Raw genomic sequence first — 144179 nt, 5'->3', positions numbered from 1 at the left:
AATGTATTAAAAAATATAACTGATCTATTAATAATTCCTTTCATATAGTTGTCTGGCTTATTGTGTAACGAACAAAACCAGATGACAACATTTTCCTTAGGCAAAATGACGACCATTTGCCAATGTGCACTGCAGTGGAGAACAATATAAGTTATTATACTATTATGAATTATTTAAATTCATTTGTTCAGTTTAACTTACCCATTCAAGTAGGCTTCTAGGCACACATCCCTTTTTGAATTCTGCATCCAATTCTTAATATAACTTTCTGATTCAAATTGCGATTGCCCAGATCTCTGTATGGACTATGGCTCGAGGAATCCATACACATCGAAATTCCCCGCTCGCATACTTGTCTCAATCATATGTCTATTGTTGTTAAAATAAATTAAATTATGTATGAATTTAAATCAATAAGTTAGGTAATAAAGAATAATGTAAAGTGACTTACAAAATCCATAATTGTATAACAAAGATGCTGAGACATTGACCATAGTGTGCTATTTCAGACAGATCTTCCTGCTTTATGTACAAGGGGAAGTTGTCATTCAACACCCTAAACACGGTAGCATTCCACATAACCTACAACGACTTTAGAAAAAGCTATGGGATGGTCAATGTCATCAGATATAAGGGATCATCGACATCATGATCCGACCTATCTGTAGGTTTTGCCGGTCCCACAGCTCTCTATTTATCGAACACAGTTAATTAACATAATTTAATAAAAGTGAACACTTTAATTGAAAAAAAACATTTAATGACAGTGAAATACCTGTTCTGAGAAACGTTTGACAAGATGTGTCGGCCAAGCAACGAAGGTGTTAAGTGCCAGCTCTACTAAATGAACTTCTTGAGTGGGTACAAGAATGTGAGCATCTGCATCTCTAACTTCCTCAACACCAACCTTGACTTGATCATTACCCAAAGGGATGTTGTGAATGGTTGTCAACCCCTCATAAAGCCTTCCTAGGGCAACCGGGCAGGGATGATTTTCTTCGACATACAACCTGCATTTCTTTGAGTCACCTGTGTCTGGGTCATTCCATGAGGGATCAACACAACTCTCCTTTGTGCTGACATGAGCAGCTGAAGGACCAACCATAGGCTCAGGAGGCAGTGCGAGTCCTTATGATTGCATCTACGATTGAAAATGGGACTACATCTGGCGAAAGGACAACATTAGTTGTTGAGTCATTTTTTCTATGATCGACTCCTCCAGTCGGTCCCTGATTTTTTGCATCAGCTAGTTCAGGTCTTTGGAAGCCATGGACAAAGATGCGGGGGGTCCTTGGAGTCGGTCCCATGTATTGTTTGATCATGACACTGGCTATAGCAGCAAGCACATGAACAAGGTGTTCTGGTTGCCCAATGGCAACAGTCAGTACATCTTGACATTCATGGGCGACAAGGTCTTCTCCTCCAAGGAATCTTGTAATGAACACATTTATTGGTTTACTAAATCAAACAATAATTATAAATAATTACAATTGACAATTGAAAGTGACATACAATCTTGTTAGCAATTTCCTTTGCTGACTCAAATGTCATGTGGCTAGTTTTCTTGATGCAGGCCATCTTCTACTTCACGTGTCATTTGATGGGAGATGGAGGATCAATGATGGTGTCAGTGCTTCCGGATTTAACGGCTTCCTCCAATTGTTTCTTTTTCTTCTCCTCCATCAACTTGTTTTCTAGAAATTCATAACCCCCACGAGACAACAAGTGAGGGGAAATGTTTTGCTTCTAAATGGTCTATGCCTTCTTTCGCACATCCTTTAAAAATTAAACATTATCCAAAGTTATTATTACTAACAATAATAAGTAAATTTAAAGTTTAAAACAATAAAAATCACAAAGTTACCTCCCATGAAGGGTCTCTGTGGCTCTGACAAAATTGGGTCCACTTCTCCTTGCTAATGTCGTACTTTTTGCATACAGTGTCATCGACACCGTCCTTATCGGCTATAAGTGCCCATTTCGATGTCAAATCAGACTTAAACTATCTTCACCGCTCCCCCACGGTCTGAAGTATTTTCTTTTTCGTCCTCAAATCAGATGCTTCAAGGTATCAAATTCAGCTTGACAAACGAAAATTACATTTTATTGTTAGTAAATTACAATTTTATTGTTAATCAACAACATGCAACATTTAAGTAAAATACCTAAATGTCCTCCCATATCAAATCCTTCTAGGTAGCAGGGACTTGTTTTCGATTCTCGTATGTGACATCCACCTTATTGCGAGCGACGATCCCCAAATATGTTCTTAACTTTTTTCTGTAGGGACCGTCGGTTTTCCCAGTTGCAGGATCCACATGGACCCGGGGTCTCTTTGTCCTAACTGGTCTAGTAGCCATTGATCTCAGCCGGGTCACTTTTCTTGTCCTCTTTATGGTAGAAGGGGAATGTGATGTTGAATCAGTCGGAGAAGGAGGAGGAGGGGAGCTGGGTGGTGTAGCCATTTTCCTGTTAAGAAGAAAACATTAATTTTAAAGATGATCACAAAACTATTTTATGTTATGTAACCGAATAAACTGAAATGAAGTACATATAAAAAATTATATTAGACGATGTTAATTAATTCTCCTTCATCGTGATCATTACGATTTGCATGAATGCTGTTAGCTTCTTCTTCTCAGGCGATGTTAGGCGAGATTTGTGTGGACAAAGGACTAACATAAGTATCAATGAGTGAATCATCATCTTCAACATTAACACCAATTGTTTTCCCATGTAGAACCACTGACCACCTTTCTTCACAAGGGTCTTGAACATAAAATACTTGTTTCTTAAGATCTACCAACATAAATCCTACATCATTGATCTGCACACCAATATTGTTGTCAATCCATTTACATTTGAAAACACAGACAATGAATTTGACATAATTAAGCTCCCAGATTTCTTCAACAAAACCAAAGTAAGGGATGAAAGCTACATGAGGATTCTCATCATGTACACTAGCTAAGTGTAGAGATTCAGCCCTTAGGGTAACCCCACTGTTTTGCATTGTACTTTTCTCGTCTTATGCTTTTGTATAGAAGGAATACTTTTTTATATCGTATCCTTGCCAAGTTATAACATTTCTTTTAGGCCCATCTGCTAGCTTTCTTAATGTTTCAAAAGCATTATCGTCACCAAAGATTGTATCTTTAAACTAATTTAGGAAAGTCTTGTTATGCTCTTTCAACACCTTGTTCTTCAACATTTTTGGATTACTTTCCTTCACTAAACCTTCATGGCGAAGTATGTATGGCAAAACTTCATTACTGTTATTCAATACATACAAATGAGCTTGTTGTAAATCTTCTACACTTGGTTGGAGTGATAACATGTAGTCCTCTTGAACCTTTACCTCTCACTCTTTCGTCATGCTGAGACTCGGGAAGCTCAACAGGTTTTTCCTTTTCAGTGTACTCTGAACAAAACTCAATAGCTGCTTCTGCAATGTATCTTTCCATAATAGATGCTTCCGGATAGTGTAGATTCTTTGTATACCCTTTTAAGATCTTCATGTATCGCTCGACCGGGTGCATCCACCGCAAATAAATGGGACCACAACATTTGATTTCTCTGATCATATGAAAAATTAAGTGAACCATGATGTTGAAGAAAATAGGCGGAAAATACATCTCCAACTGACACAATATAATAGTAGCCTTGTTTTCTAGCTCATCTAAGTTGAAAGGATCAAGGACTTTGCTACATATGGCATTGAAGATTAAGCATAGCCGAGTTATGGCATGCCTGACTTTGTTAGGAAAAATGTCTCATATGGCCACGACTAACGATTGTTGCATCAAGACGTGACAATCGTGAGACTTTAAGCCTACCAACTTTAGATCTTTCAACTGCACAAGGCTCTTAATATTTGAAGAGTATCCTTGGGAGATTTTGACACGGCGCAAACACTGACAAAAACTCATCTCTTTTCTAGACAAAGTATGACAAGTTGAAGGCAAGTATATTTTTTTTACCATCAGACCTTCGATGTAATTGGGCTCGTATACCCATCTCAGCTAGATCTTGATGAGTATTCAAACCATCTTTCATCTTGCCTTGAATGTTAAGGAGTGTCCCAATGACACTATCACAAACATTTTTCTCTACATGCATAACATCAATACAATGTCTAACATCTAGATCAAACCAGTACGAAAGATCAAACAAAATTGACCTTTTCTTCCATATGCAAGTCTTACTTTTTTCCTTCTTTTGGGTCTTTCCAAATATAGTATTCAAGTCTTGAACCCATTGAAAGACCTAGTGACCAGTTAATGGTATCAGTGCACTTTCATGCTCTTGACTTCCATTAAATACTTTTTTCAATCGCCATATGGTGGAAAGTCATTAATGGTACAAAAAAGCATTGCACGCAAATCAAAAGTCTCATTTCAAAACCCATTAAACACTGAAACCCCCTAGTCCCACAACTTTGTCAAGTCTTCAATCAAGGGACTGAGATAAGCATCGATATCATTTCCTAGATGTCTTGGGCCCGATATCTTCATAGACAACATCATGTATTTCGCTTCATGCACAACCAAGAACGCAAGTTGTAAATTACTAGCAAAATTGGCCACGAACTATGTTGAGTGCTTAAACTGCCATATGGATTCATTCCATTAGTGGCAAGTCCAAGCCTAAGATTTCTTGCCTCTTTACCGAAATCCGGATACAAATGATCAATCTTCTTCTACTGGGAGGAATCAACCGGATGACGGAGCATTCCATCACAGTTTCTCCCATTTGTATGCCATGTAAGGTCTTTTGTGTCGTCTCCATTAGCAAACAGACGCATAAACCTTGGAATGATCGGAAGATACCACAACACCTTCGTTGGGGGGCCCTTCTTTAAGTTTTCATCACTACTACACTCGTCATCATCCTTCACTTTGTACCGTGATAACCTACACCTAGGGCATTTGTGCATTTCTTCAAACTCATGTATGTACAGTATGTAATCATTAGGGCAAGCATGAATCTTCTAATATTCCATACCCACCGGACACAATATCTTCTTGGCCTGATAGTAACTTTTTGGCAACATGTTTTCCTCTGGAAGCATATCGTGCACTACTTGAAGCAGTGAACTAAAGCTTTTGTCACTCCACCCATATTTGGCCTTGACATTAACCAAACTTAACACCGCTGACAACAGCGTCAAGGAATTGTTGCACCCCGAATACAAAGGCTTCTTTGAATTAGTTTGCAATGTATCATACATAGGGGCATGTGCTTGCTGAAAAGACTCTTGTCCGAGATCACGAATCATATCCTCTAAGCGATCTCCCATTTCTACATCAAACGGTTCAGATTGGGACCCCCTCTGCATTTCTATCAATTCACCATGTCATATCCACGTTGTATAATTCTTCTTAATCGCATCACACAATAGATGCTCTTGTATGTCATCGAGTATTTGTCATCTCCCATTCAAATAATTTATACAAGGACAAAAAAAATTTCCATCCCCATCCGGTCAACTTCTTTCTGAAGCAAATTGCAAGAACTATTCCACGCCTTCCTCATACGCAGGGCTCATGCGACTTTCATTCATCCAACTTCAATCCATCTAAATAATAACTTTGTGATACTCACAAAGTTATTCAGTGCATGAAAATCTCACTTTTTCATTAAAGGTGTGACCTTATCCCATTCAAGAAGACATTTTTTATGGTAGATTCATATGTCAAGGTTAAGTCTCTTTTGTTAAATTTGACAAAATTTTGGCAGCATTTCACATTGATCTCCAAGTACACGACATGAAAGCGGTAAGATTAATTCCCTGACAATCAAGTATGCACTCAGAGAACAAGTAGAAATGCATTGTACCAAAATTACATCAAATTCAACAAAATAATCTTAACCTTAACGCATGAATCTACCATAAAAATATGAGTCTTCCCAAACTGTCCAAACGGACAATTCAAGATTCAATACAACGATTAATACAAACTATCCACAAGAATAATTGTATTCAATCTGAAACGGTAATCTAAGATTCACTTATGATGAACATAACTTGTATAGCATATATCAGTTCTCATTAATCGCAGTGAACAAGTAATAAAAACATGGGTAACAGACAACAACATCAAAAGTTTACAAAATACATTTGTACCTGTTCGGCTTCCGGCAAGTGCACCGACTCGCACAAGTAGTATAAAATGGTAAGAACCGAGTATCGAACACTCGGGGAACTTGTGTTATTTGGTAAGCTATTTAAGCAAATAGGCGCCTATTGTGTAAAAATAAGTGTGAATATGAACAAGTGTATAAAATATCTGTGCAAAAAGAAAGAAAATCACGCGAGAGAAATGATGTGTAAAAACAAGTAGAGAACACGTTGGTCTTCCTAATAGGTGTCTGATGCTAAAAAGATATTCTCTATCTAACAATGCTCATGTGCTCTTATGGTGTCTCTTGAGATACTAAACCCCGATTCCTCATGATAGTTTAACCTAATCCTGATCAAGCCTCGTCCGCAGATTCTTCTTATAAGACTAAACTCAACCAGGACCGCATTAAGACACACATACTTAACAGACTTATTGCACCCCGATTGCTCGTGAAAGCACGACAACTCAGCCCTACACTATCAAGGACTTTAGAGTCAGACCAGTTTCCACTGTTGAATGACCCTAAAAAAGCATGCATCTACGTGATCAAGGTAAAGGCATACTGGAATGAAAAGTAGATAGCATAGAGAACACACAAAACATCATTAAATAGATAGAAATATATTTACATCAGGTACCTACAGGGAAGATCCAACAGAGGATTTAGCTTTCCATACCAGGAAGCCTTCTTGATAACAAAGAGAAGAACAAGATGAAAGATTGAAAAAAATACAAGTGGTGAGGATGTCTCCTCCACCTCTAGGATCTCATAATCACTCACAAATTCATCTTAAGCTCTCAAATTGGCTCCTGCTTCGAGCTCTGGTCTCTGCAGATCTTCACACAACAAAATCTCTCAAAACTCTCTAGAACTTGGACCTTTCTCTCTCTAGAAACCCTAGACATTCAAAGCTCTGAATCCCAGTCCAAACTCCCTTCACAAAATCTGATTTCAGGCTTAAATAGGTGGCCTTGTTCGTGCTCATGCGCTTAGCGCACGTATGGACCGCTTAGCGCACATTAGTGATTTTTGGCTTAGCGCGCCTTTCTCGCTTAGCGGATGAACTGAAGCGGTGCGCTTATAGAGATGAAGTGGTGCGCTTAGCGAATCTGTACAGCTCATCTTCTTCTAGATTCTTCCTCGTGCTTAGCCCAGGAGTGTTGCACTTAGCGGATGCTCGCTAAGCCAGCATATTGGCTTAGCGAGAAGGTGAAAAACAACATTTTCCAAAGCTTGCCTAATTAACCTGAAATTGAAAGAAAATGATTATTAAACACACAAAATGAAAATACTAAGTATTTATTACCTATACTTAATAGAAAATACTTATAACATTACAAAATAACCATAAATTGGGAGAGTTTGATACAATTTATACAAGTTTTATACACAAAAGTTAGTCATTTTCACTGACTAACAACTCCCCCAAATTTACAGTTTTGCTTGTCCTCAAGCAAAAAGAGAACAACTCACTTGTCCTCAAGTAACAATGACATGCAGTGGCTATGTACAAAGGTGTATGCTACAAAGTGACTGATTTCATGATAAGAGGATGGAGTAAAATGCCCTCATCACACTTCTTTCACAAGGTATGTAGTTATCCAAAGAGAAGAATAAAATGTAACCTGAACAGATAGATGAAGTTAGGCATAAGACAAATATTAAGGAAAGTAGCTTAAAACACAGTCTCACGGCTACTGTTTCACTCAAGCACAAGTGTTTAAGCTATTCATTGATAACAACTAGCAAGAGGTCCAATCTTTGAATTTCATCTCATGCCATAAAGTCAGAAATGTATAAAAAGAATCAGAAGGACTTTCTCAGGTTTGTAGTGAGGCTTGGCTACAAAAATTCATTGGTTTTTCTAGGATTCAAAGGCTTAGATTCTAAGAGAGCACAAATCCTTGACTTATCCCAATGGTCTTGTATTATACAAGTAGCTTTCTCATTATCTTTTCCTCTCAAGTTGCTTTTGACCTTATTGTAATAGCACAATTTATTCTTATCTTTTTCTTTTTTTTAACATACACTTATTTGTTGTGTGTGTTGATGCTTAACCTTTTTCTTTTCATTCTAATTGACTTTCCTCCCCCAAATTTAGAGTAAATTTGCCTTGAACCATATGCTCTCCTAAAATCTAAACAAGGTATCAGGAGATAATTGTTTAAGTTCAGGGTTTAAATTTTTGACAATATCATTAAACTCAAAAGGGGAGCAAAGGATGCAATTATCATTCAAGGTAAGCTTTTTGGTCAGAAGAGCTTGTGTATGTATAATCATGGCCTACATCATGTCCTCATTTATGCATTTCATTCTAAAATTCAGAGATTCATGCAAAGATTATTACTCACAGCTAGTCGTTCACTCACAGTTTAAGGTCACACTCTCATCGGTTTTGGTTCAAGCTTTTCTTTCACAATTAATCTGTCTACTGACGAACAATTCTAAATGCAAGTTCATATTCTTGTTCTTTCTTTGTCTAACATACACATTTGCTCAAACTCATGATAAGAAACACAAACTCCATCACAATCATGCACTCAATTCAAAATGAAAACATACATCCATTTTCACAAAATAAGTAAACTACTTCACTGTCACACCATTCAAAATTAAGTTAAACTGTTTAGGATCCTTCAGGATAAGCAAACTAATTACCCATAAATAAAACTAGCAGTATATGTAGACATAAAGAAAATACTGTATGAAAGCCAAAATTATAATAATAATAATAATAAATAAATAAAAAAGTATCATCAGGGCGGCGTCCTCGAGCTCCGCCACGCGCCCCCGCAGGCACGCGATCTCCTCCGCCGCGGCGTCGATCTGCTGCAGGAGGCGCTGAAGTGTCCATACTAGGACTGGTGTCGTTGGGTCCTCTGGCATCTGTAGAAGAGGAGTGGAGGGATCTGCTGCAAGCTGAGGTGAGGGTAGGTTTACCACTGGTGCAGAAGGCTCTGAAGTAGCCTCAAGGGATTGTTCAGGAGTGGTCGCAGCTACCTGTCTCAACTATGTCTCCTCTGCCTCTTCTCCTATATCAAATGGCTCTGGGATGGTGGCCTTAGATGACTCATCCTCCATATGCTGAGGTACCTGAGCTGTGGGACCTTCGTCTTCCTTATGAAGAGAAGGTTGGGTCTCAGGCCAAGCTACCATCTCATTAAACTTCTCTACTATAGGAATAGAGTCTGGAGGTGCCATCATTTGTAAACTCTATAGTAAAATGATTTGTCCCTGATGAATGCTTTGTAGCATGGCTTCAAAGCGCTGATAATTTGTTTGAGCTGGGACAGAAGGGGCTGCTGAAGTGGATGCTAGAGTAGGAGCTGCAGAAGTAGAAGGAAGCTCAGCTTGCCTTTCCCTCGCCCTCCTAGCCCCTCGGATAGAGACTGTTAGATCCTCAGGGTTCCAACAGTTCTTCCTGATGTAGGCCAGGTTAATGACCGGGCTCAGGCGCTCAAAGGTGAGGCTGTCAGAGACAACCTCTCTGGCTCTACATAATGCGGTGATTAGAGCAGGGAAGCCAAGTCTAGAGGTGTTAGACTGGGCTATAGAGGTCATTTGGTCAGAGATCAGCGCTCCTATGTTCATATCCAAGTGAGAAACTAGGCCAAAAATGAGCCTAGCTCCATCCACTTTCAAGTTAGAAGTATGTGATATGGGGGCCAAGTTGGAGTATGAGAGGACACTCCACACCTGAGCTAGTGTAGTCAGATCCTTCCTGAGAATCTTCCCAGGATGGCTTTCAGTAATCTATAGGCAACCTGTAGTATTTGGAGTAAGTGGGTAATGTCTCCCCCTCAGATAATACCACAGGTGTCTCTAAAAATGTGTTGAGACTGTCAGCATCAATTTTCACCAAATGGTCTCTGACTCTGGACTGCTTTGGTGGATGGTCCTCAAAACTGTATAAATTTGCATAGAACTCTTTCACCAAAGCCAGATCTATGCTCCCATCGGCTAAATTGGTGAGGTGTTTATGGAAATTATGCCTCTCCAGCTCGGCCTTAAAGTCATCTAGCTCAGTGTGATATAGCTCTACTTTCCTCTCAGGTAAAATGTTTCTTCCCAGAACATTATCAGTGTATCTGGTCCAAGCATCTAATGAAGAGAATCTCCTTGTGTCATACTGAGATGTGGGCCTTGTACCAATGCTCTTTCTCTTTCTAGAAGCCATCTGTAGACAAAGGAATCAAATATTTGATCAGGACACAGTTATTCAAAATTTTAAAAACTGAAAAAGACAATGGCCACTTAGCGAGACATGGTTCGCTTAGCTAGCCTTTGTAAAAAAACACTATCTCTTAGCGACATATGGAGCCGCTTAGCAGAAGTTGCAGAATTTTTAGATTCTACATAATTGGCTTAGCGAGAAAGTCCCCGCTAAGATGAACATGTGCTGCAAGGATTTGCGCTAAGCTCCTTAAAGGCTGCGCTTAGCGGCACCAACTCTTCAAAAATTTCACTAAGTGTTGGGAGCTTAGCGAGTGAAGCTCGCTTAGCTCAGCGGATGCCGCAACCAATTGCGCTTGGCTCAGGAAAGCTCGGCTTAGCGCATGACTATCAACAAAAAATTTGATTCAGCCTCGCTTAGCCACAGGTAGTTTAGGAAGAGGATGAGTGTTCATCCTCAAAAGATGAACTTGCTTAGCGCGGTACACGCGCTTAGCGAGTTCTTCAGATAACGCTTACATACAATGAGTATGGATAAACTCGCTTAACGCAGCATGCTCGCTTAGCGAGTTCATCATGTTTTCCAAAAAACATAGAAAACGTAGTTTGTTTTCTCGCACTTTTCAAGCCTCTAAAAGGCATATCAGACATGCAATGTGTGCGCCATACTCAATTCAGTATACAAGTGTACATAGCCCTACTCTTAAACTAAATCTAACAAAACATAAAAACCCTTAAAATCTAAAGCTACAATTGAAGTCTTCTACCCTAAAGTTAAGACAAGAAAAAGAGAAAAAGAATCAAGGAACTTACTTGGATGGTGTATGATTGATGCTTCAAAGTTGAAAATGCACAAGGAAAGAACAGATGCAAAATGTGCAATTTTTTGGAGAGAGAGAATGCAGGGATGAGGTTTCCGTAATCTGGCTAATGTGAGTGTAACTGTTGTTACACTCACTTAATTAGTTTTTCAATTCTTTTGCTTAGCGGACCGCTGTGCTAAGCGAGCAAGAGAGACGTTTGGTTTCTCAACAAGGCTCGCTTAGCGGACCCATGCGCTTAGCTGACGTTTCAAATTCAAAATCAATTTTTTTTTTTTACACAAAAACTCGTCTTAGCGCGAAGGTGAGTCCGCTTAGTGAGGTCTGCACATTAGAAAAGCTGCAACTCTCGCTAAGCCAGGCTCTGGCCAACTTAGCTAAAATGATGCATCTTAAGTACAGAGGAGCATGCGCTTAGCTAAGAGGGACTCGCTTAGCGCTCACATTACCTCAATGAATCTCGCTTAGCTGCCATGACTGGCGCTTAGTGTCATGGACCTCAATTAAGGCCATAAGGAATTGCGCTTGGCGACAATAGGTCCCGCTTAGCCATGGATAAGTTGTTGCGTAGCGATCAGGCTGAAGCTTAGCTGAATTCAGATCGAATTTAAGTTCGCTTAGCTCAACCTTGGCCAGCTTAGCGGACCAAATTAGCCTTAGATGCAAGGGTTGGGCGCTAAGCGCTTGAGACTCGCGGCTTAGCACATGAACAGAGATGCGCTTAGCGAAAGGACTATTTTTCAGAAAAAGTTTTCTAAGTTATTTTTCAGTCATTTTTCCTTGAAATTGAAACCCTTATGTTAAGCATTCAATGATTGGCTAATATACTCCTATGTATAGATTATATAACAAGTTCCAAATGATTTAAATGCATAAAAAGCAAATATAACAGAAATTAAAACTGGGTTGCCTTCCAGGAAGCACTTCTTTAACGTCATTAGCTTGACGCTTTTACCTCACTGGGTGATCTTATGTTTTGGTTCCTACTTTCAGAACCTCTTGACCTCCTTCCATTACCTGTAGGCAAACATTGTGTTCTGGAGCAGGCCTGTCTTCAACAAACAAATCAAAATCAATTTTCTGATCTTCAAAACCTAGCTCCAACTTCCGGCAAGTGCACTGGATCGCACAAGTAGTATAAAACGATAAGAATCGAGTATCGAACACTCGGGGAACTTGTGTTATTTGGTAAGCTATTTCAGCAAATAGGCGTCTATTGTGTAAAAATAAGTGTGAATATGAACAATCGTATAAACTATCTGTGCAAAAAGAAAGAAAATCACGCAAGAGAAATGATGTGTAAACACAAGTAGAGAACACGTTGGTCTTCCTAATAGGTGCCTGATGCTAAAAAGATATTCTCTATCTAACAATGCACTTATGGTGTCTCTTGAGATACTAAACCCCGATTCCTCATGATAGTTTAGCCTAATCCTGATCAAGCCTCGTCCGCAGATTCTTCTTATAAGACTAAACTCAACCAGGACCGCATTAAGACACACATACTTAACAGACTTATTGCACCCAGATTCCTCGTGAAAGCACGACAACTCAGCCCTACACTATCAAGGACTTTAGATTCAGACCAGTTTCCACTTTTGAATGACCTTAACAAAGCATGCATATACGTGATCAAGGTAAAGGCATACTGGAATGAAAAGCAGATAGCACAGAGAACACACAAAACATCATTAAATAGATAGAAATATATTTACATCAGGTACCTACAGGGAAGATCCAACAGAGGATTTAGCTTTCTATACCAGGAAGCCTTCTAAATAACAAAGAGAAGAACAAGATGAAAGATTGAAAAAATACAAGTGATGAGGATGTCTCCTCCACCTCTAGGATCTCACAATCACTCACAAATTCACCTCAAGCTCTCAAACTGGCTCCTGCTTCGAGCTCTGGTCTCTGCAGATCTTCACACAACAAAATCTCTCAAAACTCTCTGGAACTTGGACCTTTCTCTCTCTAGAAACCCTAGACCTACAAAGCTCTGAATCCCAGTCCAAACTCCCTTCACAAAATCGGATTTCATGCTTAAATAGGTGGCCTTGTTCGTGCTCGTGCACTTAGCGCACATATGGACCGCTTAGCGCACATTGGTGACTTTTGGCTTAGTGCGCCTTTCTCGCTTAGCGGATGAACTGAAGCGGTGCACTTAGAGAGATGAAGCGGTGCGCTTAGCGAATTTATACAACTCATCTTCTTCTGGATTCTTCCTCGCGCTTAGCCTAGGAGTGTTGCGCTTAGCGGATGCTCACTAAGCCAACATATTGGCTTAGCGAGAAGGTGAAAAATAGCACTTTCCAAAGCTTGCCTAATTAACCTGAAATTGAGAAAAATGATTATTAAACACACAAAATGAAAATACTAAGTATTTATTACCTATACTTAACAAAAAATACTTATAACATTACAAAATAACCATAAATTGGGAGAGTTTGATATAATTTATACTAGTTTTATACACAAAAGTTAGTCGTTTTCACCGACTAATAGTACCTATGATGATGAGCAACATGGTCCAAAAGCAGAGCAACAATCCAATAAAGAACTCAATCACCACCTACATCAATCATCATTCCCAAAAACATTAGATATAAAGCATCCCCGATGCAGCCAGCACAATCCAAAACCACCATGATCCAAAATCCCTAACTCTATATAAGTAAATAACATAACACCAAAGTCAAAAACAAAAGGCAAATACCAGAAGTGAAGAGTGAAGACCCACAAAAGGCAAATACAAATTATACTAAACACCTACTAAGGTTTCATTAAATTTGCTCCAATACCCTTATCTTTTTTATCCTTACATTAACCCCATTAATTGTTTGAAAAACATTACACCGCTGCTCCTTATATACTTATAGTTATATATTACAGCGACAACCCCTACTATCCAAGAAACACATTACACCATGTATTCCTTCTGAAAGGTTACTATCAATATAAAAAACCTCACAATGATTAGTCTTAGTCGTCTTATACGACTAACTTTTGTATAGAAAACATTTTCCAAAACTTGTATAATTTCCCCAATTTATAGTTATTTTGTAGGGATTTATAAATAAATCTTGTTTTTATTGTTATAGTTGCCTCTAGAGTATCTCCCATGTGATTTAATGATAAAATTTGCACAATTTCAGGTCTAAAGAGGCTAAAATCTTGAAGTGCTAAAGGGAGCAGTTGCGCTCAACTCACCATTTGGGCTTAGTGCGCATCCAAAGCTAAGCGCAGCTTCAGCGCGACAGAAGAATCTGGTAGAGCACAATGATCAAGGCCGCGCGCTAAGCGCAAGATCAACTTACTAAGCGAGACGTTTGTCTCTTGCCTGGCTCAGCGCATGACTGGCACCAAGCCCAAATCCACTTACTCGTGCTAAGCGCAAGGGTGGTGCTAAGCGCGACGTCGCAATTTCAAAGCCTATTTAAGCTTGAATTGTCAGAATTAGGGTACAATTTTTGAGAGACTAGAGTTGCATATTTTGGCACAGACTTCGTGAATAGTGCTCTGGAAGCAGCAAGAGGAGCAACTTTGCAGAGAAGCCTAGGGTTCTTCAATTAGAGAGAGATTAATGAGTTGCAGAGTGATTGTGAGGTGCTGAGAAGAGGAGGAGGGATCCCCCTTCTTGTGTAAGGAACAATTATTTTTTACTCTCAATCTCATTTGTGTTAGGGTTTTTCTATAATGGCTGGCTAAACACCCTTGTTGGGGATTTCTAAGGAACAACTGATGTAATTACTTTAATATCTAATTAATTGTGTTTTATGTGTTCAATGCTTAATTTCTACATGCTCTTGGTCTGATCTCCCATTTGTGCATACAGTTAGGTGACTTTAGCATTGGGAAATGTATTGCTGCCTTAGAACTTGATAGAAGCAGGACTGAATAACCACATTACCAGGGATGGATTGTTGGGGTTTTGGTTTTCTGAATATGCTATTACAATAATGCTGTTTAAGTTAAGCCTAGTCTTACAAGAGAGATCTGCAGATGAAGCTTAGGTTAAATTAGTCTAAACTTACGAGGGATCGAGGTTTAGTGTAGAAGCAAGCTTCATGATGATGAATCAAGTTGATTCAAGTAGTTTTGATGATGACAAAAAGCCCAAGAGAATGATTTCAAGATTGAGTCAACAAGTTCAAGATCAAGATTAAATCAAGATTAATTTCAAGATTCAAGAAATGACATCAAGAAGAATCAAGATTCAAGAGAAGATGATTTCACAAGGGAAGTATTGAAAAGAATTTTTCAAAAACCAAACATAACACAATTTTGTTTTACAAGAAAAGTTTTTCTCAAAATTTTCTAACTTACCAGAGTTTTTACTCTCTTGTAATCGATTACCAGTTGCAAAGTTTGATTTCAAAAGCTTTTAACTGAATTTGCAACGTTCCAATTGATTTTTAAATGGTGTAATCGATTACAATATATTGGTAATCGATTACTAGTGTATCTGAACGTTGAAATTCAAATTAAATTGTGAAGAGTCATATCTTTTCATAAAATGCTTTGTGTAATCGATTACATGATTTTGGTAATCGATTACCAGTGACAAGTTTTGAATAAAAAAAGTCAAGAGATGTAACTCTTCCAATGGTTTTCAGGTTTTTCTCAAGGTTATAACTCTTCCAATGGTTTTCTTGACCAGACATGAATAGTCTATAAAAGCAAGACCTTGACTTGCATTTCAATAACTTTTTAGAACAACTTCTTAAAATTTCTTGAACAACTTTTGAGAAATCTTGAAACTTTGCTAGTTATCTTTCTTTCTTCTTCTTCCTTTGCCAAAAGCTTTCTAAGTTTTCTGGTTTCCAAACCTTATTCTTTCACAGAAAACAAAAGTGTGCTATATCTTTTTATTCTTTTCTCCCTTTGCCAAAAAGAATTCAATAAGGACTAATCGCCTGAATTCTTTTTATGTCTCTCTTCTCCCTTTTCCAAAAGAACGAAGGACTAATGCCTGAATTCTTTTGTGTCTCCCTTCTCCCTTTTCAAAGAATTCAAAAAGACACAGTTTGAGAATTCTTTTGATTCTTCCCTTTCCCTTAAACAAAAGATTTCAAAGGACTAACCGCCTGAGATATCTTTTGTTTCCCCTTCACAAAGATTCAAAGGACTAACCGCCTGAGAACTTTGTCTTAACACATTAGAGGCTACATCCTTTGTGGTACAAGTAGAGGCTACATCTACTTGGGTTGTTGTAACTGAGAACAAGAGAGGGTACATCTCTTGTGGATCAGTTCAAGTGGAGGGTACATCCACTTGGTTGTTCAAAGAGAACAAGGGAGGGTACATCCCTTGCGGATCTTTGCTTGTAAAGGTTTTTACAAGGTTGAAAAGAAATCTCAAGGACCATAGGTTGCTTGGGAACTGGATGTAGGCATTGGTTGTTGTCGAACCAGTATAAAACTCTTGTGTTTGTCTTCTTCTTCCCTACACTCTTTAATTTCCGCTGTGCACTTTTAATTATCGCTTTTACTTTTGGTTAAGTTTCAATTATTGTTCTTTACTTTCTTAACTTTGTAGAAAAAGCCTAATTAAATCTAGTAACATTAAGAAGGATAAGTTTTAATTAGTCAAGGTACATTAATAATTAATTCAACCCCCCTTCTTAATTATTCTGAGGCCACTTGATCCAACAAGTGGTATCAGAGCAGGTATCTTGTAGAAAGTTTAACCACTTCAAGATTCATGCCCTCTTCAAATTATTTGTTTCCTGAAGGAAATTCCATCCATAGGCCACCTATCTTTAATGGTGAGGGTTACCACTATTGGAAAACCCGTATGCAGATTTTCATTGAAGCCATAGATTTAAACATTTGGGAAGCAATAGAAATAGGACCTTACATGCCCACCGTAGTAGATGTAAGTACTAGCACCACAACACAAAAACCTAGAGACAAGTAGACTGAAGAAGATAGAAGAAGAATCTAGTATGATCTTAAAGCCAAAAACATTATTACTTCAGCCCTAGGAATAGATGAGTATTTTAGAGTGTCAAATTGCACAAATGCCAAGGAGATGTGGGATACTCTCCAACTTACACATGAAGGCACCACTGATGTGAAAAGATCTAGAGTCAATAACCTTACACATGAATATGAATTGTTTAGGATGAACCCTAATGAAAACATCCAAAGTATGTAGAAAAGATTCACACACATAGTCAACCATCTTGCCTCTTTAGGAAAAATCTTCCCTAATGAAGATTTACTTAATAAAGTTTTAAGATGCTTAAGTAGGGAGTGGCAACCCAAGGTAACTGCCATTTCTGAAAGTAAAGATCTTTCTTCTATGTCTCTTGCCACTTTGTTTGGAAAATTGTAGGAACATGAAATGGAACTTCAATGACTTAATCAAAATGAAGAAACCGACAAAAAGAAAAGAAGCATAGCACTTAAAACCTCCTCATCAATGCAAGAAGAAAATGAAGAAGAAGAATCAGAAGATGAAGAAGACTTCTCACTCTTTGTGAAGAAGTTTCAAAAATTTGTTAAGAAGAGAAGAATCGAGAGGCATCAAAACTTCAACAATGGAAGAAGATCTCAAGAAGACTCTCAAATTCTTAGATGCTACAAATGCAACCAACTTGGTCACATCAAAGCAAATTGTCCCTCAAATGAGGAATGGCCTGATAAGAGTGATAAGAAAAGGTATGAAGAAAGAAGGACCAAAAAGGCTTACATTGCATGTGATGACAATGACTCATTCGATGGTTCAGAGAAGGAGATCAACCTTCTAACCAAGGACTTTGAGAGTGATGAGAACATCTCTCAAGAAGATTAAGCAAAAAGTAAAAGTATGACTTCCATCTTTGAAGATCTAGACACTTTAATCATAAAAAAGGTAACATCAAAACCATTCTCTTTCAAAATTTATTTTGGTTGAAATTTTCCTTTCAATTAATTTGATTATGATGACTAACAAAATTTTATTTGTTTCTCTTAATTGATTGAAATTATGAGTATGTGTTTATATGTTTTGATTGAGTTAATTTTCTTTCTCAAAGCATGAAATTTCTTTTTAAAATATTTGATAATATCCTTGACCTTTATTCTTCAATACTTGTGTTGATTATTTTGATATAATTGAATATATACAATGTTTTTTGAAATGATTATGCATGATTTTGAATGTGATATGTGAATTACTTGCTTAAGGTTCTTTCATAAAGTGTTTTCAAAAGTTTAATGTTATATATATATTTATTTTTTAAAAAATATTTTGACTTTAATTCAAATCCTTTTACCTTAAAAGGGGAAAGTTTGAAGTAGGCCTCTAGCTTCGCGGATCTAGTATTTGCGAGCGAGAGGATTGAAGTAGGCCTGAAAAGGGGAAAGTTTGACTATGTCACCCCTACCGGTACAAGCAACAAAAGATTCAGAGCGATTGGGGCAAAGAAGAAAGAAGGAGATGCCCACGCCGTGACCTCGGCTCCTACTTGGCCGAAACCCCAGCACACCCCTCACGATACTTACCAGTATACCCAGCATCATCCAAGCTTTTCGGCCCGTGCCGGAAACCCCTCCAACTTGGCGCCCATCCAACAAAGGACATCCGTTCAGCCACAAAGGGCTCTAGCTCAAAGCTCGGCTCCCACGCAACCTCGCCCCGCCGGCGATTCCAATCCTAGCATGAGCGCCAATCCGGGGAGGAACCCTCCAATGAAGAAGCTTCCGGAGTTCGCCCCAATTCTGATGTCGTACGGGGACTTGTTGCCATCTTTGATCGCCAACCAAATGGCGGTAGTGACCCCCGGAAGGATTTACCGGTCTCCTTTCCCTCGGTGGTACAACCCCAACGCAACCTGTGCGTATCATGGGCGTATCTCGTGGCATTCAATTGAATAGTTTGTGGCTCTCAAGCATAAAGTCCAAAGCTTGATCGATGCGGGGTGGCTAACATTCCAAGAAGACGGTCCAAATGTAAAGACAAATTTGCTTGCCAATCATGGAGGATCGATAGTAAACGCAATAGAAGAGTGTGGACTGTAGAGGTTGAAGCAAATGAAGGACGTGGTAACCTCTAGGAGGATTTGAGGCGCTGCAAGAGGCGGGCATGGTTTCCTTTGATGGGCACAAGGAGGATTCTTGTTTGATGCATCCGGGTGCATCGCATGACATGGAAACATGTTCAACGGCCGAGGAGCTGTTACAGCGAATGATGGACCAAGGTCGGTTTGAAATTGGTGTTGCGAGCAAGGAAGAGCAACATGTGTGCATGCAATCGGCAGACAAAAGCCCAAGCAAACCCAAACCTTTGGTGATCCACTTCACCAGAGATACTACCTCCCAAAAAACCCAAGGCTCTCAACCTATCCCGAGAAGCAAGCCTATCACATTCCCTTACAAAAGCAACAAGGAAGTCCCATGGAGGTACGCCCCTCAAAAGCCAGATGAAAAGAAGGACGAGGCCGTCGGGGGTGAGATATCCTCTGCCAAAGTTACCAACATCATCAGCATAAATGGTGTGACCCGTAGTGGGCGTGTCTTTACGACACCTGACCTGTTGGCGTGATCCAAGGACTCCAAGAGAAAAGCGAAGGTGGGCACAGAAGAGAGCGACAAAGTAAATCCCGCTCTGGATGAGGATGTCCCGGTCGAGAGATTCACTGAGAAGGAAGGAGACTTCGGCGAAAAAAAGGTATCCATTGAAGAAGCGAACGAGTTCCTTCGGATCATTCAACAAAGCGAATTCAAAGTAATTGAACAGCTCAACAAGACCCCAAATAGGTTCTCCCTGTTAGAGCTACTCATGAGTTCCAAGCCTCACCGGGCGCTGCTATTTAAGGTATTAAATGAAGCCCATGTGGCCCAAGATATCTCTGTGGAGGGCTTCGAGGGCATCGTCAACAACATTACTGCCAATAATTACCTCACCTTCGCTAATGAGGAGATACCTTTCGAGGGGTGGGGACATAATAGGGCCTTGCATGTGTCCGTCAAGTGTATGGACCACATCATGGCTAAGGTACTCATCGACAACGGCTCATCGCTTAATGTCATGCCCAAGAGTACATTGGACAAGCTGCCTTTCAACGTGTCACATCTAAGGTCGAGCTCCATGATAGTACGGGCTTTTGACGGTAGCCGCTGAAATGTAATAGGGGAGATTGACCTCCCAATTCAGGTTGGACCTCACCTTTGTCATATCACTTTCCAAATGATGGATATCAACCTGGCCTATAGCTTCCTTTTAGGCCAGGCTTGGATTCACGCAATCGGGGTGGTCCCTTCAATGTTCCCCAAAGGTTGAAGTTTGTGGTGGAAGGGTAGTTAATCATCGTCTAAGGGGAAGAAAACATTCTGGTAAGTTTTCCTTCCTCTACACCATACGTGGAAGCCGCGAAGGAGTCCTTGGAGACGGCCTTTCAATAATTTGAGGTAGTGAGCAATGCCTTTATCGAGTCTCTCCCGATGTAACCATCTTCATCCAGCGTCGCGCTGATGGTGGTCCAAGTCATGTTAGGGCACGGGTATGAGCCTGGAATGGGCTTAGGTCGGAACGGTTATGGCGTGGCCAGCTTGGTGGAATTCAAGGAGAACCGCAGAAGGTTTGAGCTAGGGTATAAGCCCACACGCGCCGATGTGAGAAGAAGTGCCCTAGAAAGGAAGGGCAGGAGCATGGGCCAGCAGCAAGGGCCACAAGTAAAAGAGACCCCTCCATGTCACATCAGCGAAAGCTTTGTAAGCATGGGCTAGAGGTGTGAAGGGCGAGTCGCCATGATCCATGATGAAGCCCCCCAAGAGCATTTGAATTGGATACAGTCGTGCCTTCCTGAGTTCAAGTTAGGAAACTGTCAAGTTGTCGAGCGACCCGGAGTTTCCGTGGCAAACATAATGTAATTTGTTAGTCTTAACCGTATGGCTAGGCCTAGGCTTTAGGGTTTTCTCCTTGTTAGGGCGTTTGTCTTTTGATATCAAATATATATAAAATAAGATCTTTTCTTCATTTGTTCTTGCACCTTCATCCGTTCTCATTTGTTTGCATGTTTATTTCTGTTGCGATTAAAACGGTACAGATAAATTGGTGGTTTTGCTATGAAATTACCAAGACATCTTCACTTGGTCGTACCAAGATATGCCCGGTTTGAACCCTGACATTGTACAACATCGCTTACCGCTGAATCCCGGTTGTTCCCCGGTAAAAAAAAAACTATGAAGGATGAAGCCCGAGATGTCCTTAAAGATTAAAGAAGAGGTGAAGAAGCAGTTCGACGTTGGATTTTTGGTCGTAAGAAAGATGGGAGGTACGAATGTGCATGGACTATCGGAACCTAAACCGAGCCAGTCTAAAGGATAACTTTCCTTTACCGCACATCGATGTCCTTGTGGATAACACAACCAATTTTGCTTTGTTTTCTTTCATGGACGGGTTCTCGGGTTACAATCAGATAAAGATGGCGCCGGAGGACATGGAGAAGACTACGTTTGTCACCCCGTGGGGAACATTTTTCTACAAGGTGATGTCCTTTGGGCTAAAAAATGTTGGGGCAACCTATCAACAAGCTATGGTAGCATTATTCCATGATATGATGCACAAAGAGATTAAAGTCTACATGGATGACATGATTGCCAAGTCTAGAACCGAGGAGGAACAACTCGTCAACTTTCGGAAGTTGTTCGAGAAACTGTGGAAGTTGTTCAAGTCGGGAAAATTGCTCGGCTTCATCGTGAGCCAGAAAGGGATAGAGGTTGATCTCGACAAGGTGAAGGCCATCCTTGAAATGCCCAAACTGCGCACCGAAAAGCAAGTCCAAGGTTTCTTAGGGCACCTAAATTATATAGCGAGGTTCATATCGCAGTTCACCGCTACCTGTGAGCCTCTCTTTAAGCTTTTGCGTAAGAATCAGTCCATCCAGTGGAATGATGAATGTTAAGTGGCATTCGGAAGGATTAAGCAATGCCTTATGAATCCTCTTGTGCTCATGCCACCGGTGCTCGAGAGGCCTCTTATCCTATACATGACAGTGTTGGATGAGTTGATGGGGTGTATTCTAGGGCAGCATGATGATTCCAGAAAGAGGGAAAGGGTTGTCTACTACTTGAGCAAAAAGTTCACCGCCTGTGAGATGAATTACTCTCTGCTTGAAATGACGTGTTGTGCCTTGTGTAGAAGCCAAGCTTCATGGTGAATCAAAGGTGATTCAAAGGTGTTTTGATGATAACAATGATGATAACAAAAGATAATGACAAAGGTGATGACAAAAAGCTCAAAGATCAATCAAGAACAATTCAAGAGTTCAAGATAAGAATCAAGAAGAATTCAAGACTCAAGAAGAAAGTCTAGAGACAAGAATCAAGATTCAAGGTTCAAGATCTCAAGAATCAAGATCAAGATTCAAGGCTCAAGATTCAAGAATGAAGAGAAGACTCAATCAAGATAAGTATTAAAAAGTTTTTTTTCAAAACTTTGAATAGCACATGAGTTTTTGACAAAACCTTTTACCAAAAAGTTTTTACTCTATGGTAATCGATTACCATATTGTTGTAATCGATTACCAATAGCAAACTGAGTTTGAAAAAGTTTTCAAACAGAATTTACAACGTTTCAATTATTTTCAAAAAGCTGTAATCGATTACAATGTTTTGGTAATCGATTACCAGTGCCCTTGAACGTTGAAATTCAAATTCAAAGGTGAAGAGTCACATCCTTTCACTTAAAAGCTTTGTGTAATCGATTACACTAATTTGGTAATCGATTACCAGTGACTGTTTCTGAAAAAATCAAAATATGTAACTCTTCAAAAGGTTTTTGACTTTTTCAAATTGGTTTTAAGTTTTTCTAAAAGTTATAACTCTTCTAAATGGTCTTCTTGACCAGACATGAAGAGTCTATAAAAGCAAGGCTTTGTTTTGCATTTTAGGAAATTCAATCTTGAATACTTTTCCAATCAATCTCTTACAATCCTTTACAATCCTTGAATCTCTTTGAACTTCTTCTTCTTCTTCTTTGTACCAAAAGCTTTCTAAAGTTTTCTGGTTTTCCAAACCTTGAAAACTTGTGCTATTCATCTTTTCATTCTCTTCTCCCTTTGCCAAAAAGAATTCGCCAAGGACTAACCGCCTGAATTCTTTTTGTGTCTCTCTTCTCCCTTTTCCAAAAGAACAAAGGACTAACTGCCTGAATTCTTTTGTGTCTCCCTTCTCCCTTGTCAAAGAATTCAAAACGACACAGTCTGAGAATTCTTTTGATTCTTCCCTTTCCCTAATACAAAAGTGTTCAAACGACTAACCGCCTGAGAATTCTTTTGTATCCCCATTCACAAATTATCAAAGGTTTAACAGCCTCAGATCTTTGTCTCAACACATTGGAGGGTACATCCTTTGTGGTACAAGTAGAGGGTACATCTACTTGGGTTTGACTGAGAACAAGAGAGGGTACATCTCTTGTGGATTAGTTCTAGTGGAGGGTACATCCACTAGGTTCAAAGAGAACAAGGGAGGGTACATCCCTTGTGGATCTTTGCTTGTAAAAGGATTTTTACAAGGTTGAAAGAAATCTCAAGGACCAGTATAAAAACTCTTGTGTGTTTGTTTCCTTCTTCCCTACTCTTTTACTTTCCGCTGTGCATTTCTTTTCCGCTTTTACTTTCTGTTAAGTTTTCTCTTCTACTCCCCATTCTCTTAACAATTTAGTAAAAGCCTTAAAAGAGTAACTTTTTAATTAGTAAAGGTTTTGGAATAATTAATTCAACTCCCCCTTCTTAATTATTCTGAGGCCACTCGATCCAACACCTTACCCATCGTCTAAGATAGTACATGCTAAGCCACACCACTTGGTTGGTATCCAAGATGGACCCAGTCAAGTACATTTTTGAGAAACCCACTCTCACCGGACGGATTGCTCGGTGGCAGGTTCTGTTGTCTAAGTTTGACATTATTTATGTCACTTAAAAGGAAATAAAGGGAAGCTCCTTGGCAGACTATCTAGCTCAGCAGCCCCTCAATGACTACCAACCCATGCATCTGAAATTCCCGGATGAGGACATCATGACCTTGTTCGAGGAAGAGATGGAGGATAAAGATAGGGATAAGTGGATCGTGTGGTTCGATGGCGTGTCCAACACCCTAGGCCATGGAGTTGGGGCAGTTTTGGTCACTCCCGACAATCAATGGATACCCTTCACGACAAGGTTGGGCTTCAATTGCATAAATAAAATGGCTTGGGATCCAAGCAGCAATTGACTTCAACGTCAAATTGATCAAAGTATATGGAGACTCAGTCTTGGTGATCCATCAATTGAAAGGAGAATGGGAGACTAGGGATCACAAATTGATACCTTATCAAGCCTACATCAAGAAACTGACAGAGTTCTTCGATGATATCTCCTTCCACCATATTCCCAGAGAGGAGAATTAAATGGCCGATGCGCTTGCTATTCTAGCATCCATGTTTCAGCTAACCCTGCATGGAGACTTGCCGTACATCAAGTTTAGATGTCACGGCAAGCCCGCACGTTGCTGCTTGATAGAAGAGGAGCAAGACGGTAAACTGTGGTACTTTGACATTAAGTGATACATCGAGGACAAGGAGTACCCATGGGAGGCTTCCAACAATGACAAGAGGACATTGCGAAGATTAGCAGCTGGCTTCTTTTTAAGCGGAGGTATACTGTACAAGTGAAATCATGATATGGTCTTGCTCCGATGTGAGGACACCAAGGAGGTTGAACAGATGCTCGTGGAGGTGCATGAGGGGTCCTTTGGGACGCATGCCAATGGACATGCCATGGCCCAGAAGATTATGAGGGCAAGGTATTACTGGCTCACCATGGAAAACGACTATTGTATCCATGTGAGAAAATGCCACAAGTGCCAGGCCTTTGCAGATAATGTCAATGCTCCACCCATGCCTTTGAACGTATTGGCAGTGCCATGGCCCTTCTCTAAGTGGGGAATAAATGTGATTGGAGCTATTGAGCCTAAGGCTTCAAACGGATATCGCTTCATCTTGGTCGCCATTAAGTACTTCACCAAATGGGTTGAAGCAGCTTCATACGCCAGTGTAACAAGGAGCGTGGTGGTTAGGTTCATCAAAAAGGAGATAATCTGTCGGTACGAGTTGCCTAGGAAGATTATCACTGACAATGCTGTGAATGTATGAATACATGATTTTGATGATGCCAAAGAAGAATCAAACAAGGTTGTTTCAAAGGACAAGCATTGCTTCAAGATTAATACAAGGTTGTTTCAACAAACAAAGCCTTGCTTCAAGATTAACTAAAGATCAAGCCTTGCCTCAAAACAAAATGTTTCCAAGACATCCAAGGCTCTGGTAATCAATTACCAGGCAGTGTAATCGATTACTAGAAGATAATTTTGAAAAATAGTTGTTAGAAAGGGTTTTGAATTTGAATTTTGAACCTGTAATTGATTACCAGATGTTTGTAATCGATTACAAACAATAGAACTCTTGAAATTAAAATTCAAAAGTCATGACCCTTCAAAATATAAATGTGTAATCAATTACCAGAAACCTGTAATCGATTACCAGTGAAAAAATTCAGAAAAAAGATTTTTGAAAAGACACATCTCTTCAAACCATTTTGAAAAGGCATGAAGGGCCTATATATATGTGTGTGATTTCAAAAAGCAAGAGAGAGATATTCTAAGAGAACTTCATTGTCAAATTCTCTCTCAACAACTCTTGGGCAAACACTTGCAAATCTATTAAGAGTTCATCCAGGAACTTCAAATTGTATTATCCATTCTAAAGGAGAGAAATCTTTCTATTCTGCTCATAAAGTCAATTGTAATCAAGAGACTGGTTGTCTCTTGAATTGTGAGTTTCCTAAACACAAGGGAAAGGGATTCCTTGGGTGCTCAGAAGTTGTAAAAAGGATTTTTACAAAGATAGTGGAAAATCTCAAGTGGGTTGCTTGAGGACTGGGCGTAGGCACGGGAAGTGGCCGAACCAATATAAATCGAGTTTGCATTTCTCTCTTCCCTTATCTCTCATTTATGTTATTGCAGTCAATTTTGTCTTGCATGTTTTAAAGAACATTATTAAATTGATTGCTTCTTCTTCTTCTGCATTCTGAGCCTATCATTTAGAAGGGGGTTAAAAGTTTGTTAGTGGGAAATTTTGAAACTTAATTCACCCCCCTCTTAAGTTATTGAGGCCACATGTCCAACAAATGCTACTAACCTGAACAACAAAATGATGAAAGAGATGTCTGAGGATTTCAAGATCCAACATCACAATTCCATGCCTTATAGGCCCAAGATGAATGGGGTAGTTGAGGCGGCAAATAAAAACATCAAGAAGATCATTCAGAAGATGATCGTGTCATACAAAGATTGGCATGAGATGCTCCCTTTCACATTGCATGGTTATCGAACCTCAGTACGCACATCAACTGAGGAAACTCCATTTTCTTTAGTGTATGGGATGGAGGCTGTGTTGCCATTTGAAGTAGAGGTCCCCTCTTTAAGAATTCTAGCAGAATCCGGATTGAAAGAGTCGGAATGGGCCCAAGCACGCTTCGATCAGCTAAACCTTATAGAAGGTAAGATATTGGCACCAATGAGCCATGGGCGTTTATATCAAAGATGGGTGAAGAACGCTTTCGACAAGAAGGTACACCCACACAAGTTCAACAAAGGGGATCTTGTCTTAAAAAAGGTATCCCACGCCCAGAAGGACCATAGGGGAAAATGGGCTCCAAACTACGAAGGGCCTTTCATCATAAAGAAGGCATTTTCAGGCGGAGCATTGGTGCTTGCCAACATGGATGATGAAGAATTTCCTTCGCCTGTGAATTCTGATGTCTTCAAACGATATTTTGCTTAGCACTTGGGGCAGCTAGAGGAGTCAATACATGTTTGTGCTCCAAAGACTCATTGGGATCCCCGAAGTCTCCCAATCCTTTGTAAACCATGATCGCAACATTTAATAAACATTTGGATTGATGATTTGCATTCCAACTCCTTGTGTTGTGTCTTTTATTGCTCTAGAGTACACACTCTCATTTTGAATCTCGAGCCATTTGGCTCAATTTATGGGGTGCCACAAAGCATTTAAGTAAAATTGAACATAATAACACTTGTTTAATAGTTGCACTTAAACTGCCTAATCATGAGCATGCATGCATGCATGTGCATTTTGTCATCCTGCGAGTCGGGGGATAAATGAAGATTCTTTTTGAGTGATGGTCGGTACCACACCAAAATCAAGACAAAGGTAAGCAAAAGGTGGTTTGTGGTGTTTCAAATTTTACTGCGTGATGCCATTTCCTTTATTAGCTTAGGAGCAGGTACGAGCAGGTGCTAGGCCCATAATCAATCAACCATCATCCAGCGTCCGGCTCAAGAAGTTAAAGAAGCACTACTAGGAGGCAGCCTAGTACCTTTAAAATTTTTGTTTCGTCTATTTTCTTAAGTTATACTTGAATATGCCTAGTTTATTTGCAATCCTAGGAATTAAGGAAATATACGAGCATAGCAAGGGGATATTTAAATTTTTAAAAAAATGGTCAGGTTAGCTCACCTGGGTGAGCATGTCTGGACCAGAGACGTTAAAAGGGGGAGGGGTGAAGCTTCTTCACCCCATTTTCTCCCCCCCCCCCCCTGGGATTCATGGTTTTGAAGCCCTAAGTCACCATTCTTTTCATTTTTTTTTTCATTTTAGCACTCTTACTCACTCCCTACAAGTAAGTGCACTTCCCCTTGATTCTTTGGCTCTCCATTGATGTATTTTGGTGCCTTAGTTGTTTAGTTTTTGCCAATTACGTGAGACAATGTATGCTAGGATTTATGCTTGTTTTGTTTGAATTGGAAAGTTGTGTGGGATGGCCTTAGGCCTAATGTGAATTCTGAAATAATTGGGCATGCCACATTGCTCCCATTCCCCTTTTGTTCATGTCTAAATATACATCCACCAAGTGCTCAATAAAATGCCTCAATGGCATTTGCGCATGAGTTTGTGAATTTTAGTTTGTGAATTTGACTTGTGCTTATATGGCTGTCATTCTTGAGTGTATGGGCAGCTTGTAGGAGCTAGAATAAGTGCCCAAATGTGACTTAGGCCTAGGAACCCGAGCTTTTGATTTTGGATGCTAGAAGGCACGAAAATGAGAGCATGTTGGTGAGGATTCCCCTTTAGACCAGCACTTGGTTTGGGCTACGTCATGATGATTTCTTGGCACTTAGATGGTGTGAATATGTTCTTCACCATGTACATGTGTATATAGAATAGGTAGCAAGAGGAAAATGCCTTTCAAATGAAGCGTACATATGTTGAATAGGTAGTCAAGTGCTTTGCAAATGTGCATATATGTTACATATGGCACGAAAATGCTTCTCAAAATAGGAACATATGACATGAAATTGCCTTTCAAAAATGTGAATAGGTAGTACAAAAATTACCTTTCCAATGAATGTGTAACATAAAAATTGCCTTTCCAATGAATGTATATATGCGTGAATATGTGACATGGAATTGCTTTTCAAATGAATGTCAATATGTGTGAATGTATAGCATGAAGTTGCCTCTCAAGTGTATGTACATAAATGCTTCTCAAAATAGGAACATATAGCAAAAAAAATGCCATTCAAAATGAAGTAGATAGGTAGCAAAATGCCTTGCCAATATGCATGTATGTTTAGATAGGTATCAAAATACCTTGCAAATATGTATGTATGTTGAGATAGGTAGCAAAAATGCCTTGCAAATATGCATGTATGTTTAGATAGGTAGCAAAATACCTTGCAAATGTGTATGTATGTTGAGATAGGTAGCAAAAATGCCTTGCCAATATGCATGTATGTTTAGATAGGTAGCAAATTACCTTGCAAATATGTATGTGATGTGCCATCATTTTCTTCTATTTTCTAAACCCTTTTTGCACCATTTTAATTATTGATTGGTCTTAATTGTCAATTAATTAGGCAGTTTTATTATTTGGGCTCATTTAGCTAATTTGATGTTTTTAATCTAATTTCAGGAATTAATGAAACATTGGGCTTAATCCGGATTTTGGTTGTGGACTTGAAGAGGGCAAATAAAGCAGCGCTTACCTTAGTTAATTTCTAATTAGGAAATTTCGCAATTTTATTTTATGTTGTTCAGTGTTTATTTCGTTTTGGGCCAGAGTATTGTAATAGGGCCCAGTGACTTTGAGTGACTCTTTTTAAATAGCTTCCTTGGGATTCGTGCAGGGCATTCTGTTATGCTATTTTCATTATTCAGAGCTTTGGTTTTAGGTTTTCACGTTTTTCTATTCCCTTGTTATGGTTTTCGTTCTTAATGCAAATTTCCGTTTTCTGCTTCTAATTACGAGTTCATTCTTGCTTCTTCTTCTACTTTCATTTACGTTTCTGTTCATTTACGTTCTGCTTCATGTTTCATTTGCGTTTTCTGTTTGAATCCATGGAAGGCTAGATTTTCTGGTGTTGTTTCCTTTTGAGGACGAAGCCCAACTCTCTTTGAGGTTTCGCTTGTAATGTGGTTTCCTAGCAGTTTTCCCTTCACCAGTTATCCCAAATTCGTGAATATTAATCAGTGCACGCTTCGTGTTCGATTAATTGCCTCTGAGCCTAACTTGCGTTCATGCTTAATGGACGAAGGGCTAACTGGTGTATGTGGTGCCTAATCACGTATTGGCAACCCTAATTTGATTTTCGCTTAGTAAATTGAAATAGGGTTGGATTAAGTGGTTGACTGTTAGGGACGAATTCTCCATAACCCAGGATAAGAGAATGGCTTCTGAATCAAAGGAAACAACCCATTTTTAATATTAGTAATTTCGTATTCCAGTTTACTTGTTCTGCTCTTTAATCACAAAACAAACAACCCCCCCCCCCCATCGTTACTGTTACTGCAAGTATATTATGAACAATTGGTGTGTCACTGCTCGTTGGGAAACGACCTAGGATCACTTCCTAGTTACTGCATTTTCATGTAAATTTGATTCGGGTACGGCCTCGATCAGTATGTATGTTGAGATAGGTAGCAAAAATGCCTTACCAATATGCATGTATGTTTAGATAGGTAGCAAAAATGCCTTGCAAATATGTATGTATGTTTAGATAGGTAGGCAAAGTGCCTTGCAAATGTGCATGTATGTGGATAGCTTAGTAGGTAACATAAGAAAATTCTTTGCAAATGGAAGAAGGTGTATCTCATAAAGTGTTTTTTCCACCAAGGGAAAATATGTGTGCATAAATATATGTATGTCCTAGAGAAACCCACGCATCGATGTGTAAGTTTTTTTCTCTAAATTCACCTTGACATTTGCGTTTTGTTGGAAAGAAGTGTACGCCATTTTTGTTTGATTTGGCTTTTGTTGTGATAGGTTGTTATTTCTTGTAAACTAACTTTACAAATGTGTCCTCACAGGAGATGGCTCCGAGAAAGCTCTCTGCCAAGAGGTCCTGGAAAGACACAACTGGAGAGGGTTATAGTGCGGCCCCATAGGCCAATGTGGACTTCGATACACACAGGTTCCGGAGCGCGGAACACCAGCAGCGATTTGAAACCATTAAAGGTTGGTCATTCCTCAGAGAGAGATGAGTCCAACTGAGGAACAGAGAGTTTGCTGAGTTCCAAGAGGAGATAGCCCGGAGGCATTGGGCTCCGCTTGTATCACCCATGGGTAAGTTTGATCCTGAAATAGTCATGGAGTTTTATGCTAATGCCTGGCCTACGAAAGAGGGGGTCCGAGGCATGCACTCTTGGGTGAGGGGCCAGTGGATTCCCTTAGACGGAGATGCCATCAGCTAGTTTCTGGGGCATTCACTAATCTTGGAGGAAGGCCAACAGTGCGAGTATAGCCAAAGGAGGAGTCAGGCCTCAAGCTTTGATGAGGAGGCTATTAGCCAGTTGTTGTGCGTGCCAGGGCAGGACTTTTCCCGGACCGCAGTGGGGAAAAGGGTGCGGATCATGCACACAAGCATGACCACTCTCATGCAAATCTGGATGACGTTGCTGCTTAGCAACATTCTCCTCAGTGACCATAACTCAGACCTCCCCATACCGAAGTGCCAGCTGGTCTACGCCATACTGACACAGGTGAGTGTACATGTGGCTCAGCTGATCTCTGATGCTATTTACCAGTTTGTAGGGATTGCACCTACGAGACACCCGGTGGACCCGGAGAAGTCCAACAAGGCCTTGGGATTTCCTGCTTTGATTACAGGCCTCTGTCAGTTCTTTGGAGTGTCGATCACCCCCAGCAAGCTTATCTGACCTCCTATTAACAGGCTTTCATTGAGAAGTACTGCATGCCCAGGCAAGCATAGGGCCAGGCACCACACCAGCCAGAGGAGGGCCAACAACAGGCAGCTACAGACGCACCACCGCCACCTCCAGAGTCCACCTCTACTCACCTATAGAGGTTGGAACTCTGTATACAGCATGTGGCTGACCAGCAAGCGGCCAACCATAGGGGTCAGGTATGGTTGAATGAGAGCTTTTATCAGTACACCCTACATCAGCAGAGCCAGGATCCCAGCCCTTACGCGTGGCCTACTCCTAAGCAGTCTGAAGCCGTAGTGGCATGGCCTAGAGATTGGCCCAATTTTCAGACAGGGGCAGGGCTCGCAGGGACCTCCGGAGATGGAGACGGAGCTCAGGAAGATGATGACATGGCCGATTGATGGACTTTTTCCTTGGAGGAGGCAGAGTCGTACGGCCAAGGTCGCCAAACTTGTGATTTGTCTTTATTTGGCATTATTGCTTTCAATTTATTTTGTTATTGCCATTGTGATTTGTCTTTATTTGGCATTATTTCTTTCATATTATTTTGTTATTTCCATTGTAATAAAACTGAACTTGACATTATTGCTTTTAGTTATTTTTGTTATTTCTATTGTGATAAAACTGAGCTTGACATTATTGCTTTCAGTTATCTGTTATCTCATTGTGAGTAATTTTACCGCTTCTAGCATATTGTCGTATGTACTCTACGATGGTTTTTCTGAAACACCAAAAATAGAGGTCTTGTGTTTTTTTATAGCAAACCTTTTATTCCTTTCGATAAAGCGTAATCTCGGATACTAACTGTGCCCGGGTAGCAAACCATTTCTAATCATTTTTTGCTTAAAAGAAATTGATTGAAAGAAAAAGCCAAAAGAAAAAAAAACTAACTAAAAGGCCAGCACGCTTTTTAAAAGAAAATGACTGCCAGTTTTCTTTGGAAAATTCACGGGTCAGAACATAAAGGATTTTTGGAAAAAAAAATGTGTGTGCGCCTAAAGGGTGAATGCAATGAAAGTTTTTCCCGAAGCCCTAAATGGACTTGGATGTGTGCATAACTGGATAAAAGAGCATTGTTTAGAAACACTAGGTTGATGTGGATGGGGAAAACATACCCTAAGCCTTAGTGTTTACATGGCCACAAAAGAGCATTGTTTAGAAACACTGGGTGTGTGCATGATCAGTTTTGCATGAATTTCTAATCATCATTATTATATGTGTGTCATGGAAATAATTTGGGGCATTCCCTTATTCCTAAACCACCTACTAAATAAATATCCCGACATACATCATGTCCTGCCTTCCGCAAGCCTTTTTGAGCCAAACCTCAACTCTTCGGCCATAAACCTTGACCCAGGATAGGAATTTCTACCCTTACCCTTGGAAGAAAGAATAGAAGGATCTCCCCAAAAGAAGCTTCTTTTATCCTCAGGTTATAAATGTGCTTCAAAAGAAAAGAAAAGAAAAGAGAAAAAGAAAATCAACCAATCAAAGATTGGACGAAAGCAAAAGAAAATAGAAAAGAAAGAATACAGAAAAGTTCTTAGGACCAGACAATGTCTGAACAATGTGCAGAATTGTCAAAGAGAAAAAGAAAAAAAGCAGCAAAGTTTGTTTGAAACCTGAGGGATGCCTGAAGCAGTCACCTCCTTAGTTACCAACCAAACCTTTGTGTTTGTGCTTGTTCTGCATCAAACCAAAGGGAAAAGAGGAAAAACAGACAAGGGAAAGGCCAGAACACCCAAAACCCAAATTCCCCACCAAAATCCAACTTCCTAAAAAAGTCCTATAGATCCATGATTACGCATGTTATCTTTGATTTGATAGGAAATGATTTGCAAAGTCAAGTCATGACATATCTGTGGTTAGGAATTAGGATGAAACACTTGCCACTGTGAGACTTATACACTTTGAGCGGTTTTCCTCTATTTCAATTGGACCCAGTGTTTCTTCTAAATGCTCTTTTAGAAACGAAATGCTAATATCCCAAATCTCATTTGTGGCTATGAGAAATTCTATCAGTATGCTTTCCTTCCCCAATAGACACATTGTTTTTCTTCAAAAATATATGTTGCTCTGATCAGTTTGGGAGGTTTGTTTCTTTGCTAAGTGTGTTAGCATTTTAGTTGAAAGATTCACCGAGACTATTCTTAGTCCCCCCCTTCATCATCCAGAGACAATCAAGTCCGATGGCACGCAGAGACAAATATGGTCATCTGCTCCCTTTATCGAAGACTCAATATCTTTCGACCTAGACTATTAAAGTCTCCCCTTCGTCATCCAGAGACAATCAAGTTCGATGGCACACAGAGACAAATATGGTCATCCGCTCCTTTGTCGGAGACTCAATGTCTTTCGACCAAGACTATTAAAGTCTCCCCTTCGTCATCCAGAGACAGTCAACTCCAATGGCATGCGGAGACCGTCATGGTCATCCACTTTCATTGTTTTGAGACTATTTTAGTCTCCTTTACCATCCAAAGATGAGCGAGTCCGATGGTATGCGGAGACGATGATGCTCATCCATTTTCAATTGTTTATGAGATCTTTGTAGGTCCCTCTGCCATCTAGAGACAAGCGAGTCCAATGGCATGTGGGGACAAATCACGGTCTTCCGCTTTTCGTTGTTTTCAAAATTATTAAAGTCTCCTTTGCTATCCAGAGACAATCAAGTCTGATGGCATGCGGAGACCGTCATAGTCATCTGTTTTTATCGCTTTCAAGGCTCCAAGGCCTTTTGTTGATGCACCTAATGTCTCTTATGCTCTTTCTTTTGACAGGTTTCGCTGATTGGGCTAGTGGTCAGTCGGGTAGAGAGATCACTCGAACGAAATTAGTGTCTTATCTTTACTTCCCGTTTATCTCCAATAAAAGATAAGTAAAGAGGGGCAACTTTCATACCCTAATTTCATCCAGGGACGATTGTTTGTCAACATGTGGATTTGTGCCAGCTGAGTTGAGCTGCTTAACACCAATTGCTGCACAATCTGTAGGGTTTTGTGACATTTCGAAAGGAAATGAGCAAAACACTCAAAATGGGGGCAAAATGGCCAATTTGGGGGCATTCCTCAGCCCCTGGGCCCACCTAGGCCCATTAGAAAGCTTCAAGGTGAAGCAACCAGCTCACCGAGACGAGCCTTGTTGCAACCTCCTCCCCCCATTTTGCTATAAATAGGTGTGAGGGGCTGAGGGGAAGGGGTTCAGCATCCTTAGTAAGCATATTTCACTAAAATTAGTGAAAAGAAGGAGAAAAAAAAAAAGGAAAATCAAGGCCAAGGCGCTTCCATAACGCTTCCGTGACGTTTCCGTGATCAATTCCGTGACTGTTCTTTGTCGTTCTTCGTCCATTTTTCATCGTTCATCGTTCTTCGACCGGCTAGTTTTTGATTTCGAAGCTCTGAATTCATTCTATGCACCCTTAGGGGTCCATTCTTGCTTTGCATGTCTTCATCTTCATTCTTCTACCATCAATATTCTTTTTCTTTGTTTTAAGTGAGTTTCAACCGATCGTTTAAGCCATAATCTCACTTAATCAATGTTAAAATGAATTTCAACCGATCGTTTGTGTTGTAATCTCGTTTAATCACCTTTAAAATAAAATTCAACCAATCGTTTATGTTGTAATCTTGGTTAATCATCAAAAAATAAGTTTCAATCGGTCATTTACTTTGAAAGTTCTCTTTTAATGAGTTGAGAAATAACTAAGTGAAACCAAAGCAAAAATTAACTCACAAATCAAGCTTTGTCCGCAAGAAAATCGCTTGAATCCGTTCCAAGGTCCAACGCCTTAATGGTTCTCTTTTTTACTTTTATCGGTTAAAACAAACCATTTAAAAGTCTAAAATCAACACCCCGCATAACTCTCTTGTTTTTTTTAAAGGACTACATAGGTCTGAGTTCCTCATCACAATTGAGGATACGTAGGAGCAAAAGTCCCCGCTTTTGTCAACCCCAAAAAGATAAAAAAACATAAAAAGGGAAATAAAAATAAATTAGAAGTCATGATTTTGCACATTTGATTAAAGGTTGTTGTCCCTTTGTGACAGACATGTAGGGTGCTAATACCTTCCCCGTGTGTAAACAACTCCTGAACCTTTATTTCTTAAGATTCGTAGACCCGTTTTTTTGTTTTTTCTAACGTTTTCCTCAAATAAACATTGGTGGCGACTCCGCACATTTTCCTCCCTTGGAAGATGCACCCATGAGCCTCGCGTCGCCCTCCCGCTGAAGGGTAGGTTGCGACAGAAATAAAGTAAAATACCATAATATACTCAAAGATAACTAAGAAACAACTTAATGATGAATTAAGAAGAAGACATAAAGTTTTAGTTGAACTTACCTTGCACCTCAATGTCGAAGAGCTGAGGTTAGCTTTGATAGGTTCTGACAATAAAAGACCAAACAAGGTGGAGTCCTTGAGAGACCCACCACTCTTTCCCTGTAAACACAAAAGTCATTGTTTAGTTATCTCTTTGGAAAAAGTATATAAAACAATGAATAAGAAGAAGCAATAGTGTGGGAGATTGAAGCAAATATTTTTAAGAACCAAAAAACAAGCAAGAACAAGAGAAGCAGTTTGGAGAGCCATTTCAAGAAGAAGAAAAAAGTATGAATCTAGATTTTGAGTTACAATGTTGTTCTCAGGTAAAGTTGTTGAGTTTTACAATGTTTGTTATCAACTATTAATCACAATGAAGAAACAGTACAGAAGTAGCCATTCAAATCATTCCACCAATTTTGAGTTCTTCTTGATTTCACTGTCATTGACAAAATAGAAATAAAATAAGCTACTGAACAAAGAAACCATGAAGATAGAGGAAACACAAAAATAGCAAAACAACCTAACAACAAAAAAATAGCTAATAACTGGTTTTGTTTGACACACGGAACAGACACGCAAAGTCCATGAAGAAAACCATTCCATTTAAAACAAAAACAACACAGAATTATGATGTGTAAGAGAAGCTTACCTCAACACCAACAGCAACAGTGGCGGTGAGACTGGCCGCGAGTGGTAGTGAGAACGACACCGGAGCTCAACGTGGAGAGTTTGCGACGGAGAGGAAGATGCGGAGGCATGAGAGTTAGATGTTGTGAACCGTGAATGGAGGAGTTGTAATGAAGAGGATGTCGTGGGTGACACCAGAGCTGGAGTAGAGACAAAGATATGCAATAGACGTGAGTGACTTAGGGTGTCGAGGCAATAATATTTTTAAAAATCGAGTTCGTTAACATCCATTTTCACAACAAAACTGATGTTAACGTTAACATCGGTTTTTTTTAAAAAAATCGATGTTAACATATCATCTATCGACATCGATTTGTTCAAAAAACAGATGTTAAGGAAGTGATGTGAAAAAAAAAACCGATGTTAACTTATCATTTGCCAACATCGTATTTTTAAAAAACTGATGTTATCAAAGTGATATTAACATCGTTTATTTAAAAATCGATGTTAACCTAATGTGTTAGCATCGATTATTTAAAAAACTGATGTTAAGAAATTCACGTTATTTACCATTATGTCACCACGTTTTTGTTGACATCGTTTTTATCAAAACTAATGTTAACTTAGAGATGTTAAATCTACATTTTGTAGTAGTAGTTTAAGCGGAAAAGATTGGGCAAAACAAGAACCAAAGGGATTGCAATAGAGTGGCTGCCACAAATAGAGTTAGCTTCCAACCAAGCAATTGTGGAAACCTACAAAAAATTTAAAAAATGCATCCCCAAAGAAGACAGTAATGCATTACTAGAAACTAAAATTTAGATCAACAGGTTATGTCAATTCTAAACTCTCAAATTGTGTTAGTGTTGGACCTGAGTATCCATGATAACAGGCATTAGTAAATGCAGGCAAAAGTATATAGCTTCAGATCTCCAAATAAACATATATATGGGATCAAAACTTAGTAAATAGTAATTAATATTTAATAATAAAGATTAACATGGAAAAGGAGGAAACATACTTTTCTAACAGAAAGGTAATATAGAAAAGGAAGCATACCTTAGCCATGAAAGTTAAGATATCAACCAAGAAAAAATTTTGGAATGATATTGCCTTTTTTAATGAAAATAGAAAAATATTAGATCATATTCAAGCATAGTTCCAAGTTCCTACTGGATACTAAAAGCATCAATTCATAAGGAACAGAGTAAAGCAAGTCCCAGTAACATGAGCAATAGTCATTTCCCACCCCTTCAAATCATCCCTATATATATATATATATATATATATATATATATATATATATATATATATAATCCCTTCTTTTTAACTCAACTTTTTCCTTTTCTTAAAAGAAACTCAAAAAACCCTAAGCCAAACACTATGTACATGTTACAAATCAACTTTAGTAATTTGATGCAATCCTAAGTCTCTGGCGCAATTTCCTAAGCCCTACCCAATTGATGTAGTCATTGGCTGTTAGACCCTAAACCAATTTATAAAGCCCAAAGGATCATTTGGTTAACTATTCCAACAATTGTTACATGGACCCAAGGTTGGAAGGTTTACACTAGGAGATGAAAAAGGAAGCTAATTGGCTACGTGAACTTTCATTTACAATCCTATGCCAGAAGCAAATTGGTTAACTTTCATTTACCTTTTGTCTACCATGCATATTTGGATTGATTTATTTTAAGGACATAATCATTTTTTATTTGTAGCTTTATGAAAGTGGGTAAAAAACTCTTTTCCCTAACAATCAAAGGCAGAAATCTTATTTGCATGTTCACACACTGAACCCAGAAGTAGCTCAGCTCTTAAGAAAGGGTTTTTATGAAACAAATTTGTTTGTGGAGCTTTCATTATGGACTCAAATTAGGCTGTTACCCTAGCTTTAATCATTCATTGATGGAGCCCTGTTTAGGTTGGTACCTTGCATAATATTATTATTCAAAGTTCTAGTGTCATGTGATATGGTAAAAATTTTATTTGAATTATAAATAGAATTACTGTTAATGAAATCTTAAGTTTTTTTTATAGAATAAACAATATAAATCCACTAAGATTATGCACTTCAAATTTTACTTAAATATTGCTTATAACAACCTACAGAGGATCATTTTAGCTTATGATCTTATAGCATAAATCCGTAGTACAATTAAGAAACAAAGAAATCATCTCTCAAGATATATAAATAATGGAAACTAAGACATACCACACTGTCATCAACCTTGAACCACCTTCTTTGTAAATTCTTCACATAGCACACACAATGACTCGAAAAAGCAGCATTCATGATATCCATGTGAACAACAACCCCATATAGCCTGTATATAGGCAAATCACTAGTCCCACTCATGAAAGGTGCCAAGTCGAGTATTTCAGGAAACCGTATAGATTTATTGAGCTTCCCAAATTTTCCAAACTAGAATAACACAACAAATATTAAAATCTTCATACGAGATGGGTGATAAAATCTTATCCTTAAAAGTAACAAATACCTTGACGAAGGAAAATAAAAGAGGCGCCTTCTAAAAAGAAAATGAGTGGGAGTGACCACCAATGTTTATTTAAGAAAAACGTTAGAAAAACCAAAAAGAGGTCTACGAATTTTGAAAATAAGGGTTCGGGAGTTGTTTACGTATAGGGAAGGTATTATCACCCCACGCGCCCGTCACAAGGGACGACGGCCTTTAGTCGAGTGTGCACAACGTGACTTCAAAATTATTTATTTTCCCAAGAACGGTGAATTGCTTTTATTATTTTTTATTTTTTATTTTTATTTTATATATATATATATATATATATATATATATATATATATATTAATTTTTTTTAGTCGACAAGGGTGTTGCCCTTGCTCCTGCGTATCCCCAGGTGCGATGAGGAAATCTAACCTACGTAGTTCTTTTAGTCTGAATGTTTGTGTGTTAAATTGATTTTATGTTTTTTGAAAGATTTATTTTATTTGTGAACAAAGAGTCGTTAAGGTGTGGGACCTTGAAACAACGTTTTAAATTTTGAAAAGCGGATGGAGTCGTTAAGGCGTTGGACCTTGAAACGATCTCAAGAGATATTTGATAAAGAGAAGTTTGGTTGTGAATTGATTTCCTTTATTTGTTTTTTTTTTTTTGTTTACTAGTTTCTAGTCTCACAAAAGAAAAGAAAACGATTTCACGACATTGGTGGTCAGCTAGAATTAAACCTTACAAATGAAACGAAATTACCAACGATAAAGGGGAGAAGATGAATACATACATAATATCAGAGAGGACCCATAAGGGTACATGGATTACATTCAACTCTTAAGAAAAGAAAAGAAAAGGAAGAAGAACTAACCGGTTGATGCACAGGGTACAAGGCTAGCAAGAGAAGTAATGTAGGGAATGATCCTCGGTTGCGATTCGTGTTGGACAAGTGGCCTCAATAACTTAAGAGGGGGGGTGAATTAAGTTTAAAAAAATTCTTGTTTAATTCACTTCTAAATCCCCTTTTAAATTTATATGTTAAGAATATTGAAGATGAAGATGAAAGTTATATCAACAGAATACTTCAACTGTACAAGATAAATAAAATATGCAAGATAAAGTAATCAAGATAGGGAAGAGAGGAATGCAAACTCAATTTATCTTGGTTCGGCCACTTCCTATGCCTACGTCCAATCCTCAAGCAACCCACTTGAGATTTCCACTAACTTTGTAAAAATCCTTTTTACAACTTCTGAACACCCGAGGGATCCCTTTCCCTTGTGTTCAGGAAACTCACACTTCAAGAGACAAACAACCTCTTGATCTCAATAAGCCTTTAAAGAAAGTACAAATGTTTTTCTCTCTTTTAGAGAAGAAGATACAAGATGAAGTTCTTAGAAGAATCCTTAATTGATTTGCAAGTGTTTGGCCAATGATTTGTTTTTTAGAGGATAAGACAATAAGGTTCTGAAAAACTCCCTAAAAACTTTCGTAGATAAGTCACATATTTATACGCCCTTGGTGGCTTTTCAAAAACTTATGAAGGGATGTGACATTTCAAAGTTACTTTTAAAATTTCCTTACTAGTAATCGATTACAACTCTTTGGTAATCGGTTACACAGTTATGTAATGAGGAGTCATGACTTTTCAATTTGAATTTTTGTAGTTCCGTTATTGGTAATCGATTACAGACAAGTGGAAATTGATTATAGCTCTCAAATTTCAAATTTCAAATTTCAAACTTTCTGAAATAGCTTTCGAAAATAATTTTGCTTCTGGTAATCGACTACCAGTGGAAAAATGCCTTTTTCAGAAAATGTTAAAAATATTTTAAAACCTTTTTATAATCAATTTAGAAACTATGTTGTGAGGTCAAACCTTTGCAATCAGTAAGAGACTCTTTTAACAAAGATAGACTAAGACTTAGTTTTCTTCTTGATCTTTGTTTTCTTGGTCTTGATTTGAACTTGAAATAAAACTTGTGTTGCTTTTGTCTTGGCATCATTAAAACCTTCATACACATATCTTCACAATTCGGCAATGCCTCAGCTTCGCTTTTCTTCTTTTTCCTTCATCTCCCTTCGTTTTTCTTCCTCTATAAACTCTCTGAACCCTTTGCCCCTTCCCCTTCATGGCTATTTATAGGAAAAAGCCATTTGGGGCAGGGGAAGCTCGCCCAAGCGAGCTAGTTACTTAGCCCAAAAGGTAACAGCTCGCCCAGGCGAGCTGGTTACTTAAGGTTGAAGATATTTCATGGCTCAAGCGAGCCAGATGCTAGCCAGGGCGAGCTTGGGCCCAGAAAATTCCATAAAATGACTATTTTACCCATTTCCTTGTGGTTTTCATTCCTGGATCCAACAATCGATTTAAGTGATCCCTCAATCTTGCATTGCAATCGGTGTCGAACAATAAAAGCATTCCCCGGACGAAATTAGGGTATAACAGTTGCCCCTCTTTGCTTATCTTTTATTGAAAATAAAAAGGTAAGTAAAGATAAGGACCCTAATTTCATAAGAGCGATCTTGCTATTCAAAACCAGACGGCAGAGAAAACAAAAGAAGCAAAATTGAAAAAACAAAAGGACATTGAAGTCCTATAACACCAAACAAGGACCTTGAAGTCCTATAAAATGTAAAATGGAGGACATTGAAGTCCTGTAGAGCATAAAAGTAAAAGACATTGAATTCTTGAAAGCATCAAACAGAAGACATTGTAGTTTTTGTAAAACATAAAGCAGAAGATATTGAAGTCTCTGAAAGCATAAAAGAGCGAAGACATTGAAGTCTTTGAAAGCATAAAAGACTGAAGACATTGTAGTCTTTGAAAGCATAAAAGACTGAAGACATTGTAGTCTTTGGAAGCATAAAGCAAAAGACATTGTAGTCTTGAAATCATAAAATAGAAGACATTGTAGTCTTTGAAAGCGTAAAAGACAAAAGACATTGAAGTCCTTGAAAGCGTAAAAGACTGAAGACATTGTAGTCTTTGAAAATGTAAAAGATTGAAGACATTGTAGTCTTTGAAAATGTAAAAGACAGAAGACATTGAAGTCTTTGAAATCATAAAGCAAAAGACATTGTAGTCTAGGAATCATAAAATAGAAGACATTGTAGTATTTGAAAGTGTAAAAGACAAAAGACATTGAAGTCTTTGAAAATGTAAAAAACTGAAGACATTGAAGTCTTTGAAAGCGTAAAAGACTAAAGACATTGTAGTCTTTGAAAATGTAAAAGACTGAAGACATTGAAGTCTTTGAAATCATAAAGCAAAAGACATTGTAGTCTTGGAATCATAAAACAGAAGACATTGTAGTCTTTGAAAGCGCAAAAAACAAAAGACATTGAAGTCTTTAAAAATGTAAAAGACTGAAGACATTGAAGTCTTTGAAAGCGTAAAAGATTGAAGACATTGTAGTCTTTGAAAGCGTAAAAGATTGAAGACATTGTAGTCTTTGAAAGTGTTAAAGACTGAAACATTGTAGTCTTTGAAATCATAAAGCAAAAGACATTGTAGTCTTGGAATCATAAAATAGAAGACATTGAAGTCTTTGAAAATGTAAAGCAAAGGACGTTGAGTCCTATGAAAAAAAAACAAAGGACGTTGAGTCCTATGAATCATGCAATTGGATTTTGGAAATTGGTATATAATGAGAAAGCTATGGACTCATAGCCTGATGTAAAACATGAGTTTTGGAATGCATGGACATGTAAACTTCGCCCTAAAATGAAGTAAATGCAGGTTTTGTATGCAACAATGCAATGCAATGAAAAATTATGCAATGTTCATGACATTCTTTCCTCTTTTGGTGATCTTAATTTTGTTTTCTTTTTTCTTCTTTTCTTTTTTTTGTGTGAAAAAAACACATATTGACTGTCTCTTTCTAAAAGACGTGATAACTCATGTGACCTCATCCTATCTTTTGTAAATCCGTTCTGGGACTCCCTCAAAGTGCATGTTTTGTTTGATTTAATCACTTGACAATTTTGGATGACGACAGTGGAGTCATTTGACATTTAATCAATCAACTGAAACATTGGTCCTAGGGTTTGCCCCTTTCTTTTTGTTTAAAACCTTCTATTATTTTGCACAGCAAGGAAACATAAGGCTTTGGGATTGATCGTGCGCCCCATGGAAGGATGGCAATGGATTGTCACACTTTGGTATGTGACCAAGTGAGACTTTCCTGATTTAAATATCATAGAGTAATGTCATGGGTCAATTGATCCCGCTGAAACTTGATGACATTGCAGATCCCGAAAGAATTTATATAACGAAGGCTACCCTTGGATCCGAAAGGAATCCTAAGGAGTTTGCATGAGAGACTCACATCTGATGTACCCTACTATCACAATTGTCTTTGGGCATCTTCCACGAACCCCTGGTCGAATGAGCTTCCTCCTCAACTGTGCAAGTGTAAACCTTGAGGCTTTTTTTTTTTTACAATTACAAGCATATGGGTTTTGTTCCAGAATCCAAACTCAAAAGAAAAATCAGTCATTACTTGATCCACATGGACTTTATTAGGCTTGTGACGTGGTCAGGGGGTAAGAGGGCTATGAAAAAAAAAAGGATTAGAGAGGCTCAAAGAGTGTTTAAAGGTTACATTGAGTAAGAATCTTGAGAGCCTTGCTTGCATTTTTATTCATTTCAACCTTTTGGGTTGGGTTCTACCCCATTCGCTTCATACATTAATCTTTTATTGCACTTTTGTGCCTTTCTTGTAAAATTTTGAGATCTTTTGTCTCTCTTTTTTTCTTCACTTGCCTTTGGCGGATTTTATATTTTTTTTTATTGTTGCCCAACTTCATGCATATGTTGTTTGAATTGCTCTTCCCATCAGTTTAGCGGTGGTTCCTACTCGAGGTTTCTATTTTTTTTATTTTTTTTTAGAAAACAAATATGCTTTGGCTCGGAGGGGGTAACAAGGGATAAATTAGTGTTTGGGATGTTGAAACATGGTCATGTGTCATTTCAAATCTTGACTAGATACTTTTATAGTTTGGATTTTGGGACCAAATCTCTGATAAACACGCTCCTTATTCTTTCTTCTTTTTATTATTTTTTTACTACCCTAATTTTTGTCTAGGCCGCCCTTTCGGGTTTTCAACCTACCGGGTGAGAACTTATGATCTGCCCCTAGGTTCGCTTGAGGCTCATGCATGGTGTCTGTCATTGCCCCAATGTAGGGTTCGAAGGTACTTATTATTGTCTTTTGTCATGACCTTGTAGCAAGGAAGAAACTATGCAGGTTCTCGAAAATGAATTTTCGAGGACGAGAAATATTTAAAGGATTTTCAATTAACAGATTAAGTCAAATGACTCTTGTTCTTGACAACTCACTTTTCTCTCAAAAAGACAACTTTTAAGAATGATAAGATGAGGTCACATGAATATCTATACTTCTTATTTTTTATTTGAAACACTGTCAATCAAATGTTTTTTTTAACTTTACTCATTGTTTATGGCACCCCCACCAAACATGTAGAATGAGCAATTTCTGATTGAACAGACTTAGAAATCAACTCAGGAGCGCAAGTCACTTGAGCAAACATGCCAATGATGTACATTCACATTCCAGTGAATGTTCAATAAATATGCAAAGATGTAATTGTGAGAGAATGAGACAAGGACATCAAATTTATCCATATTACTAGCATTGTGACTGTTGTTTACAATAATGGCATAAACTTGAAAATCCTAATGAGTCATTGGAGACTTCTAACAACAACCTTCAAATTGCCCCAAGTATCATGCATAGTATCGCTCGACAACGTCAGAATTCACAAGCAATTGTCCTCCTCGAATTTTAGCCAGCCTGCATCAATTAGACTTTGCACCTTATGTTTCAAGGTCATTCAATGCTCAATGGAATGCCCTGGAACTCCTCCATGATAAGCACATGTTGCATTCGAGTTGTATCCACGGGAAAATAGAGGTTGAGGAATCTTTGCTGGGATTATGGCTACCATTGCATTATTGAATAGATATGGGAGTAAGTTAGCATACGACACCGAAATTGGGGTGAATTCTACAGGCTTCTTTTCTGGAAAATTCCTTCCCTGGTTGGTGTTTTGATTCGTATTAAGGGTGGTGTTTGGCCTCAGATGTGCAGCAGGCGGGTTTTGTGGCTGATTTAGGGGAGGCCTTTGTGGACGATTAGGTGTTCTTGGCTGGTAGGGTGGTGGGTAATGAGAAGGACTGATATTGGTTGAGCATTGATATTGTTGAGCTAGTGGGAAATTTGGCCATGTAGGAACGATAGTCACAACATTGGTTTCTACCTCCTTCTTATTCTCTCCATTTGCCCCAGGCTTCCTATTCATCAAAGCAGTATAATCAAATTTGTCTCTTCTCAGACCCACTTTGATCCTCTCGCCAGCAAACACTAAATCTGCAAAGCTTGAAGACATGTAACCCACCATCTTCTCACTGGTAACGTGTCCACTATCATTGTTATCATCTCCCTCTCCATTATTAGGGGCGCTACTTGAGCTGCCAGATCCTTCCATCTCTAGGCGTATTCTTTGAAAGATTCATTATCTTTCTTGCACATGTTCTGCAGCCGCATTCTATTTGGGGCCATATCAGAATTGTATTGATACTACCTGAGGAAGGAAGCCATTAGGTCTTTCCAGGAATGGACCCAGGAAGATTCCAGATTGGTGTACCAAGTGATAGCTGCCCCAGCCAGACTCTCTTGAAAAAATGCATCAAGAGTTTTTCATCCTTCGCGTATGCCCCCATTTTCCTTCAGTACATCTTCAAGTGATTCTTGGGGTAAGTAGTCCCATTGTAGTTGTCGAAATTCGGCACCTTGAACTTTGGAGGTATGATGACATCGGGCATTAGGCACAGGTCTGCCATGTCAGCAAAGGCATAATCTTCACCTCCTTCATTGCAAAATGTAAGGGTTGGGGTTGTGGGCGATATTGAGGCCCCCCCAAAGCATTTGGCGGGGGTATACTAAAAAATGTCCCCCCCCCCCTCAATAGCATATCCGAGGTAAGGCTCGAAGTCGGCTAGAGTGTAGCCTCGGGGTACTTCATGCGTCTCCCCCATGGGTAGAGAGACATGTGCATGATCAGATTGGGGTTGTTGGCTCTCAATGGGTATGGGTGCGGAGTTGTCGACATTCTCATCGGCAGCGTGTACAACATTGGGTGGTGTATAGTTAAGAGGCAATCCACATGGTGGGAATGAATGCTTGTTCTGAATCTGCACAAAATGGGGGCCTCCCGCCCTTCCCAACGCTTCGCCTCCCTGACCTACCATATCCAAGGCTAGATGATTTACTTGATTGAAACTAGATGGGTGAGTCGGGTCCACATCTGTGGTGGTAGTTGCGGCAACAACTATAGCCATATTGACCTCCATCATCCTTCTCATACTCATCATGCCCTCCATCATTGTGGTCATCTGTTCTTTCATGGCCTCTGTGTCGGCCTTCATCTGCTCTTGCACCTCCTCTATTTCACTCATCACTCTAGCTTTGGCACGCGTTCGGTAAGGGTACCGTAAAGCACATTCTTTCCTTTTGATTACAATTATTGTAGTTCTAATTTCAAGGAAATAATGCAATGAGCAATGCAACCAATATGAAAAGAAAAATAAGCATGGATGTATATGAATGATACATTGTTGAAGCATTGCAAATTTTACACAAGACATTCAATAGAACATCGAGTCGAACCTATTCAGATTTTCATTAAAACAACATTGTTTATTACATCTTGTCAGAGTCAAAGTGCATCTAGAAATAAAACATGGACATCAACAGTCCCTAATTTTGTAAATTATTTAACTCAATCATGTGTTGGCAATAGCCAAAGAAGTTATGTAAACTCGATCCATCTTCTGCCCCCAACTTTTGCAAGCTGGTTACTTCCATACTTGACCTTGACTTGATGAAAACCTTTCCTTAAAAGCATATGCATGGTTCGACCCCATAATCCAAGGAATAGAAATTTTGATTGTCAATACTTCGACAACCTATCATAGAGATGAATGATTAGGGCATACTTATGTTATGCATGACAAATGTAATTATAAGATTGACATGAGACGCCCGAAGAACCATCATTTCCTAGTTAATAATGCATTAGGTACCATGTTCACGTGATTTTCAATCATTTTTCAAGAGAAATGAGTGTATAATCCCAACATGGTTTGTTTATAGCTATCATCATGGTACCTAACACATGTAACTAAGAATGTGGTGTAGACTTTCACGCTTCATTGTGACTTTGAGGAAGAAGAAAAGAACGCAAGGCATGAACAACTATATGGCAGGAATATGCATGAGTGAACATAAAATGCGACTAATGACAACAGAAGGTATGTCATTGGCGGAACAAAAACATGCTAAACGAATATGTATGACAATGTAATGGCTTATGCAAAATGCAATGCGTGAATATGACAAATGGTAGATACAAGAATGATATGTCCATTATGACGCTATGAAGAGATGCATGATGCGATCAAGGAAACAAGACATGGTGAGTTTGCTCTGTGTCCCTAATTCAGGAACTTAATGGAAAGGATCCAAAAGTTCACTATCTAGTGACAACTCCCAAGGGTAGTTTCATGTAACTCTATCGGCCTCTTGAGATATCATCATCTTAGGTAACAACACCATGGCGGTAGAGGCTACTAGCAACAATGCATCACCAAAAAAGGAAAAGTCTAGACGAGGCTTCATTGTTATCAAGCGAGTTGGAGACCCAGCATGACCACAGATCGACCTCTACTCCCTATGGCTCACACAAACCCGGGTATAGGGCCTAATATCTCAAAGTGTGTGCAAAAAGTGTAGGTGCCACGTGTGAACAGAGCAACCTAAGAATTAACCAACCTTACCTACCAAGAAAACAGAAAATTCCAAAGTAGATACAACAAGCACATCACATGTCGTCTACCCAAGGATTCAATGGCACAAATTATTTCTAACTACGAAATTAATAGATACACAGATACACACCAAGAGGCAATAACATGGCAAAGATTATATACAAATATGAACAAAACAAAGGATAAAAGAGAAAATGGAACATAAATAAAGAAAAAGTCACAATAAAATTGCACACTGATCAAATGGCTTAACTCTCTAACGAGTCCCTAATGGAGTTGCCATATGTCGCAACTTACCTCACGACGGGACGGCGAAAGAAAATAAAAGAGGCACCTTCTAAAAAGAAAACAAGTGGGAGTTTCCACCAACGTTTATTTGAGGAAAACATTAGAAAAACCAAAAAATGGTTTGTGAATTTTGAAAATAAGGGTTCGGGAGTTGTTTACGCATAGTTAAGGTATTATCACCCCACGCGCCCATCACAAGGGACGACAGCCTTTAGTCGAGTGTGCACGTGACTTCAAAATTATTTATTTTCCCAAGAACGGTGAATTGCTTTTATTATTTTTTATTTTTTATTTTTTATTTTTATTATATATATATATATATATATATATATATAATATATATATTAATTTTTGTTGAGTCGACAAGGGTGTTGCCCTTGCTCCTACGTATCCCCAGGTGCGATGAGGAAATCAAACCTACGTAGTTCTTTTAGTCTGAATGTTTGTGTGTTAAATTGATTATGTTTTTCGAAAGATTTATTTTATTTGTGAACAAAGATTCGTTAAGGTGTGGGACCTTGAAACAACATTTTAAATTTTGAAAAGCGGATGGAGTCGTTAAGGCGTTAGACCTTGAAACGATCTCAAGAGATATTTGATAAAGAGAAGTTTGGTTGTGAATTGATTTCCTTTATTTGTTTTTTTTACTAGTTTCTAGTCTCACAAAAGAAAAGAAAACGATTTCACGACATTGGTGATCAGCTAGAATTAAACCTTACAAATGAAACAAAATTACCAACGATAAAGGGGAGAAGATGAATACATACATAATATCAGAGAGGACCCATAAGGGTACATGGATTACATTCAACTCTTAAGAAAAGAAAAGGAAGAAGAACTAATCAGTTGTTGAACAGGGTACCAGGCTAGCAAGAGAAGCGATGTAGGGAATGATCATCAGTTGCGATTTGGCAGTGCCTCGATTTCGCTTTTCTTCTTTTTCCTTCCTCTCCCTTCTTTTTTCTTCCTCTCTAAACTCTCTAAACCCTTTTCCCCTTCCCCTTCATGGCTATTTATAGGAAAGAGCCATTTGGGGTAGGGGAAGCTCGCCCAAGCGAGTTGGAGCTCACCCAGTCGAGCTAGTTACTTAGCCTTGAAGGTAACATCTCGCCTAGGCGAGCTGGTTACTTAAGGTTGAAGATATTTCATGGCCCAAGCGAGCTAGATGCTAGCCTGGGCGAGCTTGGGCCCAAAAAATTCCATAAAATGACTATTTTGTCCATTTCCTTGTGGTTTTCATTCCTGGATCCGACAATTAATTTAAGTGATCCCTCAACCTTGCATTGCAACAGGTGTCGAAAGATAAAAGCTTTCCTCAGACGAAATTAGGGTCTGACATACCTAAAATATCTTTATTGCAATAGTAAGAACATTAGGTGCCTCCGAAACTGTCATTTTCTTCTTGGCCTTCTCGTAAGATTTACACCTGCTCAACACAAAAATGTAAGGAAACTAGTAGTCCAAACTATGTGTCAAAGATGACCACACTAAAAAAATGGTAAGATAATATTGAAAGTTTTCATGAGGCTTCTCCAAGATCAACCAACATGACGCAATGGTACTTGTGAACCACATATTGCATGATGGAAGCAAGGTTGTTACAAGGCAAATATTTGAAAAGGGAACAAGAAAACTGATGGAGTATTTTATCTTCTATGACAAGTTTGGAAGAGTTGTAATTCATATAATGTTGTTATCCATTTAAGTGACATTTGGTCAAGGGAAAACAAAAATATTCTCACAAGATTGTTTTCGGTGAATGATTCATTGATCCAGAAACTCATGTTCTTGTAACAAGGAGGATACTGCAAAGGCAAACACAAAAATTAGAATTTTCTCACAAGATTGTGTCCACTGAAATAAAAATATAAATTCCTTAAGATTCAAGACTCAAAATGAATAGCAAGACAGTTAGACATGCATAGAACATAACCGACAAGATGCTTGAAGGATTGCTTAGTAAAATTCCTTCTTAATTAACTGTATACAAATTAGATCAAGAAAGGCCTTTAACATAGTGAAGCATCAAAGCCATGGACATATGCAGGTCTAAAGCTAACTGTATCTTGCAATTTAGATGAGACCGTCAAAACTCACTAAATTTTTTGATTGCACAAAATAGAGTTTTACATAACAATTTACAAGGGCGATCTTAACTTTCAATTCATGAATCCTTCTTATCCAACTTTCACGTTTAAATTGCAGCCATATATTGTAAGGAATAAGAGATATTCCTAGACGTGAACATACTCAGAAAACTGATGTATACACCCAAGGGTAGGCACACATTATGGAATATCTAGTAAAATAGTGTGAACTTTGACAATAAAAAGTAGAAAATAGTGAAAATACTAATATACCAATAATCAAGGTCTATAAGACTATAACAAATAAGTTCATGCCTATTATTGAAAACCCAACACTAGAATTACATGCCCAATATCTTACAGTGCTTCTGTTTATAACTTTCTGCATTGAAATAACTAGAATTACATTCGATTAGGAACAAGTATTTTTCATTTTTTTTTCACCTAAAAAAATTATAGTGTAACTATAATATTTTAAAGTATAAGGCAACCTTGTTCATCATGTTCCATTGACCAACTTGTGGCAAGTATTCTTTCTCCCTTCCAATCTTGTGATATTTCAACTATAAAGAGAGAAGAGCCAAAATGTACTATCAAGACTAGGAGAATGCTACAAAGCTATCAATGATTGACCAATTTAAATAAAGACAATTACTCATGGAGCAAGAAGAACATGAGCCTCAACTGATGCAAGCTTGTTGTCATTGTTGCACAATTGCAGGAGCAACGAGTAACCTTCCTAGCTTTTCCTTCCGAATCAATCTTGCACAACTGCAGGGAGAAAGTCCACCAAAATTAAAACACAAAAGCAATGGCATAAATTAATCCATTGGAAGGCATAAATATAGAATAGTCATACAACAACAACAACGCCTTATCCCACTAGGTGGGGTCGGCTACATGGATCAACTTCCGCCATAATGTTCTATCAAGTACCATACTTCTATCCAAATCATTAAGTTTGAGATCCTTTTTTATAACCTCTCTTATAGTCTTTTTGGGTCTTCCTCTGCCTCGAATTGTTTGCCTTCTCTCCATCTGGTCTACTCTCCTTACTACAGAGTCTACCGGTCTTCTCTCTACATGCCCAAACCACCTAAGTCTATTTTCCACCATCTTCTCTACAATAGGCGCTACTCCAACCCTCTCTCTAATAGCTTCGTTTCTAATTTTATCCTGTCGAGTCTTACCACACATCCACCGCAACATCCTCATCTCCGCTACACCTACTTTATTCTCATGTTGGCTCTTGACCGCCCAACATTCTGTTCCGTACAAAATCGCCGGTCTTACCGCAGTCCAATAAAACTTTCCCTTTAGCTTGATCGGTACCTTTGCATCACATAACACCCCCGATGCTTTTCTCCATTTCATCCATCCTGCTTGAATGCGATGATTCACATCCCCTTCAATTTCTCCATCATCCTGTATTACAGACCCAAGATATTTAAACCGTGTGACTTGAGGGATAATATGGTCTCCTATTTTCACCTCTGAGTTAGAAACCCTCCTTCTTTTGTTGAACTTACATTCCATATACTCCGATTTGCTTCTGCTTAGGCGAAAGCCATGTGTTTCTAGAGCTCGTCTCCAAGTTTCCAACCTCTCATTCAAATCCTCCCTCGACTCTCCAAGGAGGACTATGTCATCTGCAAAAAGCATGCATCTCGGCGCTATCTCTTGGATTTGTTCCGTGAGGACATCCAGAATTAAGGTAAAAAGGTAGGGGCTAAGGGTTGACCCTTGATGCAAACCAATTGTGATGGGAAAATCGTCTGACTCTCCACCCTGTGTCCTAACACTAGTCGATACCCTATCATACATATCTTGGATAGCTCGAATATATGCAACCCTAACCCCTTTCTTCTCTAGAGCTTTCCACAAAATCTCTCTAGGCACTCTATCATACGCTTTCTCCAAGTCAATAAAAATCAAGTGCAAGTCTTGTTGGTCCATGCGATATTGCTCCATCACCCGCCGTAATAAATAAATCGCTTCCATGGTCGACCTTCCCGGCATGAAACCAAATTGATTCTCAGTAACTTGAGTCTCCTTTCTTAATCTCCGTTCGATCACTCTTTCCCATAATTTCATGGTATGACTCATGAGTTTGATTCCCCTATAATTTGCACAGTTTTGTATATCCCCCTTGTTCTTATAGATTGGCACTAACATGCTTCTCCTCCATTCCTCCGGCATGCGTTTTGACCTCATAATTTCATTAAAGAGTTTGGTGAGCCACTCAAGACCTCTATCTCCAAGAGTTTTCCACACTTCAATAGGTATGTTGTCTGGCCCCACCGCCTTACCGTTACTTATTCTTTTCAACGCTTCCTTTACTTCCTGTTTCTGAATCCGACGATAGTACTTATAGTTCCGGTCCTCTTCTCTTGTGTCTAGACTGCTAGAGTCATATCCATATCCATCATTAAATAAGTTGTGGAAATACGCCTTCCACCTTTCCTTGATATCTTTTTCATGCACTAAGACTTTGCCTTCTTCATCCTTAACACACTTTACTTGATCCAAATCTCTAGTCTTCCTCTCTCTACCCTTAGCAAGCCTATATATAGATCTTTCTCCGTCCCTGGTTCCTAGAGCTTGGTATAGTCCGTCAAAAGCTTGGGCTCTTACCTCACTCACCGCCTTTTTGGTTTCATTTCTAGTTATCTTATACTTATCCCAAGTTTCAGAATTTCTACACCTAGACCACTCCTTGAAACACTCCTTTTTTACTCTAACTTTGCTCTGAATATAGAATAGTCATAATCAATATTAAATATTGACCAACAAAAAGTAAATGAAATTCCCCAAAGGAATGAAATCAACATGGCTTACTGTCAATGACACTTACACCAGCCCATTCTCCAAGGGTCTTTGCACATGGAACTGTCAACAAGCTAACATTGTGCTTTACACAAAGGGCCTTAGCCAATTTAACATAGTCAGGCTGGTCACAGTCTTTTGCTAGAACACAGTTGCGCAGCATGCTTCTCGATCCCTTTTGCACCTTCATGAAGGCCACGTGCAAGACCACCATAAGCCAGCGATTTTCTGAGCACGAGTTGTAAGGCAGTCATGATATCCACAATTTCAAAACCTCTAATTAGACAAAGAATCTCTAGCTTTAAATGCCTTATTATACCCACAATTAATACCTCTATAAATAAGTTACAGTGAAAAGGTAATATAAAATTAGCATCACAAGTCCACATCCTTCAAACAAAAAATGAGTGACAAGGATAAAATTAATATTTATTAAAACCAAATCCAATATACTCGCAGATGAAAAAGAATATAAAGATGCAGATCTCCAAAGAAATGAGAGATGAAAAACAATCATATACCTTCCTTGTTATTGGTCTCCACGACTGAAATCCAATCCAAGCATTTTTGTGTAAACGGTCAATCCTGTTTGCAATTGCAAAAAAGGCTCCATATTCACCAAGTAAATCTCGATAGTAAACATTATTAAGTAGTGGAAGACGAGAAGGAGCATCAACATCATCTCTCCCAAGTCTTCGACCTTTACCGAATTGCAAACATCCAGTACATCCATTGCATCTTATTGAAATCGGAAGCCACTCATTATAAGTTCTGAATAGAAAACACAACTATTGCAAAAAAAATACAAGCACACACAACTTACCAGGCCAATTCCTCGATAAAGAGATTTTTGATGTAGAAAAGACCATGATCCTTCCCCAAAATAAGGTTCATAAATGCATTGCGGTTGTCCTGTCCACTCAAGCTCTCCTTCATCTCTTTCGTGTAAATCATTCTTTGAATTTGAAACAGGTGTTGCAAGCGGACGCAGTTCTCAATTTCGATGTCCACAAAATCTCTATCAACAGGAACAGAACAACGATACTCCTTTTCGGTTCCGAGACACTCTTTGTTATATACCTCTACAAACGCTCGTTGTCGAGGAGACATAGGTCGTTGCAGAACTAGACTATTGCTGCACGGTGAAGGGCGACGGCGATGAAGGGGTCGCGGGGGCGGTAGGGGTTGAGGAAGAAAAGGGCGTGGAAGGGGTTGGCAGAGATGGTGGATTTAAAGGAGACTAGGTTTTGGAAGGAGTTGGAGGGCACGAGTGAGAGAAAGACAGTGTGAATGAAATTAAAATGTTAGGAAAACCCTTTCCATGAAGACGGGTTTTCAAAATCATCTTTAAAATCTAGTATTTAAAGTCGATTGTTTAAGAAAACCAACATTTTCAAAAACAATGTTAAGAAAACCGTCTTTAAAGATTGTAGTTATTTACAAAATTTTCACTGTTTTACATATAACATCGATTTTTATATAACTGTAGTAAAACATGTGTCTTAAAAGAATCCTTTTGTAGCAGTGCAACCGGAATTAACAACTAACTATAGTGAAAATAAGTCTTAATGATAACAAAGCTTTTAAATTAATGAAAAAATAGAGTTTAACTCTATTGGTTAAACATATGTATGAGTTATTCCTAGCAGTATTAATCTAATCCAATATAATAAAATTTGTGAATAATTTCTTTGATTTTGTATCCACATGACAATCAAATTGGGGTATACGTGATGATTAGAGATAAGTTTGTACGACACGTCTCATATATTAATTAATATATTAATTTACAAAAATTAACTACACCGATGACCTATATCACTTATATATTATTCAAATTTATGAAGTAGTTTACATACACAATTAATTTAAATTCAAAAATTATAACCTACCCAAATTAATCTAATCTATCTATAGTCTATAATATATACATACAAAAATGATTTTTATATAAAATGTTTACAGGCGGTCTTCTCTGAACTCTAAATATATATTTTTTAATTTTAAATTCAAATATTGATTAATTAATTGCAATCAATATTTTCTTATAATTATACGTATAATTAAAGAAAATAATTATTATAAATAATACATGATTAATTTATTGCAAACAAATATTTTTATAATTGTAATTATAATTAAAGTAATTGTTATAAATCATATTTTACAATAAATAATTGCAATTCAGTTTTTATTTTATCTTCTGATTCATCACAATTTCACAATCATCTTTATATTTAGTATCAGTATTTAATAAAAATACATTAGTATGGAAAATATTTTTGTAAATAATTTAATTTAAAATGAAAATAATTATATTGGAACAAAATATCAAATTAAATATTTAATGGTCAATTGATAAATTAAATTATTGAATAAATAAATTAAATATTGAATTATTGAAATTGAATGGTCAATTAATAAATTAAATATAATAATTAGAAAAAATAATTTTAATTATTAATTGGTGTAAGTCCAATCTATTTCAAATATTATTAATGCTCAAGTTTTATTATCGGATATAAAATTATTATACTTCCTTAAATACTAACATAATGAATGACCCTGATAATAACAAATTACTATATATGGATTTAGATTAAGCGATACCATTATTTTCTATTCTGATTTAAAATTAAAATATATTCCAATTAAGGTAATTCAGGTAATTCGTAATTTGTAATATTATTGATTTTAACATTCAAATCATTCCATTTTCAAAATATTCAATAATTGTTATAAATATATTGAGTAAATAATACACCTTACGTGCGCCAATTTCTTCTTCTCATGTAATGTAATTTGATGTGATGTGATTTTTAATTTTGACTGCATTGTAGAGTTCAAGAGTGTCGTCTTCATCTATGTAATCTAAATTTTACAGTTTTGCTTTTCATCTTCTTCTCATGTAACGTGTTTACCATAAACATAAAGTTTAAGAGTGTCATCTATGAAGTCTTCTTCAAAACATTTCCGTTTTGTTTCTTTTTTTTTTTTTTACTGAATCTTCATCTTTTTATTGTATATGTAACTTTTAAGTTAGTGTGTATTTTAACAATATTTTATAATGTTTGCCATTTCAATTATTAAGATGAAGTAAAGACTCAAAAAAAAGAAAATGGTGGTGCAACATTCTCTTACAGATACAATGGTTTTGTGAGTTCGTCTCAGCCTCCCTAGAGCGTGCTTTATGATACTTTAGAACATTTATAAGATATATACATGGAAACAATTTTTTTCTGCTTTTATTTATTTCCCTGTGCCAAAAAAAAGACTAATTTACTACATGAAATTGATGAAATATGAACCCTTATTTTTCAGTTAAAGTGATCCATGAACTATTGTTGCATTTTTATTTTTTTTTTTTACTTTAATATTGGTATGAATGAGCTCTCGTTCAATGTGATAACTAATTTTAGTTGGATATGAATTGTTGTTACATAATACTTTTTTAGGTTGTTCATATTTATATATTTACAAAATTTGGCGTTTCATAATTTTAATTTGTGATTTTTGCTTGAGACTTTTTGTAATATACCTTATGCTTGGTATAAAATTGTGGTATGATTTATTTAACATAATACTACGTAATACATATATGCTAAGGATAATTCTTTATTAATAAATTTATTTAATAAAGAATAGACATATTATGTATTGGTCATAATTATATTATTTAATATGAGATTTTTTAACCTTTGTGTCTATTATTATATTAACGTTTAATACATTTATGTTGATAATTTCTGCCAAGAATTATGTTCAAATAATCATTAAATAGAAGATCCTAATTTTAATATTTTATTCATGATTCAGTAATTATTAATTTATTAATGAAAAAAATTTTAAATTTTATTTAATCTATATTTTTTAAAAATTAAACCTATATTATTTCAAACTGAAGAATAAATAACATGATTAAAAATAAAAGCGATAAATTGAGTTTTATTCCAATAGTGTGATGCTAAAATAATAAACAAAATGTGAACAACTTAATAACAAGATGAAAAATAAAAGCGATAAATTGAGCGTTATTCTCATAGTGCGATGGTAAAAAAAATTACAACAACAAATACATTATATTATCCATTGTACCTTCTCCCGTTCTCCTCATTCATCATGTGTGTCCTAATTTGGATATTTTATCTCAACAAATACCATACATGTCAAAATATGAATTTCATATCAGGCATGCCCATTTCAATGCTGAAGATTTACTGTAAGATCATCATATCAAAGGTCCATACATGTTATAGATGGTCCTAGAATGTAAGCTATTTTCTTAAAAAAAATTATAATAAAAAAATCTTACTTTTTTTATAAAAAAAAATTCAATGAAATAAATTACATTTTCTAGGTGGATAAATTCTAAAAGCTATGAAATTCATATTTTTAAATATCATATTTTAATTAACATTATTAATTTATCGATTTTCATGTTAAGTAAAGTGAAGCAGGAAATAACATAAATATTAAAGTTACTATCCACACGTCTGAGTAATATTTTTTTATTCTAAATTTTAATTTTCCCCATGTTTTATTTTAAAATAATAAGTAATTGGATATTCAACAAAATATTTATACTTCAAAATAATAATTAATAATTTAAAAATAATTATACTTTATGATATATACATGGTTGATATGTAAGCAAAAAATTCTTATTATTTTTAGTTCATAATACCCAATTCAAATTTTTTAAAATTTTAAATTTTGAAAAGTTTATATATTTTATAGCATTGTCAAAAATTTATTTCGTTCATCATATGCATAGTTTGAATTTAGATTTTAATTTAAAAATATATAGCTAAAATGTCATTTTAAAAACAAAATACTTTTTTATTATAACTAAGAACTTTAAAATCACTTAATTACTACGTTTCTTAATATATGATTATTTTTTTATGTTTCTCAATTATTGTATTTAAAAATCATAATCTATTAAATATGTAATCAACTATATATTTATGATAAATGAAAATATTTAATAATTTAAAATATTATATTTTACTTATAACTAATTATTAATGCATATTTTAAGAAAATATTTATATATTAAAATTATTTTATAGAAATATTTATATAAAAATAATTAACACTTGCATGGCATAGTCACACTCTGGTACTATCACGCACTCTAGCAAGATTGTCAAACTCGCGATTCTACGCAAACTTGTGAAGAACATGCAAACTCAAGTCGTATAATCGATTTATAAATTGGTAAGATTTTACTCAATATAAAAAATATATTAATATTCCTATATGTATAATCATAACTAAATATTTCAACTCTAAAATAAATCAAAATAAAAAACTTTAATAAACTAACATAGTCCACACCCAATCAAACATAAATTCATATAATACAAAACATAAATTCTTAAAATAAACGCATTTAAAAAACATAAAAATGGTTTAAATGTCCATCAATCATCTTATTAAATCATCTTCAATATCACCACCACCACCATCATCTTCATCTCCATCATCTTTAAGCTCTTCCTCAGTTGAGAAGTGATCTTCAACATTGTTATTCTAAACCAAATTGTCAATATCAAATGCATCCAAAGTTGGATCACTTAAACTTCTTCCAACAAAGTCAATATTACTTCTACTACCACTTTCACCTAGAGGTTGTCCAACTTGGACATCATCTTCATCAAAAATATCATCTCTCTCTTTTATTATCCACTCATCATCATATTCCATATCTTCAAATGGAAGATCAAGCAACAACTTTTTTTATTTGTCTACTTTTCAACTTCAAAGTACATCACATAAAGTAAGTCATTCATATTCTTTTAATACAAATGATTTCTCTTCTTTGTATAAACCTATAAATAACATAAAAAACTGAAGTTCATAACTTAACTCCAAGTTTGGTCCAATTCTTTCAAGTTTACTATCAATTCTACTCAATTTGTGATTTTGCTCACGATTTAACTCATGGAGACACTATGGAATCATAAACTCATATGATTTTGAGTTAAACCGCAATTTTGATAATCATGCACTTTAGTACTACTACTAATAATAAAATTCTTTTAATTAACTAATGAATTCCTTCAGGGGGATGGCCAACGTTATGTCTCTTTTATCCCTCTTCGATATAGCTACGTGGGCCTATTGACCAACACCTTCTTGGGCCTAAGAGAATATCACCAAAAAATGTTGGGTGTTAATATTGGCATTACGACAATTGCTAATGACACTACCACGTGGTGCCTTTTAGCTGTATTCCAAAATTACCCCTTAGACGACGAAATCATGTTTTCATTGCCTATATGGGAGTAAAAAAAAATGATTAACAACAGATACACGATATTGTTGTACTCTTGTATAACAATCATATTTTTATTGTTATTTAGGAGGTGAAAAAAAAGTAACAAAAATATGATTTTGTTGTAGTGTACAACAACATAATTAAATTTTCATTGTTTGCTCAACGTCAATGATTCTAATCATCATCCCAAAACACCATCTATCCATCCCAAACAATATAGATTCAACAACAAAGACACAAAACAACACAATTCAACACAAATTCAAAGTGTCACAGGGTGGGGCACACAAATCTTTGATGATGTGGGATGGGGCATGGATCTAGACGTCGAAGTGTGGATCTATGACAACAATGTTTGGTGGATAGGGGTGGGGTCAAGCGATGATGGAGGATGGGAGTAGGGTCGTGGTGGTGGCCGATTGGGGGGGATTGGGAAGTCAGAGGGGGGGGGGAAAGGAGAGGGGGGAAAAAAAGGGCCAAGGGGAAGGAATTTAGTGAGTGGACAAAAGAAGAATTTCCCAAAGATTGGTAATGCCAATAGAATTATTGATAGTGGAAATAGTAAATCCCTAAAAAGTTTTTCCTACTAAGAGTTCAAGAAATTTGAATAGTTCTATGTCCTACATTTTCTTTTTCCTTTAAATAACACCAAATGTCTTGAAATTCACATTTCTTCCCTTTCTCTATGTTTCGTAAGGTAGTGCAAGATTACTGTTTAAGAAATAAAAAAATAGAGTTTTTTCTTTTTAATTGTTAAAGTTACATTACAAATCACAAAATACATTATTGCATCTTTGACAAAAATATCCCTCCAAATATTTAACAAACTTACATACCAAAAGTTTAAACTTGAGGCCAACAAGTAATTTGAGCCCCCACCCCCCAACAAAACGTGAAATTCAACTTCAAAATGTTCAAGAGATAGTAACTTTTAACTGAAAGGTGTAAAGTAAACTAATCATCCAAACACAATAATCAGACCTCTTTAGGGTCCAAGCAAAATAGATACGCAATTAAGCCAATCACGGGTACATATCTAAGATACTTCACTACAACAACCTTGTTTTCCTGGACATTCTGGAGGTTGTCTCCAATCAACCAAGGCTGGAAAATTATGTAAAGACATATATCCCATATGAAAGCATAAGCCAGCCTTTCTGATCCAAGATAACCCACCAAGTAGTCCCATCTATCTGCTATGCCCCCAAAATTTGCATCCATTCGACCAAAAAGAGCCCACAATAGAGATACAATGCATGCACTCCCACCAATCACTCCAACAATTGGAGCACCATTTGTCATCACTGAGCCAAACTGTGAAAGTTTTCTTGTAACACTCTCATCATCAGCATCATTCAATCGGATAGCCATGTATGGGATCAGAAACGCTGGCATCATCAAAAAGAAGTTGTAAAGGAAAAATAAGTTGAGATTTAAGCATTTTATCTCTTTCATATACTGGAAGGTTGATATTCTATGAAAAGATAATCAACAGACTTGTCATGCAAGAGAGATTTGTCAGACATACTATTTGTCAGGAACATTTGCAGGCCCCAGAGTACATCTAGAGACCCTTTATATCTATCATTGTTGCGATCTGTGAACAGCAAAGGGGCAAACATGAACGTCCAGCCAATCACAAAATTGAATAGTCCTTCGGACATCTGAAGCAAGAAAATTGTCCGAAATCAGGGAGATTGTTCCATCAAATGAGTGTATTTGGTGCCAAAATTGAGCAATGACACTTACAGGATGAAGAACTGGCGCATCAATCAGACGAATTCCAACTACTCTGCCAAAATGGTCAGTGCAGAAATCATTGAAGTGCAAAAATAACCCTAATAAATTTCTTAAAAAACCACAAAAGCAGTATATATGTTCCCTGTTATTCTTAAAAGAAGCAGATCAAAGTTTAGTTCAGTTAGACTTTGAATAAAATAGCTGACTTCAATGCAATAATGGATTAAAAATTTTGGGTAGTGGGGATTAAAGCAATATATAAACCAAAACAGAAATATAAAAGATTATCACAATTTATTTCTTTTAGTATCAATCATTCATAAATATGCAACCAAGTAATCAATTTCTTAAATATTCTTTTCACGTGTGATTATTAATGTGTTTGAAATTTACTTAATCATACTTAAAATAAAAGATCAATTTCTTTCTTTATTTCATTCAACCATTCATTACCTTATGAACATGTGTCCATTTATTTAAATAATATTCATAAATATTAATAGCAGACAATCTTCTCTTAACTATTCTTTTCGCATGATTATTTAGTGCGTCTGAAAATTACTTGATCATACTTATAGTGGAGGCAACTTTTAAAACATTATGGGGACAAAAAAGACAAATACTAATAAGGTAGCCATGTTAAACATGTTGCTTTTGTGCTAAATAACCCTATACATTAAGAAAGAATATAGCCAAACCATACATTTGTAATCAACTCCAAGAACATCATGGATACTTTGCTATTATTCATAAGTAATAAATCATGGATACATCATCTTGGTGCCATGTCCAATTGTTGAACAAGTGTGCTAGGCATAACATGCTTATAGCATGTGTTCAATTAAGAAATAGATTTTTTTCTTGGGTCAAATATGGCTGACATGGTGTGGCAGTGTGGAAACAGTCACTTAAAATTTGAAATAAAAATAACACAGATTAAATATGCAACTTTTTATAATAAAAAAACAATGCAGGGTTTTCTTGTCATGTACTAATTTCATTTCCTGCAACTTTTCAATTTTATTTTGGCACATATGGCATACATCAAGATATTATAAATCTTGAAGCTCGTGTGTATATGAATCTTTTTTTTTTCTCAAAATACACAAACACATGCCATGTTCATGTCCGACAATGCTTAGAATTCAGTAAGCACCTATGTCCTTGTCAATCTAAATGCTTCACAACAAGTAATTAGCAAACACTTCCACATGAACCTAGATACAGAATATGATTGAATACAATACTTTTCTGCTAGGATCCTGGAGGAATATAATATACAAGCCAGTTGTAAGTCATGGCCACAGAAACTATCTGTTAGCAATAGTAACCAAAATTTCAAAGGAAATGAGAGAAATCACACACACATACGCAAACACGAGATTTAGCGAGATTCGACAAGTGTGCCTACATCCTCGAGTACTGTGACTGTTTCTATTTCTTATTCATAAATAATAGAGTTACATCACGATATATAATATTAAGCGTACTACGGGCTTTACCCGCACCCCCAACCTGCTTCATAACCCAACAATAGGTGGCCTTTACGCTTTGCTCTAACATTTGTCCAACCCATAAAATATGAGCCATGCACAACAATCTCCACCTTGATTTCTTGGGTTGAGGGTCCTATCACATCTAACACTCAGCAACATTCGACAAGTCCAAGCAATGCTTGAACTTGTCAGTTGTGATTGCATACTCTGAAGTGTGAATCTTCCCGAGCATCATCAAGGCTTCTCACATAAACACAACAATCATATGCACATCGTCTGTAGTCAATCCGAAGCATGTAGGAATCGAACCGTTTGTATCATTACCTTGGAGACTGCTTCAATCCATACAGAGACCTCTTCAACTTAAAAATCAACCGATCCGATCCAGCTTTACTGAACCCTTCTGACTGCTCCATGTAAATTTGCTTTCTAGATCACTGTGAAGACTGTCTTCATATCCATCTGCTCCAAGTGCATGTCATGACTGACTACCAAGACTAGCACCACCCTGATAAAAGTGTGTCTCACGACTGGGCAAAGCCTTGAACTTTTGTTGTGTATATCCCTTTGCAACTAGGCGAGCCTTGAACTTTTCCCCTTTTTCTAATACTGAAGGTTTCTTCTTGTACACTCATTTGCACCCTATGACTCTCTTGCCCACAGGAAGCTCAACTAGCTCCCATGTCTGATTCTTCTGTACAAACTCCATCTCCTCCACCATAGCACCCATTCATTTGGCTTTCTCCTGGCTGTTCATAGCCTCTTGAAGGGAGAAGGATCTCCAGCACTAGTAAGAATTGCAAAAGCAGTCAGTTTAGCCAATTCTTCAAACCCATATCGGACAACGGGTTTAATGGTGCGATGATTTCCATCTTTGACAAGATTGTACTCTTGATGCAGTCCACCTAGACTCAGATCCAGGCTAAGGTGTGGGTGTCGCCTCAAGTCTTGGACTGCATGGTTCTACCCTCTCAAGAATTGCCAACAGCTACTCTAGGTCCACCTGAACCTCCATGGAGCTAGGGGAAGCTCCATCAGACACTAACATAGTTGTATTAACTATCTCCGGCAACATGGACGGCTCATCAAACACTGCATCCCTACTGATCACCATCTTAGAAATTGGATCCCAAAACTTGAACCCCTTCACACCTTGGGAATAACCTACAAAAACACCTTTTCGACTTTGAATCAAGTTTAGATCTATTATCACTGGATATATGCACAAAAGCAGGACACAAATATTCTCAAATTATTAAAAGCAACAAGGATACTTGTCCAAACTTCCTCTGCAACTTTCCCATCCAATCATGCTCGTGGTGATCGATTGAGTAGGTAACATGCCATACTCACCGCTTCAGCCAAAAAGCTTTAAGAAAGGCCAACTTGCAACCTTAGACATCAGACCCTTTCAATAAGGGACCTATTCATTCTCTCTACAACACCATTTTGTTGTGGTGTTTTCCACACTCAGAAATGTCTCTAAATGTCATGTTCCTCACAAAATTTTTTGGCCTATTTCCCAAGCACACAGTACTCACACAAGTCTAACTTGCAACTCTGAATTCCTTTCAAAAGTCCTCACTTATGAAGCTCTATCATTCCACATTCACTGAGACGACCCAAACATGTGCCACAATTTGGTAGCATCATTATCAGACTTAACAAATGCAACTTGGCCTTCAATTGTGCTCCGCAACAGCCTATTAATGTTTCCTACAATTCGTTGTGCTTTCATCACAACCTGTTAACTGAAACCATTTGCCTGTAAGGTACCAAGTGAGATCAAATCTTCCTTAACTCGGGGATTTGTCAGACATCACACAACATTCTCACTTTACTATCATCCATAGCAATCTGCACCTATCTCATTCCAACAACAACACACACTTTGTCATTATCCATATAGACACTGCCAAAATTGTCTGACCTGTATGAGGTGAACCACTCCCTATTAAGACTCATATGGTAAGAACATTTGAAATCAAGAATTCATGCATTTGTCAACTGACTGCATGATCTAGAGAGAACATCTCCCTCACTGTAGTAGACATCTTCAACTTTGGGCAATCTCTCTTGAAATGTCCCTTCTAGTTGCATTTGTAGCACTCCATTGTTTTTTTGCGTTCTTTGGACTTGGACTTCTTCCTTTGCCTACCACCACAACCCTTGCCTTGTGTCCTTCCACGTTCCTATTTCCCCTTTACATACAAACCATCGCCTTGCGAACTCTCCACTGCATTTTGTCTCTGTTGAAAGTAAACATGAGTGCAGCCTGTATCACATCCAGATTGATTGAATTTTTCCCGTACATTAAGGTTGTCCCCAAATGTTCATAAGAAGGCAAAAAACACAACATAATACAAGTCTTATCCTCGTTCTCATTCTTTACATCCAGCCTTGCTAGGTCGCTGATAATTTGATTTAAGGCATTCACATGTTGTTGGAGATCTGATCCCTCTTGCAACTTCAGCCCATACAGTTTTTGCTTCAGAAGCAGTTTGTTTATTAACAATTTCGACATGTATTGACTCTCCAATTTCTTCTATACCTCCCTCGGAGACTTCAACTCCACTTCATCATGTGATAGAGAACCTTGTCTGCCAAACACAAGCGTATGGTTGCCGCAACCCTCTCTTGCAACTCCTCCCAATTCAAAGTCTCCATATTATTAGGCTTTGATTTGTGCAGCGCCTTCAAAAGACCTTGTCATGAAAACAAATCTTTAACTCGTCTTTACCACAATCTAAAATTCCTAGTTTCTTCAAACTTCCCCACTTCGAATTTGGCCCTAGAGTTAAGCACCATCTTATACTAGTTATCAGCAATAGCAACCAAAATTCTAAAGGGAATGAGAGAAATCACATGCACATACGCAAACACAAGATTTAATGAGGTTCGGCAAGTGGGCCTACGCTCTCAGTAGCAGGGTGACTATTTTTATTTATTCATAAATAATAGGGTTACATCACAATATATAATATTACACGCACCGCATGCTTTACCCACACCCCCAACCCGCTTCATAACCCAACAATAGGTGGCATTTACGCTCTACTCCAACATTTGTCCAGCCCATAAAATATGAGCCATGCACAACACTATCCATGCTACATGTAAATATAAAAGGTTTCCAATGTAAATTTTGATATATAAAAGGAGGAAAGGATTCAAAGAACATTAATCTTGTCATACAAATTCTTCTCTTTATTAAAGAGTGACCAAAATATAGTTTATTGAACAATGGAAATATAATAGGAAAAGGTAAAAATCACAAGAGCATCGGTTATTCTTATCTGACATTGAAATGCTTACAAATTCATCCAAATTAAAGAATCTCCATGATGAAAATTTGAAAACAATATAATGAGTAACAGGGGTACGTACCAAAGTTCATGAAAGGCAATATTAAAAAGAAATTGAGAGAAAGACCCACAAGAGAGTTCAATGTGTCAGAACTGATGGCCCATACAGGATCTCCCTGTCACAATACAAGGAGTCTTTCAGACTTCAAAATTAAATCAAATCTACATAATATCATCAAACAGAAAAAAGAAAAATTATATGCAATACAACTCTTCAAAATATTCCAGACAGCTAAAGCTAACAAAGAATGAAAGGAGGAAGTTTTGTTGCCAAAGCCATAGAAGCAACTTTCTATACAATCATTTTAAATTGTACTTGTAAGAAGATAAAGGGTAAAAAGAATACCCAGAGTGATAAAATTATTTTGATATTTGCTGAGAAATATGTGATACATAAACAAAACACAAACTCCCATTTATAATTGTACCAGACTCTTAATCCTACTTAAAGGGAGAAAACAAATCATGAAATAGAAGAAAATGTGGAAGCCAAAACTCCCATATGATTCTCTCTATGATAAACACCCCCTCTCCTCCAGTTTGTTTCTACTGGTGCTCCTCCATTTCCCAATTTATTAATAGTGGTTGCTACACAGAGTCCTAGTTGCCAAATTGGAAGTGATTATGTCAAGCATGGCAAACAGCATTGTTTCCTAGTCCACGGAAATCAGTTCATAAATTAAAATGTTAACACTAAATCACTTGAGAGACATTTACCTTAAAGCAATCATTCAAGATAGCACACCCAATATGCTCTAAAGATAACAACAACACGTAGCACCATAAAATGGAGCAAAATTTTATACTACCTACCCCCTTTACAGTCACCACTTTTACTTTAACAGTTTTTTATTTTTTATTTTGATAATCATGGTTTTGGTACCAAATTATTCTCACCGAAAACAATAATAAATCTTTGCCGGGGACCTTGAGAGCAAACAAGGTGGGTATTCCCCTCCCAACACAATTTATTCTATATCTAAGGGCTAACAGATTCTTATTTTTATCTTATATTTGTGAAAAAGAGAAAAAATCAAAACTTGTAATTTTCATGCCCTGTCAGTATAACCGCCAATCAATCATAAATCATAGCAGGTAACAAACTCACCGTTCAAGTCAATCATTATAACAGTGTAAAAAATGTTGGACCTCTCAGTGCATTGCAATTAAATTCAAATAACAACATATGCTAGCTGTTCCGGTATACTAAAACAGTTCCAGATTGTTTAGGAATTGAAACCAAAGACAGTTTATAAACACCATTCTTACAGGTGTAAAAAAATAACGTGGTGGTTATAGGGTTAGAGCATGGTTTAAAATATCGGTTGCCGACGTTTAAAGAAAACCTTGATGTTGCTACCCAAATCACGCTCGTCGCGGACCGTTTTTTAAAACCTAGGGTTAGAGTGAATGCGGTAAAATTGAAAAAATGTTAAAAATATGAAAAGGGTAATACTACATACAGGGGCATAAGGAAGAAGGAAGAGCCATAGAATGTAGACACCTTCTGCAACCCACAGCGCAATTTGAAGCACTCTTTTTCTAAAATTGTCGTCGCTCTCTTGTTCCACCGAAGACGGGGTGGGTTTGGCTTTGGCGCGAGAAGCGAGGCACAAATGGGTCCCTGAAACGCCGCGTTTCGCTTTGGGGATGGCAGAGAAGAAGCGATGGGTGGAACTGAGCGGTGTTCGGTTTTGCAATTGGGGAAGAGGGAGCGAAGGGTTTGGGGGAAAGGGTTTTGGAGAAAGGAATGAAAAGAGAAATGGTGGAGACGACGTCGTTGTGGTGGTCATCGCCATGGTGGTGGCTTCACATAGGCTTGGGCATTGAGTGGCTCAGTTCACAGTTCACGCTTTATAACGCTGGTGTGCAAGGTGGGAAATCTTGAACCATTCGTAGCGAATGTAATCGTCCTATTTTACTTTTTAATTTTAATTTTACTTAGGTTAGGCTTCATTAGTCATTACATTTCCCCCTCTTCCTAAAGATTTCATTTTTAATTTTTAATACCTTAGACCAGTGGTATTTTTTAAGTCTCGCAAATAAAAAAATTATATTTTCTTAATTTTTTAAGTTTGATAATTGTTATTTTTTTAATTTCTGTCTTCAAATAAAAAAATTATACTTTTTAGTCTTTAAATTCTGGCATAAACTAAAAAGAACAATTTTAAATTAAAGGATATAAACAATGAAAATTTTTATTTGGGACCTAAACAAATAGACCATTTAATTTAAATGAATAAAAATATACTTAAGTCATTTTACAATATTGCAAATTGCATTCTCTATTTTATTTTTTATTTTTATTTTTTGCAAATTTTGGCCCCTTTGATTTTGCTGTGCGTCAAATAAAATTTTTCATTTTTTAATATCTTTAAATTAAAAAGATTCTCTTTTTAGTCTCTCGTTGTAAATAAAAATTTGCATTTTTTTAGTTCTACAATTTTGTCGGAGCAACTAAAGAGAGCAATTTCAAATTTAAGAAACTAAAGAATGCAATTTTTATTTGGAGAACTAAAAAAATCCTAATTTAAAAGACTAAAAACATAATTAATCCTTTTGTAAATTAGGGGGTAAAATTCAATCAATGTCTCTATAGCAATTAGGAGTAGGGTTGTTGAAACACAACCCTTTCTAAGCTAAATGCTTTAATGACAAAAAACATTGCACAAGTAAATTCTAAGTCTTTTGTACTTATGCTACTAATGGTTTGTTTTGAGTGCTTTCAAAGAAATATGACTTGTCGAGAAGCATGGAGAAAAGGTGTGAAACATTGGCCTAAGACAAAGTTTTCTTAAATATGAAGTTTGTCCAACTTTAGAAGTAAGAAACCAAAATAGAAGGGCGATCATGAATTCTCTGTCAAAGTGCTTATATCAGAAATTGTGTGTGACTAGAAGCATGATTATGAAGGTAGCCTAAGTCAAGGGATACACATCAAAAGCTATACATGACTTAAGGATCATCAAAAGATACAATGCAGAAGTTAAGAAGTGTAGAAAAACATGTCTACACAGTTTAGTGTAGAAGCAAGGCTTCATGGTGAATGTGATTCAAAGGTGTTTTGATGATAACAATGATATTAAACATGTTGGATCAACCAAGAATCTAGAAGGGGGGTTGAATAAATTCTTTCAAAATATTTACAAACTCATTCTTTAATCAAATAAAAAACAACCCCTTTGAATTAATCATAGTTCTCTCAAATGGTCATATCAGAAAGATCAGTACAATCAAGAAACTTTTAATGATTATAACATATGTAAAAATAGAGCTTTTATGGCCCTTTGATATCAATTCCAATATCAAGATGAATTCAAGACTAAGAGTTAAGAGAAAAAGAGAATCACACAAGAGTTTATACTGGTTCAGTCCATGCAAGACCTACATCCAATTGTTCTAAGACCTCTTAGAACTTCCACTATTTAGAGAATCAAGTACAAACATTACGCACACACAAATTCCCTAAAAGAAACTCTAATCTTTTCCTTGAAACCTACAAGAGAGAGACCCAGAATTGAAACTTTATCAATTCTTTGAACTTCTTGGTAACCCTAACCAAGAATCGTAACATAAAAGAATGTGAGGTAAAGGATTTAATACACCCGAATGTGTAGATCTTCAATATCTTCAAGTTCTCTTCATAAGATGATTAATTCATAATGGTAAAATGAATGATTCTTTTATCAACTTCAATCTTCAGACTAAATGTAGTGCAATCCTTTTAGAAGACTTTCTTGAAATATTTTTCTCTAAAACATAACGTATCAAGAGTCTCTAATAAAGAAAATGCATAAGGGTATTTATAAATTTTGACAGTTAAAATAGATCTAATCGATTATAAAACCATGCAATTTATTAATTCGTCTAAATCCCATTTGTTTTGCATTTCCAGAAACTCGATAATCGATTAATTCATTTCAGTCTAAGTATCTTTATTTCTTCAGTGCTTTCTAGGTAATCAATTGTCACATATGGTAATCGGTTATAGAATCACACAGAGAGCTTCTCTTTGTTTCTAGGAGCTGGGTAATCAATTATCAAATGAGGCAATGGATTATCTTAAGCTACAAATCCTTCCTTCTTCTAAAACTGGCATAAGCACTCAATTACCAGGCTAGGCAATCGATTAATTCGATGATTCTAGCCAAATTTCAAGTAGAAGTAAGTTCTTGGGAAACATAGAGAACTAGAATACTTCATTCACTTCATATTTGATCAACACTAAGCAGGAAAAAGACGTAGACTATATTGCACACATGCCTAATCTAAAAACATTCACTATAAATGCCTCATCTGTTAAACATGTTAGGCATTGCAAAAGTATCAAATCAAAACTAAAACAAAGGGCTTCAAGCTTTGATCTAACAAAACCCTACGAACATGCCATTGTGCCTAGCGAGGAATAAGACAAGTGAACGCAAGAGGAATATAAGGTCATGGAAGATCAAGTAGACAAGGCTACAACCATTACTATTGAGTTGGATGGTGGTGATGGTGCCTTTGAAAATCACAAAGCCTCAAGAAATCGAAAGGTCAAGCCAATAGTGAGTCGGTGGCGGTGGGTGGGCACATCTTCGAGCCAAGAGTTGACAAGGAATCTTGAGTTGGTGACAAGGGCGCAGAATGTGTAGGTGCCAAAAGTCACATTATAGAGCTTGTAGCAGCGACTATCAATGGATGTTGATGCTACGCTTTCTTCAACCAATTTTATCATGGTTGTTGAAGAACACAAAGACAGTGTAAGAAAAAGGGGGAGAAAGGGTTTTGATTTTGAGGAAAATGGACCAACTGCTTTGTGCATTAAATTTCCTTTAGAAGGTGTATTGAACTTTGAAAATAAGCCAAAGACTAGATTGTGTTGTGCTTCCTACCTTGAAGATTGTGATGTTGCTGCCATTGGATAAACCACTTGATATACAAGGATCCTCCCCCTTTTTCCACCCTAAGATTATAATATCCTTTAGAGATAAAGTTATAGGGAATAAACTAGCTCTTCCCCTAGAGAAAGTTGATTTATGGGCAAAACATTTAGTGAAAGTTGAACTCGAAAATGGGAACCGCCCTAATGTGGCTCTATGTAGAGCTTGTAGGCCTTGGATCTTCTTCATCAATGGAGTCCTTTGATTCTTGAAGATCAATGGCAGCAGAATGGAGAAGGAGGAAAAGTGATTGGAGATGCCACTTCAAGGAGAAGATGAGTCAAGAACAAGCTCGCCACCATAGGAAGCCATGGATAAGAGCTTGAAGGTAGGAGAAGATAAATGGAGGAAGAGGGAGAGAAAGGAACAAAATTTTGAGAGAGAGAGAAAAGGGAGAATGAGGTTTGAACTTTGAATTCTAATTTCTCAAATCATCAAAGTTGCAAAATGCACACACAAGGCCTCTAATTATAGCCTAAGTGTCACACAAAATTGGAGAGAAATTTGAATTTCTATTCAAATTTCACTTGAATTTGAATTTGAATTTATGGAGCCAAATTTAGAGCCAAAATTTCACTAATTATGATTAGTGAATTTCAGCTATGGTTCAGCCCACTAATCCAATATCAAATCCAAGATTCTCCACTAAGTGTGCTTAGGTGTCATGAGACATGCAAAGCATGAAGGACATGCAGAAAGTGTGACTATATGTGTGGCAATGGGGTGTAGTAAGCAAATGCTCACCTTCCTCTTAGGTTGGTCTGAAATTTAATTGGATTGAGCTTCTCCCAATTCAATTAAATTTCTCTCCCAACACACATCAAATAGTGCACTTAATGCATGTGAAATTATAAAACTACCCCTAATGCAAAAACTAGTCTAGGTGCCCTAAAATACAAGGGTTGAAAAATCCTACATTACTAGGATACCCTAAACTTGAGGGGTACCCTCCCTACACTATGGAGTCCTAAATAAAAGGCCCAAAAAATAATGAAACCTTAATCTAATATGTACAAAAGATAAGTGGGCTCATACTTAACCCATGGGTCCAAAATCTACCCTAAGGCTCATGAGAACCCTAGAGCCTTCTCCTGCATCCCTGGCCCAATCTTCCTGGAGTCTCCTAGCCATGACTTTAGTGATGGGTCCCCTCCTTGGGAGGATTGCATCACGCCCTTATGTGCTAGTAGACCTGATATTATGTTTAGTGTATGCATGTGTGCTAGGTTTCAATCCAACCCCAAACAATCACATTTGAGTCCAGTAAAGAGAATCATGAGATATCTATTAGGAACAATCAATTTAGGATTATGGTATCCTAAGAACTCAACATGTAACTTAATAGGATATTTTGATTCTGACTTTGCCGGATCTAAAATTGATAGAAAGAGCACAAGTGGAACTTGTCAATTCATTGGATCTGCTCTTGTCTCATGGCATAGTAAGAAACAAAACAGTGTTGCTTTATCCACTGCTGAAGCGGAATATATTTTTGTCGGCAGTTGTTGTGCACAGATTTTATGGATGAAGCAACAATTATTTGACTATGGTATCCTTCTTGATCGCATACCTATAAGGTGTGATAATACTAGTGCCATAAATCTATCCAAAAACCCTGTTCAACATTCTAGAACGAAACATATAGAAATTAGGCACCATTTTCTAAGAGACCATGTTCTAAAGGGAGATTGTTTGCTAGAGTTTGTTGATACAAAGAATCAGCTTGCTGATATCTTTACAAAACCTCTCCCAAAAGATATATTATTTTCAATAAGAAGAGAATTAGGTCTTTTAAACCTTAGTGATTTGGATAGGTAATGTTTATGATTGATTGATTGTGTTTTGATTAAGTATGACGCTTGTTTATGATTAATTTATTTTACTTTTCTTGTTGGTATAATTAACTCTTAAGATAGTATAAGTTTTTAGACTTAGAAATAAGTTTTCTTTTAGGAAAAGGCTATTGTTTTGTTCTGGTAATCGATTACATGAATACTATAATTGATTACACTAGAACAGATGGCCTGTAATCGATTACCAGTAGGCTGCCTCCACCTGTAATCGATTACCATTACTTGTAATCGATTACAATGCATCCTGGTCTATAAATGCCACATTTTTCAGAAACCCCTGCGCAGCCTCTTCCCCCTTGCGACGTTCCTCCATTCCCAAACCTCCAAACCTCCCTATCTTACTCATTTCTTCATCAAATCGACTCCCGTAACTTGCAATCTTCTTCTTTTTCATTTTTCTTTTGATTTCACCGATTGAAATCTGCAAAAACTCCATCATATGGCTGAATCATCAAAGAAACGTAAGGGTTCATCCACCTCCGCTTCGGCTTCAAGAGCTCATCGTCCCGGAACCAACAGCGCATCCACAACACCAATTCCACCCTCCTTATCCTCTTCCACATTGTTTTCTTCCGAAGAACAGCAGAAACGGTACTCAAATCTTTTCTCATCTCGTTCCATTATCGACCCTAAGTTCATTGATATGGAATTCTTTTCTGCTGAAAGTTTTGATTGCATTCAGGCATTTCAAAATTTAGGTCTCATACCTTTCATGTCATTACAATTGCCTGTTTATCCTAAATTGGTTAAAGCTTTTTATTGTAACCTTGAAATTCAGGACAACACTTTGATTTTTGAGGTTTTTGGGATAAAAATGGTCATTGACCAATCCCTTTTCCATGACTTAACCCAATTGTCCAGTGACGGTGTACCATTTGAAGGTACACTGAGTGACGATTGGAAATTTGATTTCTCTGCACATGATGCCCGCTAGTTGGTTTGCACCAACCATGCAGATATGACCGGACGCCTTCTTGCCGGTTCATTGGCTTTTGAAAGCTGCATCCTTCATTATCTGATTGTGCGGATTTTGCTTCCACGATCTTCCAATCTTGCCCAGGTTTCTGAGGAAGATCTTGTTATCATGTGGGCCTTTCATACCGGGCGTCAACTTGACTGGGCACACCTTGTCAGATATCGCATGCATAAGGCATTGCGATTAAATGCTCCATTGCCATATCCACACCTTAGCACTCTCTTTTTTCGCCATTTTCAAATTCCTCTTGATTCTGAACCTTATGTTCCAATCAAGAGATCTTTTTTAATTGGTGCTGCTGTGATTGCTTCTTTTGGTTACCGCAAAGAGCATGATGGCTCTTGGGTCAAAAAGGGTGCTCAACTCGCTGATGAAGAAGGCAACCTACCAGTTGAAGATAATTCCTCTCTTCTTCGAAGGATTTTGGACAAGTTTGATGGTCTTTAGATTTTTGTTGGTGACAAGTTTGATGCCATGGAATTGCAAGTCGACATGCGGCTCGATGCCATGGAATCAAGGATCACCAAAGTTGAAGAAGATGTCTCCTTCATCCGTACTTGCTTTGATCCACCACCACCGCCTCCATCATCATCTTAGCTTAAGTATTATGACTAAGTATTATTAGTGATTAAGTATTATTAGTACTTTGGTTTATCGCCGTGTATTTGGCTTTTTGTTGCTCTAGTTGTCGTAATCTTGCACTATTATTATATTTCTGGACTTTGCTTTGGTTGGTTATGACAATGTATGGATTTATTTTGGTTTAATGTTTGGCTCTGTTTAGCTATTGATTGTCTTGCTTAGTTCTTTTTTATGTTGCCAAAGGGGGAGAGAACTTGGGTTAGAAATCAATTAGAAATTTATCATTAAGTAAAGTTAGGCATACATGCCAAAAGATAGGGGGAGTAAGGGTTGTGTGAACGTGCTATCATCTTGTATATAGCTTGTCTTGATTTCAGGGATTGTCATCATCAAAAAGGGGGAGATTGTAGACAAAGGATCAAGCTGAATGTTTTGATGATGTCAAAGGATCACATGTTTCTCAAAGCTTTATTCAAGACAAAGAAATCAAAGATACTCAAGATGGAGGATCAAGACAGTCTCTAAAGTCTTAGGAAAAGTATATTAAATAGGAAGGGAATTCCAATTGATGTAGCAAAAGGTTTGGCCAAGAAATTTAAGTTGAAAAATCTTTTTCAAGAGATTTACTCTCTGGTAATCGATTACCAGTGGCCAAAACTGATTTACAACAGCTATTAAAATTTGAATTCAAAATTTGCACTGTGTAATCGATTACACATATATGGTAATCGATTACCAGCAGTTATTGAACATTTTAATTCAAATTTTAAAGCTTGTAATCAATTACACAAATACTGTAATCGATTACCAGAGCAGATTTTCAGAAAATATTCTCAACAGTCACATCTTTTTATTTGGTTCTTGAATGGCTATCAAAGACCTATATATATGTGACTTGAGACACAAATTTGAGAAGAGTTTTTCAGAACAAAAAGGTCTTATCCTCTTAAAAAGCATAATCGTTTCATCCTCTTAAAAATTCCTTGGCCAAAACACTTGTGATTCAATAAGGAATTATTTGAGTGCTCAAATTGTTCAATCTATCTCTTTCAAGAGAGATTACTTCTTCTCTTCTTCTTTATTCTGAAAAAGAATTAAGAGACCGAGGGTCTCTTGTTGTAAAGAAATCTGAACACAAAGGAAGGGTTGTCCTTGTGTGGTTCAGATCTTGTAATAGGCTTTTACAAGATAGTGGAACTCTCAAGCGGGTTGCTTGGGGATTGGACGTAGGCACAAGGGTGTGACCGAACTAATATAAATTTGAGTTTGCAATCTCTCTTCCCTTAAACTCCTTTATTTATTATTGTTTTATATTCATATTCAAATTGCTCTATTTGAATCAATATTTAAGAAATTCATTTTAAGGGAATTTATAACTTGAATAGAAAGTGAAATAAAATTTTAATTGGGGAAATAGTTTGTGATATCTTAATTCAACCCCCCCTTCTTAAGATATCTGAGGCCACTTGTCTAACATGATGCAATATAACATATCTTTTTCTGTATTTTCATGTTGACTACTCCTACCAAAAAGTATTGTTAGTGCTTAGCTTTACTGAGCTTTAAAAGATTGGCTAAAATTTTGTTAAAACATAAGCACTTAGACAATGAAGGAAAGCTGGAGTTGCTGCACATGATGTCTAACATTATGTCAAGGAATCAGATCGGGCTGCACAATGCACAAGGCAAGATAAAATGTCAAATGAAGAATTGAAGCTGCAGGATCCACGATGTCGGATACAATGTCCAGGACATCCTGCCCGAAAATACTGGACACATAAATCTGTTATATCTTTAACAGATTGTGCAGGATCCACGATGTCGGATACAATGTCCAGGACATCCGGCCCGAAAATACTGGACACATAAATCTGTTATCTCTTTAACAGATTATTGTGCAGTTAGCAACAGATTAGACGATCTATCTCTAGGAACGAATTAAAAGATAATTAAAGTTCGAATTACAAACTTGAATATTTCGTTCAGGGATTAAAGATTAAAGATAAAAACTAAAAGATCAAACTTGATCTTTTAGATCTTTAAGTGCAGATTTTTCAGGAGAATGATAGATCTCATCCAGCGCAAGTTGTTGCAGCCCAGATACGCACACTGCTATATAAACATGAAGGCTGCACGAGTTCTGTACCAAGTCCGGGATTGAAGAGTTATTTTGTGAGTTTTGGGACTTGAGTGTTTTGTGAGCCACCTTGATGTCACCCTAACATCAAGTGTTGGACCTGAGTGTGTAGAGTTGATCTCTATAGTGTGTGGAGTTGATCTCTTTTGTTCAGAGAGTAATCTCTGGTGTGTATTCGATTTAATTGTAAACACGGGAGAGTGATTGAGAGGGAGTGAGAGGGGTTCTCATATCTAAGAGTGGCTCTTAGGTAGAGGTTGCACGGGTAGTGGTTAGGTGAGAAGGTTGTAAACAGTGGCTGTTAGATCTTCGAACTAACACTATTTTAGTGGATTTCCTCCCTGGCTTGGTAGCCCCCAGATGTAGGTGAGGTTGCACCGAACTGGGTTAACAATTCTCTTGTGTTATTTACTTGTTTAATCTGTTCATACAGTCAAATATAATCTCCTTGTTCTGAAGCGTGATGTCGTGACATCTAGTACGACATCTGACCTCTGTATCAGAATTTCAATTGGTATCAGAGCAGGCACTCGAAATCACTGAGTGAGATCTAGGGAGATAAATTCTGATGAACATGGAGAAAGAAGGAGGACCAGTGAACAGACCACCAATTCTGGATGGAACCAACTATGAATACTGGAAAGCAAGGATGGTGGCCTTCCTCAAATCACTGGATAGCAGAACCTGGAAAGCTGTCATCAAAGGCTGGGAACATCCCAAGATGCTGGACACAGAAGGAAAGCCCACTGATGAATTGAAGCCAGAAGAAGACTGGACAAAAGAAGAAGACGAATTGGCACTTGGAAACTCCAAAGCTTTGAATGCTCTATTCAATGGAGTTGACAAGAATATCTTCAGACTTATCAACACATGCACAGTGGCCAAGGATGCATGGGAGATCCTGAAAACCACTCATGAAGGAACCTCCAAAGTGAAGATGTCCAGATTGCAACTATTGGCTACAAAATTCGAAAATCTGAAGATGAAGGAGGAAGAGTGTATTCATGACTTCCACATGAACATTCTTGAAATTGCCAATGCTTGCACTGCCTTGGGAGAAAGGATGACAGACGAAAAGCTGGTAAGAAAGATCCTCAGATCTTTGCCTAAGAGATTTGACATGAAAGTCACTGCAATAGAGGAGGCCCAAGACATTTGCAACATGAGAGTAGATGAACTCATTGGTTCCCTTCAAACCTTTGAGCTAGGACTCTCGGATAGGACTGAAAAGAAGAGCAAGAATCTGGCGTTCGAAGGAGAAGAAGATGAGTATGACCTGGACACTGATGAAGGTCTGACTAATGCAGTTGTGTTCCTTGGAAAACAGTTCAACAGAGTGCTGAACAGAATGGACAGGAGGCAGAAACCACATGTCCGGAACATCTCTCTCGACATCAGGAAAGGTAGTGAATACCAGAGAAAGTCAGATGAAAAGCCCAGTCACAGCAAAGGAATTCAATGCCGTGGGTGTGAAGGCTATGGACACATCAAAGCTGAATGTCCCACTCATCTCAAGAAGCAGAGGAAAGGACTTTCTGTATGTCGGTCTGATGATACAGAGAGTGAACAAGAAAGTGATTTTGACAGAGATGTGAATGCACTCACTGGGAGATTTGAATCTGCTGAAGATTCAAGTGATACAGATAGTGAAATCACTTTTGATGAGCTTGCTATATCCTATAGAGAACTATGCATCAAAAGTGAGAAGATTCTTCAGCAAGAAGCACAACTGAAGAAGGTCATTGCAAATCTGGAGGCTGAGAAGGAGGCACATGAAGAGGAAATCTCTGAGCTTAAAGGAGAAGTTGGTTTTCTGAACTCTAAACTGGAAAACATGACAAAATCAATAAAGATGCTGAATAAAGGCTCAGATATGCTTGATGAAGTGCTACAGCTTGGGAAGAATGTTGGAAACCAGAGAGGACTTGGGTTTAATCATAAATCTGCTGGCAGAATAACCATGACAGAATTTGTTCCTGCCAAAAACAGCACTGGAGCCACGATGTCACAACATCGGTCTCGACATCATGGAACGCAGCAGAAAAGGAGCAAAAGAAAGAAGTGGAGGTGTCACTACTGTGGCAAGTATGGTCACATAAAGCCCTTTTGCTATCATTTACATGGCCATCCACATCATGGAACTCAAAGTAGCAGCAGTGGAAGGAAGATGGTGTGGGTTCCAAATAGTCTTGTTGTTCATACTTCACTTAGAGCATCAGCTAAGGAAGATTGGTACCTAGATAGCGGCTGTTCTAGACACATGACAGGAGTTGAAGAATTCCTGGTGAACATTGAACCTTGCTCCACTAGCTATGTGACATTTGGAGATGGCTCTAAAGGAAAGATCACTGGAATGGGAAAGCTAGCCCATGATGGACTTCCTAGTCTGGACAAAGTACTGCTGGTGAAGGGACTGACTGCAAACTTGATCAGCATCAGTCAGTTGTGTGATGAAGGATTCAATGTAAACTTCACAAAGTCAGAATGCTTGGTGACAAATGAGAAGAGTGAAGTTCTAATGAAGGGCAGCAGATCAAAGGACAACTGTTACCTATGGACACCTCAAGAAACCAGTTACTCCTCCACATGTCTATCCTCCAAAGAAGATGAAGTCAGAATATGGCATCAAAGATTTGGACATCTGCACTTAAGAGGCATGAAGAAAATCATTGACAAAGGTGCTGTTAGAGGCATTCCCAATCTGAAAATAGAAGAAGGCAGAATCTGTGGTGAATGTCAGATTGGAAAGCAAGTCAAGATGTCCCACCAGAAGCTTCAACATCAGACCACTTCCAGGGTGCTGGAACTACTTCACATGGACTTGATGGGGCCTATGCAAGTTGAAAGCCTTGGAGGAAAGAGGTATGCCTATGTTGTTGTGGATGATTTCTCCAGATTTACCTGGGTCAACTTTATCAGAGAGAAATCAGACACCTTTGAAGTATTCAAAGAGTTGAGTCTAAGACTTCAAAGAGAAAAAGACTGTGTTATCAAGAGAATCAGGAGTGACCATGGCAGAGAGTTTGAAAACAGCAAGTTTACTGAATTCTGCACATCTGAAGGCATCACTCATGAGTTCTCTGCAGCCATTACACCATAACAAAATGGCATAGTTGAAAGGAAAAACAGGACTTTGCAAGAGGCTGCTAGGGTCATGCTTCATGCCAAAGAACTTCCCTATAATCTCTGGGCTGAAGCCATGAACACAGCATGCTACATCCACAACAGAGTCACACTTAGAAGAGGGACTCCAACCACACTGTATGAAATCTGGAAAGGGAGGAAGCCAACTGTCAAGCACTTCCACGTCTTTGGAAGTCCATGTTACATTTTGGCAGATAGAGAGCAAAGGAGAAAGATGGATCCCAAGAGTGATGCAGGAATATTCCTGGGATACTCTACAAACAGCAGAGCATATAGAGTATTCAATTCCAGAACCAGAACTGTGATGGAATCCATCAATGTGGTTGTTGATGATCTAACTCCAGCAAGAAAGAAGGATGTCGAAGAAGATGTCAGAACATCGGGAGACAATGTAGCAGATACAGCTAAAAGTGCAGAAAATGCAGAAAACTCTGATTCTGCTACAGATGAACCAAACATCAACCAACCTGACAAGAAACCCTCCATTAGAATCCAGAAGATGCACCCCAAGGAGCTGATTATAGGAGATCCAAACAGAGGGGTCACTACAAGATCAAGGGAGATTGAGATTGTCTCCAATTCATGCTTTGTCTCCAAAATTGAGCCCAAGAATGTGAAAGAGGCACTGACTGATGAGTTCTGGATCAATGCTATGCAAGAAGAATTGGGGCAATTCAAAAGGAATGAAGTTTGGGAGCTAGTTCCTAGGCCCGAGGGAACTAATGTGATTGGCACCAAGTGGATCTTCAAGAACAAAACCAATGAAGAAGGTGTTATAACCAGAAACAAGGCCAGACTTGTTGCTCAAGGCTATACTCAGATTGAAGGTGTAGACTTTGATGAAACTTTCGCCCCTGTTGCTAGACTTGAGTCCATCAGATTGTTACTTGGTGTAGCTTGCATCCTCAAATTCAAGCTGTACCAGATGGATGTGAAGAGCGCGTTTCTGAATGGATACCTGAATGAAGAAGTCTATGTGGAGCAGCCAAAGGGATTTGTAGATCCAACTCATCCAGATCATGTATACAGGCTCAAGAAGGCTCTCTATGGATTGAAGCAAGCTCCAAGAGCATGGTATGAAAGGCTAACAGAGTTCCTTACTCAGCAAGGGTATAGGAAGGGAGGAATTGACAAGACTCTCTTTGTCAAACAAGATGCTGAAAACTTGATGATAGCACAGATATATGTTGATGACATTGTGTTTGGAGGGATGTCGAATGAGATGCTTCGACATTTTGTTCAACAGATGCAATCTGAATTTGAGATGAGTCTTGTTGGAGAGCTGACTTATTTTCTGGGACTCCAAGTAAAGCAGATGGAAGACTCCATATTCCTCTCACAAAGCAAGTATGCAAAGAACATTGTCAAGAAGTTTGGGATGGAAAATGCCAGCCATAAAAGAACACCTGCACCTACTCACTTGAAGCTGACAAAAGATGAAGCTGGCACCAGTGTTGATCAAAGTCTGTACAGAAGCATGATTGGGAGCTTACTATATTTAACAGCTAGCAGACCTGACATCACCTATGCAGTAGGTGTTTGTGCAAGATATCAAGCCAATCCCAAGATAAGTCACTTGAATCAAGTAAAGAGAATTCTGAAATATGTAAATGGCACCAGTGACTATGGGATTATGTACTGTCATTGTTCAGATTCAATGCTGGTTGGGTATTGTGATGCTGATTGGGCTGGAAGTGCAGATGACAGAAAAAGCACTTCTGGTGGATGCTTCTATCTGGGCAACAATCTTATTTCATGGTTCAGCAAGAAGCAGAACTGTGTGTCCCTATCTACTGCAGAAGCAGAGTATATTGCAGCAGGAAGCAGCTGTTCACAACTAGTTTGGATGAAGCAGATGCTCAAGGAGTACAATGTCGAACAAGATGTCATGACATTGTACTGTGACAACATGAGTGCTATTAATATTTCAAAAAATCCTGTTCAACACAGCAGAACCAAGCACATAGACATTAGACATCACTATATTAGAGATCTTGTTGATGATAAAGTGATCACACTGAAGCATGTTGACACTGAGGAACAAATAGCAGATATTTTCACAAAGGCATTGGATGCAAATCAGTTTGAAAAACTGAGGGGCAAGCTGGGCATTTGTCTGCTAGAAGACTTATAGCAATTACTTCTATTTGAATGTGCTCAAACGTTAATAGCACATTCATTACTGGGCCAAAACAGATTCGACCTTTGCTTCACACGCCCCTCTACATTCTTCATTCAAATTTATATTTTCTTGGCATTCTTGTTTTCATCAGCATTCCCCAACACCTCTCAAATTTTCACGAAACCATTTCAAAAGCTCTGCGTTTTCATGGCTACCGCACCAAAAGAAACTTCAGCTCCTGGTTCATCCTCTGTACCATCATCTCCATCATCCACCAAAGCACCATCACACCAGGAACGACCTGAATTCAATATCCAACCCATCCAAATGATTCCTGGTTCAGCCCCTGTTCCTGAAAAACTGGTTCCCAAAAGACAACAGGGAGTGAAGATTTCTGAAAACCCTAGCCCTGCAACAAGTCCTAGGGAAGTAGACCCGGAGATGGATAAGAAGATCCGCAGTATTGTGAGTAGCATTCTGAAAAATGCGTCTGTCCCTGATGCTGATGAAGATGTTCCAACATCCTCCACCCCGAATGTGTCTGTCCCTGATGCTGACAAAGATGTTCCAACATCTTCCACCCCAAATGCTGAAGTCCCCTCTTCATCCAGTAAAGAGGAATCAACAGAGGAAGAGGATCAAGCCACAGAGAAGACCCCTGCACCACGGGCACCAGAACCTGCTCCAGGTGACCTCATTGACCTTGAAGAAGTAGAATCTGATGAGGAACCCTTTGCCAACAGGTTAGCACCTGGCATTGCAGAAAGACTTCAAAGCAGAAAGGGAAAAACCCCCATCACTAGGTCTGGACGAATCAAAACTATGGCACAGAAGAAGAGCACTCCAATCACTTCTACCACATCCAGATGGAGCAAAGTTGCAATTCCTTCCAAGAAGAGGAAAGAAATTTCCTCATCTGATTCTGACTATGGTGTCGAACTAGATGTTCCCGACATCAAGAGGGCCAAGAAATCAGGGAAAAAGGTGCCTGAAAATGTCCCTGATGCACCACTGGACAACATCTCATTCCACTCCATTGGCAATGTTGAAAGGTGGAAATTTGTATATCAACGAAGGCTTGCATTAGAAAGAGAACTGGGAAGAAATGCCTTGGACTGCAAGGAGATCATGGACCTCATCAAGGCTGCTGGACTGATGAAAACTGTCACCAAGTTGGGAGATTGCTATGGAAGTCTAGTAAGGGAATTCATTGTCAACATTCCCTCTGACATAACTAACAGAAAAAGTGATGAGTATCAGAAAGTGTTTGTCAGAGGAAAATGTGTTAGATTCTCCCCTGCTGTAATCAACAAGTACCTGGGCAGACCAACTGATGGAGTGGTAGATATTGCTGTTTCTGAGCATCAAATTGCCAAGGAAATCACTGCCAAACGAGTCCAGCATTGGCCAAAGAAAGGGAAGCTTTCTGCAGGGAAGCTAAGTGTGAAGTATGCAATCCTGCATAGGATTGGCGCTGCAAACTGGGTACCCACCAATCATACTTCCACTGTTGCCACAGGTTTGGGTAAATTTCTGTATGCTGTTGGAACCAAGTCCAAATTTAATTTTGGAAACTATATTTTTGATCAAACTGTTAAGCATTCAGAATCCTTTGCTGTCAAATTACCCATTGCCTTCCCAACTGTATTGTGTGGTATTATGTTGAGTCAACATCCCAATATCTTAAACAACATTGACTCTGTGATGAAGAGAGAATCTCCTCTATCCCTGCATTACAAACTGTTTGAGGGGACACATGTCCCAGACATTGTCTCGACATCAGGGAAAGCTGCTGCTTCAGGTGCTGTGTCCAAGGATGCCTTGATTGCTGAACTCAAGGACACATGCAAGGTGCTGGAGGCAACCATCAAAGCCACCACAGAGAAGAAAATGGAGCTGGAACGCCTGATCAAAAGGCTCTCAGACAGTGGCATTGAAGATGGAGAAGCAGCTGAGGAAGAAGAAGCAGCTGAGGAAGAAGAAAAAGCTGAGGAAGAAGAAGAAGCAGCTGAGGAAGAGGAAGATGCAGCAGAAGATGATTCTGAAGCCACCCCATGACCATCAGACCTTTATTTTTGTTTTTTACTCTTACTAGCTATAGGGGCATGTCCCTTTGAACAATTGATTGCTATTGGTCTGTAATATTTGCATGCATTCTACTTTTGTCAAATTCTGTCTAAAAAGGGGGAGTAATAGTATTATATGCATGATTTATGATTTTGAGTAAGTAGGATACGATGTATGCATGATTCATGATTTTAAGGGGGAGTTGTATGTATATGATTTTGAGGGGGAGACTGCTGCTGATGATGACTGATGTAAGCTACTGAAACTAGTAGCTGATAGAAGATGCAGTACGAGCATGGAGACAGGGGGAGCAAAAAGCTGATGTCACGTGAGATGTCTTGACATCCTGGAAAAGCCTAGTAGCTGATAGAAGATGCTGCAGTGAACTGCTTCACAGCAGTAGGAGCATGGAGACAGGGGGAGCAGAAAGCTGATGTCACATGAGATGTCTTGACATCCTGGAAACGACTTGCAACCTGCAGAATTTTGCTGTCGCCACTACAGATACCGCTGTGCTTGATTACTCTGATAATGAAAGTTGCTGATCCCACTTGCATAACTGCTCGTACCTGCTCAGGAAGTGTCTAAGTATGTTTTAGACAAAATTTGCCAAAGGGGGAGATTGTTAGTGCTTAGCTTTACTGAGCTTTAAAAGATTGGCTAAAATTTTGTTAAAACATAAGCACTTAGACAATGAAGGAAAGCTGGAGTTGCTGCACATGATGTCTAACATTATGTCAAGGAATCAGATCGGGCTGCACAATGCACAAGGCAAGATAAAATGTCAAATGAAGAATTGAAGCTGCAGGATCCACGATGTTGGATACAATGTCCAGGACATCCTGCCCAAAAATACTGGACACATAAATCTGTTATATCTTTAACAGATTGTGCAGGATCCACGATGTCGGATACAATGTCCAGGACATCCGGTCCGAAAATACTGGACACATAAATCTGTTATCTCTTTAACAGATTATTGTGCAGTTAGCAACAGATTAGACGATCTATCTCTAGGAACGAATTAAAAGATAATTAAAGTTCGAATTACAAACTTGAATAGTTCGTTCAGGGATTAAAGATTAAAGATAAAAACTAAAAGATCAAACTTGATCTTTTAGATCTTTAAGTGCAGATTTTTCAGGAGAATGATAGATCTCATCCAGCGCAAGTTGTTGCAACCCAGATACGCACACTGCTATATAAACATGAAGGCTGCACGAGTTCTGTACCAAGTCCGGGATTGAAGAGTTATTTTGTGAGTTTTGGGACTTGAGTGTTTTGTGAGCCACCTTGATGTCACCCTAACATCAAGTGTTGGACCAGAGTGTGTAGAGTTGATCTCTATAGTGTGTGGAGTTGATCTCTTTTGTTCAGAGAGTAATCTCTGGTGTGTATTCGATTTAATTGTAAACACGGGAGAGTGATTGAGAGGGAGTGAGAGGGGTTCTCATATCTAAGAGTGGCTCTTAGGTAGAGGTTGCACGGGTAGTGGTTAGGTGAGAAGGTTGTAAACAGTGGCTGTTAGATCTTCGAACTAACACTATTTTAGTGGATTTCCTCCCTGGCTTGGTAGCCCCCAGATGTAGGTGAGGTTGCACCGAACTGGGTTAACAATTCTCTTGTGTTATTTACTTGTTTAATCTGTTCATACAGTCAAATATAATCTCCTTGTTCTGAAGCGTGATGTCGTGACATCTGGTACGACATCTGACCTCTGTATCAGAATTTCAAGTATGACAAACCTGAGGTGTCACATATGAGCACCTAGGTTTGTATTGAAACCAAAAATAAGAACAAACCTACCTAATGAGTCTCTATGTACATGAATCATGAAAATGTTGGGTGCATGAGTGATTTTACAAAAAGAGGGTTGCACCACTCAACACATTCATCATATCACCTATTTTAGGGATTTGGTGCCTAATAATACCTATTTTGGGCACCAACAAAGCACAAGGATTTAAGCTCTTATGAACCAAACCCTCATCCAACAACTCTTTTACTAAAGGAATAACCTCAAGGCCAAGAGGTGTGGCAGTGCTAACAAGTGTCTTTTTACAAAGGAGAAAATGTGGAGGTTGTCTAAGAAGGGAAGTTTCTTTAATGTTTCTCTTTATTGCAAAATGACTTTCCTTCTTAGCTAACCTCTTGGAGGAGACATTTACCTCCTTACACTCCTCCTCAGCCATTAAAGGTTGTGCTTCTTCATGGGGGTAGATTTCTTCATTAGATTCTTCCCCTTTTGCTTCTTCACTTTCACTAAAGGAAGGTGAAGTAGTAGCCTAATCTTGGCTACTATAAATGTCTTGGCCTTTCATAATCATGGTTTTTTTGGTTAGGCATTGAGAAGTAATGTGTCCTCTTCCAAGACATTTAAAGCACTTTATAGAGCTAGTCTTTTCTTGCATACTAGCCTTAGGGGGTTGTATTTCTATTGTCTTCCCCTTATCATCTTTGAGCTTAGAAGGTGCCACCCCTAAGATGCCTTGACCTTGGTCTTTCTTTGGATAAGAGTGAGAGCCATAAGATTTTGAGGTAGACTTCCTTTTAAGTTGTTGCTCTTGTAGAAGCAAGCTTCATGATGAATCAAGATTGATTCAAAGAGTTTTGATGATAACAAAGATGATGGCAACAAGCTCAAAAGTCAAGAACACTTCATGATAACAAAGATGATGATCTCAAGAATCAAAGAATGAGTTCAAGATTGAAGAGGAAATATGATTTAAAGAATCAAGAATCAATTTTCAGGATTCAAGTTCCAAGCATCAAGATCAAGATTCAAGACTAAAGATTCAAGAATCAAGAGAAGACTCAATCAAGATAAGTATTAAAAAGTTTTTCAAAAACTGAGTAGCACATGAATTTTTCTCAAAAACCTTTAACCAAAGAGTTTTTACTCTCTGGTAATCGATTACCAGATTATTGTAATCGATTACCAGTAGCAAAATGTTTTTCAAAAAGCTTTCAACTGAATTTACAACGTTCCAATTGATTTCAAAATGTTGTAATCGATTACAATGATTTGGTAATCGATTATTAGTGTGTTTGAACGTTGGAATTCAAATTTAATTGTGAAGAGTCACATCCTTTCACAAAAAAGCTTTGTGTAATCGACTACACTGATTTGGTAATCGATAAGCAGTGATAGTTTCTAAACAAAATCAAAAGATGTAACTCTTCCAATAGTTTTCATGTTTTTCTAAAAGCTATAACTTTTCCAAATGGTTTTTAAGTTTATCTAAAGGTTATAACTCTTCTAATGGTCTCTTGACTAGACTTGAAGAGTCTATAAAAGCAAAGCTTTGATTTGAATTTTAATCATTCATTCTTTAGACAACAAACTTTAGCCAATTGATTTCTGAATCTCTTTGAACTCCTTCTTCTTCTTCCTTTGCCAAAAGCTTTCTAAAGTTTTCTGGTTTTCCAAACCTTGAAAACAAAACTTGTGCTATTCATCTTTTTCATTCCCTTCTCCCTTTGCCAAAAAGAATTCGCCAAGGACTAACCGCCTGAATTCTTTTTGTGTGTTTCTTCTCCCTTTTCCAAAAGAACGAAGGACTAACCGCCTGAATTCTTTTGTGTCTCCCTTCTCCCTTGTCAAAGAATTCAAAATGACACAGTCTGAGAATTCTTTTGATTATTCCCTTTCTCATATACAAAAGATTTCAAAGGACTAACCGCCTGAGAATTCTTTTGTATCCTCATTCACAAAGTTTCAAAGGTTTAATTGCCTGAGAACTTTGTCTTAACACATTGGAGGGTACATCCTTTGTGGGGGTACATTCACTAGGTTGTTCAAAGAGAACAAGGGAGGGTACATCCCTTGTGGATCTTGGCTTGTAAAAGGATTTTTACAAGGTTGAAAAGAAATCTCAAGGATCGCAGGTCACTTGGGGACTGGATGTAGGCACAGGTTGTTGCTGAACCAGTATAAAAAACTCTTATGTGTTTGTCTCCTTCTTCCCTACTCTTTTAATTTCCGCTGTACAATTTAATTCCCGCTTTTACTTTTGGTTAAGTTTCTTTTCTATTCTTCATTTACTTAACAACATAGTAAAAGCCTTAGAAAAGTAAATTTTTAATTAGTAAAGGTTTAGGAATAATTAATTCAACCCCCCCTTCTTAATTATTCTGAGGCCACTTGATCCAACAACTCTACCCTTATTTTTCATTCTAAGTAAGCCTCTACATTGTGCTTCCCATGGAAGTATGGGAGGTTAATGTTAGCCTCTTGAAGCTTTTGTTCCTTTTCTCTCCTATGGGAGTGAGGTCTAAGATGTGACCTATGCCTTCCTTCATAATAGTCACGAAGTTCTTCACTTAGGCTCTTACAAGAGTCATGACTGCTATAGGAGGCATGTTTTTCTTTTCTTAACTCTTTTAGTATTTTCCTTCTTTCTTCTTCCCTTATTTGTTCCCTCTTGTCTCGATTTATTTCAACCCTCTCTTTTCCTTTTTCTTTTTTTTTCTAGTTTTTTTTCCATAACTTGAGGGAACTCAACTCATCTAAGATTCTAGATAGAGGGTCCTTAAGACTAGTACCCTCACCATTAACTCTAGATGAATGATGAGTCATGTTGGTTCCTAAGTTGTCGTTCTTTCTTGTTGGGGGTTTGCAAAAGGTAAAAGCCAGGGTTCCAAAAGAACTCAAGATAAACATGATAAGCAAGAAGAAAGTATTATCCAATAACAAGATAAACTAGGCGTGACTAGTAAAGAAAATAAGCTATGAAAGTAAGCAAGAAATGTAAACTAGGTGGATCTTAAGAGTGTTTGGATGACCACATTTAAGGTTCCCAACAAAACACTCACTATCCTAAGGGAAAATTGCCTAAAATTATTACACACAAATGGAAGTTTGGTAACCTATTGGAGGCTCCCAACACACTTCCAATGAAAGGCCTTTTTGTTACAAAACTTGAAAGCAATGAAGGTAAGTAAATTGGCAATTACAAAGTTACAAAAGAAAGTCCTCAATTTTTGTGGTTGTTCTCTCTTTGGTGTTTCACTCAATTTGGAGTGCTTTTTAGTCCAATAGCTCTTAAGGTGGTTGGCTCCTTGCTTCTTGACTTAAATTCTTCAAGGGATGGCACCAATCCTCCTTTCTAATTCCCTATATGGCAACTCACAAACAAGGAAACAAAGAGACAAGCAATAACCAAAGATCAAAAAATGAAATGAAAGATAAACCAATAGAGTTTTTACAAGACAAATTTTCAAGGATTATTCAACAATTAAGGCAATGAAAAGCACATAAAAGCAAGCTAGGACTGAAAGAGAAACCTAGAATTACTAGAGTAGAGTAAAAAAACTATAAAAAAAAGACTCAAGAAACCTCTAGTTTTGGCACATGTTTTCACACCACTTTTCAATTGAAATTTTATAACTAAGATTGGTATAAAATAGGCACCAATTATAGAACAAATTTTGAGTCAAAACAACAAGCACACTTCCCTTTCACTTTTTTTTCCTAGATACTAATTTTCCTGCCAGATTGTATAATTTTTCTTATTTTTTCCTTTTATCAAAATCACTTGGTTATTTTTTTATAATTTTTTACAGATGTCTAGAAAATTCAGTAAAAAGTTCAGCTCAAAATTCAAAGTATTCAAGCCATGGTGGAGTTAAGAAGACAGTGTGCCAAGACTGACAACAACTAGAATTTCAACCTAGAAATCAAGAGTAGTGTTTATGTTGCTGAAGGCTTGGATAGTTACAATTTGTGTTTTCTTATGCTCAATTTTCTTAAATAACATAATTCAAGAGAGCTTAAGACTTATTATGATTCACAAATCCAGCCACAACTCAATTTCTTCATAGGCATCATATAGGAAACTTAGAAAACCAAAAAAAAAAAAAGTTCAACAAGACTACTTCTAGGAATTGATTTAGAACATGTTATGAAATAAATAACATGCATGAATTAGACTCAAAATTCAAATGATAGGCTAAGAATTTCAAGAATACATGAACAAATGTATCTAGAATTCAATCAACATAATCGAAATTGAACACAAACTTAGAACATAATGTGATAATTATTATGACTAAACATGACTCCATGATTTTTGTGTTTTCTTTTCTAATCAATATTTTGCAAGAAAATTGAGATCTAAAGGTTCAGCACAAGAAGATTATGGCTGGAAAATGATAGAACCTAAAATCAACACAAAAACATGATTCAAGAGTATATCTATAAAATTTGAACCATAGAAATGCAAGAACAAGTGTAGATCTAAGATTTAATTGGTTTATTTTTTTGAATCTACTCTAAACAGCACCAAAAAACAAGACAATGGAGGAGATACATGGAAAATAAGATGAAGAAGAAGGAATTAAAGTGAATTGACTGAACAAAAAGATAAAGGAAGCAAAAGAGCATCACCAAGACGAAGATGCTTTGATACCACATGATGTAGCTCCATGTGGAGCTTGTAGGCCTTGGATCTTCTTCATCAATGAAGTCATTTGATTCTTGATGGATCAATGTAAGCGGAATAGAGAAAGAGGAAAGGTGATTGGATACGCCATTTCAAGGAGAAGATGAGTTAAGAACAAGCTCACCACCATAGGAATCCATGGATAAGAGCTTGAAGGTAGGAGAAGATGAGTGGAGGGAGAGGGAGAGAAGGGGCAAGAAATTTATGCTTCAAATGATGTCTAAACATTGAAGTGTAATATCTCAAATGATCAAAGTTGAAAAAATGCACACACAAGGCCTCTATTTATAGCCTAAGTGTATGTTGTATTGATTGATAGTTGTGTATGAACATGGTACTTGTTATTGTTTCTCTTGCTAATTATGGTTATTTGATAATTGTTGGTTTCTTTTGTCATAAACCCACCCTTGCAATTTTTGTACTGTGTGGTTGGTACTTGTGATGATCGCGAACCTTCGTTCATGGGAGTAGGTGGATGATAGTGTTGGATCAAGTGGCCTCGGAATAAAGAAGGGGGGGTTGAATTAATTATTAATGAACCTTTACTAATTAAAAATCTATCCTTATTAATGTTACTAGATTCAATTAGGCTTTTACTATAATGTTAAGAAAGTAAAGAATAGAAATAGAAACTTAACCAAAAGTAAAAGCGATAATTAAAGTGCACAACAAAAATTAAAGAGTGTAGGGAAGAAAAAGACAAACACAAGAATTTATACTGGTTCGGCAACAACCTGTGCCTACATCCAGTCCCCAAGCAACCTATGGTCCTTGAGATTTCTTTTCAACCTTGTAAAAACCTTTACAAGCAAAGATCCACAAGGGATGTACCCTCCCTTGTTCTCTTTAAACAACCAAGTGGATGTACGAACTGATCCACAAGAGATGTACCCTCTCTTGTTCTAAGTTACAACAACCCAAGTAGATGTACCCTCTACCTGTACCACAAAGGATGTACCCTCCAATGTGTTAAGACACAGTTCTCAGGCGGTTAGTCCTTTGAAACTTTGTAAAGGTGAAACAAAAGATATCTTAGGTGGTTAGTCCTTTGAAATCTTTTGTGTAAGGGAAAGGGAAGAATCAAAAGAATTCTCAGACTGTGTCCTTTTGAATTCTTTGAAAAGGGAGAAGGGAGACACAAAAGAATTCAGGCGGTTAGTCCTTTGTTCTTTTGGAAAAGGGAGAAGAGAGACACAAAAATAATTCAGACGATTAGTCCTTGTTGAATTCTTTTTGGCAAAGAGAGAAGAGAATGAAAAGATATAGCACACTTTTGTTTTCTGCAAAAGAACAAGGTTTGGAAATAAAAAAACTTGGAAAACTTTTTGGCAAAGGAAGAAGAAGAAAGATGAGAAGCAAAGGTTTCAAGATTTCTCAAAAGTTGTTCAAGAAATTCTAAAAGTTGTAAGATTTATTGAAATGCAAGTCAAGTCACTAGTAATCGATTACCAATATATTGTAATGGATTACACCATTTAAAAAACATTTGGAACGTTGCAAATTCAGTTAAAAGCTTTTGAAATCAAACATTACTACTGGTAATCGATTACTAGAGAGTAAATACTCTGGTAACTTAGAAAAATTTGGAAAATCTTTTCTTGTAAAACAAAACTGTGCTATGTTTGGTTTTTGAAAAATCTTTTTCAATATTTCCCTTGTGAAGTCTTGCCTTGTTGCTTTTTGCTTTCTTCTCTTCAATCTTGATTCTTCTTGATGTCTTTTCTTTAATCTTGATCTTGAACTTGTTGACTCAATCTTGAAATCATTCTTTAGGGCTTTTTGTCATCATCAAAACTACTTGAATCATACTTGATTCATCATCATGAAGCTTGCTTTTACAATCTCCCCCTTTTTGATGATGACAACCCTGAAATCAAGAAACACATACACATACTTTTTCCTAGTCGATCACTCACTTAATTCTCCATATTCTCCCCCTTTGTTTTTGAGTTTAAGCTTTACATGAAATTAAGTTATTTAATTATATGAGTTCTTGATTTAATCCCTATTTTCTCTCCCCCTTTGGCATCAACAAAAAGCCAAAGTACGTAAGAAATATAAAACATACATAAATGACTAATCATACAAGATAATTAGAAAATAATTAAACAAGATAATTTAACCATTCATCAAACTTAGAAAGGTAAGAGATATAGAAACCATACATAAATGACATACACAAGAATAGAAAACATTCAAACAAGATAACTTAGTCATTCATCAATCTTAGAAAGATAATACTTCATAGAATGCCATATAATCCAGAAAGTCATTCATAATAACCAAATAAAAGTACTAATGCATAAAAATTAAATACTAGTAAGTGTTTTTAAGACATAGCCAAATACACGGCTTGAAATTAAAGTACTAATAATATTAAAAATAATAAAATCTAAGATGATGGTGGTGGTGGTGGTAGATCAAAGCATGTGCGGGTGTAAGTGACATCTCCTTCAACTTTGGTGATCCTTGAGTCCATCTCGTCGAATCGCATGTCCACTTGTAGTTCCAAAGCATCAAACCTTTCACCAACATAGGTTTGAAGACCATCGAACCTGTCCAAAATTTTCTGAAGGAGAGAGGAATCCTCTCCAACTGGTAAGTGTCCTTCATCATCAATGGGTTGAGCACCCTTTTTTACCCAAAAGCCATCATGCTCTTTGTGGTAACCAAAAGATGCAATCACAACAGCACCAATCAAAAAGGATCTCTTGATTGGAACATAAGGTTCAGAATCAAGAGGGATGTTAAAGTGTTGAAGGAAGAGAGTGACTAGGTGTAGATATGGCAAAGGAGCATTTAATCGCAATGCCTTATGCATGCGATATCGGACTAAGTGTGCCCAATCAATTTGTCGACCGGTATGAAAAGCCCACATGACAATAAGATCTTCTTTAGAAACCTGTGCAAGGTTTGAAGATCTTGGAAGTAAAATACGCACAATGAGATAGTGAAGGATGCGGCTTTCAAAATCCAATGATCCGACAAGTAGCCTTCCGGTCATATTCGCTTGGTTGGTGCAAACCAACCGGCGGGCATCATGCACAGAGAAATCAAATTTCCAATCATCATTGAGTGTACCTTCAAATGGTACACCTTCACTAGATAATTGGGTCAAGTCATAGAATAGGGATTGGTCAATGACCATTTTTATCCCAAAAACCTTAGAAATTAAAGTGCTTTCTTGAATTTTGAGGTTAGAATAAAAGGCTTTAACTAATTCAGAATAGACAGGCAATTTCAAAGACATAAAAGGAATGAGATTTGAGTTCTGAAATGCCTGAATGCATTCAAAACTCTCATTGGAAAAGAAATCCATGTCTATGAACTTAGGATCAATAATGGAATGATAGGAGAGAAGGTTTGTGTACCGTATCCGTTGTTCTTCTGATGAGAACAGCGAGGAAGAGGAAATGGAGAAGGGAATCTGCCTCGGAATGTCATTGGATTCGACACGAAGATCCCTTGCGCTTCTTTGATGGTTCCTCCATTTGAGGAAGTTATTTGAAATTTCAATCGGTTGAAGTGAAAGAGAATGAAAAAAGATGAAGTTTGGGCTTTGTGGGGAGTGATTTGGACAAGGAATGAGTGAATTATGGCAGAAAGAAGAATTGGGAACGAGGGTTTCGCGAGAGAAGAGGTGGTTTCTGATTTCTAATTCGAAATCTGAATATATATATATATAGGTGCAAGGACGCATTGTAATCGATTACAACATTTGGTAATCAATTACACCCTTCTTAACTGCTTGTAATCGATTACACTGTTGTAGTAATCGATTACCAGAGAGCATTTCAGCCAAAACTAAATGCTGAAAGACTCTTAAGGGAAAAAGGATTTGAATGAAAGTCAAAATACTTTTTTTAAAAAAATATATATAATATTAACTTTTTGAAAACACTTTATGAAAGAACCTTAAGCAAGTAATTCACATATCACATTCAAAATCATGCATAATTAAAAAAATCATTGTATATATTCAATTATATCAAAATAATCAACACAAGTATTGAAGAATAATGATCATAGACATTATCAAATATTTAAAAAGAAACTTCATGCTTTGAGAAAGAAAATTAACTCAATCAAAAACATATAAACACATACTCACAATTTCAATCAATCAAGACAAACAAATAAAATTTTGTTAGTCATCATAATCAAATTAATTGAAAGGAAAATTTCAACCAAAATAAATTTTAAAAGAGAATGGTTTTGATGTTACCTTTTTCATGATTAAAGTGTCTAGATCTTCAAAGATGGAAGTCATACTTTTACTTTTTGCTTAATCTTCTTGAGAGATGTTCTCATCACTCTCATAGTCCTTGGTTATAAGGTTGATCTCTTTCTCTAAACCATCGGATGAGTCATTGTCATCCCATGCAACGTAAGCCTTTTTGGTCCTTCTTTCTTTATACCTTTTCTTATCACTCTTCTCAGGCCATTCCTCATTTGAGGGACAATTTGCTTTGATGTGACCAAGTTGGTTGCATTTGTAGCATCTAAGAATTTGAGAGTCTTCTTGAGATCTTCTTCCATTGTTGAAGTTTTGACGCCTCTCGATTCTTCTCTTCTTGACAAATTTTTGAAACTTCTTCACAAAGAGTGAGAAGTGTTCTTCATCTTCTAATTCTTCATCTTCATTTTCCTCTTGCATTGATGTGGAGGCTTTAAGTGCTATGCTTCTTTTCTTTTTGTCAGTTTCTTCATTTTGATTAAGTCGTTGAAGTTCCATTTCATGTTCCTGCAATTTGCCAAACAAAGTGGCAAGAGACATAGAAGAAAGATCTTTACTTTCAGAAGTGGCGGTTACCTTGGGTTTCCATTCCCTACTTAAGAATCTCAAAACTTTATTAATTAAATCTTCATTAGGAAAGATTTTTCCTAAGGAGGCAAGATGATTGACTATATGTGTGAATCTTTCTGCATACTTTGGATGTTCTCATTAGGGTTCATCCTAAGTAGTTCATATTCATGTGTAAGGGTATTGACTCTAAATCTTTTCACATCAGTGGTGTTGATCGAGGCCGTACCCAAATCAAATAAACATTAAAAATGCAGTATCTAGGAAGTGATCCTAGGTCGTCTCCCAACGAGCAATGGTCAACCAACCGTTCATATCAGATAGTAGGAAAATAGTAATGAATTGGGGGGGGGGGGGTTGTTTGCTTTTGTAAATTAAACAATGAATAGATGTGAATTAGAAAATATCAGAATTAAAACACGTTGCTTCCCCTTGATTCACAAGCAAGTCTCTTATCCTAGGTTATGAGAGTTTATCCTTTATCAGTTCAACCACTTAATCCAACCCTAAATTAAGTTACTAAGCGAAATTTAACATAAGTCATTCATTATGTGATTAAGCAACACATACACCAATTAATCATGAACGATCATTAAGCATGAACGTAAATTAAGCGCAAAGACAATTAATCAAGCACTAAGCATGCATGAATTAATAGCAACAAATACAAAGTAATTGGTGAAGAGGAAAAACTGATCAGAATTTAATAGTCATAATAGAACCTCAAAGAGAGTTGTGCTTGATCCTCAAGAGAAAACAACGCTGGAGACTTAGCCTTCCATTAATCAATAGAAAACAAAATTGTAGTAGAAACGAAGAAAACTAGAATTATTCTCCAAAACGAAAAAGAAACTAAAGCGATTTGAGAGTAGCACTCTAAAACTAAAATGAAAAAGAGAGAGAGGAGAGGAGAGAGAGAAGAGAGCCTAAACTAGAACCTTGGTGCTGTTATATAGTTTTTCAGCCCCAAAGCTTACAAATCTATTTTAAATCCAAGCCCATAAATAAAATAAAATCTAGATAAGATAAGATCTAGATGAAATAATATATCTAGATGAGATCAAATCTAAATAATATCTAGATAAGATAAAATTTGGTAGAATAAAATAGTCTGCTCTCTTAAAGTCCAAGCCCAAGCCCAATTTTGGATTCAAGCCCAATAGCTTGTAATTCTCCTGAAATTAAATGATGACACATCAGGTGCCTTCATGAGTAAGTTGTAGTGTATCCCACATCTTCTTGGCATTTGAACAGTTTGACACTCTAAAATATTCATCTATTCCTAGAGCAGAAGTGATGATATTTTTGGCTTTAAGATTGTATTGAATTTTTCTCCTATCTTCCTCAGACCATTGATCTCTAGGCTTTTCTAAAGCACTTACATTGGTTTCACTACTTTCATTTACTATGGTAGGGATGAAAGGTCCTAACTCTATTGCTTCCCAAATGTTGTAGTCTATGGCTTGAATGAAAATTTGCATATGGGTTTTCCAATAGTGGTAACCCTCCTCACCATCAAAGATATGTGGTCTATGGATTGAATTTCCTTCCGAAAACAGAAAATTTGAAGAGGCCATGAATCTTGAAGTGGTTAAACTTTCTACAAGATACCTACTCTGATACCACTTGTTGGATCAAATGCCCTCAGAATAATTAAGAAGGGGGGGTTGAATTAATTATTAATGAACCTTTACTAATTAGAAATCTATCCTTCTTAATGTTACTAGATTCAATTAGGCTTTTATTATAATGTTAAGAAAGTAAAAAACAGAAATAGAAACTTAACCAAAAGTAAAAGCGATAATTAAAGTGCACAACGAAAATTAAAGAGTGTAGGGAAGAAGAAGACAAACACAATAATTTATACTGGTTCGGCAACAACCTGTGCCTACATCCAGTCCCCAAGCAACCTGCGGTCCTTGAGATCTTTTTTCAACCTTGTAAAAACCTTTACAAGCAAAGATCCACAAGGGATGTACCCTCCCTTATTCTCTTTGAACAACCAAATGGATGTATGCTCCATTTGAACTGATCCACAAGAGATGTACCCTCTCTTGTTCTCAATTACAACAACCCAAGTAGATGTACCCTCTACCTGTACCACAAAGGATGTACCCTCCAATGTGTTAATACAAAGTTCTCAGGCGGTTAGTCCTTTGAAACTTTGTAAAGGGGAAACAAAAGATATCTCAGGCGGTTAGTCCTTTGAAATCTTTTGTTTAAGGGAAAGGGAAGAATCAAAAGAATTCTCAGACTATGTCCTTTTGAATTCTTTGAAAAGGGAGAAGGGAGACACAAAAGAATTCAGGCGGTTAGTCCTTTGTTCTTTTTGAAAAGGGAGAAGAGAGACACAAAAAGAATTCAGGCGATTAGTCCTTGTTGAATTCTTTTTGGCAAAGGGAGAAGAGAATAAAAAGATATAGCACACTTTTGTTTTTTGCAAAAGAACAAGGTTTGGAAAACAGAAAACTTGGAAAACTTTTTGGCAAAGGAAGAAGAAGAAAGATGAGAAGCAAAGGTTTCAAGATTTCTCAAAAGTTGTTCAAGAAATTCTAAAAGTTGTAAGAGTTATTGAAATGAAATTCAAGGTCTTGCTTTTATAGACTCTTCATGTCTGGTCAAGAAAACCATTAGAAAAGTTATAACCTTGAGAAAATCTTGAGAAAACCATTGGAAGAGTTACATCTCTTGACTTTTTATTCAAAACTTGTCACTGGTAATCGATTACCATAACCATGTAATCAATTACACAATGCATTTTATGAAGAGATGTGACTCTTCACAATTGAATTTGAATTTCAACATTCAGATACACTGGTAATCGATTACCAATATATTGTAATCGATTACACTGTGGGACCTTGTGGCCTCAATAACTTAATAGGGATAGGCTTAGAATGCAGAAAAAGCAACAATCAATTTAATCATGTTCTTTAAACATGCAAGACTCAAAAATAAATAAGATAAGGAAAGAGAGAATGCAAACACAGTTTTATACTGGTTCGGCAAATTCTGTGCCTACGTCCAGTACTCAAGCAACCCACTTGAGATTTCCACTATCTTTGTAAAATCCTTTACAACTTTTGAACCACACAGGGACAACCCATCCCTTGTTTTCAGGAATCCTTACAACTCAAGAGACCCTCGGTCCCTTAATCAATTTCATTGAGTAAGAAGAATGGAAGAAAAATTCTCTCTTCAAGAAAAGAATATTATAATGAAGATCCATGGATGAACTCTTAATGGATTTGCAAGTGTTTGCCCAAGAGTTCTTGAGAAAGCATTTGACAATAAAGTTCTCTTAGAATCTCTCTCATTTTCTTTTGAGAGGATAAGACATTCTGGACCAACAAAACTCTCTCATAAAATTCGTGCCCAAGTCACCTATTTATAGGCCTTTGATGGCCATTCACAAATCCAATGAAAAGATGTGACTGTTGGCATATTTTCTGAAACTCTCCATTGGTAATCGATTACAGCATTGGCGTAATCGATTACACTGTTAATTTTATTCAAAATTCAAATGTATAACATTCAAAAGCTCTGGTAATCGATTACATATGATGTGTAATCGATTATACACTTACAAAATCATTTTTAACTATTTTAAAGCATCGGTAATCGATTACATAGTTTTGGTAATTGATTACAGCTTTGAAAACTTTGAAAATAACTTTGAAAACATTTCCAGAAAGCTTTGTGGCCACTGGTAATCGATTACAACCTCTGGTAATCAATTACCAGAGAGTAAAATACTTGGAAAAGTTTTTGTTAAGATAAAAACTCACTTGGCCAATCATTTGTGCTTTTCAAAAACTTTTCTAAGAGTCTATCTTAATTCTTATCTTGAGATCTTTTCTTTGCTTGACAACTTGCTTTCTTCATCCTTGAAATTCATCTTGAATGATCTTTGAAATTCCTTGGCATCATCAAAATAATTCTTGAAGCTTTGCTTCTATAATCTCCCCCTTTTTGATAATGACAAGTCCTGAAATCAAGATAGTATATACAAATATATACAAATACTCCCCCTTTCGTTTGGAGATTAAACTCCCCCTTTCTTTAAGCTCTCTTCATTTCTAAGTTCTTTAATTTTTCTCCCCCTTTGGCAACATCAAAAAGCCAGAGTGCGGGGAAATTTAAAACATCAAACTTAAGCAATCAGTAAACCCGAATGTTTCAATCAACCAATCAATCCTTACTTATCCAAATCACTAACATCTAAGAGGCCTAATTCTCTCCTAATGGCAAAGAATGTTTCCTTAGGGAGAGATTTTGTAAAGATATATGCAAGCTGATTCTTTGTATCAACAAATTCTGGAACACAATCTCCCTTCAGAACATGATCTCTTAAGAAATGGTGCCTAATTTCTAAATTTTTGGTTCTAGAGTGTTGAACTGGATTTTTGGATAGATTGATTGCACTTGTATTGTCACACCTAATGGGTATATGATCAAGAAGGATTCCATAGTCAGATAGTTGTTGCTTAATCCATAAAATTTGGGCACAACAATTGCCAGCAGAAATATATTCCGTTTCAGCAGTAGATAAAGCAACACTATTTTGTTTCTTACTATGCCATGATACAAGAGCAGATCCAATAAATTGACATGTCCCACTTGTGCTCTTTCTATCAGTTTTGGATCCGGCAATGTCAGAATCAGAGTATCCTATTAAGTTACATGTTGAGTTCTTAGGATACCATAATCCTAAATTGATTGTTCCTAATAGGTATCTTATGATCCTTTTTATTGCATTCAAATGTGATTGTTTGGGGTTGGATTGGAACCTAGCACACATGCGTACACTAAACATGATATCCGGTCTACTAGAAGATAAATAGAGAAGAGATCCAATCATACCTCGATATTGTTTCATGTCTATAGACTAACCGAATTCATCTTTATCTAAGTAACAACCAGTACTCATAGGTGTAGCCATGTGCTTTGCACTTTCCATCCCAAATCTTTTGATCAATTCTTTGTAGTATTTTGCTTGGTTGAAAAATATTCCTTCTTTAGTTTGCTTGATTTGTAACCCCAGGAAGTAGTTTAGTTCTCCCATCATTGACATTTCAAATTCACTTTGCATATCAAGAGAGAACTCCTTGCACAGTGAATCATTAGTGGATCCAAAGATTATATTATCAACATATATTTGAACTAACAGAATATCATCATGTTTTCTCTTTAATAATAGTGTGGTATCCACTTTTCCTCTAGAAAAATCTTTCTCTAAAAGAAATTTGTTTAGACATTCATACCATGCCCTAGGGGCTTGTTTCAAACCATATAAAGCCTTTTTCAATCTATAAACATGATTTGGCTTATCTGACATTTCAAAACCTGGGGGTTGTTCAACATATAATTCTTCTTGAATTAAGCAATTTAGAAAAGCACTTTTAACATCCATTTGATAAAGCTTAAAATTCATTATGGATGCATAAGCTAAAAGCATTATAACGACTTCTAATCTTGCAACTGAAGCATATGTTTCTTTCTAATCTATTCCCTCTTTTTGATTATATCCTTTTGCAACTAATCTAGCCTTATTCCTAATGATTATGCCATGTTCATCTAACTTATTCCTAAATACCCATTTTGTTCCTATGATGGGGTAGTTTTCAGGTTTCTCTACTAGTTCCCACACATTGTTTCTCTCAAACTGATTTAGTTTTTTTTGCATAGCAACTATCCAATGATCATCTATTATGGCTTCATTTAAATTTTTAGGTTCAATCATAGACACAAAAGCCATATTATTGCATAAATCTTTAAGAGAATGTCTAGTTGTTACCCCTTTTGAGATATCACCAATAATGTTTTCAAGGGGATGATCTCTTGAAGCTTTCCATTCTCTTGGAAGTTCATTATTTGATTTGGCTTCTTTTGGAGGATCTTCATTGCTTCCTTTCCCTTTTCCTTTATAATCTTTTCCATAAATATGCATTTGTTCTAAAGATTCTGCAATATCATCTAGAATATCCTTTCTTGGAGGAATAGCATTAGACTCATCCAAGGAAACATGAATAGATTCTTCAATAGTCATAGTTCTCTTATTATATATTCTATAAGCTTTACTATGCAAGGAATAACCAAGGAAAATTCCTTCATTTGACTTAGCATCAAACTTTCCTAAGTTTTCTTTTCCATTGTTTAATACAAAGCATTTGCAACCAAAAACATGAAGGTGTGAAATGTTAGGTTTTCTACCATTAAATAGTTCATATGGAGTTTTCTTTAAAATGAGTCTTATTAAAGCTCTATCCATGATATAGCATGCAGTATTAACGGCTTCAGCCCAAAAATATTTTGGAAGAGGAGTGTCATTTAATAAGGTTCTAGCAATTTCTTCCAAAGATCTATTTTTCCTTTCAACAACTCCATTTTGTTGAGGGGTTCTAGGTGCAGAAAAGTTATGTTCAATGCCATGCTTGTCACAAAATAATTCAAATTCACCCTCATGATCACTCCTAATAGATCTAATTTTGAGATTTTTCTTGTTTTGAATCACTTTTGCAAGTTTCCTAAATGCTTGAAATGCATCATTCTTATGAGTGATAAATAGTGCTCAAGTGTATCTAGAATAGTCATCAACTATAACAAGGGCATAGTAACTTCCTCCAAGACTCATGATTCTAGAAGGGCCAAACAAATCCATGTGTAGTAATTGTAAAGGTTGAGTAGTTGAAACAATGTTTTTGGATTTGAATGAAACTCTAGTTTGTTTTCCCTTTTGGCATGCATCACATAGTCTATCTTTTTCAAATTTTAGTTTTGGCAAACCAACAACTAAATCTTTTGAAATTAATTTGTTTAAGTGTTCCATGTTAATGTGAGAAATTCTTTTATGCCATAGCCATGGATCATTATCTTTGCTAAGAAAACATTGACTATTACTTAGATTTTGTCTTAAGTCTATCATGTAAACATTATTGACTCTAAACCCTATATGCTTTATATTTGTATCATGTCCATGTTCAATGACACATTTTTTAGAATCAAATGATACCAGATAGCCATTATCACACAATTGACTAACACTAAGCAGGCTGTGCTTAAGACATTCAACTAGTAGAACATTTTCAATGGAGGTTGAAGAATTTGTACCTATTTTTCCAACTCCAAGAATTCTACCTTTGTTGTTGTCACCATCGGTTAGATGCCCGCTTTTCTTGGGAGAGATATGTGTGAACTTTGATGCATCTCTCGTCATATGTTTTGAGCACCCGCTATCTATGTACCACTTTTTCCTCAAGGGTTCCTACAAGATCAATATTATGACTTAGGTACCCAATCTTTATTGGGTCCTTGAGTGTTAGTGTGAACAATGGATCCTTTTGGGACCCAAATCATTTTAATATTGTTGCAATTTTTCCTAAAATAGCATGTAGATATGCCATGCCCTTTTCTTCCACAGTAAAAACATGTAATGAAAGGAGAATTATATTTTTGTGTGGAAGAAAAGAAATTTTTATAAAACTTTTGTCTTTTTTGTGGTTTATATCCAATCCCTGCTTTATCAAAAATACATCTTTGTTTTCCTAATATAATATCTAGGTTGTTTTTGCCACTTGAGAATTTGGCAAGTGAGTTTTTCAGATTTTTAATTTCTTCTACATATTTACTACAACATTCACATGAATTTTCTTTTTCAATAGTCATAGTAGAAGCATTAACTTTATCACTTGATTTAGAGATTTACACTTCAGACTTAAGATGATCTAACTCTTTATTTAACTTTGAAATCTCTTTCTCTAAATCTAAAATAGTTTTCTTAGATGAAGAAACAAGTTTTACAAGTTTAATAGATTCGCTATGTAATTCAGCAAATGCATCTTGCAACTCATCAAAAGAAATAGATTTGTTAGAAGATGTTACCTCTTCGTCACTTTCATAGTTTTTGCCCATTAGACATAGATTAATCACTTATTTTTCAGAATCATCAGACAATTCTAAGTCATTATCATCCCATGTGATGTAGGCCTTCTTTGCCTTCTTTTCTCCAATGTTTTTGTTCTTCAATTTCTCCATTCTTTTCTTAAAGATTGGACAATCAACCCTCAGATGTCCGAGTTGATTGCACTCATAGCATCTTGGAGTTTAAGATGATTCTTCAATCCTTCTTTTAGGTTTGAAGTTTTGTGTTCTTTGAGTTTCTCTCATCCTAAGAAATTTGTTGAATCTTTTGACAAAGAGACAAAGTTCTTCTTGGATTGAAGATGAGGCTTTAAGAGCAATTCCCTTCTTCTTCTTATCATTTTCTTCATGTTGATTTAGTCTTTGCAACTCCATTTCATGTTCCTGTAATTTTCCAAATAATGTAGCAAGAGACATACTAGATAAATCTTGAGATTCTGTGATGGTTGTTACCTTGGGTTGCCATTCTCTACTTAGATATCTCAAAACTTTATTTATTAGATCCTCATTTGGAAATATTTTTCCTAAAGATGCAAGATGATTAACTATGTGTGTGAACCTCTTTTACATGTCTTGTGTACTTTCATTTGCATTCATCCTAAATATCCTTTTCACTTTTATAGTTTGATACCCTAAAGTATTCATCCATTCCTAAGGCAGATGTAATTATGTTTTTGGCTTTTAAGTTATATTGTACTAGTATTCTTTCTTCCTCACTCCTATCTTCGCTAGGCTTTTCTATTGTTGTATCTCTGGCAACCATGGTCGAAATATAAGGCCCTATTTCTATGGCTTCCCAAATTTTTAAATCTATAGCCTCTATGAAGATTTGTATGCGGGTTTTCCAATAGTGGTAACCCACTCCATTAAAAATGGGAGGCCTATTAATTGAATTGCCTTCGGGGAACAAGTAGTTTGATGAGGCCATTAATTCTTGAAGCTTCTAAACTTTGTACAAGAATGAAGCTCTGATACCACTTGTTAGACAAGTGGCCTCTGATATCTTAAGAAGAGAAATATTAAGCAACAATAAATAAAAGAGTTTAAGGGAAGAGAGAATGCAAACACAGTTTTATACTGGTTCGACAAATTCCGTGCCTACGTCCAATACTCAAGCAATCCACTAGAGATTTCCACTATCTTTGTAAAATCCTTTACAACTTCTGAACCACACAAGGACAACCCATCCCTTGTGTTCAGGAATCCTTACAACTTAAGAGACCCTCGGTCCCTTAATCAATTTCATTGAGTAAGAAGAATGGAAGAAGAATTCTCTCTTCAAGAGAAGAATATTACAATGAAGATCCATGGATGAACTCTTAATGGATTTGCAAGTGTTTTCCCAAGAGTTTTTGAGAGAGCATTTGACAATGAAGTTCTCTTGGAATCTCTCTCATTTTCTTTTAAGAGGATAAGAAATTCTGGACCAACAAAACTCTCTCATAAAATTCGTGCCCAAGTCACCTATTTATAGGCCTTTGATGGCCATTCACAAATCTAATGAAAAGATGTGACTGTTGGCATATTTTCTGAAAACGATTACAGCATTGGCGTAATCGATTACACAATTAATTTTATTCAAAATTCAAATGTCCAACGTTCAAAAGCTCTGGTAATCAATTACATATGATGTGTAATCGATTACACACTTACAAAATCATTTTTAACCGTTTTAAAGCATTGATAATCGATTATAGCTTTGAAAACTTTGAAAATAAGTTTGAAAACATTTCCAGAAAGCTTTGTGGCCACTGGTAATCGATTACAACCTCTGGTAATCGATTACCAGAGAGTAAAATACTTGGAAAAGTTTTTGTTAAGATAGAACTCACTTGGCCAATCATTTGTGCTTTTCAAAAACTTTTCTAAGAGTCTATCTTAATTCTTATCTTGTGATCTTTGCTTTGCTTGACAACTTGCTTTCTTCATCCTTGAAATTCATCTTGAATGATCTTTGAAATTCCTTGGCATCATCAAAACAATTCTTGAAGCTTTGCTTCTATATACACCATTTAAAAAACATTTGGAATGTTGCAAATTCAGTTAAAAGCTTTTGAAATCAAACTTTACTACTGGTAATCGATTACAGGAAACTGGCAATCAATTACCAGAGAGTAAATACTCTGATAACTTAGAAAAATTTGGAAAAAATTTTCTTTTAAAACAAAACTGTGCTATGTTTGGTTTTTGAAAAATCTTTTTCAATACTTCCATTGTGAAGTCTTGACTTGTTGCTTTTTGGTTTCTTCTCTTGAATCTTGAATTCATCTTCTCTTGAATCTTGATTCTTCTTGATGTCTTTTCTTTAATCTTGATCTTGAACTTGTTGACTCAATCTTGACATCATTCTTTTGGGCTTTTTTTCATCATCAAAACTACTTGAATCATACTTGATTCATCATTGTCGCAACCAACCTTTCGACGGGAGGGCGACGCATGACTCACGGGTGCGTGTTCCAAGAAAGGAATACGCACGGAGTCACCACCAACGTTTATTTGAGGAAAACATCGGAAAAACCGGAAAAGACGTGGGTCTACGAATTTTAAGTGAAAGGTTCGGGAGTTGTATTTACGCACGGGGAAGGTATTAGCACTCCACGCGTCCGTCACAAGAGACGACAGCCTTTAATCAAATGTGCAAATATGACTTCAATTTATATTCTTTTCCCTTTTTACGTTCTTATGTCTTTTTTATGCCTTTTTATATTTTTATCTTTTTGTGGTCGACAAGGGCGTTTCCCTTTGCTCCTACGTATTCCTCAATTTTGATGAGAAAATCAGACCTACATAGTTCTTTTGTGAACAAAGCGTTTTGGTTAAGTTATTTTTTATCCTTTTTTGCAAGATATGTTTTTATTGAATGAAAGGTCATTTAAGGCATTGGACCATTAGATAATCTTTCGATTCTTTTGAAAAGTGAGAAAACATTAAGGCATTGGACCATTAACGATCTCTTGGTTTTTGAAAGAGATAACAAAGTTACATGTTGATTTTAGGCTTTTTAGAAATCTACATTTAACCAATAAAAGCGGAAAAGACCATTTCAAGGCGTTGGATCTTTAAAAATGGCTTTTTTAGGCGTTGATAAAAAGTTTGGTTTATGAATTGATTTTAGCCATAGTTTCACTTTGGTTATTAGTCAATTCAATTAAGAAAGAAAAATCTCAAAGAGAAATGTCCGATTGATTTTTTTGTTTTATTTTACTAAAAGATATTTTTTTATTATTATATTATTATTTTACCTCTTTTAGGTTTCCAACGTGGTTACGGCATGACCGAACGGTCGGATTTCATTTTAACAGAAATTAACGGATATTACAATTCATATGATCGGTGAGAATTTATTTTATTTTTTGATTAGGCGAGAAAATGACTTAAGTAAATGACTAAAGCACATCAAAAGGGGGTACGAAAAGTAAATGAAATGAAAATAAAACCACGTGAAAACAAATGAGGACCACTAAGGGTACATAGAATGAATTGAAAAGTTCGATTTCGGGAACTAACCGGTTGAAGACCGAAGAACGAACGAAGAACGTCGAAGAACGGTTGAAAATCTTCGCGAAATCACCCACGAAAACGTTACGGAAGCGCCTCGGCTTGGATTTTCTTCACGGAAACAATTTTTTTCACTAATTTCAAGTGATCTTGAAATACCAGGAGGGCTGAACATTTTTCTCCTTCACTCCTCCCCCTATTTATAGGAAAATAGGGGAGGAGCTTGCCACCCAGCTCGCCCAGGCGAGCTAGGTTGCTTCCTCCAGAAGCAACCGCCTTCTAGAGGAACATCCTGGAAGGCCCAAGTGGGCCTGGTTGCAATTTGCACCCCCATTTTTACTAAATACACCCCTTGCCTTTTTTTGGTGATTCTTTTTTCGTAAAGTTACGGAAACTTACGAATTTCGTAACGATACTTGTTTTCTTTCCGTAAGGTTACGGAACCTTACGGGCCATGTAATTACTCCTTTTTTAGCTTTCGAAATGTTACGAAAACTCACGGATTGCGTAACAATACTTCCTTTTGATTTCTGACATGTTACGGAATTTCACGGATTGCGTAACAATGCTTCCTTTTGATTTCTGGCATATCTCGGAACTTCACGAATTGCCAAACGATGGGAGCCAAGTACCTCGAAGTGGTCAAACGAAAGTTGCATGCCACCAAACAATGGTCCCCGGACGAAATTAGGGTATGACAGTTGCCCCTCTTTACTTGTCTTTTATTGGAGATAAAAGGGAAGTAAAGATAAGACACTAATTTCATTCCTCTCGGTTGACGAAAGTCACAGGTGACCATAAGATATCTCCGCATGCAACTGACTCGCTGTCCCTGGATGACAAAGGCGCAGAATTCGTCTATGCGCGTTTACCACCCAACTTGCTGCTCTTGAATGATAAAGGTAAAAATGTGGGACCAACTGGTTCCTGCATGTCATCGGGCCCGCCGCCTCTGGATGACAAAAGGTGCAGAAGACGACGTTAGTCTCTGCGTGCTATCATGCTTTGAGTCTTAGAGATAGCAAAAAAAAGTTTAAACGGATAACCACTCGGGTATCTCCGCATGTCACGTGACTCCAGTGTCAGTATGACAGAAATTGTCTGTGCGGAAGATGACGTAAATCTCCGCGTGTCACCGGGCTTGTTGGCCGCAATTGACAAAGGGTGCAGAAGACGATGTTAGTCTCTACGTGCTATCATGCTTTAAGTCTTAGAGATAGCAAAAGAAAGTTTAAACGGATAACCACTCGGGTATCTCCGCATGTCACGTGACTCCAGTGTTAGTATGACAGAAATTGTCTGCGCGGAAGATGACGTAAATCTCTGCTTGTCAACGGGCTTGTTGGCCGCAATTGACAAAGGGTGCAGAAGACGATGTTAGTCTCTGCGTGCTATCATGCTTTGAGTCTTAGAGATAGCAAAAGAAAGTTTAAACGGATAACCACTCGGGTATCTCCGCATGTCACGTGACTCCAGTGTCAGTATGACAGAAATTGTGTGGCGGCCGACAAAAGCGAGGCTCTTGCTCCTACGTATCCTCAATGAGGAACTCAGACCTACGTAGTTCTGGATAACTTGTGAGACTAAAAATAGTATCAGTGTTTTCTTCACTAAAATGCAAACATGCTTTAGTAAAGAGACAAAACTTCCAACTAATCAGAGCAACATATGCTTTTCGAATGAAAAACAATGTGTCTACCGAGGAAAAGGAGTATGCTGATGAAATCTTCTCATAACCACAAATAAGATTTTGGATGTTAGCATTTCGTTTCTAAATGACCATTTAGAGGAAACACTGGGTTCAACAAAAATAGAAGAAAATCACTCAAAGTGTATCAATCTCACACAGGTAAGTGTTTCGTCCTAATTCCGAACCATAGATATGCCATGACTTGATCTTGCAAATCATTTCATATCAAATCAAAGATTACATGCGTGATCATGGATCAGTAGGACTTTTTCTTGGGAATGGTGTTTTTTTTTTGTGGGAATTTTGGCTTTGAATGTTTTTGGCCTTTTCCTTTTCTTTTTTTGTATAGTGCGGGGTGAAAAAGTCGCTGACGCACAGGATTTTGGTTCGTAATCAAAGGGAGAGGGCCACTTTAGGTCGTGGTTTCCTTTCTCCTTTTTTTTTGTTTTCTTGGTGACAATTCTGTATTGTTCAAATATTGTCTGGTCCAAAGACCTTTCTGCATGTTTCTTCTGTTTTCTTCCGATCTTTGATCGGGGATTTTCTTTCTTCTTCTTTTTTTTTCCTTTTTTTTTGCTTTCTCTCCCTCTTTTAATTGGGAATTTTCTTTCTTTTTTTGCTTTCTCCCTTTCTTTGATTGGGAATTTTCCTTCTTTTTGTGTTTTCTTCCGTGGGCAAGGATTGATATTCTCACCCTGGGTCAAGGTTTATGGTAAGTTGGGATTTTGGCTCAAGGCTTGTAGCACGACTGGACATGATATATGTCAAGGTTTGGTTTGGTTCAAGGATAAAAGGGGATGTCCCACATTATTTCCATGACACAAATGCAACAATGATGATTTGGAAATTTTATGCAAAACTAGTCATGCATGCACCTATATGGACACTCAAGAGTCGAAAAATTTTTGGTCATGTGATGCTAGGGCTCATAATTCATTTTCTCAAAGAAGCCTGTTGAGAAAGCTTCTCAAAGAAGCCACGAGGAAGCTTCTGGAGGAAGCCTCTTAATGAAGCTTCTAGAGAAAGCTACATGCAGCTGCCTCAGTAAAAATGCTTCCCAGCCTTCATTAACCGTTGGATCTTCTCAAACTTTGGTCTGCAACTTCCAAAGACACTTGTCCATGATCTGACCTTTGGGATCTTTGAGAAGATGTCTGGAGTGTGCTAGAAGCCTCTTAATGAAGCTTCTAGAGGAAGCCTCTTAATGAAGCTTCTAGAGAAAACTACATGAATCTGCCTCGGTAAACACGCTGCCCAGCCTTCGGTAACCGTTGGATCTTCTCGAAATTTAGTTTGTAACTTCACAAGAAAATTGTCCATGATCTGACCGTTGGGATCTTTGAGAAGATGTCTGGAGTGTGCTAGAAGCTTCCGTTCCCGAGAGCATCTCTTATTTAAGCACTTCAGCCTTTGCTTTCTTGTAGCTTAGGAAAAATGACATTTCTTCTTCTTTATTTCTTCCAAATCCATTTCTAAAGTTCCAAGTACTTTCTCCATCACCCACATCCACCATTAGCCACCACAAACCATCATTGTTCTCCATTGAAAACCCACACCGAGAGGAACCCTTCAACCGAAGCAGAATTTCCAACTTGGCTTGCAGTTTCGGTAGAGAACGAAAACCCTAATCTGATCTTTCGTCTTCTTTCGAGGTAACCATGGTTCTATGCTTGTTTCTTGTTAGTTTCATCTTGTCTTTGCATCTTTTCTAACTTTGCAACCGCCATTGCATGTCTTATGCTTCCTTTGAAAAACCTTAGAGAAAGAGACTTTGTAAACGTTATCCTTTCATGAAATACATGTTATTTTCGTAACCTACACTGAACCCCGGTCACATTGGCGTGGTCGGAATTTCCAAATTACGTTCCTTTGTAAAACCCGAAATACTCTCAACTCTTTCATGTAGTAATGTGGGTGTTTGACCCAGAGCACTGTTACTAGCTTTGTTTTCTTAAATCCATACTAAGTCTCCTTCGTTTTGGCATGGTAGAGGCTTGTGTGGAATCGACAAGCAAAGACAAAAAGGAATCTTCAAGTGACGCGACGAGGAATCCATGGGGTAGCTCACTATAGGTAAGGGGAGTTTATTATAAAATTTACCATTTTAACACCATAGTTAGGGTCGGGGAACCTAGCTATGAGGATATCTGCCTGTCCCTGTTGCATGCTGATTTTTCTTCAAAGAAAATTACGTTTTAACTAATGGGATGCGATATATATATGTATCCTGATGAATGATATTGTTTTGGTTGTTTGAAATGTGTTGTTTGAAGACCGTGCGTGTGGAAATGATATTGTTGTGTTTGTTTGAATTGTTGTTGATGTTGCTATTGAGGATTTTAATTGATATGTGATGATAATGATAATTATGATGATATTGATTTGAGATAATGTTGTTAATAAAGACCATGTCAACATGAATTGTTATTATTGATGAATATGTGAATATGAAATGAGGTTGTTGTTGTTGTTGATAACGTCATTGAGATGAGATGATATTTATGTTGTGAATGACATGGAAATACGATTTGTTGATTGATGTTGGAAATGCATTGGCATGTGCATGTTGTGTATGTTCGTGGGGGGCACTGTGCACTGACCTTTCAGGGTCTTTGGCACTAGCTTTTGGCCACGTTCATACGTTGGATGTTGTGTATGATCGTGGGGGGCACTGTGCACTAACCTTCCAGGGTCTTTGGCACTAGCTTTTGGCCACGATCATACGTCGTATGGAGTGTATGTCATGGGGGGTAGAGTGCACTGACCTTGTCGGATGGCCCAGACGTGGGTAACTAGCGTGGTTAGAGAATCTAAGCAATCCTGAGGGGATGCTTAGGTGCTTTAATTGGTCCATGGTCTTTGGCATTTACCTTTGGCCGTGATCATAGCTCATACGACACAGGAAATAGAGTAACTGTGGCCAAGTGTACTTTGTACTAGGGGGCTGTCACCTGGTAGGGAACACCTTTGGGCTCCCAGGCTGATCACCTATGGGAGGGGGGCTGTTATGTGCACAACCGGGTGGTCTTGACAAACTCAGCACAGTTCCCTAAGTGAGAGTATCGTGTAGACACGCTTAGGCTATTTCCTGATATTTGGTTGTTGTTGGTACGTACCACATTGCATCTGAGTGTTGAGTTAGGTGCATGCATCATTCTGTGCAGTCTTGATTGGGTCCATGGATGGATGATGAGTAATCGTTGGATGTGAATGATGAATATTTGTTGGATATGAGTGTTGAATAATGATTGTTGTGTATGTTTATCATGTTTGCCTATGTTCCTTGCTAATTGTGGTTATTTGGAATTGGTATTGGTTCTTTTATAATAAACTCACCCTTGCAATTTTGTATCGTGTGGTTGATACCTGTGATGATCACGAACCTTGTTCGTGGGAGCAGAATGACAGTGGCAGGGTGTAGGGAGTAAGATTCTGGTGAGCAGCCGCCGAGCCGACGTGATGACGTTGGCGTTATTTTGGGAGAGAGTTGTGTTTTGTAATCAACTCCTCCGTAGTTGGCTTTTAAGTTTTATTTTGTTGAGTTAAAGATGTAAAACTGGAATTTTAATTATATATATATATATATATATATATATATATATGTATATATATATGAACATATTTAATTTTCGTTATGTGTATGACATGTACCGAATTATTGTTTCTATGTAATTATGCATAATCACTTAAGTAATGACGTGTTGTTGGATGAATTTATGTTGTGACAAAATCACTTCTATTTTCATAATAAAAAATTAAGGGAGTTCTTTTTATAAAAATTGAAATTATCGAATATTAGAGTGTGGATACCGTAGCGACGAGGCGGGTCGTTACATGTCGTAGGCAACACTCTAACCTTTTTGTGGATGAGCTGAGGTGAACTCTAGTGGTGGTGGCGGTGCGTCTGTTGCCCGCTGCCGGCCATCCCCAGGTTGTTGTGGTGTCTCGCCTTGCGCCTGCTTGGGGGGCAGTACTTCTTGATGAAAGCCCGGTTAATGCGGGGCCTAATGAGCTTGTTGGGGTTGACAGACACTCCGTAAAACTGACAGAGGCTCGTAATCAGAGCTGGAAGCCCCAAGACCCTGTTGGACTTCTTTGGGTCCACAGGGTGTCCTGCGGGCGCAATCCATGCAAACAATAGATGACATCAGAAATCAGTTTGAACCATATGCATACTTACCTATGTCGCGATGGCATGACCTTGCCGGGGAGTACGGGCACCCTATAGGACTGATAGAGGCCCGTAACCAGAGCTGGAAACCCGAGGGCCCTGTTGGACTTCTCCGGGTCCAGTGGGTGTCTTGTGGGCACGATCCCTGCAAATAGTAAATGGCATTAGAAATCAGTTGAACCATATGCATACTTACCTATATCGGGACAACACAGACCAACTGATACTTCCGCAGGGGGAGATCGGCATTACGGTCGCTGGGTAGAATGTTGCTAAGTAGCAACGTCATCCATATCTGTGTAATAGTGGTCATGTTGGTGCGCATGATCCACACTCGTCTCTTTGCAGCGGCACGGGTGAAATCTTGCCCCGGTATGCATAGTAGCTGCATGATAGCCTCCTCCTCTGGTTGTACTTGCATAGTTGGCCCTCCTCCAGGATCAGGGGGTGGCCCAGGAACTGATAAAAGGAAACTACTAGCCCCTTAACCGGGAGTGCAAGTCTCGGTTAAGCATTTAAGGGCAGAGGACCTTAAATTATCTTAAGGTGTGGATATGGAGCCCACTGAAAGTGAGGACACGTAGCCCTCTAAAGGTGAGGGCGTGCAGCCCTCTGAAGTTTAGGACGTGTCACCTTTTGAAGGCGAGGGAGTGTAGTCCTATGATGGCGAGGACGTGTAGTCCTCTAAAGGTGAGGGCGTGTCGCCCTCTAAGGGCGAGGATGTGTAGTCCTCTAAAGGCGAGGACGTGTAGTCCTCTGAAGGTGAGGGCGTGTAGCCCTACTAAGGCGAAAGTACATGACCCTTTGAAGGCGAGGACGTGTAGTCCTCTGAAGGTAAGGATGTGTAGTCCTCTGAAGGTGAGGGCGTGTAGTCCTCTGAAGGCGAGGACATGTAGTCCTCTCAAGGGGAGGGCGTATAGTCCCCTGAAGATGAGTGTGTGTAGCCCTCTAAAGGTGAGGACGTGTAGTCCTCTGAAGGTGAGGATGTGTAGTCCTCTGAAGGTGAGGACATGCAGTCCTTTGAAGGTGAGGGCGTGTAGCCCTATGTTGGCGAGGACGTGTAGTCCTCTGAAGGCGAGGACATGTAGTCCTCTAGAGGTGAGGACGTGTAGTCCTCTGAAGGTGAGGACGTGCAGTCCTCTGAAGGTGAAGGTACACGACCCTCTGAAGGCGAGGACGTGTAGTCCTCTAAAGGTGAGGGCATGCATCCCTCTGATGGCGAGGACGTGTAGTCCTCTGAAGGTGAAGGTTCATGACCCTCTGAAGGTGAGAACGTGTAGTCCTCTGAAGGTGAGGGCGTGCAGCCCTCTGATGGCGAGGACGTGTAGTCCTCTGAAGGCGAGGACGTTTAGTCCTCTGAAGGCGAGGACGTGTAGTCCTCTGATGGCGAGGACTCGTAATCCTTTGATGGCAAGGACTCGTAATCCTCTGATGGCGAGGACATGTAGTCCTCTGAAGGTGAGGGCGTGCAGCCCTCTGAAGGCGAGGACGTGTAGTCCTCTGAAGGTGAGGGCGTGGAGCCCTCTGATAACGAGGACATATAGTCCTCTAAAGGTGAGGGTACTAGTACCCAAGGGTCCATCCTTATGAGAAAGCAAGAGATCGACTTATCGAAAGAGTCGGTGATCCCAAATTCAAAAGATTAGATGTAGTTAACATGATGTTTAGTGATGCAGATGCATGCAACCTTTGTTGTGAAATTTGGTAAATGCGGACTTCATATGAAACAATGCAATGTAATGGAATGTTCATAACATTCTTTCCCTATTTTGTGATTTTGATTTTGATTTTTTTGGAAAACACAGATTGACTGTCCTTTTGAAAGAGGTGATAATTCATGCAACCTTATCCTATCTTTTGCAAATCTTTCTAGGAACTCCCTCAGAGTGTATGTTCCGTTTGATTTAGTCACTTGACCATTTTGGAGTGATGGCAATGGAGCCGTTTGACGTTTAATCAATCCATATAAATTCCAGGGTTTGTCCCCTCTCTTTTTTTGTTTAAAAACATTGACGGGCGAGAACTTTTGATCTACCCCTATGTTCACTTGAGGCTCATGCATGATGCCCCTCATTGCACCAGTGTAAGGCTTTGAGATACCAACTGTTATCTTTCGTCATGACCTTGTAGCTGGGAACCTATTGGGTGAGAACTTCTAATCTGCCCCTAGGTTCACTCGAGGCTCATGCACGATGCCCCTCATTGCCCCAGTGTAGGGCTTTGAGGTACCAATCGTTTTCTTTCGTCATGACCTTGTAGTAGGGAACCTATTGGGTGAGAACTTCTAATCTGCCCCTAGGTTCACTTAAGGTTCATGCACGGTGCCCCTCATTGCCCCAATGTAGGGCTTTGAGGCGCCAATCTTTGTCTTTGTTTTCACAACCTCGTAGTGAGGAAGAATGAAAGAAGTAGTTGATTCTTGCAAAAAGAATTTTCCAAGGACGAGAAATAGTTGAAGGATTTTTTCAGTTGATGGATTAAGTCAAATGACTCCTATGTAGAAGTGATGTGCCATCATTTTCTCCTATTTCTTAACCCTTTTTGCCCCATTTTAAATACTGATTAGTCTTAATTGTCAAATTTATTAGGCAGTTTTATTATTTGGGCCCATTCAGCTAATTTGATGTTTTTAATCTAATTTCAGGAATTAATGAAGCATTGGGTTTGAATCCAGAATTGGGCTTGGGTTTGAATCCAGAATTGGGCTTGGGCTTGAATCCAGAATTGAGCTTGGACTTGAAGAGGGCAGACTATTTTATTCTACAAAATTAGATCTTATCTTATCTTTATCTTATCTAGATATTATTTAGATTTGATCTCATCTAGATATTATTTAATCTAGATCTTATCTTATCTAGATTTGAATTTCTCATCTAGATATTATTTAATCTAGATCTTATCTTATCTTATCTAGATTTGAATTTAATTTATTTATGGGCCTGGATTTAAAACAGATTTGTAAGCTTTGGGACTGAAAAACTATATAACAGCACCAAGGTTCTAGTTTAGGCCTCCTCTCTCTTCGATTATTCGTTTTTAGTTTTAGTCTCTCTCTCTCTCTCTCTCTCTTCTTCTCTCTCCTATTTTCGTTTTTAGTTTTAGGCTTTTCTTAGACACTTTTTTGTTTTGCAATTCCAGTTTTGACTTTTCATTTTAGCAATAAAATTTCGTTCTTCAATCTATAATTTCGTTCTCTATTGATTAATGGAAGGCTAGATTTTCTGGTGTTGTTCCTTTTGAGGACGAAGCCCAACTCTCTTTGAGGTTTCGCTTGCAATGTGGTTTCCTGGCAGTTTTCCCTTCACCAGTTATCCCAATTTCGTGAATATTAATCAGTGCACGCTTCGTGTTCGATTAATTGCCTCTGAGCCTAACTTGCGTTCATGCTTAATGGACGAAGGGCTAACTGGTGTATGTGGTGCCTAATCACGTATTGAAAACCCTAAGTTAATTTTCGCTTAGTAAATTGAAATATGGTTGGATTAAGTGGTTGACTGTTAGGGACGAATTCTCCATAACCCAGGATAAGAGAGTGGCTTCTGAATCAGAGGAAACAACCCATTTTTAGTATTAGTAGTTTCGTATTCCATTTTATTTGTTCTGCTCTGTTAGTGCTTAGCTTTACTAAGCTTTAAAAGATTGGCTAAGATTTTGTTAAAACATAAGCACTTAGACAATGAAGGAAAGCTGGAGTTGCTGCACATGATGTCCAACGTTATGTCAAAGAATAAGATCGGGCTGCACAATGCACAAGGCAAGATAAAGTGTCAAATGAAGAATTGAAGCTGCAGGATTCACGATGTCGGATACAATGTCCAGGACATCCTGCCTGAAAATACTGGAATTGCTAAAAGCATTGAAGCTGCAGGATCCACGATGTCGGATACAATGTCCAGGACATCCTGCCCGAAAATACTGGAGTTGCTAAAAGCATTGAAGTTGCAGGATCCACGATGTCGGATACGATGTCCAGGACATCTTGCCCGAAAATACTGGACATATAAATCTGTTATATCTTTAACAGATTTTTGTGCAGTTAGCAAGAGATTAGATGATCTATCTTTAGGAACGAATTAAAAGATAATTAAAGTTCGAATTACAAACTAGAAGAGTTCGTTCAGGGATTAAAGATTAAAGATAAAAACTAAAAGATCAAACATTATCTTTTAGTTCTTTAAGTGCAGATTTTCAGGAAGAATGATAGATCTCATCCAGCACAAGCTGTTGCAGCCTAGACCCACACACTGCTATAAAAACATGGAGGCTGCACGAGTTCTGTACCAAGTCCGGGATTGAAGAGTTATTTTGTGAGTTTTGGGACTTGAGTGTTTTGTGAGCCACCTTGATGTTACTCTAACATCAAGTGTTGGACCTGAGTGTGTAGAGTTGATCTCTATAGTGTGTGGAGTTGATCTCTATTGTTCAGAGAGCAATCTCTGGTGTGTATTTGAATTAATTGTAAACACGGGAGAGTGATTGAGAGGGAGTGAGAGGGGTTTCTCATATCTAAGAGTGGCTCTTAGGTAGAGATTGCACGGGTAGTGGTTAGGTGAGAAGGTTGTAAACAGTGGCTGTTAGATCTTCGAACTAACACTATTTTAGTGGATTTCCTCCCTGGCTTGGTAGCCCCCAGATGTAGGTGAGGTTGCACCGAACTGGGTTAACAATTCTCTTGTGTTATTTACTTGTTTAATCTGTTCATACAGTCAAATATACATTCTGCATGTTCTGAAACGTGATGTCGTGACATCTGGTACGACATCTGACCTCTGTATCAGAATTTCATGCTCTTTAATTACCAAACAACCAAACCCCCCCCATCGTTACTGTTACTGTTACTGCAAGTATATTATGAACATTTGGCTTGTCACTGCTCGTTGGGAAACGACCTAGGATCACTTCCTAGTTACTGCATTTTCATGTTTATTTGATTCGGGTACGGCCTTGATCAAATTTGGCGCCGTTGCCGGGGAGCAGTGTCCAAAGGTTCATAATAGCTAGCTATTGTTGTGTGTTTAATCCTTTCGTGTTTTATGTTTAATTGTTAGTATTGTGTTAGTATGTGTGTTAGTGTTGATTAGTTCACTGGTATTGATAACAGACAAATCCAGAATCCATATATCTAGGCTAATTAGACTTGTCAGGTTTTAGCGATTTTAATATATAGATTTTAGTCCTTATTTTCATTGTCGGTCTTCCTTAGAAGTAGTTATTCCTTATTTTTTACTGTTGGGTTTTAGGAGTAAGTATTTAGATTTAGTAGATTTAGATCTTATTTATTTGAATTTCTTAGAAGTAGTTATCTTTATCGCAATTTAAATATTTTATCATATCTTATCTTTAATTTTTTTTTTATCTTATCTTATCTATTATCTTTATCTTCTATTTTGATCTTTCAATCTTTTATCTTCGAATTTTATCTTTAAATATCTTATCTTTTCTTTACCTTATCTTCTATTTTCTATTTTAAATTCTTATCCCTTGCTTTTAAATTGGGTTTGCATTAATCTAAATACAAACAAAGTCCCTGTTTCAGTCTTGGGTGTTTTGCTGTGAAGATTGTGCTTGAAAACAGAGTAGTAGTAGAAATCAGCTTGCGGAAAAACAGGGTAGTAGTAGAAATCAGCTAGAGACGGATTTTAGCGACCACCCATGCTGAATTATTTGGGATTTTTTGTTTTAGTAGCTAGGGTTGTTATTTTTGGCTGAATGTTTTTGTGGTAACTTCTTTTAATCCATATTTTGTGGGAAAAATAGCTAGAGCCTTTAGTTTGGTCAGATTTGAAAGTTCCAAAAAACTAGCAAATTTTGTGTTTGTCAAAACTTCAAACGGCCATAACTTTTGCTCCGGTTATCAGAATCGCAATTATTATATATGCATTTGGGGTAGAAAAAAGTTTCCTACGCCGCGGCAGCCCGCCATAGGCTGGCTGAGGTCTCCATCGTCCAAAAAAACCGATTCTGTCAAAAGTTTTTTATTTTTCAAGTTTTATTCACTTATTTTTCTTAACCTACCATTTTTAGCTTTCATAGTTAGACTTTGAATTTTTGTCTGAAATTTTTGTGCTATCTTCTCATCATTTTATAAGGTTGCTCACAAAATTTCAAGTCATTTGGATATCATTTGAGGGTAGCTGTAGTTCAAACCTACACCTTTATTTACATGACAAGGCAACTAGTTGTGTGCATGCTGAATGTAGTGTATGACTAGAGGCAATCCATCTGACTTACAACCCTTTGATCCTGAGATAGATAGGACATTTCATAGATTAGTTAGGCATCATTTTATACCTTTTGATCATTCTGAGCATTCCATAACTGGTGAATCTGTGCATTCTGTTATTGGTGATTTTGAACATCCTGATCTTGAGCATTATAATTTTGAGCATTCTGATTCTGAGCATTCTGATTTTGCACATTCTGAGAACATGGCACAACCTCCACCTCGTGAGAGGGCTCTAAGGGAAATGGCTGCACCTGATTTCACCTACGAAAGCTTGTGCATCCAATACCCTGATGAGGATGTCCCATATGTTCTTAAGACTGGACTGATTCATTTGCTTCCAAAGTTTCATGGCCTTGCAGGTGAAGACCCGCACAAACATTTGAAAGAATTTCACATTGTCTGCTCTACCATGAAACCCCCAGATGTCCAAGAGGATCACATATTTCTGAAGGCTTTTCCTCATTCATTAGAGGGAGTGGCAAAGGACTGGCTGTATTACCTTGCTCCAAGGTCCATCACGAGCTGGGATGACCTTAAGAGAGTGTTCTTAGAAAAAATTTTCCCTGCTTCCAGGACCACAGCCATCAGGAAGGATATCTCAGGTATTAGACAACTCAGTGGAGAGAGCCTGTATGAGTACTGGGAGAGATTTAAGAAACTATGTGCTAGTTGCCCCCACCATCAGATTTCAGAACAGCTTCTTCTCCAATATTTTTATGAAGGACTCAGTAATATGGAGAGAAGTATGATAGATGCTGCCAGTGGTGGAGCCCTTGGAGACATGACTCCTGCTGAAGCCAGAAATTTAATTGAGAAGATGGCCTCCAACTCCCAACAGTTTAGTGCCAGAAATGATGCCATAGTCATTAGAGGAGTGCATGAGGTAGCTACAAACCCATCTGCATCATCTGAAACTAAGAAGCTTGAAGGCAAACTGGATGCGTTGGTCAACTTGGTAACCCAGCTGGCCTTGAATCAGAAATCTGTACCTGTCGCAAGGGTTTGTGGTTTGTGCTCCTCTGCTGACCACCATACAGACCTTTGCCCTTCCATGCAGCAACCTGGAGCAATTGAGCAGCCTGAAGCTTATGCTGCAAATATTTACAATAGACCTCCTCAACCTCAGCAGCAAAATCAACCACAGCAGAACAATTATGACCTTTCCAGCAACAGATACAACCCTGGATGGAGGAATCACCCTAACCTCAGATGGTCCAGCCCTCAACAACAACAACAGCCTGCTCCTTCCTTCCAAAATGCTGCTGGCCCAAGCAGACCATACATTCCTCCACCAATCCAACAACAGCAACAACCCCAGAAACAGCCAACAGTTGAGGCCCCTCCACAACCTTCCCTCGAAGAACTTGTGAGGCAAATGACTATGCAGAACATGCAGTTTCAGCAAGAGACCAGAGCCTCCATTCAGAGCTTAACCAATCAGATGGGACAATTAGCTACTCAATTGAATCAACAACAGTCCCAGAATTCTGACAAGCTGCCTTCTCAAGCTGTCCAAAACCCCAAAAATGTCAGTGCCATTTCATTGAGGTCGGGAAAGCAATGTCAAGGACCTCAACCCGTAGCACCTTCCTCATCTGCAAATGAACCTGCCAAACTTCACTCTATTCCAGAAAAAGGTGATGACAAAAATTTACCTAACAATTTCTGTGCAGGTGAATCTTCTTCCACAGGTAATTCTGATTTGCAGAAGCAGCACATTCCCCCTCTTCCATTCCCTCCAAGAGCAGTTTCCAACAAAAAAATGGAAGAGGCAGAGAAAGAGATCTTGGAAACGTTTAGAAAGGTAGAGGTAAACATACCTCTGTTGGATGCAATAAAGCAAATTCCAAGATATGCCAAATTCTTGAAGGAGTTGTGCACTAATAAGCGGAAGCTTAAAGGAAGTGAACGGATTAGCATGGGCAGAAATGTCTCCGCATTGATTGGTAAATCTGTTCCTCAAATTCCTGAAAATGCAAAGATCCAGGTACATTCAGCATACCTTGTATCATAGGGAATAGTAAGTTTGACAATGCCATGCTAGATTTAGGAGCTTCTGTTAGTGTTATGCCTCTGTCTATTTTTAATTCTCTATCTCTAGGTCCCTTGCAGTCAACTGATGTGGTAATTCATTTAGCTAATAGAAGTGTTGCCTATCCTGTTGGTTTCATAGAAGATGTCTTAGTTAGAGTTGGTGAACTGATTTTCCCTGTTGATTTTTATATCTTGAATATGGAAGATGGATTTTCTCAAGGATCAGTTCCCATCATTCTAGGCAGACCCTTTATGAAAACTGCTAGAACTAAGATAGATGTTTATGCAGGCACACTGTCTATGGAGTTTGGTGATATAACTGTTCATTTTAATATTCTGGATGCTATGAAATACCCATCTGAAGATCTTTCTGTATTTCGTGCTGAAATAATTGACCATGTTGTTGATGAATACATGACTGATCTTTATTCTAATCTGCATGCCTCTCACTCTTCATGCATTGAGTCTGAAATTGTACTTGATCATATGTCTGAATTTGATGCTAAGAGTGAATCTGAGAGTGATATTGATTGCATGCCTGGTGGTGGTGTTTTACCTCTTGAGATTGATTTTATAGAGTCAGATAGGACTAACCATGTTTCAGGAAGTACACATACCTCTGACTTTCTTTATGAGGTCAAGGCTGAGAAACCATCTCCTTCTACCACTGTCCAGCCGACCACACCAGAATTGAAGCCTCTGCCATCAAATTTAAAATACGCTTACTTGGATGATAGCAAGAGTTTTCCAGTGATTATATCTGCCTCCCTTGCTGATGAGCAAGAGGAGAAGTTGTTGTCAGTTCTCAAGAAGCATAAGAAGGCTATAGGCTGGACCCTGGCGGACATTCCTGGTATTAGCCCATCCACATGTATGCATCGAATAAATTTAGAGGATGGAGCTAAACCAGTAAGACAGCCACAGAGAAGACTCAACCCGGTGATTCTTGATGTAGTGAAGAAGGAGATAACCAAGCTTTTGCAAGCTGGAATCATTTATCCTATCTCCGACAGCCAATGGGTGAGTCCCGTCCAGGTAGTCCCGAAAAAGACTGGCCTCACAGTGATCAGAAATGAGAAGGGGGAGCTGATTCCTACTCGGGTGCAGAACAGTTGGAGAGTCTGCATTCACTATTCACAGCAAAACACCCAAGACTGAAACAGGGGAAACGTGAGCGAATTGAGTGAACCTTAGCTCTTCTAAGTTAGCAAGTTTCCATTGTATTCGAGCTTACTGTGTAAACACTCGTTGAATTATTAGAATACGTATTCTATCAAAAATTTATTGTTTGTCAAAACCAGGAGTGGCTTCGTGACCCAAAATACCTGGGTCTTATTAATCTTAGGCATAGATTAAGGGTAGTGCTAGAAGTGTTCTACATAGTACTTGTTGTAGCCAAAAGTGGCATAAAGAATACTTGGTTGTAATCAAAGTTTTGATTAGTGGAACCCTTCAAGTTTTGAAGGAGAATTGGACGTAGCCCAAGAGTTGGGATGGACTGATATAAAACCTCTATGTGTTTCCTTACTGCTTCTATATAACTAGTTCTTTTCTAGAGTTTACTTCTACATTATTGTGTCCAAGTTCTGTGAACTGGCTTTTAAACACAAAGTAATTTCGAACCCCTTTGATGAAACTCATCGTTCATTGATATCTGTTTGAGAAAAGCTTTCATAGTTTTTGAAGGGTAAAGTTTTTATCCATCACACTATTCAACCCCCCTTCTAGTGTGTTTTAGGTTCTTCAAACTCTAAAGGAATTTGTTTAAAAGGAAAACAAATATATCAATTATAAAAACATATTGGAGGTCAGTAAGTTGAAAATGGCAGAAAATAAGAACTTGTGGAAGAACACTTCAACTGCAAAGTCTGACAAATCACCAAAACCATAAGAGAAATTACCATACAAAACAAAGCAAAGACATGAAGAGTAAACAACCTTGAATATTGTAAAAGAAAATATTAGAAGAAGGAGGGTTGAATTGTGATTTTAGAAATTTTCTAAACCTTTTTCATAAACACAAAGCTATCGTCTAAAACAACTTTGAAAATAGATAACATATTTTTGCAACAAACACGATCAGACAATGATTAATAGATTTATCAAAAACGTGTTTTTCAAATCAAATTCAAACCCTAGACCACTTATACATAAAGAGATAGAAATATAAGACATAAGAATTTGTACTTGTTCGTCTCAACACCAAGACTACGTCTAGTTCTTGGAAAACCTTCAAGTTCCACTAACTTCAATAGTTACAAGTATTGTTCACTGCCATTTCTGGCTCTTACAACCCAAGCTTATCACCAAACTTAAAAACGTAGTATTCTTTGTTCTACCAAGCCACTACTAACTCTAAAACAAATAAGAAGATTTGTTGTTGGTTTGCTCACTCACTAATTCTTAATTGTCTTCAAGACAAATTTACAACTTAAGACAACTTAAGCACTTAGTCTTTTCTCTCAGGATAATCAAGGTGTTTAAAGAGCTTTGAAACTTTATGAAATATATAGAAAGAACTTGAGAAGAGAGAACAAGAGATTCAAATCTTTGCGCGTAGGTTTATTTTTCAACTCTTCAAAGCTTGCATTTATAGGTCTTCTTCAACAAATGTATGTTGTCTCTAAATGGGTAGATTTCTTCATTGAATGTTTGCATTTGAAGAAGTATTTGTTGGGGCATTTAATGCTTGCATTAAATGCACATGTTCTTCATGTTGAGAAACCACCCTCTTTAGTTTTCTGGAAGCATACTCCAACAGAAAACCATGTGCTTTTGGTTAGACCAGGTCTTTCACAATAAAACATGTCTTTTGATAAAGTTTGAACTTGAAACCACTAATAGTTCTATTATGCTTCTTAAGATTTCAATAGATCCAGGGAAGAATGTTTCTAAGACAATTCCTGAAAAAATGAATCTTAGGCACAAAGTATTAAATGAAACCATAAATGATGCATCAGATCATAACATATGTTTGCTTCCGTTTGAAACTTTAGACGCAAAAACAATATTTTTCATCTAAGTGTGCATAAGACGCAACTTTTAACCTTTGTATTTATTTGCATCTAATCAAAATAATTGAGGGTCCTAATTCTTCTTATGACCTAACAAATACAACACAAGGGCATATGTTAGATGAGATATTGAATGTGGAATTAAAGGAAGAATGTTTAGATTCACCAAAGTTGTTGATATCCATGCATGTGGAAATGACCAATCCAAATATTATAGATATCACAGAGTGACAGGATGTGACACAAATGACTTTTTTCAACTGAATTTTTTTATCAAAGCATTAATTAGAGAAGGAAAACTCATTAGATATGTGCAAGGTCGATAAAAAAAGCAAAGACCTAACTATGAAAGACACCCTACAAGCGTTGCATGGGAAAGATCCAAAAGCCTAAAAGGATATCAAAGATGGTGTGGTTGTTCTCTGGAGAGATCCCTAAGATACCAATATGTTAGAGATATGGGGAGCAACATGAAGACTAAGTCTTGGAGGTTGAAGAAGTTTTGTCTTTTACATGCCCAACTCTCTTGAGTGGCATTTGTATTGATTGTTGTTTTGATTGTTGCATTTTAGTCTCTATATTTTCATGTGCACATCATGCATCATCATGTAGGAGTAAGAAGATTGTTTCTAAAGTTATAAAATTCTCCAGTGCATAAAACTCTTTGTTTTAATCGATTACAAGTCTAATCATAATCGATTACACAAGTGCTTATAGCTCCCAAAGAGATTTTCGTATCGGTTTAATCAATTACCAGTTAATCGTAATCGATTACTCTATTAAGTTGAGACAATGATTTGTTTTTCAGGAGTCTCTACTTTAATCAATTACCAGATAATCATAATTGATTACTTTGTTCTTAAAAGTGTTCCCATAAGTGATCTAGAACACTTTAATCAATTACATCAAGAATCTAATCGATTACATTGTTCTTGAAAGTTTTCTAGAATTTGGGAAGAACACTTATTGAAATGATAATATAATCCGTTAGTTCTTCAAAATAATCGATTACATTGACTATTTAATCGATTACATGCGGTTATAACTGTTTTCTGTATAAATAACCACCTTGTGTTCTCACTTCTGAGCAAATGAAGTGCGAGTTGAAATAAGTGAAATAATGAGAGAAGATTAAGTGCTTAGAAAAAGTGTGACTCACAACTTCTAAACTTCATTTTTGAAGATCTCATGGTGAATAGTGAGTTATAAATTTCTCTTGAGTTAAAGAAGACACTCATTCACTCAAGCAAGGTTCTTGCATATGATTGATCAGGTTGTGTCTTTCTTAACACTTTTTTTCATGTGTTTCGACACATTGTTAGCATATGCATGAATTTCTGAAGGCTTACTAGAATAGGTTTTTCTAGTTTGGGCTAAAGGTAGGTTTCTCTCAGGCTTTTATTCACAAAGGTCCCTAGGGTTGGATGCCTTAGTCTCTTTTTCTAGGGTAGGAAATGAGATTGATTGTGATTGCTTGTAACAATTATATATGCATAGTGAAAATCTAATTTGAGTTGAATTAGATAACTGGATTAGCTTCTCTAGAGATAGAGAGTGAATTAGTATAAAAATTGGTGTACATCTTCTCTTGATCTCATCTTTCTTTCTCATTGTAGACTTGAACAATTTACTAGAGGTTAAAGAAAACATCTTTTGAGAAAGAACTTTAACAAAACATTTTGTGTTAAGGGTGATTGATTAAATATTGGTTTATCAAATGTTTGTGATACATGTTGGACAAATATGACCTTAGTTATCTTAAGAAGTGGTGAATTAATTTCCCACTAAAAAACTTTTAACCCCCTTCTAAATGAGATAGGCTTAGAATGCAGAAGAAGCAATAATCAATTTAATAATGGTCTTTAAACATGCAAGACAAAATTGATTGCAACAAAATAAATGAGATAAGGGAAGAAAGAATGCAAACTCAATTTTAAACTGGTTCGGCCACACCCTTGTGCCTACGTCCAGTCCTCAAGCAACCCACTTGAGATTTTCCTTTCTCTTTGTAAAATTCTTTTACAAAGTCTGAACCACATAGGGGAAACCCATCCCTTGTGTTCAGGAATCCTTACAACTTAAGAGACCCTCAGTCCCTTAAACAATTTTTTTGTATAAGAAGAAAGAAGAGGAATTATCTCTTGAAAAGAAGGATATTACAATTGAAGTCCATGGATGAACTCTTAATGGATTTGCAAGTGTTTGCCCAAGAGTTTCTTTTGAGAGAGCATTTAGCAATGAAGTTTTCTTGGAATATCTCTCTCATTGCTTTTTGAAGTCAGACACACACATATATAGGCCCTTTGTGCCTTTTCAAAATGGTTTGAAGAGATGTGTCTTTTCAAAAAGCTTTTTCAAAAATTCTTCACTGGTAATCGATTACAGGTTTCTGGTAATCAATTACAGACATATGGTAATCGATTACATGTTCAAAATTCAAATTAAAAACCCTTTTCAATAGCTATTTCTCAAACTTCCCTTCTGGTAATCGATTACACTTCCTGGTAATCGATTACTAGAGCCTTGCATGACTTTGAAACCCTTTGTTTTGAGGCAAGGCTTGATCTTGAAGAAATCTTGAAGCAATACTTTCTTTGTTGAAGCAATCTTGTATTAACCTTGAAGCAAATGCTTATCCTTTGAAGCAGCCCTTTTTTATTCTTCTTTGGCATAATCAAAATCATGTATACGTATATTTCACAATACGATCATTGGAAAAGAAGTTGTTCTTACTCTGGTTTTTTTTTAAGTTTGATTTGATTTAGAAACCAATTCACCCCCCTTTTGGTTTGTAAGTTTCATAATATTTTTTCAATTGGTATCAGAGCTACATCTTGAAAGTTGCTCAAGATCGTAGTTGATGTAGCTCCATGTGGAGCTTGTAGACCTTGGATCTTCTTCATCAATAGAGTCCTTTGCTTCTTGAAGATCAATGGCAAAGGAATAGAAGAGAAAAGGTGATTGGAGATGCCACTTCAAGGAGAAGATGAGTCAAGAACAAGCTCACCGCCATAGGAAGCCATGGATAAGAGCTTGAAGGTAGGAGAAGATGACTTGAGGGAGAGGGAGAGAAGAGGCACGAAATTTATGCCTCAAATGAGGTCTGAACTTTGAAGTGTAATTTCTCAAATGATCAAAGTTAAAATAATGCACTCACAAAACCTCTATTTATAACCTAAGTGTCACACAAAATTGGAGGGAAATTCGAATTTCTATTCAAATTTAACTTGAATTTGAATTTGAATTTGTGGAGCCAAATTTGGAGCCAAAATTTTACTAATTATGATTAGTGAATTTTAGCTATGGTTCAGCCCACTAATCCAAGATCAAGTCCAAGATTCTCCACTAAGTGTCCTTAGGTGTCATGAGGCATGTAAAACACCAAGGACATGCACAAAGTGTGACTATATGATGTGACAATGGGGTGTAGCAAACAAATGCTCACCTCCCCCTTAGGATGGTACAAAATTTAATTGGATTGGGCTTCTCCCAATTCAATTAAATTTCTCTCCCAACACACACACATCAAATAGTTCACTTAATGCATCTGAAATTACAAAACTACCCCTAATACAAAAACTAGTCTAGGTGCCCTAAAATACAAGGGCTAAAAAATCCTACATTACTAGGGTACCCACCCTACACTATGGAGCCCTAAATACAAGGCCCAAAAATAATGAAATCCTAACCTAACATATACAAAGATAAGTGGGCTCATACTTAGCCCATGGGCCCAAAATCTACCCTAAGGCTCATGAGAACCCTAAGGCCTTTTCCTGCATCTTTGGCCTAATCTTCTTGGAGTCTCCTAGCCATGGCTCTGGTGATGGGTCCCCTCCTTGGGAGGATTGCATCATCCCCCCCCCCCCCTCTTAAAGAGTATTTGTCCTTAAATCTATAGACCCCTCATCATCTGAATCAACTACACCTACAAAAGGAACCAAATTAGTAATGTTAAAGGTGTTGCTAACTCCATACTCCTCTGGGAGGTCTAGCCTATAAGCATTATTGTCGATCCTCTCCAAGACCTAAAAAGGGCCATCACCTCTGGGGCTAAGTTTGGACTTTCTCTTAGTAGGAAATCTATCCTTCCTAAGATGGAGCCAAACCCAATCCCATTTATTAAGCACCAACTCCTTCCTTCCTCTATTGCCTTTAGCTGCATACACCTTTATTTGGTTCTCTATTTGGTTCCTAACCCTCTCATGTAATTTCTTCACAAACTCTGACCTAGATACCCCTTCTTTATGTATAAAAGAAGTTTCAAGTGGAAGGGGAATTAGGTCCAAAGGTGTGAGAGGATTGAACCCATAGACAACCTCAAAAGGTGACTGCTTGGTAGTTCTCTGAACCCCCCTATTATAGGCAAACTCCACATGAGGAAGGTACTCACCTCAAGACTTGTGATTTCCTTTTAGGAGAGCCCTTAGCAATGTGGATAGGGATCTATTCACTACCTTTGTCTGCCCATCAGTCTGTGGGTGAGAAGTGGTGGAGAAAAGGAGCTTACTACCTAGATTATCCTATAAAGTTTTCGAAAAATGGATAAGGAACTTAGCATCTCTATCAAACACAATAGTCATAGGCAAACTATAATGCCTCACAACTTTTCTAAAAAAATGTCTTGAGATGCGACTAGCATCATCTACCTTGTGGCATGGTATAAAATGTGCCATCTTACTAAATCTATCCACCACCACAAAGATAGAGTCTACACCCCTCTGGGTCCTAGGAAGCCCAAGGACAAAGTCCATACTTATATCTACCCAGGGTGCAGATGGAATAGGTAAGGGTATGTATAGCCCATGAGGAATCACCTTAAACTTGGGTTGTAAACAAGCCACACACCTAATGCAATACCTATGGGCATGTTTTTTCATATGGGGCCAAAAGAATTTTTCCTTGAGGAGGACAAGAGTCTTATCAATTCCAAAATGCCCCATTAGCCCACCTTCATGGCTCTCTTTGACCAACAACTTTCTAATGGATCCTTGGGGTATACAAAGCCTTCCCTCCTTGAACAAATACCCCTTAGCAATGTAGAATCCATCTTGGGCCTTGTGCCCATAGATAGCATAAATGGGAGAGAAGTACTCATTAGAAACATACAATTCCCTTATGTTATCAAATCCTAAAATTTGAGCTCCAAGGGAAGAAAACAATGTGTGTCTCCTAGAAAGAGCATCTGCAACCACATTGGTCTTTCCCTTTTTGTATTTGATAAAATATGGAAATTTCTCTAAGAACTCTACCCATTTTGCATGCCTCTTGTTTAACTTGCATTGCCCTCTAATGTACTTAAGTGATTCATGATCACCATGAATAACAAACTCCTTGGAAACAACGTAATGTTCCCAAGTTTGGAGGGTTCTAACTAAGGCATTAAGCTCCTTATCATATGTGGGGTAGTTGAGAGCGGCACCATGAAGTTTCTCACTAATGTAAGCAATAGGGTGCCCACCTTGCAACAACACAGCTCCTATACCTACACCAGAGGCATCACACTTTAGCTCAAAAGTTTTAGAAAAGTTAGGGAGAGCTAGAACGGGTGCCTTGGTGAGTTTTTCTTTTAGCAAAGCAAAGGCTTGCTCTTGTCTCTCACCCCATGTGAATGTCACATTCTTTTTCACCAACTCATTGAGTGGAGAAGCAAGTGTAGAGAAATTAGGAACAAACCTTCTATAGAAACTTGCTAACCCGTGGAAGCTCCTAATATCTCCTACACTTTTTGCGGTGGGCCACTCTTGACACAAAAGGTGCATTTATCTATATTAGCAAAGAAAGTGTGTTTCCTAAGAACTAAAAGAACTTTCCTTAGATGTCCTAAGTGATCATCTAGGTCCCTACTATAGGCTATGATACAGTCGAAATAAACAACTACAAACCTACCTATGAACTCCCTTAGGACATGATTCATTAGCCTCATGAAGGTGCTTGGTGCATTAGTGAGCCCAAAAGGCATCACTAGCCACTCATACAACCTAAACTTGGTCTTGAAAGCGGTTTTCCACTCATCACCTTCTCTCAACCTTATTTGGTGATAACCACTTTTAAGATCAATTTTGGAAAATATATTTTCACCATGCAACCCATCATGCATATCATCAAGCCTAGGAATGGGGTGCCTATACTTCACAGTTATGTTGTTGATGGCCCTACAATCTATACACATTCTCCACTTACCATCCTTCTTTGGCACCAACAACACAACCATAACACAAGGACTAAGGCTCTCTTAGACCCAGCCCTTCTCCAACAATTCCTTAACTTGGGATTCAACCTCCTTGGTCTCTTGAGGATTAGTCCTATAAGCTGGCCTATTAGGAAGGCTTGTTCCTGGGACTAAGTCTATTCGGTGTTCTATTCCCCTAAAAAGAGGTAACCCAAGGGGTATCTCTTTGGGAAATACATCACCAAATTCCTGTAAGAGTTCTTGGACCTTTAGGGGAATGGTCTTAAGTGGGGGAGTTGTGGCAGTGCTAAGGGAAGTCTCCCTTGAAAGGAGAAGGTAGAAAGATTATTTGAGAATAAGAGGTCTCTTAATATCTATTTTTGTTGCAAAATGACTCTCCTTTTTTTCAACTTTCTTAGAGGAACACCTTCCCTCTTTTTACTTCTCCTTGACTTTTGGAGCTAAAGCCTTACTATCCTTTTTTTTCTTTTGTTTTTCTAACTTTTCCTCATCCCTCTTGTCCTTCATTGTAAGTTGATCCTTAGCTACCTATGAAGGTGTTTGAGGATGCAATACAAATTTAGTGCCAAAATGGGTGAGGGTAATCTCATTAGTTAGGCCATTGTAAATGATCTTCCTATCAAATTTCCATGGCCTTCCTAAAAGAATATGCCCTGCCTCTGTTAGTCGTCTTATACGACTAACTTTTGTATAGAAAACTTTTATAAAATGTATATAAATCTCCCAATTTATGGTTATTTTTGGTAGGATTGTAAATATTTTTAGTTTAGTTTTCATTTGTGCTCAGTAGAAGCCTTCCTTATGAATTTAATGTAAATTTCACTTCAATTTCAGGTAAAAAGGAGAAAATTATGAAGGTGCAAAAGTTGTTGTTTCACTAAGCCTGAACCATGCGCTTAGCAAGACCAAACCGCTAAGCGAGACAGCAGTGGCTTAGCGACTGAGGATAAGCCTCGACAACTAAACAATCATGATTTCTTTTTGCAAATTCCTGCTAATTGAAAAAACCTCCAAGTTCCCCGAGTTCGATACTCGATTCACACCATTTTAATTATTTACTTGACGACCCTGTGGAGTTGCTTGTAGATTTCGCATCCACACAAACAAGTAGTATCCGGAGCGAACCGACAGCCTCCGTGGGAACTATATCACAATTAACTTCATCCTTATATGTCCCAATGGAGAAAGGTACCTTCACTTGTTGGTTAACTATCATTTCCCCTTGCTCATTGAACCATTGAAGTTTATAAGGTTTTGGGTAAGGAATGATAGTGAGGTTAAACTTGGAAACTAATCTTGTTCTACAACAATTGCAACAAGATCCACTATCCACAATGAGAGAACAAGTTTTATCTAAAATTTTGCATCTTGTATGAAATATGTTCTCTTTTTGGGATTGAGATAGATCACAAGATTGGCCTCCAAGGAGCCTTCTAACCATTAGAAGGTCACTTTCTTCATGGGGGTAGACTTCCTCACTAGACTCTTCACTCCTGACTTCATTTTCACTTCCACTAGAGGAAGAAGAAGAAGTAGTCTCCTCTTAATTACTATAAATGTCTTGACCCCTCATAATCATGGTTTTCTTTGTGGGGCATTGAGAGACAATGTGACCTCTCCCAAGACATTTGAAGCATTTAGTGTTTCTAGTCCTTGATTGGGAACTAGTTTTAGGGGTGGATTTCTCTATGGTCTTACCCTTGTCTTCCTTAGGTTTTGAAGGTGCAACCCCCAACATTCCTTGGGCTTGGTCCTTCCTTGGATAAGAGTCAAAGCCATAAGATTTGGAAGAAGGCTTTCTTTTAAGTTGTTTCTCCACTCTTATACAAAGTTGGACTAGCTCATCTAGGTCCTTATATGGAAGGAGTTCAACCTTGTCCCTCACTTCCATATTAAGCCCACTAAGGAACCTAGTTATGCTTGTTCTTTCCTCCTCCCTAAGTCCAGCTCTTAAAAGGAGTAGTTCCATTTGTTGTCTATATTATTCAACACTCATAGTCCCGTGTCTAAGCCTGTGGAACTTGTCCATAAACTCCCTTTCATAGTAGGAGGGAATGTGCCTCTTCCTAAGAGCACTCTTAAGATCATTCCAATACTCTACTGGAGGATACCCATGAATCCTTCGTTCCCTAACCAGGGAAGTCCACCAATAAAGGGCATACCATTGAAAGTAAGGGTAGCCAATGGAACATTTCTTTCTTCACTAATATGATGGCAAGCAAAGAGTTGTTCAACCTTTATTTTCCAATCTAGGTATGCCTCAACATTATCTTTTCCATGGAAATATGGGAGGCTAATGTTAACCTCTTGAGTCCTTCTATCCTTTTCTCTTCTTTGGAAGTGATGTTTAGTATGTGACTTATGGCACCTTCTATAATAGTCACTAAGTTCCTCACTTAAACTTTTGCAAGAGTCATGACTACTATAGAAGGCATATTTTTCTCTTCATTTCTTTCTCTCTTATTTTCTCTCTTTCATCTTGACTTATTTCTTCCACTCTTTTTTTCCTTTTTCTTTTCTCTTTTGTTTTTCTTTCCACAATTTAAGGGATCTCAAATCATCTAATATATTTTACAAGGGGTCCTTAGGAGTAGAACCCTCACCATTAACACTAGATGAAGAATGAAGACTCATGTTGGTTCCTAAGTTGTGGTTCTTTGTTGTTGGGGGTTTGAAAACAAAAGGTAAAACAAAACTATGGTTGCAACTAGCCAAATAAAAACTAAAAGAAGTGTGAAAGATAAGGTAAAAACTAATTGGTAAAAGGAAAGCTATCTAGGTGGTTTGACAATGGAAGGTACAGGAAATTTAAAGCAAGCTAGACTATGTGAAGGCTTGGATGACCCTTTAAAGGTCCCAACTAGCTCTTCACTTAGTCTACACGGTTTAAACTAAGCTATTACACACAAAGAGAGGTTTGGGTGGTCACTTGGAGACTCGCAATACACCCCTGAAAAATGTCCAAATACAAGGAATTGCAATAGAAAAAATTCAGCACCCAATTGTTCTATTACAACAAATTTAACAAAGCAATTAAGGTCTTCAAATTTGTCTTCAATGCTTGTTTGTTTTCTCAAGTGTTTCACTCAAAATTGGATGAGGCTTTGTTTGCTTCAAATCCAATGGTGCTCCTAGGATGGTTAACCTCCAAGACTCAAAAATATTCCTTCAAGCAACACACCAATTTCCTCTTCCAATCCTTATTGTAGGCAATACTTAAACACAAAAAAAAAAAAAAAAAACAAGCAAGAAGCCAAAAGATGAAATGAAAGTTGAACCAAAAAAAAATTTAACGTGACATTAATTCAATGGGATTCAAGAAAAAATAAAGCAAAAGGACAACACCACAAGCCAAGGTGGAACACAAAGGAAGTCCTAGAATGACACTAGATTAGATTGACAAATTAAAAACAAGACTCAAAGCAAAATTCCAGTTATGTCAACTTAGCAAAACATCTAAAAGATGAAAAAACTCAAAGGAGTCAAATAGGCTTGTAATACAACTCGAGATAATGAACAATTTTCAAACTAATCAAGTATACACATTTTTTTGTCGTTCTTCTGGACGTGTATTTTGATGTTAATCTTTATCACTTTTTCTTGTTCATTTATTTTTCATTTTTGTTCATTATTTTTCTATTGTTTTAGTCTAGATGTATATTTTATCCAGTTAAAATTTCATCTTAAAAATCAAAGTATTCAAGCCATGGTGGAGTTAAGAAGATAGTGTGTCAAAACTGACAGCAACAAAAATTTCAACCTAGAAACAAAGAGTAGTGTTTATGTTGCTTAAGGCTTGGATTGTTACAATTTGTGTTTGCTTATGCTCAACTGTCTTGAATAACAAAATTCAAGAGAGTGTAATACTTATTTGATTCACAAATCCAGCCACAACTCAGCACCACAACTCAATTTCTTCATAGGCATTATATAGGAAACTTAGAAAAAAAAGTTCAACAACAAGACTACTTCTAGTAATTGATTTAGACCATGTTATGAACTAAATAACATGCATGAATTAGACTCAAAATTCAAATGATAGGCTAACAATTGCAAGAATACATGAACAAATGTATCTAGAATTCAATCAACAAAATCGAAATTGAACACAAACTTAGAACATAATGTGACAATTATTATGACTAAACATGACTCTAAGACAACATGAATGAAGTGATTTACACTTAGTTTTTTGTGTTTTCTTTTCTAATCAATATTTTTCAAGAAAATTGAGATCTAAAGGTTTAGCGCAAGAGGATTATGACTGAAAAATGATAGAACCTAAAATCAACACAAAAACATGATTCAAGAGTATATCTAAAAAATTTGAACCATAGAAATACACGAACAAGTGTAGATATAAGATTTAATCGGTTTATTTTTTTGAATATACTCTAAACAGAACCAAACTACAAGACAATGAAGGAGATATATGGGCAAGAAGATGAAGAACAAGGAATTAAAGTGAATTGACCGAACGAAAAGATAGAGGAAGCAAAAGAATATCACCTAGATGAAGATGCTCTGATACCACATGATGTAGCTCTGGTGGAGCTTGTAGGCATTGGATCTTCTTCATAAATGGAGTCCTTTGCTTCTTGAAGATCAATGGCAGTGGAATGGATAAGGAGGAAAGGTGATTGGAGACGCCACTTCAAGGAGAAGATGAATCAAGAACAAGCTCACTACCATAGGAAGCCATGGATAAGAGCATGAAGGTAGGAGAAGATAAGTGAAGGGAGAGGGAGTGAAGGGGCACGAAATTTATGCCTCAAATGAGGTATGAACTTTGAAGTGTAATTTCTCAAATGATCAAATTTGAAAAAATGCACACACAAGGCCTCTATTTATAGCCTAATTGTCACACAAAATTGGAGGGAAATTTGAATTTCTATTCAAATTTCACTTGAATTTGAATTTGAATTTGTGGAGCCAAAATTGAAGCCAAAATTTCACTAATTATGATTAGTGAATTTTAGCTATGGTTCAACCCACTTATCCAAGATCAAGTCCAAGATTCTCCACTAAGTGTGCTTAGGTGTCATGAGGCATGCAAAGCATGAAGAACATGCACAAAGTGTGACTATATGATGTGGCAATGAGGTGTAGCAAGCAAATGCTCACCTCCCCCTTAGGATGGTCCAAAATTTAATTGGATTGGGCTTCTCCCAATTAAATTAAATTTCTCTCCCAACACACACACATCAAATAGTTCACTTAATGCATGTGAAATTACAAAATTACCCCTAATACAAAAACTAGTCTAGGTGCCCTAAAATTCAAGGGCTGAGAAATCCTACATTACTAGGGTACCCTCCCTACACTACGGAGCCCTAAATACAAGGCCCAAAAATAATGAAACCCTAAGCTAATATGTACAAAGATAAGTGGGTTCATACTTAGCCCATGGGCCCAAAATCTACCTTAAGGCTCATGAGAACCCTAGGGCTTCTTCTGCATCTATGGCCCAATCTTCTTAGAGTCTCCTAGCCATGGCTCTGGTGATGGGTCCCCTCCTTGGGAGGATTGCATCAACAGTTTTTCTAAAATGGGCTCTAAACAAATCACTTTCAAAGAGGGTGCATCTCTAAATCGACCTACTTTGTTTGAGGGAGAACATTTTTCATTTTGGCAAAAAAGAATGGAAATGTTTATTCATTCAATTGATCCTGATGCATGGAATTCTATTTTTAAAGGTCCATTCATACCAACTAAAGACTTAAATGGTGAATTGGTACCTAAAGAATGGGATGAGATGAAAGATGACGAGAAAAGAAAAGTGCAAGATGATAAAAAAGCTAAAGACATTTTAACTTTTGGTTTATCTTCTAATGAATTTTTTCGTACTACAAGGTGAAAAATTGCGAAGGAGATATGGAAAATGCTTGAAGTCACTCATGAATGTAGAAGCAAGGCTTCATGATGAATGTGATTCAAAGGTGTTTTGATGATAACAATGATGACAACAAAAGATGATGACAAAGGTGATGAACAAAAAGCTCAAAGATCAAAGAACAACTAAAGTGAATCAAAGAACAATTCAAGAGTTCAAGAATCAAGAAGAATTCAAGACTCAAGGAGAAAGCCTAGAATCAAGAATCAAGATTCAAGATTCAAGATCTCAAGAATCAAGATCAAGATTCAAGTGAAGCAGAGAACTTAGGAAGCAAAGATCACAATGATCAAGGAATCCAACGACTAAGCATCAATGTCGATGAAAGCTCTCTTTGAAAAATTTCTTGCATATGAACATGAGTTAATTCAACAATCTCATGCAGAAGAAACATAAAAAGAAAAAAAGAAAAAGAACTGAACTCAAAGTCAATTCTTCAAAGGAAGACTACAAAGAAAGCTCTAGTGATGATGAAAATGTAGAGAATTTAAGCTTGATGGTGAAGAAGATTAGAAAATTTCTCAAAAGATCCAAAGACAGAAAATTCTCTAAACCTTTGAAGAAGATTCAAAGCAACAACAAAACCTTCACATGCTTCGAATTTGGGAAGCAAGGTCACATCAAGTGTGAATGTCCTATCTACCTTAGAAAAGAACTTGTTGAAAAGAAAGGAAAGAAGATCAGAAAACAGAAAAAGGCCTACATAGCTTGGGAAGACAATGCATCCACGTTCTCTGACTCTTCTAGTGAAGAAGATGTTTCAAATATGTGCTTGATGGCAGACTCAATGGATGACTCCTCAATCATTGAAGAAACTGAGGTAAATTCTGAATTTGAAGAAGATTTGGAAACATTTAATGAAATGCATCAAGAAGCACAAAGGCTTGTTGTTTCAAACAAAAAGATGAGAAGCAATCTAAAACTACATATCACTAAATTGGCTTCAATACAAAGTGTGCTGGATAAACTGAGACAAGAAAATGAAAAACTTGTTTCAAGCTATAAAGCTACTAATTGTGTTTGTGCTTCTACTTCTCTTAATATGGATGATTACAAATCTTTGCAATTTAAGTGTGAAAAGTTCAAAAAGGATCACTAATCAAAACGTATGAAGTTGCAAACTAAGTTTTCCTATCTTAAAGATCTATTTAGAAAATTGAACAAAGGAAAGAGTGATCTTAGTCACTTGCTCAGTGTGCAAAGCATACTACCGATATGACTGGTTTGGGGTATAACAAGCAAACTATCTTTTCTAAAAAAACCAAGTTTGCATCCTCCAAAAATATGCACCCAAACAAATTCTCCGAAAAGAAAAAAAGACATAGTGCATTCTAAGCCTAAAGCAAAGAAATGCTATGTTAGGAGATTTGACGTTCTTAGAGGCAAATGTGTTTGATTCCTAAAGATTTAATTGTGGAAATTAACCCCATTGGACCCAACCTCAATTGGGTACCATCTCTCTCTAATTGATTTTGTCTTGTAGGTGTGGCTAAAAGCAAGGGACTCACTGTGGTACTTGGATAATGGCTGCTCTAGGCACATGACGGGTGACAAGTCCAAACTTACTGAATTTGAGTCAAAAGAAAGAGGATATGTCACTTTTGGAAGACAACAATAAGGGAAGAATTATGGGAGAAGGAAACATTGGAAATCAGCACATGACACAAATAAAAAATGTCCTATATGTTAATGGACTTAAGCATAATCTCTTGAGCATTAGTCAACTATGTGACAAAGGCTTCAAAATTGAATTCAATAAGAATTGATGTCTCATCTATGAAGTCATTTATGGTGAGGTTCATATAGGTAATATCTACATGTTGAATATTGAACATGCATCATTTCATGAACTTAGTTGTTTGGTAAGTAAGATTGATTATTCTTGGTTATGGCATCTTAGGGGTGCACATATAAACATGCATCATCTCAATCATCTAGTTAAAAAGGACTTAGTAATTGGCATTCTGAAACTCAAGTTTGAGAAAAATAAATTGTGTGAAGCATTTCAAAAAAGGAAACAAGTTAAAAATTACTTTCAAAGTAAAAACGCTGTTTCTACTTCAAAACCCCTTGAACTTCTTCATATAGATTTAATTGGTCTTTCAAGAACTATGAGTTTAGCTGGCAACTACTATAGTTTGGTAATTATAGATGATTACTCAAGGTTCACTTGGACTTTGGTTTTGAAAACCAAAAATGAAGCTTTTGATGCTTTTCGCAAACTTGCCAAGGTTATTCAAAATGAAAAAGGTCTTAACATTGTTTCAATTAGAAGTGATCATAGAGATGAATTTCAAAATGAATATTTTGAAAAATTTTGTGAAGAAAATGGAATTCACCACAACTTTTCTGCCCCAAGAACACCTCAACAAAATGGGGTTGTGGAAGGGAAAAATAGATCCCTTGGAGAAGGAGTTAGGACTAATCTAAATGAAACAAAGTTACCAAAGTACTTTTGAGCTGATGCTGTGAGTACTATTTGCTATACTTTAAATAGGGTACTTATAAGACCTATTCTAAAGAAAACCCCTTATGAACTTTACAAAGGAATGTAAATGTTTTGTTATATAAAATGGTAAAGAATCTCTTGGCAAACTTGATGCATTAGCCGATGAGGCTATTTTTCTTGGTTACTCATTGCAAAGCAAAACATATAAAGTGTTTAATAGGAGAACTTTATGTGTGGAAGAATCTGTTCATGTTGTGTGTGATGAAACTAATTCTATTGTTTAAGCAAATTCTTTCGAAGATGAAGATGCAGGTTTTCAGGATAAGGATTTGGCTCTCGAAGATTAAACCAAAGTTGAAAATCTTGAATAAAGCAATGAAATCACTGGCACACCTCCTAAAGACCTCCCTAGAGAATGGAGAACTCAAAAAGACCTCACCTTGGACAAAATTATTGGAGAAATATTAAAAGGAGTTTCTACTCACTCTAGACTCAGGATTTTATGCAATAACATGGCTTTTGTTTTTCATATTAAACCAAGAAACATAGATGAACCCTTTTACGATGAACATTGGTTGATGACTATGCATGAAGTGTAACGACTCGCCTCGTCTCTACGATATCACCACTCTAAACCGCGAGATTTTCAATTTTTAAATGAAAACTCCGTTAATTTGCTTATGAAAAATAAAGTAAATTTTTTCACAATATACATTCCTAAACAACGCACCATTACTTAAATGAATACATACATACATACATATATATATATATATATATATATATATATATATATATATAGGCATAGTAACTCAGTACACAACATTCACATAATGGAAAGTAAATTTGTTCATACATATACTTAAATCTGTGATTTACATCCTCAATTTAAAAAAAGAATTATGTAACCAGCAATGGAGGATTTGATTAACAAAACACAACTCTCTCCCAAAATAATCCCAACGTCATCATGTCAGCTCAGCAGCTCCACAAAAGAATCTCACTTCTCATACTCTACTGCTGTCATTCTGCTCCCTTAAACAAAGGTTCACGATCATCACAGGTACCAACCACACAGTGCAAAAATTGTGAGGGGTGAGTTTATTATAAAATAAGTTAATACAAAAATCAAATAATCAATAATTATTAAGAAAACATTATCAAATACCATAAACATTGTCGCAACCTACCCTTCGGCGGGAGGGCGACGCGTGACTCGCGGGAGGCGTGTTCCACGAAAGGAATACGCGCGGAGTCGCCACCAACGTTTATTTGAGGAAAACGTCGGAAAAACCGGAAAAGACGCGATCTACGAACTTTTAAGTGAAAGGTTCGGGAGTTGTATTTACGCACGGGGAAGGTATTAGCACCCCATACGTCCGCCCCAAGGGACGGCAGCCTTTAATCGAATGTGCAAACATGACTTTGATTTTTTATGTTCCCTTTTTATGTCTCTATATCCTTTATACCCTTTTTATATTTTCTCTTTTTGTGGTCGACAAGGGTGTTTCCCTTTGCTCCTACGTATTCCTCAATTTGGGATGAGAAAATCAGACCTACGTAGTTCTTTTTTTTTATCAAGTGATTCTTTTTCACTTTAAGAGGTGATCATTTTAAGGCGTTGGACCTTAAAAATGATCCATTTTACTTAGTGAGGAAATGAAATGACAAACTTCAAAAGCCTATTTTTTATGGACGAGCTTGACTAGGCGAATTGATTTTAGCCTTTTAGTTTCACTTTAGTTATTAATCAATTCGATTAAGAATGAGAAATCCCAAAGAGAAAACGTCCACTTGATTTTCCGCTTTATTTTACTAAAAGATGTCTTTTTGATTATTATATTATTTTTTACCTCTTTTTGATTTCCAACGTGGTTACGGCACGACCGAACGGTCGGAATTTATTTTAACCGAAGTTAATGGATAATACAATTCAAACGTTCGGTGGAAATTTATTTTATTTTTAAGTTAAGCGAGAAATGACTTAAGTAAAATGGCTTAAGCACGTCACAGGGGGTATAAAAAGTAAACAAAACGAGAATAAAAATGCACGAAACACAATGTGGACCACTACGGGTACATAGAATGAATCGAAAAGCTTGGTTCGAGGTACTTACCCGTTGAAGATCGAAGAACGATGAAGAACGAATGAAGAACGTCGAAGAACGGTTAAAACCTTTGCGAGATCCCTTACGGAAAACGTTACGGAAACGTTTTGGAAGCGCCTCGGCTTAGATTTTCTTCACGGAAACAATTTTTCCAAGCAAATTCGAAAGAGAGAGAAGTGCCAAAGGGGCTGAACCCTTTTCTTCTTCACTTCCTCCCCTATTTATAGCAAAATAGGGGAGGTGGTTGCCGCCCAGCTCGCCCAGGCGAGCTCAGCTCGCCCAGGCGAGCCAGGTTGCTTCCTCCAGAAGCAACCGCCTTCTGGAGGAATATTCTGGAGGGCCCAAGTGGGCCTGGGTGCTATTTGCACCCCCATTTTTACTAAGTACACCCCCTTCTGCTGTTTTTTGGTGATTCTTTTTTCGTAAAGTTACGGAAACTTACGAATTTCGTAACGATACTTGTTTTCTTTCCATAATGTTGCGGAACCTTGCGGATTACATAATCATCCCCTTTTTAACTTACGGAATGTTACGGAACCTCACTTAATTATGCAACGATGCTTCCATTTGATTTCCGGTGTGTCACGGAAACTTACGGATTCTACATCAATATATTTTTTTGGTTTTTTCGGCATGTCCTGGAATTTCACAAATCGCCTAATGATGGGTGCCAAGCACCTCACGAGGACCAAAGAATGGTCGCATGTCATCAAGCAAAGGTCCCCGGACGAAATTAGGGTATGACAAACATACACAAACATCCATTAGTCCAACACACACTCAACAAACAGTCATCATCAGTCCATCGTTCCAATCAATCATGCTCAGTATGATGCATGCACCTGACCTCAACTCTCAAATGCAATGTGGTACCATCACCAAGGAAATAGCCTACGCGTGTCCACACGACACTCTCACTTAGGAAAACTAGGCAGCAAGTCTCGAGGTCACTCTATTGTGCACAGGCAACTCCCCCCCCCACGGTGATTAGCCTGAGTCTCAAGGGAATTCCAAACCGAGTGACATGCCCCTAAGTACAAGTATTCCTCCTCATGAGAAACTACAAGTACTTACTGACAAATTTTATACTATTTCCATGTCATATGAAGTATGAAACATGGGCAGCATCAATGCACTGACCGTGGATAATTAAAGATTCTAAGTCATCCCCCTCCAGAGATGCTTAGAACTCTTTAACCACTCTATTTCCCCCGCCAGGGATATCCAACAAGGCCAATGCACCCCCCATGTACATACACAACATAACATCACAGTGCATTTTCAACATCGTGAACATTTCATCTCAATATCATTATCAACATCAACATCATCTCATCTCAATGACAATATCAACAACAACAACATCATCTCATATTAACATAATCATCAATAACAACATCAACTCATATTGACATAATCATCAATAACAACATCATCTCATATCAATATCACCATAAACATCCACATCACCTCACATCAATTAATGTCATCAATAGAAATATCATCAGTAAGTCACACTCCGTATATACATATACAGTTCATGCTTGAGATTCACACTCCCCAGGTCTTCAGACAACATAAGTCTAATAGAAACAATAATGTTATTCATCAATAATATATGTATCACATCCCATTAGTCAAAAACATTGTTTTCTTGAAAACTAGCATGCAACAGGGGCAAGCATACATCCCCGTAGTTAGGTTCCCTGACTCCAACTATGGTATTAAAAACTATAAACAATAATAAACTCCCTTGACCCCCCATAGTTAGGTTCCCTAACCCCAACTATGTTATTAAAAACTGTAAACAATAATAAACTCCCCTCACCTATGGTGAGCTGTACGTCAGTTTCCCTTTGCGTCGCTCAGAGACCTCTCTCGTTCACGTTCGTCAGTCCAAAAGCAAGGTTCTTTATACCAAATTGAAGGAAATTTAGTATAGATTTCAGAAACAAGGTTAATGACAACATTCGGAGTCAAATACCCCTGTCAAAACATAAAGGGTTGAGGGATGTTTCGGATTCCACTAAAAGGAGACATCATTTTATAATTCCGATCATGCCAAAGTGACTGGGGTTCAGTGAAGGTCACAAAAATAACATCAATGTTATAAAAAGATAACTTTTACAACGTCTCATTTTCAAGGGTTTTTCAAAGGAAGTGTAAAAACATCCAATAATGGTTCCCAAGTCAGAAGAGATGCAAAGATAGGCTCAAACTAACAAGGAGAAGGCTTAGAATCACAGTTACCTCAAAGAAACCATGAAGGAAGGATTGGAGACTTCATTCTCTACCGAATCCTCGCGTTGAGTGTTGAAGATTCCACTTCGATTAAACTGTTCTTCTTCGTGCGGTGATCCGACGGCAAGCAAAGGCAGCTCGTGGCAGTCACCTGTGGTCAATGGTGGTGGAGGAGGAGCTTGGGGTGTTGGGGGAGGGTTTAGGGGAAGAGAAGGAGGAAGAATATGGTTGTTTTACACTGCTGGACATATTTGTAGCCTGCAACACTCATCCAAGAGAGCTTGGCTCGCCTGGGCGAGCTGATCCAGCTCCAATTTTTTTGCTTCGGTAAAAAAATCGTATCTCACACTCAATTTGTTAAATTGTAAATCCCAACGGTCAGAATGTGGATAATTGTCTTAGGAACCTCCAGACAAAATTTAAAAATGATGCAATGATTAACGAATCCAGGATGACGATTTTACTGAAATAGGTTTAGGTAAAATTTGAAATGTCATAATTTCAACTTAGCTCAACAAAATTCCACATAACTCAACATCCACATCAAGAAATTCACACATGACTAATTCAAGCCATACCTCAACTCATTCAAGTCAACCATATAATCAAATAACACAATAAATACAATTAAACATTGATTTATAATTAGTAATATTTTACGGTGTTACACCATGCGCCCATCACAAGGGACGACAACCTTTAATCGAGTGTGCAAAACATGAATTCAAAATTATGTATTTTCCCTTTTTATTTTTATTAGTTTTTTGGGGTCGACAAGGGTATTGCCCTTGCTCCTACGTATCCTCAGGTGCGATTAGGAATTTAGATCTACGTAGTTCTTTAAGTCTGAAAGTTTGTGTGTTGCATTGATCTTATGTTTTTTGAAAGATTGATTTTAATTATGAACAAAATTCGTTTAAGGCGTTGGACCTTGAAACGATGTTTTAAACTTTGAAAAGCGGAGAGAATTGTTAAGGCATTGGAACTTGAAACGACCTCAAGTGATGTTTGATGAAAATCGGAGAGAATCATCAAGGCATTGGACCTTGAAACGATCTCAAGCGATATTTGATGAAATGAAGAAATTTATGAGTTGGTTTTATTTTGGTTTTGCTTATTAACCTTTAATTTTTTTAAAGATAACTTGTGGCACTAATGATCGGTTAAAACTCACTTTACAAGAGGAAAATGAGATTACTGATGATAGAAGAAGGAGATGAAGATGCACAAAACAAGAAAGAGGACCACTAAGGGTGCATACATTGCATTCAAATCCTAAAAACAAAAACTAACCGGATGACAAATGAAGAACGATGTAGAAGTCGATTATGATCGCAATTCGGTTGCGCCTCAGCCTCGTTTTTCTCTTCTTTCTTCTTCTTTTCTCTGATTTCTTTCAATTTATGTCAATGCTGGACCTTGGAACCCTTTACTCATCCTTCCTCATGCCTATTTATAGAAAAAGATGGCATTAGGGGTCATGGCAGCTCGCCCAAGCGAGCTGTTGCTTCAACCTGAAGTAACCCTGCTCGCCAGGCGAGCTGATTACTTCACCTTAAGCTATTTGGGGGCCCAGGCGAGCCAGAGGCTAGCCTCGGCGAGCCAAGGTCCAGAAAACTCCTTGAAATGACCCTTTTACCCCTTCATTTCGGTATCTTTCGTGTTCTTGATCAAAACATTGAATGATCATCTATTTCACACTGTAACTGGCGTTTAACACTAAAAGTCGACTAGCAAGGATCAAAAGATCAACAAACGATAGTCCCCAGACGAAATTAGGGTATGACAATGCATATGTTGTGTTATGGTTCAAAATTGTTTGTTTTAATCGATTACTGCTAGGTATTAATCGACATGTTTTGGTTTAAAGCTTTTTCTGGCATTTTGTTCTATTGTAATCGATTACAACTTTGTTCTAATCGATTCCATGTTGTGGTTTATGACTTCTTTTGGCTTTGTGTTTTGTTTTAATCGATTACCTTAAGTTTTAATTGATTACAAAGGCCTCA

General features: G+C 37.5%; 1 protein-coding gene, 1 non-coding gene and 1 pseudogene across 2 annotated transcripts; 1 reads left to right on the top strand and 2 right to left on the bottom strand.

Moving 5' to 3' along the window:
* Window positions 1-60011: 60011 nt before the first annotated feature.
* On the bottom strand, window positions 60012-67586 carry LOC100809601 (uncharacterized). The gene is made up of 5 exons (XM_003531874.4): window positions 67147-67586; window positions 65706-65799; window positions 60832-60869; window positions 60611-60746; window positions 60012-60470 (listed from the first exon to the last, which is right to left on the bottom strand). Exons 1-5 carry the CDS (start codon window positions 67480-67482, stop codon window positions 60058-60060), a joined length of 1017 nt encoding a protein of 338 aa, XP_003531922.1. The 5' UTR covers window positions 67483-67586; the 3' UTR covers window positions 60012-60057.
* A 2536-nt stretch (window positions 67587-70122) lies between these two features.
* Window positions 70123-120677, top strand: LOC113002321 (uncharacterized; annotated as a pseudogene).
* LOC113002443 (small nucleolar RNA R71) lies at window positions 118819-118925 on the bottom strand. The gene has a single exon (XR_003268005.1). It is a non-coding gene; the product is annotated as a small nucleolar RNA R71 (small nucleolar RNA).
* Window positions 120678-144179: the final 23502 nt, after the last annotated feature.

The sequence above is a fragment of the Glycine max genome, chromosome 8 (genome assembly GCF_000004515.6).
Source record: "Glycine max cultivar Williams 82 chromosome 8, Glycine_max_v4.0, whole genome shotgun sequence".
NCBI classification, from domain to species: domain Eukaryota; kingdom Viridiplantae; phylum Streptophyta; class Magnoliopsida; order Fabales; family Fabaceae; genus Glycine; species Glycine max.
Note: the sequence above shows the minus strand (reverse complement) of the source record. Positions and strands in the feature narration are given on the sequence as shown.

Excerpts from the sequence above, each read along its gene's own strand:
- LOC100809601 (XM_003531874.4), bottom strand. The coding sequence starts at position 67,482 with ATGGCGATGACCACCACAACGACGTCGTCTCCACCATTTCTCTTTTCA. Across the intron at positions 65,800-67,146 it reads TCCTTCTTCCTTATGCCCCT|GGAGATCCTGTATGGGCCAT; the intron begins GTATGTAGTATT and ends GTATTGTGACAG. Across the intron at positions 60,870-65,705 it reads ATTGCCTTTCATGAACTTTG|TTGGAATTCGTCTGATTGAT; the intron begins GTACGTACCCCT and ends TTGGCAGAGTAG.